Source organism: Phyllostomus discolor, chromosome 4, assembly GCF_004126475.2.
Source record: "Phyllostomus discolor isolate MPI-MPIP mPhyDis1 chromosome 4, mPhyDis1.pri.v3, whole genome shotgun sequence".
NCBI classification, from domain to species: Eukaryota; Metazoa; Chordata; class Mammalia; order Chiroptera; family Phyllostomidae; genus Phyllostomus; species Phyllostomus discolor.
This window is the reverse complement of record NC_040906.2, coordinates 172495978-172611658: the sequence shown is the minus strand read 5'-3', so window position 1 is coordinate 172611658 and position 115681 is coordinate 172495978. Positions and strand designations below refer to the sequence as shown.

At 39.2% G+C, this 115681-nt stretch overlaps 3 protein-coding genes and 1 non-coding gene across 7 annotated transcripts in view; 1 reads left to right on the top strand and 3 right to left on the bottom strand.

The window, feature by feature from the left end:
• The window catches only part of LOC114495078 (amine sulfotransferase-like), a 12308-nt gene extending 7193 nt beyond the window's left edge, over positions 1–5115 (top strand). The window contains exons 4-6 of the mRNA XM_028510236.2: positions 334–428; positions 2660–2846; positions 4723–5115. Of these exons, the coding sequence (XP_028366037.1) occupies positions 334–428; positions 2660–2846; positions 4723–4844 (404 nt within the window). The 3' untranslated portion in view covers positions 4845–5115. The remainder of the gene's footprint in view (positions 1–333; positions 429–2659; positions 2847–4722) is intronic.
• A 4080-nt stretch (positions 5116–9195) lies between these two features.
• Positions 9196–9333, bottom strand: LOC114495904. The gene has a single exon (XR_003684563.1). It is a non-coding gene; the product is annotated as a small nucleolar RNA U109 (small nucleolar RNA).
• A 12153-nt stretch (positions 9334–21486) lies between these two features.
• On the bottom strand, positions 21487–23919 carry CALHM6 (calcium homeostasis modulator family member 6). The gene is made up of 2 exons (XM_036024608.1): positions 22859–23919; positions 21487–22196 (listed from the first exon to the last, which is right to left on the bottom strand). Exons 1-2 carry the CDS (start codon positions 23394–23396, stop codon positions 21775–21777), a joined length of 960 nt encoding a protein of 319 aa, XP_035880501.1. The 5' UTR covers positions 23397–23919; the 3' UTR covers positions 21487–21774.
• A 19581-nt stretch (positions 23920–43500) lies between these two features.
• Positions 43501–100285, bottom strand: DSE (dermatan sulfate epimerase). 4 transcript variants are annotated; one of them, XM_028509117.2, is made up of 6 exons: positions 99921–100285; positions 76624–77092; positions 56111–56364; positions 50277–50516; positions 48007–48214; positions 43501–45723 (listed from the first exon to the last, which is right to left on the bottom strand). In XM_028509117.2, exons 2-6 carry the CDS (start codon positions 77037–77039, stop codon positions 43968–43970), a joined length of 2874 nt encoding a protein of 957 aa, XP_028364918.1. In that variant the 5' UTR covers positions 77040–77092; positions 99921–100285; the 3' UTR covers positions 43501–43967. The 4 variants fall into 4 exon arrangements, with proteins under 4 accessions (XP_028364918.1, XP_035880498.1, XP_035880499.1 ...); XM_036024604.1 differs by lacking the exon at positions 99921–100285 and adding an exon at positions 81322–81389 and having other exon boundaries at positions 43968–45723; XM_036024605.1 differs by lacking the exon at positions 99921–100285 and having other exon boundaries at positions 76628–76748.
• Positions 100286–115681: the final 15396 nt, after the last annotated feature.

The following is a 115681-nucleotide window of genomic DNA, read 5'->3' as shown; positions in this document are numbered from 1 at the left end:
GGTCTTAAAATAGGCAATCAAAGGAGAAATAAAGACATACGTTTTCAGGTGGAAGAAGTAAGGAAGTAAAGAACTTACCTTTAATCTTCAAAATTAGTTCTTTGGGCTTCTTAATTTTTTCATGACTGCTTTCCTACATACGTAGGGAAGGCAGGTTTCCATTAAAATCATGAAACTGTTCCCCAAAGAACCAATTTTAAAAGGTAACATAGATGTTCAGTGGTGCGGGTTTACTTTTCTTTTTGGCTAATTTCTGAACAGGAAGGAAAGACCATAGTTTGCTGGTCAATAAGTGCTACATCTTAGCTTGTCACTTACTCATTTTTCTCACAGTGGTGGGAGGCCTTTGGTTTGATCACATCAGAGGCTGGTACGAGCACAGACATGACTTCAATATTCTGTTCATGATGTACGAGGAAATGAAAAAGGTAAGAGGAGAAGGTTATTTTTTTAAAGTATTTCCTTGAAACCCTTTATAAAAAACCTTAGTTTTAATGAACCACATTTTCCTGAGTTTTTTGGTGCTTAACCTCTCAGGTTCCTTCAGGGGTTTCTAAGTTTCTGCCCGTCCCTTAATTACTGATTCCTCAGGGCCCTCTTCTCACTGGATGTAGTCATCTTTTTGTGGTTGCTTTTCATGTACCCATCTGTACCAATAAGGGCAAACACACATATTCAGAGATTTGCAAACAAAAAAAAAAAGGCACTTTGAAACACTGGGGTGAGAAGCCAGTAAGATTTGCCGAATCAGCCAGAGGTAATTGTGTGTGCTGGGATGGAAGTTCATCCTGTTTGTTTGTTTTCTAAGAGAATCTTGAAATGTAGCTCTCATGTGAAATTGCATCATGTTTACATGTTGACATCCAGTCAAAGCTGTTTTAAAACATTGCATAAACCAAATACTTTGAAGTTCACTATTTTGTAATCTCTGATAGATATGTTGATTCACTACTGCATATCTTATTCATTAATTCAAAGTTATTAAATGCCTACTCTGTGACAGACACTAAATCATGAGATAAAGAGAATTGATCCCTTTATTTACAGAATTTATCATCCAACAGGGAAGATACGTATTCACCAAGTAGGTATATATAATTAAAAAGGGTGACAGGTGTTATCAAGGAAAAGTGCAGGTATGATATCAGTATGTGAAATATACTGATCTGGTATAATTAAAGGTGATAGGCGGTTATTTCTGAAAAAAAAATAACACGGTAAAAGCAAGCTAATAAATATGCCTTGGAAGAGAGATAAAAGAGAATTCTAAGCCAAGGAAAGCGAATGTACAACTTATCTGAAGAAATAAAGTACACGCCATATTTTTAAAGAACTGAAGGGAGAAGTTAAAGAGCAGTAATATAAGATGAAGGTTAGAGAGGGGTGTAGGAGCCAGACCATGCAAGATCTGTAGACTGTGTTAGTGATAGTAACTTCTTTAATCTTAAAGGAAATGGGGAGCCCTTTAAGAGTTATGAGAATTACAATAAGATGGAATTAGTATTCTTTTTTTTTTTTAAGATTTTATTTATTTATTTTTAGAGAGGGAAGGAAGGGAGGGAGGGAGAGAGAGAGAGAGAAAGAGAGAGAGAAACATCAATGTGCGGTTGCTGGGGGTTATGGCCTGCAACCCAGGAATGTACCCTGGCTGGGAATCGAACCTGGGACACCTTGGTTCCCAGCCCGCGCTCAATCCACTGAGCTACACCAGCCAGGGCGGAATTAGTATTCTTATAATGTCTTTGCCATTGCTGAGTTTCAAAGTAATAACTGTAAAAATACAGGCAAACTAGTTAGAGATCAGTGTTAATCCACTGAAAATAAGTACCGTTTTGGATTAGAAGGAATCAAATGCTTTTCTTCATCAACTGAGATGATCATGTGGCTTCTTTCCCCTTCTCTCTGTAAATGTGGTATTACATTAATTAATTTTCATGTGTTGAACCATCTTTGCATGTCAGGAGTGAGTCCTGCTTGTTCATGGTATATAATCTTTTTAATATGTTGTTGAATTTGTTTTGCTAGCATCTTGTTGGGGATTTCCCATCTTACTTTCATAGGTGATAAATTGATCTTTAGTTTTTTTTCACCTGTAGTGTTTTCATTAGGCTTTGGTAGCAGGGTGATGCTGGCCTCATAGAATGAGTTTGGAAGTGTTCCTTCCTCTTTGACTTTTGGAAAGAGTCCGAGGAGGATTTGTGTTAATTCTTCTTCATATGTTTGGTTGGAGTTACCAGCGAAGCCACTGAGACCTGCATTTCCCTTTTTGTTGCAGCCACTATATTTAATTGCCTGCTTTATTCTTTCCCTCATGAAATGGTAAACTCTTAAAAAGCACTGCTAGCACACCATCATTCTCTTAAGCTTCTCCAGCACCTATCACAGTTTCTGAAACATATGAGACACCCTAAAAGTGTTGGTTGAATGAATGAGTGCAGGGGAGCTGTCCTTGCAAAATCAAACACTAGGAAACTCCAACAAAGCTGACAATCAGAGCACTCGTTTTCATAGAAGGAACAGGGAATGACATATCATGTCAATCTTTAGACTTACAATAAGCCCAACCAACTTCAGTTTTTCAAAATGTGGTAAGATGTTGGGAAGTAACTCATGCATTCTTCACAAGCTGAATCGTTTCTCATACCCACAACTCTTTCAGGATCTCAGAAGTTCTGTGCTTAAAATCAGCAGTTTCCTTGAGAAAGAACTGAGTGAAGAGGATGTGGAAGCTATTGTGAAACAAGCTACATTTGAGAACATGAAGTCTGATCCAAAAGCAAATTCTGATAGTATTATAAGCAATGACCTTGGGAGAGAAAAAGATGAGAGACATTTTATGCGCAAAGGTGATGCTCAGGGGTTTATAGAAGCAAAAGGGTTGAGAGTTCCCGTGAGTCCTTGGTGTCTACACTAATTAAGGAATGCTTCTACCCTGGGTCTCTAAGTACTGTCATTTGGGCCCCAGAGAGAATCAAAGATCCTACCTGAAAATGGCCCTGAGAAGTATCCCAGGAAACTGAACAGTTCTTCAGTACAGAGCCTGACACTTGAACCTAATTGATCTATATTATATTCCTTCCTTTTCGTCTATGTGATCCTACTCTTTAAAATTACTAAGTCTTACCTGAAGGTGATGGATATATGTGACCAGGACACTCCAATTCTTTTTTTTTTATTTCTTCTAGAACATTCCAGAAATAACACACTATGTGTTTCGTTCTGGGGGAGGAAGTTTGAATTATAGTTATCTCCTCATGTGTCAGATTTCTTCAATGTAAAAAGTAGATTAATATTTCATTAACTCAATGTGTTATGAATTCAAGTACTCAACAACTTGCAATTAATTTTTACTGTGATTTTACAGCATACCAGGAGTTAAGAATGAATATATTTTCCCCCATATTTCTTAATTTCAAACTTTAAAAAAATTGATCTTTTTAATGCACACTTTTCTAAAACACAATTTGTTCTTTTCTATTTTATTCATACTTTATTCACTAACTTATTCATAAGAGCATTTTGATGATGGATATTTATTCTTAATTATATAAGCTGCTTTTGATACTAGTATTTTAAAAAAATTGTTTCTTCTGTTGTCCCATTTATTATCAACTTTAATGTCTCATTGCTTAACTACGTCAAATATAAAGCAACTTTTATGCCCATTAATAGCTTGCTAATTGTTCCAAATGCCAATGATAATGTTTAAACAAGAAAATTTGATAGCCAAAGATGCCAAATAATCTTCATTAAAATACTATCCTGATGACGGTTTCTAACTCCATCGAGTAAAACTGAAGCGATAGAAGCTCTGAAGACTCTCTGACCTTGACTTCATTACTTGAAAAACTTTAGGTGTCATTTTTTAAGTTTTACTTATTTATCTTTAGTTTTTTACATATTTATTTACTTTTAATTTTAAATTACTGTTGACATTCAAAATCATTTTATGTTAGTTTCAGGTGTAGAGCATAGTGGTTAGACATTTATATAATTTATGACGTGATCCCATCAGTAATTTGAGTACCCTCCTGGCACCATACAAAGTTGTTACAATATTATTGACTATATTCCCTATGCTGTATTTTACATCCCATGACTCTTTGTAACTACTAATTTGTACTTCATAATCTCTTCTTTTTAAAAAAATTTGTCTGGGAACCAAAGTGTCCCAGGTTCGATTCCCAGCCAGGGTACATGCCTGGGTTGCAGGCCGTAACCCTCAGCAAAGGCACATTGATGTTTCTCTCTCTCTCTCTATCTCTCTCTCTCTCTATCTCCCTCCCTTCCCTCTCTAAAAATAAATAAATAAGTCTTTAAAAAAATTTAAAAAATGAAGAAATAGGGACATTGTAGAGTTGTGTTAAAGATTTATATTACATTTTGCCAAGTTTGCCAAGTATGGTGTCTGGCATTTAGTAAAATATGTAACAATTCTAACCTAGTCATATATTTTACTTTTGTTATACCTTCTCAGTAAAAGTTATACTTTAACGGTAGTGGTTGGGGAAAGTATAAGGATAGTGTACTTTGGAAGTGTTTTTAAGTTTGTTTCTTAGTTCATTTCTTTATAAAGAAAAATGAGGTATCAAACCCTACAGAGAACTAACTAGCAGATATTTAGGTTGGCTTGAAGAGGAGATTCAAGTGGGCTGGAGGGGACTGTTAACCTGAAAGCACCACTTACTCACCCAGGGGCTGATCCTGCACTTCTCTCTCTAGGGACCGTTGGAGACTGGAAACGTCACTTGACAGTGGAGCAAAATGAGAGATTTGACAAAGTATTCCAAAGGAAGATGCGAGATGTTCCCTTGAAGTTCATCTGGGATCTAAATGAGGGGTAGAATCAGTGTAAAAGAATTATAATATAGTCTACTAACCAGGAAGCCTATTTTAATAGATACGTTAATTTATACTTCTTATGCAAATGTTAATTATACAACTTTATTGATAAGAAAATGAGTAAACTGTGCTTAGATTAGTTGCTAAGAGCTTGATAAACACTTTGAAATTTCAAAAATTAAAATGATTTAGGAGATAGCCTGCATTGATAGCCTGTATTGTAAAGTGAAAAACAGGAAGTATGTAATGTGAATTATAAATGTTCTGAGGGAGCTTTCTGCAGTGTGTACTTTTTAATCTACAATTAAGTTTAGTATCAATGAAATCTTAAAATGTATTTTATTATTGCAATTAAACATGAATTCTTTTATTTAAAATCACTGTGAATGTCGAAATAAGTAGAGAACTCACAGGCAAGCACATGCCTCTATTTAATAACTCACAGATCACTAAAATTTACACTGAAGGTCAGAGGATCAAAGATGAATTAATCATCTAGTGGTTCAATCATTTAACTATATGGATGAAAAAATTTTATTCATAACATCACTAATTCCACATGTATTTAACAGTTAAATATTTAAAATAAAATCATTTTGAATTACTAGAAAAATATAGGTGAATTTGTTTGTAATTCCCAAGGAAAAAGAAATTTGAAACATAAAACCAGTGGGGGAAAAATAAAAGTTTAGTAAATTTAAGGCACCACCATCCATGAGAGTCAAAAAAATGAAAACAACTCTGTGTCCATGTGCAGTAAAATAAATAAGAAAATTGTGAGAAAAAAATGTACTATTGTGTAGATTAGAGTGAACCCACTCACACACATTATTGACAGTGGTAAGCTAGAGCACTTCTAAAATGTTTTAGCTGCCCCTAGTGTATTTACTACGCATGCCAGTGGGAGGGGGGCACTGCAGTGAACAGTTCCGTTGCTTTAGTTGTCAGTGATGGTATGTGATAGTGGTGGGTACAGATGAGAGAAAAATAGAGAAAAGATCAGCTGTGAGTGAGTTTTAGTCAGATATGGTATATTTTGTTGAGAGCTATCAGATTTCTGAAGAAGTGTACCGCATCTCCGCCACTTTGAATTTAGGGAAGTGTGAAGTAGTTCCTGGGTCAGGTCTGCAGAATCAGCTGTTCCCTTAATAGTCCCAAACAACAACTGGCCAAAAGCCTGGACTCCCACAGGACAGCCAATCCAATGTTCAGAGAATACGACTTGCAGGAAAGCTGTCGTCTATAAAATGAGCTATTTTCAATGAGTGCTGAAATTATTTCCATTTTTTAACTTAAAAATTGATTACGTACTTACATATAAATAAAATGAACTAACTGCATTATTTAAGCAAATATAACACTACTCCAACTGTTAGAATTAATATACCAAAACAATACATCAATGTTAAGTTCTTTGAAATAGATTTCTGTGGTGAAGTATTTACTCTCTGGACTCTAGCATGTCAGTGTTGTTTTACAGTTGATGCCCTAGTATGCCTTTTCCTCTTAGTTCCCAGCAGCACAAACTCAACCTCAGGCACAGGTCTCCTTTGCACCAGGAAGATCTTCCTGAGAGTGGGGATTGTCTCTTAAGAGTGGCCCTTTTGGAATAAAAACACATTCCCATGCTTCAGTGCAACTTACCTTTCTCAGACAGATCTCTCCCAACTGCTCTTTTCTTTCATAATGTGAATGCCCGGTCTCAGCACCCCGTAACTGAAAGCTCTGGGGTATGATTTCTGTCATCTAGTCCATACTACGTGTGATCATATGTGTACAACACAGTAAGTTGACATGAAGAACAAAGTTTGGCTCCATTACAAATGTCTTGCCTCTAGCTCTTAATAGTTGGGAGGTTCTCTGAGTGTAACTCATTCCAAGCTTTAATATTAACTAGCTGTGTGAGCTTGGGGTCAAATATACAAATCCAACTTGATATTTCAGAGCTGTTAGGGCAAAGGGATTGGACATTTAAAAACACTGTAAAATATAATTTAAATATGAGTACTTATAGGAGAATTATCTTAACTTGTTACATATCTGCATTTTACAGTACACTTAACCAACAAACACTGGGTCTGCAAAAAGCAATGAGTGGGCTCTCTGTGGTTAAGAACATTTTGAAGAAATACAGTTATACTTCCACAGGGAAGTTTATGTTCTAGTCTAGTTACCGAGGCAACACCAAAGAAGAATACATTTTAAAAGTAGAACTCGCTGGTCCAACTTAAAATGTACATTCAAAATGAGGTTAAATTGAATTAAATGGCATAATGAATATAGAATAGAAGGTGACAAATTTTAAGACGAATTATAATCTACTGAAAAGGCACAGATTAGCAAAAAGTAGGCAGAGAGCACAGGAAGAGGACAAATCACACATTTGTTTGGTAAAGAGCCTTGGAACAGAGGCTGCAGCGCAGGCCCAAACCCTGGCAGGAGCTGAGAGAACGCCTCCAGCTCAGCCTCTCCTGAACTGGAAACCCTCTCTGCTTTAGCCTGGCAGAGGCCACACTGCTTCTGGTTAAATCCTTGTGTTCTAAAGAGCGCACAAGGCAGCCAGTTCGATGTCCAGGCAGTGCAGGAAAGTGGTTATCTATAAAATGAGCCCAACTAGGAATGAAAAGCCATCAAGTTTCATGGACGGTACCCACCGTAAGCAAGGCAGTTCGCAAACTTCATTCAGTAAGTATTGGCAGTGATGTTACACAGTGCAGGTCACGCTGTGCACTTGGCAGCAGGAAGGAGGCTCCTGGATGCGCACTAGGGTCAACCTCACACAGTTCAGAGGAAGCAGAGCCAGGATTTCACTCAGGTTTGATGCCAGCACTCGCGTCTCCTCTCCTCTCCTCTTGCTCGGCCATTTGCAACTGACCAGATTGGCCGGGTGCTCTGCACGTTAGACCCATGGAAGAGGAGATAGGCAGGAATGACATGTGATTACGAAATGTTAGAGAAAATGGAAATCCTTGGAAACTGAATGAAGTCTGATCTAAAAGTTGTAATGATAAATCTGGGAGTTTACTAGAAGTGGGCTAAGAATATAACAAATAGAATCAATATACCATCAAACTAAATACCTGTAGCTTTGCATGATAAAACAGGGATTCCATCAAAAATGAGGCTGTCTCCCAGAAGGAGTGAATTTGGGGCTGGGGGACAGGTGAATGAGAGATGCTGAAGAAACCCTCCACTCAGGTCCAAGGCCACTTGGGTGGGTGCACGGACCCTGACACATCTGCCCATTGCGTGGCCGCCAGTGAGCTCCCCACCCACTCTGTGAGCTGTAGTGCCCACTCGCACCGACATGACTGCTGGGGCTGCCAGTAGCAACTTGAAAGACTTATGCTCCTCGGCACTGACGGTGGGTACATTGACCGTCAGAAAGAAACTTTACCTGCTGAAGATAGCTTTAAATCCAGAAGATGCCCAGGTGTGGCAAGATCTCACCTAATAAAGTTTAGGAAAAGCCCTAATAAGGTTCCTCATAAGACCATTCCTTGCCTGTGCCACCCTGCAGTTTGGGGTTGGCGCCTTTCTCATGATCACCGGCTGCTTCCTGCTTGGCCTGGCTCCATCAGTAAAGTAGGCTCCTAAGGGGCCTTTGCCTTCTTGACTGGCATCCTGGTGTAGCCTCCAGGGTTTTAGCACCTTCATGGCCTGCAGAGCCGGTCGAGGCAGCTGGCGCTGCTCCTTCGAGGGACTGTGATGAGTAGCTTCAGGAAGGAGGAGGCACAGATGGGGATGAGCAGAGCTTTGGGTGTTTGGCAGAGCTGTGGAAATCTATGCAGCTGCTAGCAAAACTATGGCCAGATTCTATAAATCCCTACCCAGAATGTTAATCGAGTTTATCATTAGACAAACGAGAAGCCAGGATGTGGTCTATTTCTATTTTCCTGGCCCTAGCTAAAACCCCAGACAGATTTTTCCACCTGAATATGAACAGTGGAAGACTAGCAACATTAATTGTATGGGGAAGTGAACAGCTACATTGTAGAACAAAATGCTGTCTCCACCATCCTGTTTAGGGCTGAACATTTCTTTTAAATAGCCCTCATTGATAATCTCCTTCTGTGGCAAAAGGAAAAATGCACTATATCTAATTTTGTGTTTGTATGTAATTTATTTAGAAAATATTGGGGTATCTTATCCCCGAGCATCCTGTTTAATACTGCAGACGGTGTCCCCTTTCTGCACTTCCTGTGATCACTAGTTTTCTCCATTACTTTTTCATTTCCAGAGCTTTTGTCTCTTTCTAATATACTAAACAATTTGATTATTCACACTATCCATTGTCTAGTGTCTGCCTTTCACCACTGTTAGGTTAGCTCTAGGAAAACAGGGATTTTTTTTTTATGTGGGAGAAATATACTACTACTCAACGTCTACTGTAAGGTTGACAGCCCTGGGAACTCCTTTTTTTAATGGAGTGTGTTATGGATGTGTTCCTGCTCCCAAAGGAGTGAGGAGCAGACATATTTCCACATGCAAGGAAAATAGGGACTTTTTGTCTGTTTTGTTCAGTGTTTACAAGGGTGCACAGAATGTAATAAGAACAGGATAAATTTGTGGATGAAAGAATAAATAAGTAACTGCCTAACTCGAAGGGAAACATGAAAGCTTAAGAATAAATTAAACCTGTGCATTTTTGAAATTTCTAGTCATCTCACTCACTGATAAGTTAAAAAACAAAAAAAAACCCTTTTATTTAAAAAATCCTTAGGCAAGTATATTTTAAAAATACAATCTCAGTCAGTCTCAAGTGGTCATATATGATGTGATTTTTTTTTAATTTAACATTCTTGAAACACAACAGAAGAGATGAAGATAGGCTCCTGGTTGCCAGAGTTACGGTGGTGATGACTGAAGCTGTGCAGGCGATAGAATTGCATGGAACCACACACACACACGTGCGCCCACACATGAGCGCTTGTAACACTGGCGAACCCTGACTAAGCTCTGGGGGCTGCTCCAATGGCAGCTTGTCTTGGGTGACGGCCGTGTGTGGTACAAGATGCTGCTACAGGGAGAAGCTGGGTAAAGGGTTTATGGGGCCTCCCAATTGTTTTTGAAACTTTGTGTGAATTTATAATTATTTAAAAATAGAAAGTTAAAAATGGTAAAAAATTTTAAATGTGTCATAAAATGTGTTTAAATACATGTATTTTGTGTCTATGTTATGCAGTAGTTTGACAAAATATTTTGGTAGTGTCAAAACTCAAGCACACAACAAACCTCCTTCATTTCCTCATGGGCAACAGAATAGTGAAGCTACCTTAGGAGTGTGCCCATCTCCGGTATGCTCCAGCCAGGGACTGCCAACCACTGGTGCAAACAAACATCAAATACCTAAATCAGAAATTCCAAACTCTAACAAGACTGAGGGGAAAGTAAAATTCCAGGTGCCGTGTCCAGGTTCTTTTCCCTTTCTGGACTATGTTCAGCCAACTAATATTTTTTCAACCTGCCTTACATAACTAAATACAAGCAACTCTCAACTGTGAGGAAAACAACAGGGGCAGGGGAGTGAGCCCAGAGTCCCACAGGCCCACCGCTGCCAGGCTTACCTGGCTTACAGGGTTGCAGTTTAGCTGCGCTAACCCTGGCCAAGGCACTGGGCTGTGTGGAGCCTCATTTCCTCCTATATAAAGAGGTAGTGAGAATAGTTACTTATAGGAAGCAGAAGGGATGTAAAAGATCATAAATGTGAAAACCACCTGCCCATGCTACACGCACACATAATTCAGTGCATATTAATTTCCTGTGCTTGTTCTTGAGATAAATAGAAGTACCTTGTTATGTTACTGCACCTCATTCTACAGACAGTGGGACTTTTGTAAGCCACTAAATGATTTTTTATGTCCACATTGCAACCTTTTTCCTAGTTACTATTTTCTTTAAGGGCATCCTTTACCATATGGAGATGTGAAAATTGTCATAAATGTCAGATTTTATGTTTTCTGCTGTGGTATGTTCCCACCTGAAAACTGTGTTGCCTACAACATCAAAGTCACAAAGCAGTGTGATTTCTATCTTTTATTTATAAATGTTAACTTTATCAGTGATATTTTTTGATGAGTTCTTCCATTGTATCTCATGTCATAAATTTTAGCATTAAAAAGATGTCATGACACCTGTAGGGCTTCTAAATGCATACACAATCTGAAGGTAAGCAGAGGTGATTTTAGATGTTTTAGATAGATACACAATTAATTTGTATTCAGCACAGCACTTTTTATGAAAACTATTAAGAGGACTTTAATTAGGCATTTGTTCAGAGTATCCACACTATATATACCACCCTCTCATTAGTTACATAGTAGCCAACTCAGTTATCAGATTGGTTATTAGCAACAAAGACCCCACTCACATAACTTTTATTCTAGTATGTTGTAACTGTTCTATTTTGTTATTGTTTTTGTTAATCTCTTACTACACCTAACTTATAAATTAAGTTTAACTTATAAATTAAACTTCATCACAGGTGTGCATGTATTGGAGAAACAGTGTATGTAGGGTTCGGTACGATCTGCACCCTGAGTTGAAGCAGCAAATGCTTACTGCATATCTTTAAAGTAACTTCCTGAAGTATGTGCTAAACCTCCCAAGGACAGAGTAACCAGACCAATCACTCTTATCGTTCCCTTGCATTTGCAACATTTTTTCTTGTTAATCTGTAAGAAGTAATCAGTAATATCCTTTCCTTTGTTATCTATAAAAAGTAATCACCTAAAGCAAACCTGAGCATAATGAATGAGAACCTTCTTTGATATATGCTATTAGAAGCCAATGAAAGCTTGTCAAGGCAAGGGTCGAGGTGCTCTCCTTTTGAGAGAGTGGCTGTGCTGTCCCTTTTTCTCCACAGGACTTCAGTAGTCTGTGTGGATTTGTTTCATCTCATCCACAACACCGTGGACACTGCTGGCCAGAGTCCACATCACAAGAAATCTTTTGTTCTCAAATGTTTTTAACACCATTCTAATTTCATACGTCTAATGTCTCCTATATCTCTAAAATTATGAGAGGTATTACTTTTAGTTTTCTTAAAAGTGCATGGTTTCTGTTTCCTATGATTAGTTTAGTTTGTTTTGGCTTTTGTCTTTCATGCATTTCTCAAATCGCTGGAGCTTTTTGGTTATCTACTTATATAAAATATGAACTTTGCTGGAGGTTGTAGATTATCAGCTTCAACATAGTATGATTAGTGGGGGGATTTAAAAGGAAATCAAAATGAGTCATTTTGTTGAAGTCTCCTGTCTTGAGCAGTCAGGTTTGCTGGATATGGTTCTTCTGACCGACGAGCATTAGGGAGCCAGGTTTGGGAATAAGGTTGGGGAAAAAATTGGTATGTTTATTTTGATATGATTCTCATTTCTTTCTCTAGTGTCCCTGCTTTCATGTAGTCTAGTGTTCCTCAGTTAAGAAATCTTTTGGAAAGCAACATCTAGAGATTAATACTCCTACCTTTTGCTGGGATAAAAAGCAGTTGCCCAGATGTTTGACATGGGTATAGAGGTCTGAGGGACTCATTTTTTTAGTGCTTTTTAAAAAATCCTCACCTGCAGATGTGTTCATTGATTTTAGAGAGAGAGGAAGGGAGAGGAATAGAGAGAAAGAATGATATCAGCTGCCTTCTGTATGAATCCAGTCAGGGATCAAACCCACCATCTATGTATTGCCCTGACAAGGGATCAACCTGTAACCCTTCAGTGTATAGGATGAGACTCTGAGCCACCCAGCCAGGGCTGAGGGACTAATTCATAAGCTTTCAATGACTCCTGTCTTTAGCTTTGCTTCTGGTCCCCACTTCCACAGGTAACTGGTGCTGCTAATTTTTGAGCCCTTTTTTAAGCAGAGATTCCACGATACAATTTATATTGCTTCTTATCTTTCTTCAGTTCTGGCTTAGGCCAATTACCACTTTCCATCTGCTTTTCAACGTCCAAAAATTGCATTGCTTTTTCAATCTTTTTTCTGCTTTATAACACTTTTTAAAAGATCTCTTTGCTTTCATTTTATTGTGGTTGAATATGTACTTTCATATCAACCATTTTAACCAGAAGTACCTCTCTCAGCTGTCTTTCATTGTCAGTAACTGTGTTTACAAAGCATTATTTTTAAAAGTGTGCATTATTGAATCTCAAATTGGAGTGGCAATATAGAGCATCTGGAACAAAGGTGTAGATCTAAAAAAAATCAATAGCTATTTTATAGTGAGAGCTTCACTGTACATCTGATGGAAAAGTTAGGGACAGTTACCTCATCGAGAAAAGCTTGAGCAGAGCTGGGAACTAAGAAAGGGGTTAGGAGTGCTTTGATTTTTAAGAGGAAAAACATCTGCTTTTTATTTTATATGCTGCCCTTTCTCCAAGTGTGCTTAAGTATCTCTAAAGATGCCTAGACGCATGATTGTCTGGTCTCCATGAAATAAAGCATGGTTTAATGAATCCCCTATGCATCTATCAACTTGCTTGGCCATTGCAATAAGTTGCCCCACAGTTTGACCATGTCTCAATCTTGAGGTTATTCACCTTGCTGTTTTTGGATAGACTATGTGACTTAATAATATTGTGAAGTGAGCCAAACAACACTTGATTTTCCATCTGCTTCTGATTATCCAAAGTGCTGTTTCCCAAATTGTGTTCCGTGGAACATCAATAACCTGAGCTGTTGGTAAGTACTCCATGAAAGAAAAAAACAACCTTTGGTCTTTTAGATTTTGTTCCTTTACTACATGTAAAAATAGTAAATATATATTTTTACATATAGTAATTGCCTTCCTTCTACTACAGTCTGCCTGAAAGAAATGGAGTGTCATGCACAAAAGGCCAACATGTGTCAAGAAACAGCCTGGTTTCTGCACGCACAGTCTTCAAGTCTGGGAGTGACAACGTCATCGCCAATGTGCAGGCTTCTGGTGTCAGTTTATTTTTTATGGTTGTGTATCTTGTGTCTTAAAATTTCAAGAAATGCTGGTAATGCTTTATTTTCTCTTAATAAATTAATAAAACATTTAATCTTTCTCACTGGTTTTTTTCTAATTAGTTGTTATTGTGTTCCTCTGTATTAATTGGATTCTCTCTACAACCTTAAAACAGAGAATCAAATTCTCAGGGGCTCTCATTAGTAAAGGCTGATATTAAAGCACGGATAACCATCGGCTCAAAAGTAAATCATAGATATTTCTTTTTTAAAAAAATTGTTGTTCAAGTACAGTTGTCTCCATTTTCTTCCACCTCTCCCCTGTGCCCCATCCATCCTTGCCTTCCACCCTCAACCCTACCCCCTTTGGCTTTGTCCCTGTGTTCTTTATACATGTTCTTGATAACCCTTCCCCTGTTTTCAACCTTTACCCCTCTCCTCCCTCCCTCTGATTACTGTCAGTTTGTTCTTTATTTCAATGTCTCTGGTTATATTTTGTTTGCTTGTTTGCTTTGTTGGTTAGATTCCAGTTGGCGGCATGCGAGAAGCAACCGATCGATTTGTTTCTCACCTGGTTTTTAAAAACTTCTTTTTTCTCCCTTGTTGCTCTTTTATGGCATTTACAAGATGCTCCTGCTTTTTAAACTCTTCATAAGGCATTAACATGCTGGGAAGAGAAAACAGTTTTTTAAATATATTTTATTGATTATGCTATTACAGTTGTCCCATTCCTCCCCTTCATTCCCCTCTGCCCTGCACACCCCCTCCTACCCACATTCCCCCCCCCCCTTTAGTTCATGTCCGTGGGTCATACATATAAGTTCTTTGGCTTGTACATTTTCCATACTATTCTTACCCTCCCCCTGTCTATTTTCTACCTACCATTTATGCTACTTATTCTCTGTACCTTTTACCCCCTCTCCCCCTCACACTCCCCTGTTGATAACCCTCCATGTGATCTCCATTTCTGTGGTTCTGTTCCTGTTCTAGTTGTTTGCTTAGTTTCTTTTGTTTTTGTTTTTGTTGTGGTTGTTAACAACTGTGAGTTTGCTGTCATTTTACCGTTCATATTTTTTATCTTCTTTTTCTTATAGAAATGCCTTTAACATTACATATAATAAGGGTTTGGTGACAACAAACTCCTTTAACCTGACCTTAACCTAACCTGATCTGGGAAGCACTTTATCTGCCCTTCCATTCTAAAGGAAAGCTTTGCTTGATAGAGCAATCTTGGATGGAGGTCCTTGCCTTTTATGACTTGGAATACTTCTTTCCAATCCCTTCTTGCCTTTAAGATCTCTTTTGAGAAATCAGCTGACAGTCTAATGGGAACTACTTTCTAGGTAACTGTATTCTTTTCTCTTGCTGCTTGTAAGATTCTCTCCTTATTTTTAATATTGGCTAATGTAATTATGATGTGCCTTGGTGTGTTCCTCCTTGGGTCCAACTTCTTTGGGACTCTCTGAGCTTCCTGGACTTCCTAGAAGTCTATTTCCTTTGCCAGATTGGGGAAGTTCTCCTTTGTTATTTGTTCAAATAAACTTTCAATTTCTTGGTCTTCCTCTTCTCTCTTGACACCCCTATAATTCAGATGTTGGAGGTTTTAAAGATGTCCTGGAGATTCCTAAGCCTCTCCTCATTTTTCTGAATTCTTATTTCTTCATTCTTTTCTGGTCAAATGTTTCTTTCTTCCTTCTGGTCCATACCATTGATTTGAGTCCCAGTTTCCTTCCCCTCACCATTGGTTCCCTGTACATTTTCCTTTATTTCACTTAGCGTAGCTTTCATTTTTTCATCTAATTTGCAACCAAATTCAACCAATCCTGTGAGCATCCTGATTACCAGTGTTTTGAACTGTGCATCTGGTAGGTTGGCTAGCTCTTTATTGTTTAGTTATATATTTTTCTGGAGCTTTGATCTGTTCTTTCATTTGGGCCATTTTTTTTTGGTCTCATTGCACCTGCTACATACAAGGGGTGGAACCTTAGGTGTTCACCAGGACGGGGCAACCCACATCACTGCATTGTGGTGGTCTATGCGGGGAAGAGGTCGAGGGGGAACAATGGCACTAGCTTTGCTCTCTGCCAGATTTCAGTCACTTCCCCCACTACCCACAAGCAAAGTGGTCCCTTCTGGTGCCAATTCCTGGATGGGTTGACTTGTGTACATTCTAGGACTCTGTGGGTCTCTCCAGCAAACTCTCTTGTGAGGCTGGAAGTTTCTCCTACTGCTGCCTCAAACCCCACAGGTGCTTTTAGTTGGTGGTTTGAGGCTTTATTTCCCTGTGCTGGAACCCTGGGTAGCGAGATCTGTCTTGCTCCCCAAGTGTTCCTCCCTGTTTATCTGTCTGCAAATGTGGGACTGCCTGCTCCACTAGCCACTGCCTGGCTGGTTCCTCCAGCTATGGCTTTGCCTTGAGTCCTCTCCACCTGGCTACCCATCTCCACCCCTCCTACTAATCTAGATGAATATGTCTTTTTTAACTCCTTGGTTGTCAGTCTTCCATACAGTTTGGTTTTCTGTCAGTTCTGGATGTTTTTTTGTTTTTAAATTGTTGTTGTCCTTTTGGTTATGTGAGGAGACACAGTGTATCTACCTATGCCTCCATCTTGGCTGGAAGTCAGAAAACAGTTTTAATACAATACAAAGAGGTGTACAATTTTGAGAAGTGAAACCATAAGAGTTCAGAGAAGGAGGATGTTACTGTGGACTGCTGTCATTGGGAGATGCATTGAGGAGGAAACATGTTTGAGATGAGCTGAAAAGGTGAAAAATACCCTTGTAAAAGAAACCCCAGAGAGCTCCCTTGCCCCTTCATCCTGTGAGGACACACAAGAAACCAGCCATTCATGAACTAGGAAGTGGGCCCTCACCACACACAGAATCTGCTGGTGCCTTGATCTTGGAATTCCAGGAATTCCACCGGAACTATGAGAAATAAGTTTCTGTTGTTCATAAGCCACTTAGTAATTATACTTTGCCTCCAGTGACTGAATTAATCATAGTATTATGAAGACTCTCACACATATTAGGCCTTCTCAATACATGTTTGGATGTTCCTTGAATGGCTGAAAGTGAATATATTAAGAAGCTGATGGTGAACATCAGGGCGCTGGTGAAATGGAGCCCAAAACTGAACAAGAAGAATCACTGAAAAGTGAGCTGCAAAGTTTCAAAAGCAACCTGTGACTATTGAATATTTAAATGCATTTCTGACCACTGTCAATAATCTTGTCAAATTAAGTTTCTTATGTCACAGCCTCCTAGCAAAACAAACTATTAAAATGTACACAAGGCACCGTAAGACAACTCATGCACACATACATGTATGTATACGCACACTTCCCACCTGACTTTAATTCCACAGTAACATATTCCTTTAGGCATCATTTGCCCGATTCTGAGGCAATGGACAGCTGTCTTCTAAAAGGGAGCATCACCTCCTCTGTTTTGAGAACCAGCATCTTCTTGCCTTCTTCACACCTCAGAGCGTCCAATGGTCTGACTCAGTCATCAGACGATTTAGGTGTTGTAGGGAACGTGTGAGTTCAGGCAGAGTAAAGACCAAAGTCTTTGCAAAGGTCCGAAGGCCTTACATGATCTGTCCCCAAGCCCGTTACCTCTCTGACCTCACAGTCTACTTTTGTCCCCTGCCTCACTGCTCTGGCCACCCTTTCAAGCCTCTGCCCAAAGGTTCCACCTCAGTGGGGTCACAGTTCACCAACCCCCAACATTCCTAATGCCTCTTAGAATATTCTCCTTTTTAAAATGGTATTCTTCTCCTCCTAAAATACCTAATTATTCACTTCTTTATAATGCTTCTCCCCATTATCTCTCTCCTCCCTTAGAATATAGACTCCACAAGGTCAGGAGCTTTGCTGCTGTTGGTTCACTGATGTATCCCAAATACCTAAAATATGCCCGGGGTTTAGCAGGCTCTTAATAAATACTTGTTGGTTTCAGTGAATAAAATAATAATGAAATCTCACAAATCAACAGGAAAAAGATAGACAACCTGAAAATTTAAAAATGGGCAAAAGGCTTGAGTAGACCTTTCATAAAAGAGGATATTCAAGTGGCTAGTAAACATAAAAAGCTGCCAAATTCCTTTAATGGCTAGGGAAATCCAACTAAAACCATAATGAGAAATGCCATTACATGTTCACCGGAGTGACAAAATTAAATAATTGGAAATACCAATTGTTACAAAGATCAGAAGCACTGGGAATTCTCCTCATAGTGTAAATTGGTACAACTCTTACGGAAAACATTTGACATGTTATCTAGCAAACTAGAATATGTACATTGCCCCATGGTACCATCTATTCCTAGGAACACACCCTGAAGAAACACACCCATGTACACCAGAATACAAGTCCACAAATGTTCACTGTGGCATCGCTCATAAGAGCCAGAAACTGAGAACAACTCCCATTAGTTAAATGAATAACTAGATTGTTATAGGTGGCATATATTCATGTGGTAGAATATTACACCACAGTCAAAATAAGTTGTTCTAGACATAATATAGATGAATCTTTCAAATGAAAACAAACAAAAAAGACAGTAATAAAATAATCCTTAGAGGATGATTTCATTGATAAAAAGTTCAAAAGCAGAGAAAACTAAACATTAATAGTTTAAGAATGCACAATTAGGTGATAAGACTATATGCAAAAGTAAGGAAATGACACCTCCCACTGCACACTGCCACGTGGAGAGAGTTGGGATTGTGAAGAGGCACATGAGCAGGGAGTTTTGGGGATACTGGAGATGTTCTATTTCTTTCCCTGTTATTGTAGTTACATAGATGTTTGTCAATATTCTTTACAGTGTACATAGATGTTTCACTTACTCTTCTCTGTCTTTGATGACTCCCAATTTTTAGAGTAACAAATTGCCTAATCTGGTACAATTTTTCTTTCATTTGGAAGTTTTTAGTGTTCAGCTCTTTGTGGCAAAGGATCTTGACAGACCATGTACCTTTTTTGATGCAGGTCTCTTTCCTCGGATCAGAATGGAATGTAATCAGTTCCACAGTCCTTACATTGTGCTGACAACAGATCCCTCATAAGCAGGTACCACAGAGTAAGAGACAGAATAAGATCAACTAAAGGCCGGCCGGGTGTCTGACACATGGTAGGCACTCAGTGGGCGTCTGTTGCTGACAGAGCAGACAGTGGTGTTTGCTGTGGGGGTTGACTCAGAGGGTATCTCTCCATATTTTGTCTTTGGAAGATTATTTACTATAGGCCACCTAGTGCATGAGATGTAAGGTGAGAAACTTAAGATTTCCAAGATTTTTTTCAGCCAGAGACATTTCTGTACATGGGTAATTCTATTTTTGTATGCTTCCCTCAAGACTTGCTTCTTCAATCAGCTCATAGACCATTGATATTTCTCTCTGCTTATAAGGACACATGAGGTTTTAGAAAAAGAAAAATCTGTAATAAAAACAGCTGTGTGATCACTGTGTACCACATGATCCAGAGAAGACCAACCCTCTTGCTTCACTTCTACCTTCCTTGACTGTGTGACACAGACTAGTGATATAACCTCTCTGATCTTCAATTCGTCACATGTAAGTGACAGGGATGTGTTTCATGGGAGCACGGCAGTCACATGAAAATGAAATAAAGTGAAAGATGAAAAACTGTTTTGTTGCCAGTGTGAGGGTTCTTCTTAATCTTTTGTAATAACACAGTTAATATTTATTATTCATTGCCAAAGGTCAGAAGTGCATGAGATTTAAAAACAAATTCCTCCCTCATCATTAGTGTCCTGAATTGACCAAATTTGACAATTTGCTTCATATCTTTATATAAAAATAAGTGCGTATGTATATGTATATGTGTGCATGCGTACTTTTTCATAAAGGGGATCATAGTCTGCTTATCAGAATGCTATGAAGTAATTTTTATGACGCAAATTACTATATATGTACATGGAACAATATTTTAGGTTACCACGTTGCAGAACCACATTTACAGTGTCATAATATTTGTGTAGACATAGAGTATATGGTTTCCTCTGGGAAGAAAATATTGCAAAGGAATGAGGGAGTTTTACGCTTTACTTCACATACTTTTCTAGTGTTATCATTTTTTTATCTTAAGCATGTGTACTTTAACAGTAATTATTACAGATTGGGTAAACCCTGACCAGGTGGCTCAATTGGTCGGAGCGTCATCCCATGCACCAAAAGTTTGGGGCTTCTACTCCTCAGTTAGGGCACATACCTAGTTTGTGGGCTGGTTCCTGATCGGGGCATGTTTGTAAGGCAAACAACATGTTTCTCATATTGGTGTTCCTCCCTCTCTCTCTGTCACTCCCTCTCTCCCCACCCCACCTTCATCTCTTTCTAAAATTAGTGTATCATTGGGTGAGGATAAAACAATAAAATAAAATTACAATTAAATAAAAATAAACATAAAGACTGAGTAAGTTCAAATGGAGCATATTAAAAGGGAAGAATACGCAAAAGAAATTGGGAAATGAAATAAAGAAGCAAAACTGAAAGCAGGCATGATATGGTTTTCAGAAGTACTCATTAGGAAATATAGCAAAACTGGTCATGTAGTTTCTGTTGCTAACTGTCTTGCTGTATATGACTCCCAACCACAGGATATTCAGTCCTGCTGACTAGTTCATGTTAATGACCCTTGATGACAAAGGGCAAATAAAGCCAGCACCAGGGTCAGTAAAGAGAGCAAGGACCAAGAACGATCAGTGCTCAACTGTTTCACAGTTTAAAGTTTCCCCAACTCATGTTTTAAAAATGCACAAAACAGCCATAAATCTGTGGGATAGACAGAAATGACAACCTAATGTGCCCTGAAAAATTCTGACATCATCAAGCAATAGAATTTACCTACAGATAAAATTGTTCTCAATAAATTTTTGCACCCTTTTCATTAACATATCCTGATGTGTCTATATTCACAATCTACCTTGAATCTATCTGCTTTTTCTCTCTTCATCAACTGAGTTCAAGTTCACTCCCACCTGTTCCCACTGCAGAGGCCTCCTGACTAGACTCTCCATTCCCACCTTGGCTCTCTCTCTTCCCTCTGCCATTCTTTTTTTCTACAAGAAAAATATATCAATATTCCCAAAAACCCTTTGGATGGCCTCAAGGGGCTCTATGATCAGTCCCTTGCTCATTTTCCCCAGTTACCTTTAAGGCTTCCAACTCTGCTAAGATCTGTGTCACCTCGGCCTCCACACATACTGTCCCTGCAAACTGAAATGCCTTTCTCCTACAGATCTGTGTGTCTCACAGATTCCTCCAAACCCATTCCTCCTCTAATCGAAATCAAATCACAGTTTGTGTTGGGTTTTATCAGACTTCCCCATTTTGTTGAAGCTGTGTAATGACTATATGGAGGTTCATAATACTATCTTCTCTACTTCTGTGCCTATTTGAAATTTACCACAATAAACAGCTTTAAATTTTTCCTTCTGATGCTACAAATAAAGGCAATTATTATCTGCAATTATCCTAAACTAGTTTTTCAAATTTTGTATATAAAGGATGTTACTTTCCTTTTCAGGATAAATTTTTGTATTTTCATTTAAAAACCATATTAGAGACATACAATGCCAGTATTTTGAAGTTCCTAACAAGGTCTTGCCTGCAAGAAAGTGAACTTGAAATTAGCATCAGATAACCTAAAAGAAAACCTGAAGTACAATTGTTCTTTCATTGTTTTTGCTAGTAAGTAAATTCTTTTATTTGGAAGCAGCAATATCATTCAATAAAAGTGATCCTAGATGAAGGATATAAAAGTGTCTCTCCAGTTTAAGTTTGTTAATTTCAATGAATCATTTAACTTCATTTCCCTTTTTAATAATATAACATAGGTAAAATTCTGAATTTCTATTTCAGATCTAAAAATTCCATGTGTCTGTAATTTGAAGACAAAAAACCCAGCATAAACAATATTAATGTTTATTTTTTTCAAGAAGCAATAATTTTAAAGAACCCTTTTCCCCTATTCATTCATAAAGTTATAAATCAAGAGTGGTGTTTAAAGCAAATGAATCTACAAAGTGAAGAGCAGAAACCATTGTTTTTCCTTCAGAACTTTCATTTCCGTCAGCGTTTTCTTCTCTGTTAACAAACTTGTGCACTGTGCTATAGTGCAGTTCTTCTGGACTGAAGGTGTATAGTGCTGAAATCTGCTTCCAGTCTTTCATGCTTGGGGTTTTGTATTCCCCCTTTTGACGTGAGCACTCAAAGAAACATTTTACATTATTTTCTGCCAATTTGGTTGCATGCTCTGTGGCCTGATTTTCGAAAATCTTCCGCTCCTGCGCCAAATAGATTTTCCAAAATTTCAGCTGCAGAATACTAACTGGAGATCGGCATCGCGTGATAGACACAAAAATCACAAGGCCGATGATAACTGCTGCTATCAGGATCCAGCCCGCTATCTAGGAAAACACAGCAAAATAGTAATTTAGTCACTTTTTTTACAAGTAATTTTAAAGTCGTCAGTTGAAGTTGGAACTACTCAGCAGTCATGATGATGTACAAGCAGCAGTTTTAAGTCATGCTCTCTTAGAGGAAAGATTGGCCGTGACCTCTGGAAACCCTCAGTACAACTGCTCGCTGTGTCAGTCAGTCACATTCCAAGTCACAGAGCCCAGGGAGATGCCAGTACGCGTATGTCATGCCCCGAGAACTCCACATGGAATAGCGGCAAATGCAATGAAGCAAGCATTCATTTTCAAGAACCTCTGAGCTTTATATTCCAAGAAGCAGTGTGGGGTGATGGCTTAGGAGCCAGGCAGACCCATTTCACTGCACCAGTTCTGTCGTTTTTTGGTCAGGCAAACAACCTGATCTAGACTCAGTGGATTCGCTCTGAAGACGCAGGAGACTAAGGTAGGAAGTGAAGGACCTATCGCCTTTCCTCCTTTTCATCCGTTTATTTAAACGTTGGCCTGTTAACTCGCTAGAAGCAAGAAGACGTTCTAGTTCGTCTTACATGTCGTACGTCTGGGGAAAGGGCACCGATCTCTACTTCACTCGGTTGGCGCGCAGAAGCCCTCCCGCTCCGCTGCTCCCCACAGCGCCCGGCGCCAGCGCCTACCTGCGACTGTGCCTTGAGATTCTTCTTGAAGTCCATCAGGTTCTCCGCCTGTTTATCCCCGCAGGGCACCAGAGGCAGCAAGGTGGTACAGTTGGGGTCCCCGTGGCCAGAGCACAGGCGCCGCACCAAGACCTGGGTCCCACTGGCGGCGCACTCATAGAAGTCACCCCCGAGCAGCGCCACGGCTACCCAGGTGAGGGGCGCAACGGCAGCCGTCCCGCTGAGCTGCGCAAACACCAGGACCCCGCGTAGCCCCTTGTCACAGCAGCAGGTGCAGGCGCCCGGCGCGCAGCATCCGGTTAGCAGGCGCCAAGTGCGAGCGCTGAGCAGGTAGCCCAGGAAGAAGAGCGCCAGAGCGGGTACCAGCAGGAACACCAGCCCGTAGGCCAGGTTCCAGGTAGCACTGCAGGGGCACTGGAACACCACGGAGGAGAAGATGCGCTCCAGCCCCGCAGTCAGCGCAGTCACCAGACCGTAACCCAGTACGCCGTAGTGCTTCAAGTGCAGGTCCACTATCGTCTTAAGCTTCTCCATTAGCTCTCTCCTTTGGCACAACAGATAGGCCAGGATGCTTCTACCTCTTGGCTGCCCTGCTCCTCGGACACTTTTGGGCTGCGGTCTAGAGTTTTCCACTCTGCTAAGAATCAACTTCAAAAGAGGTTAGGGGGCTTCTCTGGCCTTGTGAACTTGCGTTTTCTTATCTCAACCAACCCAGACCTTCCTGGCTGAGAAAGCGATTTAGGCATGCACACCATTGCCCTACCCAATACATCACTTTTCAGAATGCTACTTCACTTGTGACCTTTCTGCCCCAATTCATGGACTCCGACTGGGGGTAGACCCTGGTCCATGGTGACCTTTGTTTCCACCCAGCTGACAATGAACCAGGAGATGCTCCTTACCTTTCCTGCCCTGATGCAGCTGCCCAGAGCAAAAAATGCCTCTTACATGGGGAAACTGCTTGAAAAAAAAAGAACAGATTTTCCTCTATTGCACGCTTACTGCAATTTAGTAAGACCAAACAGCTACAAGAAAACCCATGATCATTTACAGGAAACATTATTCAAAGGCAGATTTCTGGTTTCTCTTTCACAAGCTACTTCAGAACAAAGCCCTGCTCAAGTCTGGTGCCTTCCTCATGTCTGTCCCCTTCCTGTCTTGCTTCTGGACAGACTCCCAGCCTCATTCACCTTGACTGTTCTCTCCTCTGCCCGATTTCCCACAGGTCATAAAGGACATTAGACAGAACATATTATTTATTAACGTCTTCCCTTTTTTCTCCAGGTACACCCTTACCCTTTTGGTCCCCGGAGGAGTGTCAAATTTTCACTCAGTGACTAACAGGTTGATCAGTGGGGGTGAAGGGGCACATGGTTGTTCAAAAATACTGCTTAAACCCAAACATTTCAAACTGCAGCTACATTTAACATGTTGTTTCTTCCCCTGTTAGTTTTTTTCAAACATCAGTCCTCTGACACCAACCGTAAGCATGTCTGTGAAACCGAGCCTACACAACACAGGTGGCTCCAGACAGAGGTGAGGTGCACTGGCAAGGACAGGGCCTTTTAAGTTAGGTGCAGGGTGTGTGTGTAATAAGTTAGCATCTCTGAGACTTAGCATTGCGGTTTGTATGAGCAAGATAATAGAGCTCACTTTGCAAGATTGCTAAGTAAATAGAGTAGCATATGTAAAGGACCTTTACATATAGGGTGTGCCTATTAAATGAATACTTACCCTGGCCCTGTGGCTCGGTTGGTTGGAGCATTGTCCTGTATACCAAAAGGTTGCAGGGTAAATCCCTGGTAAGGACACATACCTAGGTTACAGGTTTGAGCCACGGCCGGGGTGTGTATGGGAGACAACCAATCTATGTTTCTCTCCCTCCCTCTCTCTCTCTCTCTCTCTCCTCCTTTCCTCTATGTCTAAAATCAATAAAATAAAATTAAATGAATACTCAATGTAAGAGATTGCCCCTTACATTGCACTTCGAGATTTTTAAAAAGATTTCATAGCCCTGGCTGGCGTAGCTCAGTGGATTGAGCGCGGGCTGGGAACCAAAGTGTCCCAGGTTCGATTCCCAGCCAGGGTACATGCCTGGGTTGCAGGCCATAACCCCCAGCAACCGCACATTGATGTTTCTCTCCCTCTCCCTCTCTCTCTCTCTCTCTCTCCCTCCCTTCCCTCTCTAAAAATAAATAAATAAAATCTTTTAAAAAAAAAAGATTTCATTTACTTTTAGAGAGGGAAGGGAGGGAGGGGGAGAGAGAGAGAGAGAGAGAGAGAGAGAGAGGGAGAGAGAGAGAGAGACATCAATGTGAGGTTGCTGGGGGCTGAGGCCTGCAACCCAGGCACGTGCCCTGACTGGGAATTGAACCTGTGATGCTTTGGTTCGCAGTCTGAGCTCAATCCACTGAGCTATGCCAGCCAGGGCGAGATTATTTTTTAAAACAGTATTTTTTATTTTTATTTTTTGATTTAATCTTTATTGTGTGTTTTCTATTACCGTTTAGTCCCCTTCCCCCTCCCCCCTGTAATCACCACACCATTTTCCATGTCCATGAGTCCTTGACCCTCATGTGACTGGGATTACTGGATATAACAAGAAGAAGACAAATGGATAAACAGCTTTCATTGATAGTGAGGGGAACATCCTCAAAGGTTATGCAAATTATTAGAATAGAATCATGAGCTAGAGAGCTTCTATGAGGAGAGGACATTTGGGCAGAAATCTGAATGACTAAGGCTCCAGGGTGCCAAGGAGCTTGGCATTCTGTGGCAGGACAGAAAGCCACAGTGATGGGAATACGGAGGATGAGAAGAAAGATGGCTCATTGTGAGGGCAGAGCTGCAGGTTGACGTTGGATTCAAAGTCTTTATAGACCAGGAACTCCTGCCCCTGGAACTCATTACAGACTGAGCTGCATCCTCGCCTATTATTCTGTCAGCTCATGTCTCCAAACACCACATTGTGGTGTTGCCACCAGTGTGCTTCCCCATTGTGTATCCTGCAGATACTGATGGTCATTCTGTCCTTGTTACAAGTTTCCAGAGCCATGAAAGTCTGGGTTCTGCCTGCCAGCCTGAATTTTCTCCCAACACCTGCAGTTGAGTCTAACACCCTGGCATCCACCCCTGTCATCTCTGGGGCAGTGAGTGGTTCTAGTTCTGGGTCTGTTGAAAATTACCGAGCCTTTTATACCCAGGTCTGTTCTGAGAAAATATCACTCAGATGCTTAATTCTTAGTGGAAATAGAAAAAATAAAAGTAAGGGTGCATAGAGGATTCAAGATTTTTTTCTGAGGCTAGGTTAAAGAATATTTGAAAGACCTTTACACTTTTAAAAATTCACAATTCAACACCAACTTACTTTATCTTTTAAGAAATGAGCGATTCTCACGTTAAGCACAATGGAAAACCGATGGTTATTGGTTTTACTTGTTTTTTTTGTTTTTTGTTTTTTGTTTTTTTAAGCTGTACCACTTTGTTTCTGAACACTACTATTACCACTGGTTCCAGAAACCACGAAAAATTTCTCAGAATAGCAAGATAAACTCTTGAAAGAAAATACACATTCACATTGTTCTTTGCAATCATCTTCAAGGGAGTTAGTTCAAGCATTACTCTCTGTGACCCTCATGAGAATACTGGCTAATGCTTGGAATGCGCTGGCCCTCCTTGGAATACAACTGCTAGATTCTAGCAAAGTGTCAATCCTGTCCCCAAGACTCACCTACAAGAGTCCAATCAGATCAAGGTTGATATCTACAAATATCTACCATGTACAAGACACAACTTTGGATGCCAAACTTAACAATGTAAAAAGTGTGACACTCTTAATCTTAAAGAATACCATTCTGCATGTTATAATTTGTAGATATATTGTTTAGGTTAAGTAATGTATTTAAAAATATGGAATTTATTATTATTTTTAGACTTCTGAATGTTGATAAAAGTTTTTCCTATGGAAGTTTAAACAGAAAGAAAGAGCAGACTTTTCCTTGGCACAGGAGTGCCATTTTACCAATGACATTTCAAGTGCCAACCTTGTGAAAACAGTAGTTAAGTCTATCCAGAGAGAAACAAGACAACACCAGGGAGAAGCTAGGGCCATGGGGCAGGTTTCAGGCACAGCTGAAGGGTCACCTGGACACCCACTTTCATCAGAGTCACCAGGCCACATTTGGGGGTGGGGGGCCTGCAGGCCTTGGCGGACCAGGGACTCTCCCCTGACACACTCCTTCCCACCTTTCGGCCCAGCTCAGCTTGTCTACTCAGCAGAGTTCTCTGGTACACGATGCTCATCTTCCCCACTACCATTCCCATTTTCCCACCATCTTCCCATCCCTACACGTAACAACAATGGAGTTACCTAAGGAAGGGATTTTTTTTTTTACTTTAGCTATAAACTGAAACCAAAGGCAAATAATTATTTTCTATATTTTATTGGATACCTTAGGAGTTTTCACTTTCTTCCTTGGAAGCAATGAACCAAGCCTGAAGAGGTTTGGTTAACACCAAGTCTCAGAGCTTGACTACCTATGACTCTATTTTGGCATTTAACTTCCTACAGAAGTGCCAGGCACCTGCAGTACTTCCCTGATTAAGTCCATTTAAATTAGGCTATCAATGACACTTGCTGGCTCTCCTCCTAACTCAATAACTATTCATCTAAGTCTTCCTCCCAGGCTCCTCTTCCTCCTCCTTATCATCAGTATTAATACTCATTAAAATTCAATCCTTTCCACATACACTTCTCAAATAATCTCCTCTTGGCATCACCAATGACTAGCTGTGTGACCTTGGGAAAGCTAATTGACTTTTCTGTGCCTCAATTCTCTCATGTATAACATGCAAATAGTATTACCTGCCTCATTAGGTTGTTATGAAGATTCAGTGGATATATGTAACATTTTTAGAATAGTGCCTAGCGCATAACAAATGCTCAAAAAGTATTGTCAATTATCATTATTCTCCTTTCCCATGGCTTTGACAACCAACTGCATGTTACCACTTCCAAATCTTCATGTCTAGCTCCTCCCTTTCTTAAGTTCTAGATAGGCATTTCCGATTGCTTAGAGATATTCCTTCCCACTTGTGTGTCCAGCAGTCACCTCAAACCCAAAATAGAACTCATTTTCCCTAACAACTTACTTCTCCAACAGAGTTTCTAAGTCATTTAAGGATATTGGTCTTTCACAGAAGAAAACTCAGGATCACCCGAGGGTGACACTCCACTTCCGGTGAGCTCCATTCTGTCTCCGGACTTTCCTTCAGAGGGGACCTCTCTCTCCACCCTCACTGAAAGTGGACCAGACCCGTAGTACTTCATACCACTGTAGTTCATGCCACACAATCCCATCACGGTTAACTTCCTGAAAAAAAGGAGCTGAATATGTTCTACAAACTGTTAACCTCAGATGAACAGGATACAGAGTATGAAAGCTCATAATGATATCATTTGTATTAGGCAAGAACTGATTTTTTTTTAAATCAAAGAACAAATCTTCAACAGCAGCAGAGAAGATAAACTGTGAAATATTAAAAAAATAGAATCGTACAGGAATGAAAATAAATAAACACTGCTATGGCAACAAGCAATAACAAGGATGAGTCTTAAAAACAATGTTGAGTAATAGAAATCAAACATAAAGAACACATTCAGTATGACTCTATTTATAAAATGTTGAGAAATAGTCAAAACTAAACTTTATTTTCTGAGGATACACACATGGTCATAAGCAATAAAACTATAAAGGAAAACCAAACAGTGATGAAGAATACAAAGACAGTGGGACTTGAATGGGACTATGATTTGGGCAGAGAGGAGGTATAAACAATGTTATATTTCTATACCAGGGTGAGGGGTATGGAAGTGTTTGCTCTATAATTATGCTTTGTACACTATATTTGTTTTAGTAGTTTTCTATCAGTTATATTTCTCAACTTATAAGGCAGGAAAAGAAAGAAATCTAATTGCATTATTTTCCACTTGAAAACCCCCAATGCTCCCAGTTGTCAAGAGGACAAGTTCCATCCTCCCTAAGTTGGCATAGAAGCCCTTCCTAGTCTTGTTCCATCCATTTCAGCCCCACTCCATCCTGCAAACCCTAGTTTCCAACAACACTGACCCCCTTAACGGTACCTGAACGTACATATCATGGTCCCCCTGAATTCTATTGCTGCCTTGAATGACATTTCTCTGTTCTTCACCTGGAAAACTACTCTCTTCCTTTAATACTTTATTCTATGTCATCTCTTCATTGAAGCCATCTTCAAAACCTCCAGGCAGAGTTAGTGGTTAAGTTTAGTTTCTTCCACACCATTAAACAAATAATAATGCTGAAATAGTTCTTAACGTGCCTATTGCAACATTCCTTTTTAGAATCCTGTTCACCTTGCTAATCTGAGCACTCCCAGAGAGCCAGGACTTCTTATTCATCATTGCATTCCTCAGTGAAGTGAGTCATTCCCTGTCCACAACTCTCCTTTCACACCTGAAGTAGCCCTCGCCACATTGCATATTATTAGCCTTATCTCCTTAGAAAACTGTTTCAAAGGATGTCATATGATTTTTTGAGAGAATTAAAATGAGATAATATAAAGAATCCAGCATAGTATTTGTTTTTTAAATTTTTATTTTATTTTAATCATTGTTCAAATACAGTTTTCTCCCTTTTACTCCCATTCCAGCCCACCCACTCAACCCTCCCCACTTCCCTCCCATTACCACCCTCCCCCTAGTTTTTGTCCATGTGTCCTTTAAGTTTGTTCCTGTAAACCCTTCCCATTCTCCCCTGAAATTCCCTCTTCTCTCCCCTCTGGTCACTGTCAGCCTGTCCTCTATTTCAGTGTCTTTGGTTATATTTTGCTTGTTTCTTTGTTTTGTTGTTTAGGTTCCTGTTAAAAGTGAGATCATATGGTATTTGTCTTTCACTGCCTGGCTTGTTTCGCTTAGCATAATGGTTTCCAGTTCCATCCATGCTGTTGCAAAGGGTAGGAGCTCCTTCTTTCTTTCTGCTGCATAGAATTCCATTGTGTAAATGTACCATAGTTTTTTGATCCATTCATTTACTGATAGGCATCTAGGTTACTTCCAGCACCTAGCTATTGTAAATTGTGCTGCTATGAACATTGGGATGCATAGGTTCTTTTGGATTGGTGTTTTAGTGTTCTTAGGAGAGAGTCCCAGCAGTGGAATCGCAGGGTCAAAGGCAGATCCATTTTTAGTTTTCGGAGGAAGTTCCACACTGCTTTCCATAGTGGTTGCACCAGTCTGCAGTCCCACCAACAGTACACTAGGGACCCATTTTCTTTACAACCTCTCCAACACTTGTTGTTTGTTGCTTTGTTTATGATGGCTATTCTCATTGGCGTGAAGTGGTATCTCATTGTGGTTTTAATTTGCGTCTCTCTGATAGCTAGCAATATTGAACATTGTTTCATGGGTCTTTGGATCTTCTGTATGCCCTCCTTGGAGAAGTGTCTGTTCAAGTCCTTTGCCCATTTTTTAATTGGGTTGCTTGTCTTCTTAGAGTGCAGTTGTGTAAGTTCTTTATATATTTTGGAGATTAAACCCTTGCCTGAGGTATCATTGGCAAATATGTTTTCCCATACAGTTGGTTCTCTTTTAATTTTGATACTGTTTTCTTTAGCTGTGCAAAAGCTTTTAATTTTGATGAGGTCCCATTTGTTTATTCTTTCCTTTATGTCCCTTGCTCTAGGAGACATGTCAGTAAAAAAGTTTCTGCGTGAAATATCTGAGATTTTCCTACCTACGTTCTCTTCTAGGACTTTAATGGTGTCACGTTTTATATTTAAGTCTTTTATCCACCTTGAACTTATTTTTGTATAAGGTGTAAGTTGGTGCTTGAGTTTCATTTTTTTGCAGGTAGCTGTCCAGTTCTCCCAACACCATTTGTTGAAGAGGCTATTTTTATTCCATTTTATGTTGCTGCCTCCTTTGTCAAATATTAATTGACCATAGAGACTTGGGTTTATTTTTGGGCTCTCTAAGAACCCAGCATAGTATTTGGAAGAACATTTTAGTTTCAGTTATTCTTCATGATTTTTTGAAATAGCAGTGACTCAGAAATGTGCCAGAGGGCGCTAATGCACCACCATAATAGGCTATTGTGCTCTTTTGGCTGTTAATGTTTGACTTGCTCATTCATCTAAGCAGAAAACAAGGAAGAATCAGATGTTTGGTAAACAAAATATCACCCATCTTTGTTCAATAAGATAAGTTAATATAATGCAAAGATTTAAGTCTATAACTTAATCGAAAATATTTTGTTAAAGAACAATCCAACAGCCAGATTGATGGTGTCATAAACTTATTTTCATTTGTGTTTTTTTATTCCTCACCTTAGGATTGGTCCAACCAGAAATTTAAAAGTCAAACAAAGCAGGTGATGTTGATTTAGGCGATACCCTCCCCTGCCCTCAAGTGAAGAGATGCCAAGCAGGGCATTTCCTCAGCTAGAATGGGAGGGGTGGGCTAGCTCATCTTCATTGTCCTCTTCAACTCTAACATTCTGTAACATACAGTTCTCGATCCAGACGAGGACAGGCATGATCTCAAAAGATATGTACTCTCCAGCAAGAAGTGACAAAATTCCATCAAAAGTGAAAAGCAAAGAATTTTTAAAACCTGCCAAAACAGGCAAAAAGCAAAACTGTACATGCATTTTTTCCTTCCATCTGATGCTGAGGTTTAAATACAGTGTGACTGTCTGAAAGACACAATAACTCTCCACACCTGCTCATTATAATTATCTTCTTTAGGAGATCTTGATAAAGTAGGCTTATTTTATATAAAGTATTAGCCGGCCAATTGAAAGCATTATAGTTTTACAACAACTTCCTTCATGTCAACTACCCAAGAAACAACAAACATTTGTGACTAAGGACAAAGCCCAGAGAACAGCACTAAATTAAGAGACGGATATAAAGAAATTAGTAAATAATTTTTTTATGTTTATGAAGATTTTCTACAATGAAAGAACCAAAATTTGAGTGCAGCATGAGACTAGAAAGAGAAAGCAGAAGTCTGACTTCGCACTGACGGTATAACTTATACTCTCTGTAAGCCATGCTGCAGGGTTCTACATTGTGACAAATAGTTGTAGTAATTTCTAAAACGTGAGTATGTCCTTTAATCTATCTTATTTTTAGAAATCTACTTTGACAAAAAAAAATTTCCTTGCTCTTTTCAGTTTCTTAAAATTAAAGGTAGAACATTAAAGTGAGACATAGTTTCTATATAATTAGGCTCATAAATTAATAATTTAAACTATAATAAAATAGCATGTTGAAAATTCCAAGTAATTAAGAAAAAATGTTAAACTATTGTTTTATTTTGAGCGTCATGTAAAAGCCCTTAATAATTGCTGGCTGTATGTTTCTGGTCACGTTTCTTAACCTCTCTGACCCTAGCTTCCTAGTTTATAAGATGATGATATAGATACTTTGTTCCTTACAGAAGCATGTGCAGATGTGCGCGAAGTTCTTAAAATCCATAAGCCTCAATAAGATGGCTATTATTATCATTGTTATTGAGTATGCTTTATTATAATAATGGTATAAATATGGACTGAGCAATATTTTCATGAACTTCAACACATTTTATATAATAAACCTAGCATGTGGTTTCCTTATATCCAATTTTTAAAACAAAATTTATCTTAGAGAATTATCAGATACTCTGTCATTACTTATTTCTTTCTCCGGTGTCCTAAATTTTTTATTAAAAATGACCTCTCTTCAGCAGTGAATTCACTAAGGTCCTGTCATCATCTATAATGCTCTTCACACATCCACTAAACACCACAGAAACTCTATTTAGAAGTGTAAAAAACATGCAGTAACACATATGTGACACTCCCCTTTCAGAGTCTTTTTTCGGAAAGTCTGGTGTCTTTTGAGGTGCCAGGGTGTGACTCTCCACATGTGTAGGTGTGGCTCAAAAGCCAGCTGAATAAGCAGCCCTACCAGCCACTCTGCTCACCCACACCCCCTGCACCCACACCACATTGTCCCATTTTTCTCTAGGAAGTCAGCTGTGCTGGTGAGGCATGCTTGCTGGTTTGCACAATGTTGTGAATTCAAAAGGCATTCTCATGGGTGATTGCTGAAGCTTAGCAACAACCTGTTGATGACTTGTGGTTTACAGCATCCCACACAAATGGTGTGTTATTTTAAGTTGTGCTTTGAGATCTGGGCCTTCTATCCCTCTTGGGACCACCATGTGTGTAACGGCTATACAGCAACTGCAGGTGTAGCTTGTTTATATCTGCCTCTCTGCTGTACCCTGTATCGGGGTTGAATTTTAGGGCTACCACAGCCCCGAGGTGACAATGTTGAAACAGCTCTAGCTGGAGCATCTCTCAGGGCCAAAGTCCACAGCTATGTGGGAGGTTAGTGATGTTAGCTCATTGTAAGAGCTGGAGCTTTATGTGTAAGGTTTTTGGGGACCATAGTCTCCTGTGCTCTATTTATTTATTGCCAAATGTCAATTTTCTGAATACCATGTTTGTGCCAGGCACTGTGCAAGAATGAGGAGGGATCCAAAATAACCTGGAATGTATTTATTAAAAATTGCTTATTTATTCTTACATATTTAAACTGTCACCTTCAAAGTACTCTCCATTTGATGCAAAACATCCAATAAGACATTTTTTCCACTGATCAAAACAGTTTTTGAACTCATTGATTTTGATGCCTTTTAGTACTCCTGCCATTTTTTGTTTCACCTTTTCCACACTGGCAAAACATTTCCCTTCAAGGACTCTTTTCACGTAGCAAAACAAAAAACAAGTCGCTTGCAGTGACATCGCAGAATGCAGCCTCTCACAACAATACCAGCTGGTACACTGATACAGATGGGTTTCTAGAACACTCACCTAGCGGGGGAAGCCTGTACTGCAAGAGGCCTGCCCTCCAGAAGATAATTCTGGGGGTTTTGGGTCCCCACCTCATATACATAATGAGCAATAGACACACTTTCTGCCATCAAGTAGTGTAGTCTATTGGAAAAGACAGATGGAGTAGTGATTTTTATGATCTCCTTATGTCACCTAAGGGCAAGCTCCCCAAGGGCACTATTCAGTAACAGCAATATATTTATTTACTTATTTATTTTCAAAATGCAGAAACTTTATTCTTTAATTAAGGAATGAAGAAGGGTGAGCTCATGCTCTCACGGCACCTTCTCAAGAGCAATGTTTTAATATGTAATTGCAACTTATATTTCAGCTTTTAGAAAAAGTTCTGTGAAGTCACCTTTCAAAATAATCACGTTTTCCTATCTCCAGTTCTTTTTATCCCCAAAACAGATATAATATGAACAATACTCAAAGAAATTCTCCTCAGAACTAATAAATGACATAGATCCATTCTTGTCCAAAAAACAATTCCTTAGTGGGTGCAGTGAAGGAGCTAAGGAATCAAGGTTATCTGTACAGAAAGTCAATAAATGGGATTTTGTTTTGTTTAACCAGCTGTCTCTTATCTTGGACAAAATTAAGAAAGTAGTAAACAACAAAGACTGGAAAGTGGAAAGCAGGGAAAACTGGTTAGATGTTCCCCTCCTAGAGAAAAAGTATCTTTTTGTTACTATTTCCTTGGAAGAAAAAGAAGGTGCATAACTACTGAAGACCTGTGCAGAAAATACTTCCTTAAATATATATTAGCATCACTTTTCATTGTTTAATTTGGAAAGTTCTGGCTGCCTGAAATGCTTTCAGAAGCTGTTGCTTGAAGAAATTCTACCTTAAATCAAGGCCTCAAAGGCCCATCCGAAGTCCCGAGTGTTCCTTCTGGGACTCACCAATCCAGTCATGCGATCCTTCCCTGATGAAGCCTTCCCGTAACTAATTTCTAGGGACTGCAGAAAGAGCGGCATCTCTACTTTACCCATATAGAAGGTACTCCAAGTGCCAGAGTTAATCATGCTTACATGGTTGGCACTATTCTTAAAAAACTAAATGGAGAAGATAAGGGGGGACATCCCCTGCAATCTCCATCTACCTTTCCAGGCTTGTTTTCCACCACCCGCCATTACACACCCTACACTCTCGCCACACCAGTCTAGGTGAAGTCCCTACTGAAACAGGTGGGCTGACAATGGCAATGGCAGGAAGATGTGGACAATTTCCTAAATTTATTAAGGGAAAGTTAGGGTAATTGGGGCAGAGCCATGGTAGGCCGCTATGTTCTTCTACAGTAAACAAGACACAGAGACACAAACATCATGAAGGTCCCTAGGTTTATCATCTTTGCACTGATACCTCCATGAAATGTACATTCTTTTGGTCACGTTTTACCTGTTAGCTAGGCCATAAATATTCCCTCTCTAGACTGAGTTAAGAAGCTGGTTATCTCTTACTTGGATTATGAAAATAGCCTCCAAATCTCTTCTCCTTGGTCTCTGTTGAAAGTAAAGCCGTAGGTCTAAAAAGCAAAACTGATTATTTACAAATCCTATAGGAGGGGGGTTGAGGAGCTGGGTGAAAAAGGTGGACGGATTTAGCAAAAAAAAAAAACCCTCAAAATTCATAGGCACAGACAAGCAATATGGTGATTACCAGAGGGAATGAGGGGAGGACTGGGGAAGGTAGGAGAGGGTAAAGGGGAGATAAATGGTGATGGAAGGAGACTTGGCTTTGGGTGGTGAACACAAAATACAGTATACAGATGATGTTTTACTATAGAATTGTACATCTGAAACCTATGTAGAAACCTATGTAGACTATGTAATTTTCTTAAACAATTTCACTGCAGTAAATTCAATAAAATAATAAAAAGAAAAAAAAGAAAATCCTTCATTGGCTTCCCACCGCTTGCAGTGATTTTCAACTAAAGGGAAACCCTCCCCTATAGTGAATATATGGAAAATGGGGGCATATCAGCACCACCTCAAGGATTTTTCAACCGCCGCCCTCTACACATGAGGATGTGACATCATCACCTCCTTTCACCCAGGTCATTATTGCCCCCATCCACATATCTCAGCTGGTGGAAATGCTGCCATTCCAGCTCAGGAAGGGGTGTTTGTTGCACCCCTCATTATGCTGAGGCACTATAAGCGGTAAGGAGTACTCACTGCAGAATGAAGTCCAAATTCCTAGCATGCCATACGAGGTCCCGCACAAAATCCTCCAGCCTTTCCTGTCTCATCTTCAACCACTTCCCATTAGATACCCTGTGAGCCAACCACATCAGTCTGGCTGAATTCTTGAACAAAACTTGATTTTTCATACTTCTGTTTTTTTGTGTTAGTCCATTTACTCAGAATGCATTTCTCCTCTTACATAGACAGTGCTTTTCCATTTAGCCTTTAAGAAGAACCAACAATTTTATCTCTTGCCAGACTTGCTTGTGGATTCCAAGCTTGTGCATTTACTCTAGGATGTTTAGAAAATGTGCGAGGTCCAGAACCCATCTTTCCTCACATGTACCTCCCATAGCTCGCCACACCTCAGTCAACTGCAGCTCCATTCTTTCAGCAGACTTCCCACCTCAAAATCCAGCCCTTTGATACAACCTGTGAGGATACATATGACCAAATATTGCTTTGCACCATTCCCTTCTTTCCCATCTGCTCCAACCACACTGGCCTTATTCCTGAAATACATGAAACACATATTGACTTCAAAACCTTTGAAACTGCTGCTCTCTTCCTGCAATGTTCTTCTTCTCCTAGATATCCCTATGGAATCACACCTCACATCTTCCAACTGCCCCTATGTCATCTCATCTGAAAGCTCTTTTTATAGAGTAGCAGCTCACCAGCACTTTATATCCTTTCCCCTTGCTATTTTCTCCATAGTACTTATCACTACTTGACAATGTATTTTTGTTGCTATTTCCCCTCTCCCAAATCAGAACATAAACATGAAGGCCAGGTTTTATTTTGTTACTGTTCTTTATCAAATCTCATTTCTAAAACTACTTGGCACATAGTAGGTGCTCAGTGAACAGGTGTTCATTCCCTTTATTTGTCGACCTATCTGAAACATGATATGGGGCTTCCAGTGAAACACCTTAGGTTTGGTATATGAATTTTATTTCTGTTCCTTCCTGAAATCCCATTAAATTGACAGTAAATGGAAGTGGGGACATGGCATCAATAGAGCCTACCCTAACCACCTTGTCACAGCCTCCCCTCTCCGTCTCCTCATCCTGCCTTTACTCCCTATAGTACCTACTATCTTTTAATGGATTATATAACTCACTTATAAATTAGGCTAATTTTTCAAACCAATTCCTAGACTGTCAGTGCCAAGAAGGCAGGATATTAATTTTATTTGCTAATGTCATATTCTAAGCACCAGAAAAGTGCCTAGCTCTTAGTGGGTGCTCAAACAATATTTGGAAAATGAATGAATGGAGAAATTCAACAAGACCATAGCTGAGAGATAATGGATGAATGGCAACTAAATAGGAGGCTGAAATCCCAACCAGCAAGAGAATAGGGTTGTAGTTGACAGAAACAAGACTTTTTGCTCAGCAGGAACCTCTGAAAGTGGGAATGCACCTGAGTGGAAAATGGAACCACAGCAGGCAGAGTGCACTTGGATTCCAGCAGGTAACTCCCTATAGAGACAGAGAAGAGGGATTCTGGTTTAAAGACACAGCACAGCTGAATGGAGGCACTATACCTAATCAGAGGATAAGTGACTCAACAGAGATCTCTAGCCCCCGTTCTCCAACTTGACTTTGAGAACACAAACAGTTAAGCCTATTAATCAGTTCCTTCCTCTAGCATCCCTCCAATGAACTAACTAGAAAGAAGACTGGAGTTTCTCTCTGCTTAAAATTGCTTTGTCCAAGAGAAAAACTCTGTAACAGACTCTTCAACAGTATCAGATTTGCACTAACCTGAGGAAAAGTTACTTCCAACCTAGAATTGTTGGCCAAGTGATCAATCAAGTAAAGGAGAGAATAAAGGTATTTTTGGAAATGAAAGGAGGCAAAGTATCACTTCCCATGGAATGTCAGGGAAAATATGTGCCACCAAAATGAGGCACTGATGGAGAAAAGGGAAACCATGGGATTCAGAAAACATCTTCACACAGAAAAGAGGTATAGAGAGTCCTCAAACCCATGGAGAAAGGAGACCTGGGGTCAACCAGTGTGCAAGGGGGGGTGGCCCTGAGGACAAAAAGAACTGGCGGGCTATATTGTTGTGACTGAACATACAGTGAGGAGGTTTACACTTAAATTAGAAAACTTGGGGATAAAATGAGATTGCTTGACAACTAAGCAAAAGCAAAAAAGAAGTAATCACTATGAGTAAGTCAAAGCTGTGTATGAAGGGAAGATAGTACTCTTCATGGCTAACCTGTGAGTCTACACTTACATAGTTACAACACAAATACTGAATACTAACAATCAAAACCTGTAACTCTGTTAGAAGGTTGGGGATGAATAAAACAGGTATGAAGAGAGGGAGATGGATAAAAAAACTCATCCTCTTCCACATGTGTAACAAGTTTTAGACCTTATTCTAAACACGGACGTAATAAATGTAACAGCTAAGATAATCAGAAATTGGTTGCTTCTGGGAAGCATGAATCAAGAGTGAGAAGGTGTTACCCAACTGAAGGGGTCCGTTTGCTTGTACACATCAGAGCCCCATAAGACACAAACAGGAGTTTGCAGACAAAGAAATTAAGGATTTATTAAGGAGATGGCACCATGCCTGGAGTCACAGGTAGCTCATGCTCAAAGACCTGGCTCCTGGATGCCTTCTAGGAGATGGATTAGTTAAGGAAAAAATCATTAATCATGGTGATTAAAGGTTGTGGTCTCTACTGATTGGCTGAAACTAGGGTACAGGGTAACTGATCATCACATTTGGCCCTGATGTCAGCCTTGCTGTTGTTCTTGCAGTTGTTCTGTCCAATTTGACAAGGATTTGTCCTGTGGGATTGTTCCACTTTCCTAGGTCCACAGCTGAAGCACAACTGAGGCCAAGATATCATGTTTAACTCTGTCTCAGTAGTAAATAGACTGAGGACCTTGTTCCTAAGACTACTGGATGCCAACCACAACCTCATTGTCCTGAGGGCTATGATTAAGCAAGGGGAAGGTGGTGTGTGAGTCTCGGCGCTAGGTGAGGCCATTTTGAGTCAAAGGAAAAAATAAATAAAAATAAAAGGCCAGTAGAAAGAAAATAAGGTTTCTGTAAGGTTACAAAGAGAGTGGGAAAATTTTTAAAAATACAAGTCTGCTAGTATGATTTTATTTTTTCAATCATGTATATTTATAATCAACACAAAAATACAGCTAAGAAAAATAACAGAAAAGTTATAATGCAACTTGGCGTTTTACTCTTCACATTATGATGATGTCTTGTTTAACAGAGTTTGGACCTACCTATTAAAATTAATGACCCTAGGGTCCCTATAAGACTATCAGCTGATTTCTCAAAAGAAACCTTACAGGATAGAAAGGGCTGGAAAGAAGCATTCAAAGTTATGAAAAGCAAGGACCTACAACATAGATAGCTCTATCCAGCAAAGCTTTCATTTAGAATAGAAGGGCAGATAAAGTGCTTCCCAGATAAGATCAAGTTAAAGAAGTTTATCATCACCAAGCCCTTATTACGTGAAAAGTTAAAGGGACTTATCTAACAAAAAGATCAAAACTATGAGCAGTAAAATGACAACAAACTTACAACTATCAACTGAACCTAAAAAAACAAAACAAAACAAAAAAACTAAGCAAACAACTAGAACAGGATCATGGTCATACATATGGAGATCACATGGAAGGTTATCAGTGGGGAGGTGGTGGAGAATGGGGGAAAAGGTACAGGGAATATGAAGCATAAATGGTAGGTAGAAAATAGACAAGGGGAGGGCAAGAATAGTACAGGAAATGGAGAAGCCAAAGAACTTCTGTTTGACTTGTGGACATGAACTAAGGCTAAGGCCGGGGGCAGGGGGATGGGAGATGCTGGTGGAAGAGGGGTGTAGGGCAGAGCGAGATAAAGGGGAGAAAAAGAACGAGACAACTGTAATAGCATAATCAATAAAATATACTTAAAAATAAAAAATAAAAGACCCAAAATTAAATATTTAGGCCATGTAGTGAAACACATGCTTTTTCTGTCATTTCCTGAAAACCTGTCAGCACTTCATTGATGATATATAGCACAAAGCAGATGTCTAACTGAAATATGGCTGGTAAATACGTTGTCCTTGCCAGTAAGCTAAATAAAGCAGAAACTGACCTTTTTTCAACATGAACATAAATAAAGAGGAGAGAATCAAGTCAGGGGGCTGTGTCAACAGAACTGAAATAAGCACAGGGACATACAAAGGGCAGGAAGTGGGAGAGAGGACTGTCCCTTTGCTCAAGTCTCAGTTTCCTCTCTGAACAGATTTTGGAGGCTCAATCAGAGCACCTCAAGTTCATTTTTTAGCACTCAACTCCAAGTTAGACCTTCACACACCTCCCTAACCCCGTTTATTTCCTGAGTTAATCTCTGACATCGATGACCATATACTCTAGTTTTCTTACAGCCACCTGAGTTTATATCTGCTGTTTGCTCCTCTTGTACTATTTTTAATTATTGTATTATTTATTATTAACCTACTTTTGCCCACCCCTGTACATTTCATAACTTGAATTCTCTTAAAAACTTGGAGAAATTTCAAGTCCTTTGACCATTTTTTAATTGGGTTGTTTGTCTTCTTAGAGTGGAGTCATGTGAGTTCTTTATATATTTTGGAGATTAAACCCTTGTCTGAGGTATCATCGGCAAATATGTTTTCCATATGGTTGTTTTTTTAAAATTTTAATACTGTTTTCTTTAGCCGTGCAGAAGCTTTTTGTTTTGATGAGATCCCATTTGTTTATTCTTTCCTTTATGTCCCTTGCTCTAAGGGACATATCAGTCCCTAGAATGTACAGAAAATGTACATTTACACAATGGAATTCTATGCAGCAGAAAGAAGGAGCTCCTACCCTTTGTGACACCATGGATAGAACTGGAAAGCATTATGCTAAGAGAAATAAGCTAGGCGGTGAAAGACAAATACCGTATGATCTCACTTTTAACAGGAACCTAATCAACAAAACAAACAAACAAGCAAAATATAACCAAAGACACTGAAATAGAGAAGAGGCTGACAGTGACCAGAGGGGAGAGGGGAGGGAATTTCAGGGGAAAAGAGGAAGGGTCTGCAGAAACAAGTATAAAGGACACATGGACAATAAGAAGGAGGGGATGGAAATGGGAGGGAGGTGGGGAGGGCTGGGGGAGTGGGCTGGGATGGGGTAACAGGCAGAAAACTGTACTTGAGTAACAATTAAAATTTTAAAAAATTGGAGAAATTTAATTTCTTTGTGGGTGGTTTGTGGACCATGAAGAATTTTTTAGAAACAGACTGAAAATGCAAATTTTTTCTTTTTTAAATGTATTAATTCAGTGTGTATAATATTCTGCTAAAATTATTTTTAAAAACCTGAGAACATTATGTACTCTTAAAAATCATAAGAGATATTGTGGAAGAATTCAATATTCTAGACAATAAATTTTAATTAATGAAAGTCACAGAATAAGGTCTTCTGACTTTATTACCAATTATGATGATCTCAAGAGAATGCTCTCTCAGCAGATAATAGGTCTTACCCATCATCACAACTGTTAATTACTTAATTAGTTACCAGAAGGGGAATATGCCCCTGCCACTGCACAGACAGGCTCTGTATGCTAATTAATGATTCCCAAATTCTCTTTAAGGCTAGGACGAAAAGTTCTGCCAATGCCCTGAACTACAGCTCACATATTATCCCATGAACTTGAAACACTCCTTTCATAGTGAGCGGCACTGACACAGATTCCATAATTGATTACTCGGTTACAAGGGAGACTCAACATTGCTTGGTTTTCTGGAAGATACAAAGAGTTCCTTAGTTTTCATCAAATATGCACTAGCCCTGATGCAAAACATGTCTCGTATGAAGAGCAAGGATTTGTTTCAGCCTTATTATTTTTTTACTCAAGCACTGTCCGTGGAAATTTCATTTTAAGTGAAATAGATATGAGGTCCACTAGAAGGGGGAAAAAACCCATTTAATTAATTTGGTTTTAAAGATACATGATTACCACATTTGAAAAATACTCTAAAAATAAAGAAATAAAATCTTTAAGAATTACTTTTCAACTGATTTATCATCTGTCCCTAATGAAAACAAGAGGAAGGCTGGATCTGGCACTTGCTTGCACTTTTCATCTCTCTTAGTTAAGTATGCCTCCGTGTTGGGATCTGAGATCAGGTTTGCTTGGGAGCCTCAAAGGGCAATTTCCCCTTTTTTCCCAAAATTTGCTTTTGATCATTTCAGACAATTCACCCTTTTGAATGAGAAAGAGGAGAAGAGAGGGATGTCAAATGGGGTTAAGTAAACGGAGAATCTGTCACATAAAGCAAGTTTAAATCCCAGTAACATCATCCACGCAGGACAAACGGAAGCATTCTTCTTTTGAAAACATTATTCTTCTAAACAGTGTGTAATGACATCCTCCCTAGAGGCCTTTTCCATGAAAGAAAAAAAAATACTTCCCCAGAAGTCATGTTCTAGATTCCAAGTATGAGGGCAAAGCACAGTTAAAAGTCAGACTTGTGTTTTATTTATGTAAGAAGGTTCAAAAGTAGAACTGCAAAAAGGTGCTCATAAAAGAGCTTCTCTGTGGTCTTGTTTTCTGTTACACACTGCCATTTCCACAAACAAAAAGGAGAAGTGAAAGGGAAATATTGTCATTATGACATCAGACCTACAAATCAGTGAACGTGTCTTAACTGTAAAATTGGAGGCAAACATGTTTTCAGGGGAGAAATATAGAAGACTCAAATATGCTGAATGTAAGATCATTCACTCTTCAGTCCTCTGAAGTATGCCCTTTTCTTGTGCTGCAGTATAAACTGTGGAGTGTGTTTCCAGCACTCTGTGCTGCTGTTAACCTCCTGAAGACATGACTGCAAATACATAAGAAAATTTTGTTTTCTAAAACCATGGCATTACATGCATAACAGAAGCTGACTTTTGTTTTAAATATTGAAAATGTTTAAACAATAAAAGGGAAGTAAGCCGAGAAATTTCTTCTTTCAGTTCAAACACTATTTTATAAGTTTAATTAATGCATGCCCAAATAAACATTTCTCTTCAAAGATTTCAAAACTGCTCCATGTATTGAATATAATGGACAAAGTAGACACTATTGAAAATCACAATTATAATGTTTATTTAACAAAATAAATTTAAAGAAAATTTTCTATTAAAAAACTTAAGAATCATATCCCAATTTTAGCTTCCCCATCTTCTTTGGTATTGAAATCAATGTTTAGGATATAAAATATTTGATTCTGAAGTTTAGTCATTGGGTCTTCAACAGTTTTCCATATAAAGAAAATAGGAAATCAAGTTCCCTGTAATTGTCATTACTGAATAACCAATGAATGCATAAAAGCAAAACCAGTTGTGTGCAGACTGACATCATCACGCAAATAGTCATTCATAGATACATATATTCTATTGGAAATATATTTTAAGTTTTTGTTGACTTTCTGCCATCATTTTTACTGTTACCTGAATAGTAATCCAAAATGCAGGTGCTGTTATTCATTCACTTAACTAACGAACTACTCTCCCAGGAAGTTGACACCACCATACCCAACTTAGCAAGATGTATTTCTCTGAATTGTTTGCTTCGGCCTTCTTACAAAATAGTATCTGAGGATTGCTAAAAGCATTAAATTAATATTAATAAAATCCAATTCTAAGTCTTTTTTGTTTCTTAAGTATTACTTAAAACCAGACTTTTTGTTGCTTCTAAGAGTAGTATTATATGGATTAGTCAAGCCAGACACTTCAGAAACATCTTGTGACAACCAAGCAACTTTTATTCCTCTGGCAAATTCTTTGCCTGTTCCAATTCTGATTTCTCCATGCCCCTGCCTTCTTGTGTGAAGATATCTTGCCCTGAATTTGTTAAAATGAATCTGAGGGGAAAAAAATCCAGTAACAAACTAGGGTGATATTTTTTTTTGCATAGATTCATGAGCACAAATGGTCAAGCAATCAACAGTGTCAGTGCTAGCACTGTGACTGGGAACAAGAAGAGTACAACCACAATAAAATACAGCTGTCTATCAGAAGGACTGCATAAAGACATCTTTGGCTATGCAGGCTCTGGGCCCTCTGGAAATAAGTCAGTTGCATTGCCAACATGACGAAGAAAATAGCAATGTTCAGAATCAGGAACAGTCTGGTGTAAGAAGCAGATAGTGACGGAGCTTTGCTGTGAGTAGTTGTTGCCATCCGTCCGAACCGGCCTTTTATCAAGCCGTTATTTTTGTGTTTCTCATACGTTACATCTGCAAAATCTAAAAGGTCTTTCATTTCTTCATCTTCATCTATGGGCTGTTCTTTCTGTGCCAAAATCTGAGCTTTCTGTCGGATCTTCTTTTCATTGACTTCAATCTGTGCAAAAATATCAGGGACGGCGTCCACAAATTTATAGCGTTTGCCTGCCCTTCGGTTTTTCTTCGACTTGCTTTGCTGCTGCTGCTGCTGTTGCGATATGGCAAAAATCCTGTCGATGGCTTCCTCAGTCTGTCTCTTGTCTGAAAACCTCAGCAGCCGCTCAGCAGTCTTCCTAAAGCTAGCTGTGTTCCGCACCCGGGACAGGATCTGTTTCTCCAGCAGTTGGAACACTGGCTTAAAATGCTGCAGGCTGTGTTCCACAATAGCAGCATAGTCCTTCACCTCAGGGACAGTGGTGCTCCTGATGGCTGAACTCCGGTCAAACAGAATTTTCTGATTATCTGCAATGACCTGTGCAAAGGCAGACTGCCCTGTGGCCTCACCTGTCCAAAGGTAAACAGCATAGGCATGTTCTCTGGTGGCTATGAACACATCCAGTTGCTGAGGGTCTCCGTGGATGCTGAAGCTCTGGACATCCACAGATGGCCCTATGAAGAGGTAAGCTGCCCTGGTGATGGGACTTCGGAGGTGCATGGTGACATTCACATAGTTCGTCCCATTGTAGGGATAGCCCCGAGGGTAAGTCACTGAAGCAAAAGTTGCTTTTTCACTGTAGCCAGTATCATCCATCCAGTACATTTTATAAAGACCATCTCGCTGCCTGATGAAAGCCCCATGGACCCCATCTACCACTGTCTCCTCAAAAGGGAAGTCCACATTATGGAAGAAGCTCGTTGCTGTCTCCAAGGGGCTGTCCTCTCCCAGGTGTATTTCATCCACGAGGAGGAGAAGCTGTGGATGTAGGAGGATTAGATTCCTCTGAACATTCTTCAGATTGAGCTGGGGGTTATAAGCTCCCACACCTTCTCCCTGGATGAAAACCATTCCATTTTTTTCCATGGCTGCAACCACTCTCCCTTGACAGCTAGCTGCCAGGTCGTGCTTATATTTAGACCATTTTGATGAACAGTCCTCCGTGACCTGACCCTCCCAGGGGTAAAAGCAGCTCTTTGACACAGCTGGGGAAAACATCAAGACATTGTTGAAGAAGGTATACTTTGGCCCATACAGAGCCTCAGTAATGAAAGGCACACCATTGGGAGCAAAAGTAAATGAGTTTTGATCGGGGTGCTCATGCCCTGCATTAAAATTCCTCCATCCTTTGATCCAATCTTTGTATTTGTTTCTGTGGACAATGTCGTATATTGCACGTCCCCCAAGTTTTCCTGACTTGAAGGAAAGAAAAGATCTATTGATTTCCACAGGCAGTGCACTTCCGTAAGTCACAACACCCCAGTCTTCAAAATAATGCAGTGTCGGGGTACCAAAATCTGGAGGAGGGACGGATTTCAAGCTGGCATCATACCTGAAAGAATTAATTTTTTAAAATTAATTGGTTTTCTGGTGGAAGTGAAAATAGCATACGAGAACTGTGATGCCGCATGGTAATGCAGCTGGAAGAAGTAATGCACAAAAGCCACCCAAGCACCGGCAGAGCAGACTGTCCCTGGGACGTTTCTGATAACACCCTTGGATGATCAGACTGTGCAGGGGAACTAACACCCTTGGTGAAAGGGAGAGGAGAATCTCTTTCAATATGTGAAACAATATGTGATCCTTGGATTTGAGCCTGAAATGATTACTGCTGCTAATCACTCTGTGAACCTTTTTCACTTAACGATGACAGAGCTGTCCAAATGGTTGGGGCTCACAGATCACAGAATTAAGCCCTTCATACAGACCTCTAGTTTGGGGGTTCCTGTTCCAGAGAACCCTGTGTCAGGGTCTAGAATTTAACAAGCCTTGAGTTGCAATGAAATATTGTCCTATAATAAATGGTTTTGTTCAAGTTTGCCAGAGTACTTTTGACCCTTTAAATAGAGCTGAGCTTTACATATTAGCTAAAATTTATTGTGAATACTGCATTCAAGAATATAAATGGATGAGATTCAGGAAACCATTAATACTGGAGGATTTCTAAATGTGGCTCCCACTGCCTAGCCCATATCTAAAAGCTTTGCTTTAATCTGCAGATGATAACATGCAGTTCAGACAATAAATGATACCTTATTTTTATTGAGGATAAATATTTATTATCAAAGTAGTAAAAAGCTAACATTAAACTTCCAAGCGATTAAGAACACAGGTTTTTGATTCAGAAAGACTACAAAAATAATAATAAACATGCCTGTTTACTTAGGATGATCTCAAGTAATGTCCTTGACAGGTTCATGTAATTTCCTGCTCAAGGGAAGAAAGGCAGACATGTATTATTAGTTCTTAGATACTTCTTTCTAAAGTGAATCCATTACTTATGGTAGAGTTAATCTTACTGGTGCCTAACTGTAGCCATTTCATCTGTTGTTCTGGAGTCTCAGTTTTAGAACATAAGAAAATGTGTCTCTACTTAGGTCTAGTATAATAATGTTGGCTTCATTTTGTGATTTAACAAATCCAGATATAAGCTGAATTTTCCATTCTTCTTTGTTTTTGGTCAGTTTGTATATTCCTATAAGGCAGATTTTAAACCAAGTTAGACTTAGCACTAACCTGACTCCTATAGTCAGCTCTGTAGAACTCTCTTGGTTGCTTATTTATGTGTAAGTGAAAACACAGTTAGATAACTGTACCCCTAAAAGGAATCAAGAATGGTTGCATACTACCATATTTTTCAGACTATAAGACACACTTTTTTACTGCATTTTTTGCTCCAAAATTTTTCCCCTATTTTCCTCCTCTAAAACCTAGGTGTGTCTTATGGTGTGGACCCCAGACGCACCTAGGTTTTAGAGGAGGAAAATAGGGGAAAAAATTTTGGAGCAAAAAAATGTGGTAAAAAAAAGTGCATCTTATACTCTGAAAAATACAGTAATATATTTAGTTCACCTGTGAATATAATTTTTAAAAGTGCTGGTTAAACTATACCTCTTTTCTAGTGTTATTTTACTCTTAACTATTTAAATTTTAAAAAATAATGAAGAGAAACAGGTAAACCACAGAAGATTATTTTGGAGTTCAATGCAAATACCGAAAGTTTGAAAAGATGTCAGGGATTAATTATTAACTAGTTTCCTGTAATTTTTATTTTAATTTATTGGATGCCAACAGTATATCTGGCAGTACTTTAAAAAGGAGATGCTGGCTTCTCTTTCTGGGCTTAAAAGATTAAGACAAAAAAATTACATGGTTCTTTTATTATCAAAGTGAAACTGTCAAATACTGTCAAACACTTTCAAATAGTTTTGAAAATTTAGTAACAGCTTTGCTATTAGGAGATTATAATGCTCCATTTATCAAAACAAAAGATTTTATGACTTCTTTTGGTGTGATTTTCAGAATAACCCAGTCTATAGTTTGTCATTTTCTCTTTATACAGTTTCAAAAATTATGTAAATCAAAATATGCATATTTATGAAATAGCATGAGCCTGGGACAGGCCTAATATTTAAAAAAAACCTGCAAACAGTAATTAGATTTAAATATAAGGAAATGTTTCTAACAGTTTCAAACACTATGATATGAAGTGAAGTTGCAAGTACTTAGGTATTAGGTACTTTGGATTATTGTTTTTGTTTTTTTTAAGGCAAAAATCTTGCACACTGTAACCCTGGATATAATTTCTTTTCCCAGTGAAAGCAATGTGTCATACCAGAGAAATTCCGTGTGAAGAGTACACCAGCGCTGCCCTTTGGATGGTGTCCCTGGGCCTTCCACCACACGGTTCTTTCTGATTTGGTCAGCCAGCCAGTTACCACTGCCGTTACGCATGACAAATTTATCCAGGAACACTAACTGGCTTTCAGGACCATAAAACCAGTTGTAATTTGAGTCTGCAATGGCCACAGTTCTTTGAAACCCTGGGGAAAGAAGTTCGATAGAACTAAGATAAGTTTAAAACTGCATATTCCCATAAATGCCTAAACAATGAGTTTTTCTTTTTTTTATTGTTTTTCAATCCTGCCTGCAAATTAGAATTAATTGTGTATCTTAGATAAAAATAACAAACAAAACCAAAATGCCCACACTCTTCCCCACCAATTAATCAGAATCCCTCTGAAGGTCTTCCACAAACCTTGTGTTCAAGTTTTCACCTATGTGGCAACTTGTCACTGGTGATGAAAAAGCCACAACGACTGACAACATATGCAGCCCACCTTTCTTTCTCGTTTCCCTATGTCCATGCTATGTGCGCTACATTTGCATAGATACGTGTGCTATCCTCTTGTGCACGGTGAGTTCCTGAACCCCAAATGAGCACCAGCTCTCCTACCAACTCAAACCGCAGCCTATGCCAAGATCATAACATAAATGCTCCAGTTTGGCCTCCAATAAAGTGGAGGTTATAAAGTTTAGGGAAGAAATGGAGTTCCTACAGGAAGAAAACAATTTCCACAGAAGAGCCTGCTAGTATGTATTGCTGGAAGTTAAAGAAAAGAGGGAAAGATCATATTGAAATGGGTCAGAAAAATAAAAGCAGGTAAGGCAGGCTATGCTCCAGGCATTCTTGGAAAAGAATGGGAGAAAACCCTGGGTCAGACAGGACTAACCATGACTAGAACAGCCACTGCAGAGAAAAGAGAGATGCTGTTGAAACAGATGGACTTAACACAGAATTCCTTCTAAATGGTACCATGACCATATTTCCACCATTTAAAGCTAATGTTTTGCTTCAAGCAGTCTAGTAAATACTCTTCTAAATAAATCTTATTATAAAATGTGATTTTCTGAATCTTCTACTGGTTTGTGAGTTCTCTGAAAACAGATGATATGTTTTATTTCTCTTTGAATCACCTGCCCAGCACAAAGGTGTTCATACTTTTTCAGCTTAAGAAGTAGCCACATACACAGTTCACAGCAGACTCTGGCCCTGCGGTGGCTGGCTGTTAGATCTCAGCTAAGTTACAGAACACTGAGACCATTAAAGGTCCTTACTGTAGATGGCCTTCAGTTAGCAAGATAAACTACAAAACAGGTTTCTCCTGCATATCTAATAATAAGCAATAAAACAAATAGAGTTCTGAATGTAAGTCTAAACTAAATCTTAATATGGTTCTCTTGTTCTGCAGTATTTTTCTGAAAACTAGTCCAAAAGTGGAGATGCTAGCCAGTCCGTGTGTAAATAACCATAGCAGAAAGACTTAAATACTAAATTCTTCACTATAAGTCTAGAATCACCACCTAAAAATTGCATTTCACTAGGGGGAAAAGAATCCATCCTGATGAAAAAATAACTCAAACTTTTTCTAACATCTTAGTCCTATTTAGAAATAAGGAGAGTCACAAGGCTCTCCTAGAAATAAATAAGTTCTTAAATCATATATAATGATTTTTTTGAGCTAGTTCTCTTAGAAAACTAAGCAATAAATGAGTAGGTTTATAGATTCATTTTTTGGTTACATTCCTATATTTTATACTACTTATTTCAATAAAATATTTAAAGAAAATAATTAAAGCTACAACTTAAATATGTAGGTGTGTGTAATCTTTCATTTTGAATCATGTCTATATAGTTTAGAAGAAAAAAATTATAAACTAAAACCCAAAGTAGGATTGATCAAGGATCACACATAAAGGAAAATTAACACATAATCATAAATACTTATATTTTGTTTAGATTCAAGAAAATCAGTTTGTATATGTACGTAAGTTTTATATATACAAAAACAAAAGTTTCTGTGGAGACTACAACTTATATTTGATCCATTACACTCCAAGCTTCACAATACCTAAATCACATATCTTTCATGTTAACTCCCAAGATGTTCTGGCTATATAACTCTTACATTGAACTCTACTTGGATTTGTAAAAAATCCTTTGAACTGTAATGTGGGTCAAACCCCACATTTCTCTAGCCCACTTTCATAATCTGGAAAAATGACCACAGTTAACGTTGACCCACTTCTGATTCCTCACTGTACCTGGCAGGATGGTTCTATACATAAATGCAAAGTGTTGCTTAAGCCACGGATGGCCAAAGTGGTTGATGTCAAAGTGCCTCTGAACGAGAAACATATATTGGAAGAGTGATCTAGTGGTGTAGCTGCCGTATGCGACCCCTTCATAGAGCGAGCCGTCGGTCACCTCTCGGAGCAAGACCAGAGACTTCTCCATGATGGTCAGAACTTGTTTGGTCCATAAGTAGGCTTCCTGAAGATACCCTGAAGGATGAAAACATGTGGAAACAATGACTAAGGCTGTGACAAAACATAAATAAAAATATGCCCAAATAAAACCCTCTCAGTCATCTTGACTAGTTTATATTACAAACTGCATTTTGAAAAACTCCCATTTATCAACATTATAAATAACATCCTGCTAATCCAGGTTTGTGATGGGTATGTGATATAAGTTAAGAAGTTCTTAAATACAAGTCATTTATTACTTAAATGAATATAAACCTTTAAAATGAGTATTAGTCATTTCCCAATCTTTAATAAACTGAAACTACATCACATCTAAAATCATAAATTACATACAACTTTATATTTGCAGGAAAAGATTTGTAGATTGACACTTTTAAATTCAATTTTTTTCTGAAAACTACTTGAAAATATTTTTTGAGGTTTATTACTTTACAAAACCTTCACCGTTATTTTATAGGATTTGTAATAAGCTGCAAATACTATAAAGGCTAATCAAGCAATCTTCAATTTGTTTCATCATTAGAAAATTTCTCATGTTTTTCTGTGCTTTTGGATTCCTTTGGATTTGAAAAGGCAGCACAATGGAGTGAAGAGACAATTGGAGTGGCAAATTAAAGGCAAAAAAGAAAAAAAGTCAGCTGGGGGTCCAGAATCTGTCGAAAATGAGCTATGTGATTTTGCTCAAGCATTTCTTCAACCTGTCACCTTCATGCATCTTCCCTACTGAAAATTAAAGGTCTAAAAACTTCTTTAAAATCCTTACAACTCAGAAATGCCAGCTTTCTATAATTCTTGTGAAACCAGCATTTAAGTAACAACAACTCCTCACATTTTTATAACATTTGTAATTTACACAGTACTGAACATAATCTTACTTAATCCTTTTAACAACTCAGTTATGCATTATTACCTCCCAATTACGGAAAAGCTGACTTGTTCAAGACCTCTGGCACATGACTAAAAATGAACAGAACTTTGACTTGAACCCAGGTCTTGAGATTTAAGGTTTATTTTGTTTTCTTGTATTTAAAACATTCAACCCCTGAAGATAAAATTAAGCTCATTGCCTCCTAACGTGGGTGGAGTCTTATTGGTTCACGCCCACAGGTGTGTGTGTGACCATCAGTGCTGAACACTCCACGTGGTCCACGAGGTCTGCTGGGTGCAGGGTTGCCACAGTTCCCAGACTAAATCCAAGGTCACAGGCTCAGTCCCTCTCCCATCTCATGAGGCAACACCCTTCTCAGCCTCATCTGGGAAGAGGTGACTGATAATTGCACCCTGGATCTGTCTGCCATCCAGCTCCACACCTGACACACGAGTCTTCTGGATACACTTTTCAATTTCCATTTTCTGATCTTTCAGGTTCAAAATTCCTATCATCTTCATCTTTTCCCTCTCTCTTTCCTCCACCTGCAACCAGACACCATTGCAACTGATGCCTAAAATCAGGTCTGTTACTCACTGCTCCCTGGATATCACATTACCTGATATTCCCTATTTTTTCCCGATAACAACCCTGTTCTGGAGATACAAGGCAGTACCCACCAACATACTTCGTAAACTTCAAATCTGTCAAATGATGTACCTATGACATCATTACTGATGCTATTTTTCCACCATCCACATACATACCTTTTCTAGAATGTTCTTCATATTTTCACTTAATATATCCTATCCATCCTTCAAAGTTCCATGAACCTTCTCAAACTTACCTAAAGAATGTTGTTCTTTTGAATTCAAATTTAATACACTCAATTGATATGTAACCATAACTTCATGATACCTCTTATTTCATTCCCTGGTGCTATTATAACTATTGGCTAATCATTTAAACATTTCATATCTCTCTTCTTTCCAAATGATTTGTAAACTGCTTACATAGGGTCCTGTGGTCTCTGTGCAACAAGCCTTAGACAGAGTCAGCAAAACAGACAGAAAATTCTAATTCTGCCACTTTGGAGATGTCATGTGAGTCCAGATGGAACTATAGGTGTGCCCTAAGTTACCTTGGGCAGTACCTATTGTACAGGCCTGGTCTAAAGAACACAGGATATGGAAACAGCCAGGCCAAAGTAGCTCCTAAAGTTGGAGTGAGAATGCAACAAAGTGAGGTCTGTGAGCCTAAATACTAACTGAGATGTCCAGAACCAGACATTTCACCCCTTTTTCTACCCAGTCTTCTTATAAATGTAGGGGCTTAAGTAGGGGCTCTGGAAGAGCATCCCAGAGCAACCTATAACTTCAACCAGAAAATACATATGACAACACCTGCCAGGGAGGTACAAATTTTGCTCCAGTCTGAACCAGTCACAGACCTTGAGATTAAATTTTGTTTTTGTGAGAGTAGGGGGCAAAGGAAGCTAGGATGAAAATTCACTCTCAGGATATACAATACATATCCAGAAGTCAGTTGCATTTTTACACACCAATGATGAACTATCAGAAAGGGAAACTAAGAAAACAACCCCATTCACATTTGCTTTAAAAAAAGAACCCTAGGAATAAATTTAACCAAGGATGTAAAACCTATACTTAGAAAATTTTAAGACACTGGAAGAAGAAATTGAAGAAGATACAAATAAGCATATACTGTGTTTGTGGGTAGGAAGAATTAACATCATTACAATGTCCATTCTCCAGCACCTGAAGATTATTAAAGTGAAATAAGCCAGTCAGTAAAAGACAAATACCACGATTTCACTCACATGTGGAAACTAATGAACAAAATAAACTAACAAAATAGAAACAGAGGCATAGATACATCAGACTGACAGCTGTCAGAGGGGAGGAGGAAGGGGGACCTGGATGAAAAAAAATGAAGGAATTAGCCAAAGAACATACATGCATCACCCACAGATGCAGACAACTGTGTGGTGATGGCCTGAGGAGAGGGGGCTGGGTGGAGGTGGGCAAAAGGGAGAAAAGTAAAGATAACTGTAATAGTGTAAACAATGACAATTTTTTAAAAAATTAAATAATAAAAATAAATAAAATGTTCATATTACCCAAAGCAATCTATAGATTCAACACAGTTCCTACCAATGGCTTATTTCACAGAACTTAAACAGATATTCCAAACATTTATATGGAACCACAAAAGACCCTGAATAGATAAAGCAATCTTGAGAAGGAAAAACAAAGTTGGAGGAATGGTACTACTTGATATTAAATTATACTATTAGGCCAAAGTACGATAATCAAAACAGCATGGTACTGGCATAAAAACAGACATATAAATTAAAAGAACAGAATAAAGAGCCCAGAAATAAACCCACACTTTTATAGCCAATTCACATTTGACGAAGAAGGCAAAAATTTATGGTGGGGTAAAGATAATTTATTCAATAAATGGTGTTGGTAAAACTGGACTGAAAACTAGACCACCTTCTTCCACCATACATGAGAATAAACTCAAAATGAATTAAAGACTTAAATGTTAAACTTGAAACCATAACAATCCTAGAAGAAAACATAGGCAGTAAAATCTTGAACATTTCTTATAGCATTATTTTTCTGATATATCTTGCCAGACTCGGGAAACAACAACAAAAAAATAGGACTACATCAAACTAAAAGTTTTTGCACAGCAAGGAAACCATCAACAAAATAAAAAGACAGCCCACTGAATGGTAGACATATTTGTCAATAATATAGCTGATAAGGGGTTAATATCCAACGCTTATAAAGACAAACAATCCAATTAAAAAATGGGCAAAGGACCTGAATGAACACATCTCAGAGAGAACATATAGATGGCAACCAGACATATGAAAAGATGCTCAACATCACTAATCATCAGAGAAATGCAAATTAAAACCACAATGAGATATCATCTCATGCATGTCCAAACAAATCAACAAACAAGTGTTTGCAAGGATGTGGAGAAAAGGGCAGCTTCGTGTATTGTTGGTGGGAATGCAGATTGGTGCAGCCACTGTGGAAAACAGTATGGCGTTAACTCTAAAAATAGAACTGACTTTTGACCACTTCTGGGAATATATCAGAAGAAACTGAAATGAAACACTAATTTGAAAGAATATATGTACCCATATGTTTATTGCACCATTATTTATAGTAGCCAAGATTTGGAAGCAGCCCAAGTGTCTATCAGTAGATGATAATGGTACATTTACACAGTGGAATACTACTTGGCTGTAAAAAAGAATGAAATCTTATCCTCTGTGACAGCATAGATGGACCTGGAGAGTATTATGCTAAGTGAAATCAGCCAGTCAGAGAAAGACAAGTATCATATCATTTCACTCATGTGGTATCTAATGAACAAAAAACCTAACAAACAAAATAGAAACTGTCTCATTGAGAACAGACTAACAACTATTGAAGGCTGGGGGTGATAAAAAAAGGTGATGGGATTAACCCTCCCCCCGCCCGCCAAAAAAACAACTCATAGACACAGACAATAATGTGATTAGCAGAAGGAAAGGGAGGTGGGGGAGGTAGAGGATGGTAAAGGTGGGATAAATGGTGATGGAAGGAGACTTGACTTAGGGTGGTGAACACACAATATAATATATATATGATGTATTATATAGATAATTGTACACATGAAACCTTTGTAATTCTATTAACTAATATCACCCCAATAAACTCAATAAAAAGATTCACCCTCTTAATTAAGCAGCTTTCCTTATTACTATAAATTAAATTTCTATTCCCAGAGTGACAACCACATATAGTGAAAAAAGAATGAATTCTGAGTCTGACCAGAACTGAGTCCAAATCCCAAGTACCTTGTATGGTTTATGGAGAATTAGATGAAATACGGACAAGAATCAGCACCTGTCATATGCTCAACTGGTGTTGCTTTTCCTCTAAGATCTAATCAAGTGTGATGGTTGGCTGACATGACAAGAGAGAGAGCTAGACTGGAGGAGTCTCATGTTGGATAATCCAAAAAATGCTTATTTATTCTTATGAGGAATATAATTAAGAGTTAAATTGTCTTAGATTTGCCAGCTCCAAGTGTATATTTAATATCCTCACAATTCATTGTGACCTTACAGCTGCTTTTCTTAAATACAATCTTATTTAGTAATTTATAGATTTCCACAGAACTTGCAATTAAGTCAGAATTATAAGAACAGAGCAAGTATGTTATACATAAGGAAACATAGCTCTACAATCCACAAAAGTTACTTCCAAATTTGACCTAAATGATCTACATTGGTTATGTTAAGTCTTTAGAGAATAAAAGAGTGCTGAGACAATGATGCACATCCGTGCAAGGAACGTTCATTTCAAATAATAAACCACCTGTTTAGATTTTAAAAACTCCATTTATCCAGACTGGCTGTCTTCACTGTCAAAATTCTTTGGAAAAAATCAATATTTACCAATGATCCTGTGCTATAAAAATATGGCTTGGGACGATCAAAAAGCCAAAATTAAATAACTTTCATGCTAATGTAACTAGCAGAAATGAAGAAGGAGATGTGTCTCAATTCTCTCAGAGATGCCCTACATGTTATTCATCTCATAGGCTTCGTTAGGATCAAGTATGAACATGTACTAAGAATAGTCATAAGACTGCTTTGCTCACAATGTGGCAACCACCACTCACATCAGCCCGGATAGCCCTCACGTACCTTGGTTCATCAGAACTAGGCTTCCTGTGAGCAAAGCCATGCAGTTGGTGGGCTGATGATTGTGCAGGTATTGAAATCCCCATCCTCTCCTGTACGAGGTTTCATACATATATCCTGAGGCATTGGCAATCACTTCAAGAAACCTCTCCTGCTGGGTCTTGCTCAGGTAGTTGTACAAGAAGTCATAGGCAGTGGCAAAACCAACCAGGGAGTGAGCGAGCGGGACTTCATCCCAGGGAGCATCTTTCACCAACCTGTAAAGAACATAAGCCAGGCAAATGAGTACAACGAGGCTCCCAGCTGTCATCACACTTTTTAAGTGCCTATTACTCGTAACTCAAGGGTACAACTGAAGATATGATCCAACAGGTTTAATGACACCGAATCGGCTTCCCTCTACATCAGACCCAAGCATAAAGTTTACCTAATGTGAAAATTACAGAGTTAACATTTCTCTCCCTCAGGCTTCTGGCAACATCGGGATGTTGAGAATTTTTACTGTTGATTTTTCCTCTTGGTGAGAGGTAGCAGAATATATCCAAAGAGATCTGAAGCCCATAACATGGAGGAGCAAGGCAAAATTCTCTGGCATATCCACTGAACTAGTGCTCACCCTCCCCTTTTTACCAGCCTAAGGGGTTCTGTTCCTATGGCTGCCTTGCTGAGACTGTCAGATACAAATATCCCACCTTATTTCCCACAGGCTGGTCCAGGAGAAGGTCCTGTGCTCTACGTACTTTGTGGCCTGTCAATCTGGACAGACCCACTTGGTCAACACCATGATGGGAAGAGTGGCTAAAAAGCTGATGTAAATGAATGAAATGAACTGATTCTAACTATTTCTACATCTCATTCTCAGAAAATAAACTGCACTGTCTTTAAGGGCCTTTTCAAGTATTTGTTAGAGAAGTTTAAAAGTTGATCTGTGAAGCATTAAAACTGTCATTTTTCTAGGAAGTCAAATTTCTGCTTGACTCACTATGTTATTCAGCAAGTATTTTAATAGTGTGTGGCCTGCGCTAAACAGGAAGCTGAAAGGATCCTCCACAGTCACAGTTCTATGGCATTATGCAGAAAACCCTCCCCATCTGTTCAGGATGTATCTGAGTAATCTCCAAGAGAGGAAAGCAAATGAAGAGTGTGCTGTTCTTGTGGGAGGTGGAAGCGAGCTCTCAGTTAGGGATTAAACTAAAGCTTAATAATCCAATGCCATGAGCCCCTTTTGGCAATTTTGTAAGGCCTTAGTCTCTTTCTCAGTGTGTTTTAAAATTCATAAGCTAAAATACATAGGGCTACAGGGAAAGCTATTACTTTGAAATGTAATTATTAATACAGAGTTTTTTAAAATTGTGATATGTACGAGGGAGAAGCACCCCCCCCCAAAAAAAAGCAGAATTACCTTCTGGCGGGCAGACCCCTTGTACAGCCTTCCCCCACTAGGTGAGTGTTCTAGGAACCCATCTGTATCAGTGTACCAGGTGGCATCATTGGGAGAGGCTGCATACAGCTTCAGTGAATTTTTTCTGAAGACTCTTCCAATGTGTTTGCCCATTTTATAATGGGTGATTTACGAGCACACCTGCTCACACCACACTGTGTTCAGCAATTTCCCCCCCAAAATGGCATGACCCCCATGACCCACACTCCCTATACCCGATCTCGCCCCAAGAGACTGTTTTTTGTTTCCCTGGATGAAAAGTCTTCAAAGGGAAACATTTCACTGACGTGGAAGAGGTGAAACAAAAAACAGCAGAAACACTAAAAAGTGTCAAAATTCATGAGTTCAAAAACTATTTTGAACAGTGGACAAAATGTCGATAGGTGCATTACATCAAATGGAGAGTACTTTTAAGATGATTGAAGTTTAAATACATATGAAAAACACACAATTTTTTATAAATAAATTCTGTTTTGGGGTCCCCTGGTACTTCTCTATTAAATAATAAGATTTAACAGCAAGGATAGTAACTACCATAATTTAAAAGCAGTGATGAAGCCCTGTCTGGTGTAGCTCAATGGATTGAGCTCGGGCTGTGAACCAAAGTGTCACAGGTTCGATTCCCAGTCAGGGTACATGCCTTGGTTGCAGGCCATGACCCCCAGCAACTGCACATTGATGTCTCTCTCTTTCTCCCTCCCTTCCCTCTCTAAAAATAAATAAATAAAATCTAAAAAAAATAAATAAAAGTAATGATGAGCACAATATTTTGAGATGTCTATAACTGCAATGTGATATGAAAATATCTGTGATCACTATGACAAAGTTATAGGTTCTCCCAGTATCACTATGGTTGGTTATCTATAATCATGATTTGAAAGAAATGATAAACTTCAGTTAGAATTAGTAAAAATTAAAATGCAATTATTTCCCCCATACAAGCCCCACAGACCCAAAGTTAAGAATACTTAAAAATGTCTGAGAGACTACTTCTAGACTGTGCTCTTCTTTTAGGAGTTTATATTAAAGAACTGATCTTAGTGAGGGCTTCTGTGGTCTCCCTGTTCAAATTTCAACAGTACGCCCCCAGTCAACAATATCTCATCTCCCTTCGTCACTTGTTGGTCCTCTTAGCATAGGTGTGTGTATATATATGCATGTAGAGTACATGTGCACGGGTGCATATACATATATACCACATGTGTATGTATACACACATGTGCACGCTGCACGTATGTATACTGTGTGTGAACTGCATGTGTGTATATACTGATGTGCATGTACATGTATACTGGTGTGTGCAAATGTATACCACATGTGTGTATATATAGGTATACTGCATGTGTGTATGTATATACTGTATGCATGTACATGTAAGCTGCAGATATGTATATGTATACTGTGTGTATGTGTGTGTACTGCATGTGTATGTATACCTTACTGGAACCTCAGTTTCATAACAGCAGGGTTATTTTCCCCCTTTGTTGTATTCACTGCTAGATCCCATTCCCACAACAGTGTCTAGCACATAGCAAACTCAAAAAAATATTTTTGTTAAAAGTTAAAAAATGAAGGAACAAGTTTATAAAGCTAGGCCACACTATTGACAATGAATATGCAATCACTATGAAATCAGAAATTTGGAGGAATCCCTTGGTATTTCAGAATAATATCACTGTTTGGCTAGCTGTGCCGGTGATATAGACTGGTGCTAAAGTGACTAAGGTTGATGCGATTCTTAACCATTTGGTCACAAAGTCACCTTGCCAGTCAGCTTGCCAATGTACATACTGGTTGTAAACAGACTGTGAAGAGAATGAATTAATTCCCTACTTCTGGCGATGGAAGGGAAACACTTCATACTGCAAGCTCACTGCCAGGAGTTAAGAACACAGTCTCTGCTGACTCATGGTGATTGGTGAGCCCAGCAGAGAATCCAAGACATTTGTCTCCCAGCTCTGTGTCTCTGCTCCATGTCATGCTGCGTCTGTAAGTGACAGCATCTGCACCTAGCTGCAATAAAGCTGACACTGATGAACTACGACCATCTACCAAACCCTGACACGTCTGATTAACCAGTGAGAGACCGACATTAGATTTCTAAGCTACAGAATTGTAAGCTGAACCTGTGTTGTTCAAGTTACTAGATTTATGGTAACTTGTTACAGCAGCAACAGGAAACGTGTAATACCCACTCTAATACATGAGTAGGCACTCAATGACCAAAGATTTAAGGAAATCCCATAATAGAAGAGGTCCAAATGAACAAAATGATAAATGCAGCAAATTAATAAAATGATAAAATTAAACCATGCAGGCAGGAACAAACTTCAAAACAAAAAGGAACCCTTGAAAATGAAAAATAAAATGCCAAAAAGACAAACTCAATAGAAGGGCTGAAGGAAAGTTGAGGGAATATCAAGAAAGCAGGAAAATAAGACCAAAAATAACAAAGAAAGAAAAGGAAAAAATTGGACCAAAAGGTTGAACAACTGAATAAGAAGAAAGCCCCCCACCCCCCAAAAAAATCAATAAGAAAAAGCAATGGAAAAAAATCAAAATATATCAAGACAATTTCCTAGAACTATAGGGCATGAGTTTCCACACTGAAATAGTCCATCAAGTTCACAGGATGTGAATGAAAACAGACTCATCCCTAACCAAGACACGTGATCCTACAATTCATAACACTGGTGACACAGAAAAGATCCTAAAAGCTTCAGAAAGAAAAATCAGAGTTCATTCCAAGTGTCAAGAATCAGAGTGGAATCACACATCTCAACAGTGCACTAGAAGCTAGAAGACCAAAAATTCGAAGAGACAATGCCCAGGCTATAATTCCATACCCAGACAAGCTTCCACTTAAGCACCAGGGCAGAAAAAAACATATGCAGGCATCCTAGGTTGCAAAATGTACTTGTTTTCAATACTTCCTCTGGAAACCAGTGGAGAATTTCTCCACCAAAATTAGGACGTGTGACAAAAAAGAACACACGTGAGATCATCCAACACTGGGGCATCCAACACCAGGCAGCACTGGAGACCAAGTCAGCAGGTGTACAGAGATCCAGATCACAGCAAGTCAAGCAGCTCTGGCAGTTACTTCTTTAAGATAAATTGTTACAAATAATGTCTTGAAAATAATGTCTTATATGAATGGATTGAGATTTACCTGAGAGTCTGGTTGGAAATTAGTAATAAATGTACAGGAAACTAAGCAAGTAAAACAAGAAAGCTGTGCCATGGCCAGTGTGACTCGGTTGGAGCATCATCCTGTAAACTGAAAGGTCAAATGTTCGCCAGTTGACAAAAGGTCGCCAGTACAGGGTGCATGAGAGGCAACCACACATTGATATTTCTCTCTTTCTCTTCCCCCTCTCTAAAAATGAATAAATGAAATTTTTAAAAAATAAAAATAAAACATCTCTCATCCCCCAAAACCGTTCTGCTAGGCTTTGAAGTCATTTCTATTCCAGTAGGGTAATGAAATAATGCCTATGAACAGCACCCTATATGAATAGTGTTTATTTTCTTTCATGTCCTGGGAACACAGTTTCAAGGAGTACTTCTTAAAAATATTTGGCAATAAGGTGGAAAAAAGTCAGTTTAGGATTGTGCTTTGTGAATCATAAAAAATTGGGAGACATGCTATCTCATATGCTGCCACAAAAAAGAATGAATAAATTAAATTTAAATTAAATTATGAGTCAAACTTGCGGGCTGTCTTCAACATGTCATAGTCATTAAACAGTTTCCCAAATTTCAGATCTTTGGTTATTTGTCATACTGAAAACAAAAGTTGACCCCATCCCAGGCCATGGTAGAAAAGCAAAGAGTCAAAGATTCAAACTGGCTTTAATCCAAACTGGCTTCAGTAACACTTTAAAATCTCCCAGGTCAAAAACTCTCCAAAGAAGGGAAAATAGTAAAGTCCTTGTGGTTTTTAAATTATGGCTAAAAGCTTAGGGCAAGAAGATAAAGTTTTAGCAATATATGCGAATTTCATCTTATCTCTTCCTTCCCCGGATTTTTTGTCACAGTGAATTCACAGTAAAGAAATCACAGAAATGAACTACAAATTGTTCACTAACTTGTGACAAACCCAAGTCACTATCTGTGCTTCATCAATAATTTTTTTCTTTTTCTAACTTCAGAAAAAAATAGCACAACTCACTCAAGCTGACACTTTCCTCTTAAAGAGCCACCACATGATGTTTCATTTTCCTTTCACTTCCAGAAAATGATCTGAGGGCACCTGTGTGGCTAGAATGCTTGGTAACACCTTGCTTTTCCTTTTCACCTTCTGGCTGTTATTCATTCATGTATAGTGGGAACCCCACTTGAATTAAATCTCACCTTCTTTGAATTTTCCTTCTTTGAATTTTTCTTCTATGATTTTTTATCATCGACAGAAACTATGTTTGTTGTACTTGAAAGCCTATTTCAATTTTTTTGGTGGCAACATTTTTTTTAAGTCACTATATACTACTGGCAAACAGGAAGTGGTTAAAAATAATGCTCGAGAGATATGAATTTGACATCTCTTCCGTCCACAGGCACTTCAAACTCAGTATACCCAAAACCAAACACTTTATTAGCCTTCCCCGACCGCTCCAAGTTTTACAATCTCACTGAAAGACCCCATCATCCTCTCAGCATCCCTCCAGAAAGATATTTCTCTGTCTTCTTTGTCCTCAAATACAATGGCCAAGTCTCATACACGATAACTCTTAACCCTTTCTGGAAACCATTATTTCTTTCCATTCTCAGAGTCCCTATTCCAGGCTTTCGTCTGGATAAATGCAAAAGGACTAACTGGTCTTCCTGGTTTGACCTCTGCAATCCCTCTCCACAGGTGGTCAGAGATTCTTCCTTTCTGAAGCACAAACCTGTCAAATGGAGAAACCAGCAGCCATTTTCTGTCCCCTGAAGGGAGCATAGCCACCACCCATGTTGGTGTCAAAGTGATCAAAACTGAGCTGGAGCAAGCCATAGCATCCAGCGGTCAGTCCGCAGAAAATACCTCAGGGGGAGGGGCTCTGGGAGCTACACCTTGACTGTGTAGTCAGCAGCATCCAGACTGTGGGACGTGACACAGGTCTTCGAAGAGCCCCAGGTCCTTCTATAGATAATTGCAACAAAAGTAAAGCGATGGAGGAAAAACTGCTGATAAAAATGACTTTCAAAAGACAATTTTTTAAAAATGAGCAAAACTAAACATGTGCCTAAGGATGCACCCTTGAATGAACTGTAAAGAAACCCAGGGGTGTGATGAGTATAGAAGTCAGGGTGGCCTTTGTGGGCACAGAGGGAGCTGTGATCTGAATGGGGCCCACAAAGGGGCTTCTCTGGGTGGCTGGCAAGTTCTCTTTTTTGACCTATGCTGTGGTTACCAGGGCACTGGGCGTTAGTTGCTTTATTAAGCTACACATGTCTGTATAGTGTTCTATTTCATTTTGCAGTGAAAAGGTTAGAAAAACATCCTGGCACACACAAATCGGATCGTGTCGTTACCCTGTGAAAACCCTGCACTGGCCTCACTGTGCTTGTAAGGAAAAGTTCGAATCCCTTCACATGGCGGGCAAGGCCTTGCAGCATCTGGTTCTCCACTCAAAGCTTGCTCGTCCTCTTCCTACATTAAATTTTCAGTTCCTCAAAAGCTCTCTGCTTTCTCTTTATTCTTTAACCTTTTCCATATAATGGCTTTACTGAGATATGATTTACATACCACACAACAATACACCCATTTATAATGTGTGATTTGATCATTTTCAGTACCTTCACAGACACGTGTGACCATCGCCACAGTCAACTTGAGGACACATTCATTGCCTCGGAAAGAAACCCAACACCCTTTGCTCGTAACCCTTCCAGGCTCCCATGCCTGCCCCGCTGGGCCCTAAGCTGCCACTAACCCACATTCTGTCTCCAAAGATTTCCCGATTCTGAACATTCCATATCAATGGAATCATATAATGTGGGGGCTTCCACTCACTTGGCTTTTAATCCCACTTTGCCTTAAACCATTTTGGGTAATGTGATCTCACTTTGTGCTTCGATAACTTTAATTGTTGCTGCCTTTTCTCCTCACCTGGCTTATGCTCCCCCTGGGTCATGGACAGCTAGCATACCCTCAATTAGTGTTTGTGAATTTTTGAACCAATTTTCGTTTCTTTCTCCTAATAGCAAGATAAGTTGTCTGTCAAGTTTCTCTAAAAAGGGTCATGCTGCTTCACTCCCACATTATGGAGTAGCCTGTTCTCTTTCCTCACCAGCGTAACATGTTATATCATATATGGTACATGTACAGCACATGCTGTAGCATGGTACAAACTTAGGTCTTCATTCCAGCCCTGAGTCTCTACGACACTTATCTCCATCTGCCCCTGTCTCTGTTCTGGCCAGTTTCCAGGAACGCTCCCTAGCAGCCTCCTTGCTTCCTGGTAAAAGAAATCGGAGCTACATCGCCTCGTGGGCACCGGGGTACTAGCTATGGGATAGATCCGCTCTCCAAATATCAGTCACTTCTGCTTGGAACATTCAAATGTGCTCTCTTCCCCTTTCACTCAACTGACTGTTTTATATCCTTCAGGGCCCAGCAGCAAAACCTTCCCTGATGCTCGGACTTGGGCGAGGTCTTCCCACCACACACACACTGTACTCTCCCCTCTCACAACATGAACACCTGCATTCACACCGTCTGTTAGTCTACATCTTCCAGAGGTCAGCAAATGAAGGCAAGATGATGTTTAACTTGGCCTCAAATGTTCGTGTCCCTGATACCTAGCACAATGCCTAAAACAAAATAAGTACATGATAAACTTAAAAATGGATACATGCATACATTTATTATAAATTAAAATCGCCTTTGTTGGCATTAATTTATAAGAACACAAAATATGAACAAAGTAATAGTTAAAGCTGACACATTATGCCAGGTACTGCTCTCATTAACTTATTTAATCCTCTAATCACCACTGTGAGGCAAGTTACAGTGAAGAAAGGGAGCCATGGAAAAGTCAGGTGACATGCTCTAAGTCACACAGCTCTTGAATGGGATTGGAAGACGGGCAGTCTGGCTCCACAGTTCTTGCCCTTAATTCCAATAAAGCATCACCTTCCACCACCTAACATCACTACCACTCATTTCAAAGATTGAAAACAGGTGGCTTTGCACTAAAAAAAATTATTGAGTTTATCTGATAGGAAACATTCATGAATATCACATATATGTTGAGATGATGGATGACAAAATTCAAGGAATAGGGAGGAGAAAATACCAAGTGCAAAGGAGGAGCACTTCAGAGTGTAACTAATCCAAGACTCTCTGGTAAACTAGGCACCAAGATGTCAAGTCCTGACATACCTCCTACCGGCCTCCAAGTAGGCCAAGGGTGCAATGCCTGTGATTACAGGCAGACAACAGGCAAGTCTTCAGAGGGGATGTGAGACCAGACACTTAGCACCCCCAGTGTACAAGGCACCAAACCAGACTTAAAGCTGTATACAGGTCCAGGACTTCTGCTCTTGGTAAACTTAGACTCTCAATCAAAATAAGATCACTTATTCATTCATTAACTATGTCTTATTAGAGCCTTTGTGGGCAATATAACGTAGTTGGCTCTCAGGACTCAACGGCAAAATATGATGATGGCGCTACCCTCAATAAACTTAGGTGTCAGTGGAAGAGGCAAACAAATAAACCAAGAATTAGAGTGCAGGAGGAGCATCCTCTAGGGGTTCTGCATGGGTTCCTTGACATATGTCAATCACACTGGCAAAGGTATGAGTAGAAGTTGGACTTCAGGAGGTTTCTAGAAAGAAGTTTCTTTGGGGCTGCATCTTGAAGACATACACTTCTGATGAGAGAACAAGGAAAGTAACTCAGTCAACGTTTGCAAACCAGGGAGTCACATGAAAAATGGTAACTTGGGATTTGAGAGGGACGGACATTAGCGAAAATGTTATGGAGGAAGGAGAAGTTAACTGCATCCCGAAGTCTGGATAGGATTGGAGGAGGAGGAGAAGGGACAGATAAGTCTGGGCTCCCTGCAGCAGAAAGGCCAGTTCAGGCTGGTCTGTAAATGTATTGCCACCAGACCTGGGCAGAGCTGCAAATGTCAATGCACCTGGTGCAAACAGACCACAGGGGAGTGTACATTAATGCCTATCATGATGTGAAAAGCCTGAGACACTAAAATCATCAAGTTCTAGAAAAAGGAGATTTAAAAATCTGTAAGCTCTGGATGGAAGCATGTTTTACAGTGATGGTGATGACAGGTTAACTTTTTTTTTTACCACCTGAAGATACTTTTTCTTGAAGGGTGCACCCACTTGCAATAAGGGCACAAACAACAATTAACAAAATGTATTCACAAAGTAGCAAGAACAAGAACAGAATAAATGGGAGGGAGGAGAAAAGGGGAGAATAAAGGGGAGGGAGAATGACTCAAAAAGGCATTTAGAAAAGTGAATTATCTTTTCTCTCCCACAAAACCCACTGTCTCTTCTATCTTATCTGTAGCATCTTTGAGCTGTCACTCACTCGAGACAAAAACCAAGTACCTGTCTTTACACCTCCCTTTCCTTTATCATTTAAATCTCAGTGTGCCTCAGGATCACATGGGGACTTGTTAAAAGGGCAGGTTCCTTGATCTACTCCAAGAAATCATTTATGGAGCCTGGGCAGGGCCCTGGAATCTGTCTTTTTAAGACTACTTATATGGTTCTGGTGAAAGAATCATACTTCAGAAAAACTGTCCCTTATCCAATCAATCTCTGTGTAGATTCTCTGTCCTCAATGTCTCTTAAAATGCATCCCATTTTCTCCCCACTGTACTGTCTTAATTGTGGTTTTCATCTCCTTCCTAGACTAATATTATGAGCTTCTACTGAGTTCTCTTCCTCCTGATTTCTCACCTCCAGGGCATTCCACACACAAAGCTTCTAAACCACAGGCTTACATGGGATTGGCAGTGATCTGGCCCCTGACTGTGTCTCTGCCTGCTGTCCTATGCCAGCATGTTGACACTGGAAACAAACAGGAAAGATGGATGAGAAGCTGTGTTAAGCATAGCTAAACCACATTTCCTTAATGGATATGGAAGGAGGAAATGAAGACATAAAAAAGCAATTCTGAAGATAACTAAGGTAAAATAAACTACCCAACTTTATTATATTCCATATGCATACACCTGTCATCATTACTCTCTAGCACTTATAAATGTCTATATAGCATTAGTAAGAACTCAATGTCAGCAAGATCCTGTACTTCTAATTTTATTTTTTAACTTAGTTTGCATTCAATGTTATTTTGCGTTAGTTTCAGGTGTAAAACACAGTGGTTAGACAGTCATATCCTTTACAAAGTGATGCCCCAATGTTCCAAGTGCCCATCTGGCACCACACATAGTTATTACACTATTATTGACTATGTTCCCTTGCTGTGATTTAACCCTGTCCCCTCTGGCAACAGTCACTTTGTTCTCTGTGTCTAGGAGTCTGTTTTAGTTGTGTTTCCTTGTTTATTTTGTTCTTTAGATTCCACATGTAAGTGAAATCATCTGGTATTGGTCTTTCTCTCAGTAAGACCCTATTCTTGAGTGGTATGAAAAGTGAATAGTTACTTTGCTCAAAGATAAAACCAACTTTAAAAAAATAATTATAAAGCATTATTGAAATAGAATACAGATATACAAGGTCTGTCCAGAAAAGTGCCCAGTAGTGCAATATGAAAAATAGACATTTATTGAAGAAGATACAAGAAACATTGTACAGCCTTGGCTAGTGTGGCTCAGTGGACTGAGTGCCAGCCTGCAAACCAGAGGGTTGCTGGTTCGATTCCCAGTCAAGGTGCATACCTGAGTTGTGGGCCAGGTCCCCAGTTTGGGGTGTGTGAGAGGCAACCACACATTGATGTTTTTCTCCCTTTCTCCCTCCTTACCCCTCTCTCTAAAAATAAATAAATAAAATCTTTAAAATAAAAGAAAACATTGTACATAGGACATGACACCTCAGTCCCCTTCAAAATAGGTACCTTGGGACTTCACACAGTTCTCCCAATCACCATCAGCTGTCCTGTTGTATTTTCCCAAATTTCATCGAAGCTCTGAAAACTCTTCCCTTTCAACGGTGATTTTAGTTTTGGGAAAAGCCAGAAGTCATAGGACACCATATCTGGGCTGTAGAATGGCTGAGTCACCTGGGTAATTTGATGTTTCACTAAAAAATTCTGCATGAGACATGATACCTGGTTGGGCTCGTAGTCATGATGAAGCTGCCAATCACCAGTTGCCCATAGCTGTGGCCATTTTTGTTGTATGGTATCTCTCAATCAATGAAGAACATTGGGGTAGTAGTCCTTATTAGTTGCTTGACCTGGAGGAGTGTACTTGTGATAAACACCTTCCCAATTAAAAAACACGGTTAACATAGTTTGATAATGCCGCAACTGTGCCCCACCTTCTTTGGGTGTGGAGAACCAGGCAGACTTCAATTGGCAAAACTGGGCCTTTGTTTCTGGATCATAGCCATAGACCCACCATTCACCTCTGGTTACGACCTTCTTGAGGAAACCTGGCTCATTGGTAGCAGTTTAAATCGAGTCATTACCAATTTCAGCAACATGTTCCTTCTGCCTTGGTAGCAGAAGCTGTGGAATGAATTTTGCCACAATGCCTTCCATGCCAAGTTCCTGTGTCAAAAACTCAGACACAGTAGGTTTGGAATCCCTAGATCAGCTTCTAGTTCTCCCTCTGTCGCTGATCTTTGTTGACTGCAGCCTGTACATGTTCAACATTCTCAGGTATTCTGCTTGTTGCAGGCCTCCTTCCGGAACGTGGATCACTTTCAACTGATTCTCAACCACCTTTGAAGCATTTGTGCCACACTTTTATTTGCATTGCACTCATTGCATTGTCCCTGAAAGCCTTCTGAATCATCTGAATAGTTTCCACAGAGGAATGTTCCAGCTTAATGCAAAATTTGATGTAGATTCATTGCTCTTCTCACTAGTCATTTTAAATGCAATGGCCACACAGTACATGTGCTCACTCAATGGCTCAATTGCCCCCACTGACTAGTACAGTGAGGCCATCATTGTTAATGCATGTGCATTCCAGTCTACTCCCCTTGGCTGCTACATTACTTCTGTATGGCTCAAACCATGCTCATCATATTAACAATGGCTTTACTTTTTCTGAACAGACCTCATATATGTAGCACTTGCCAGCTAACATTTTCCCTCAATATATGGGGCAAGGAATGCACAAAATTTAAATAAACATCATCACTGGCAAGTTTTGAATAAGAAAAATTTAAAAGCCAAATTTAAAGACTATGTTGAACTTAATATATCCATGTTTTTGCATATGTGGGGCACTGATTTAGAACCCCACCAAAAGGTGAAAAACTCTCTTGACCTTAGCTCCCTCAGGCAACTCTAAAAGCCCACCTTGTATTTAAAAAGGCAGCACATAACAATGAAAGGGCAGGAGTTAGGGGAAAGCGAGTCACTTATCACAGAGACATGTTGAAGGTCAAACCAATCCTGAGTCTTAGAGTCAAACAACAAACAGACCCCACAAAGGAAATTAACTTTGGATTTCTTTTCAATTGTGTATTTTTACCATTTTTGTACAGTATCTTCCACTAGTTGTTAGAAAGAAGCCTTATTAAAACTACTTTTTCCTCACTTGCATTTGAAACATATGGAGCATGGTTTGCCTGATACGGATTGGACAATCACACTGAGATGCTCAGCTAATGAGCACAGCTCACTTTGCCTCTTCCTTAGCAACTCTTCCCATGCTTCCCCCTGCCACAGTTCACCTGACCTTGACCCTTGCCCCATGTCTTCACTTGGAATGATGCTGGCAATAACCTGCTTTTTGAAAAAGGGAAATCCCAGTGACCAGGTTCCTAAAATGTGTGTTTCTATAACTTTTAAAGAATCCAATCATCATTCAAAACCTTCATCAGTTTTAGTGTTTTATTTCCAAGGATTTCAAGTGGAGTAAAAGGGGATAACTGTCTTTCGATCACAGAATGACAGGAACAGAGGAAAAGAGAGGCAAAAAGAGAGAGAGGAGGAAGAGTAAAAGGAAGGGAAAACATGACTGAGAACAAACCAGGGGAGCTGGGGGCTGGGTTTTCTGAGAGCCCAGCATTTGTTTTCACAAGTCTACTGGACTTGTTTCCTTGAACGCAATGGATTCCAGGTGCATTCTGGGTTCAGCCTCCTGTCTTTATCCCTCTAAGGTCAGTGGAGGAAACCCTGATTCATGGTGCTGTAGCTCCTCATGTTGTGGGCCAGGCCACCTCCTCCCCCACTTTGATTCCCAGCCTTAACATGCAAATTACAAAAGTAAAGAGCCCCCACAAAAACAGTTGTGGGGAACTGCATTTGGAGCCCAGCAGGGCTGAGCAAGACAGACACAGTCATCATTGTGGAATGTGCAGAAATGAAACTGATGGGTTCATTTCAATGTGCCAGGGGCTCTTCTTTCTCTTTTTCTCTGTTTACTTTATTATTTTATTTTATTTTGCAAGTACAACCTCAGATGTCACTCTCCAGAAACTTGTAGTTCACAGATAAGGATTTAATATGCAGTCTGTTGCAAATAAAAATATAATTACTTCTCTGTCCAAAGTTCAGCTTCCTTTGTTTCCCTCACCAGTTCTGATTCCTTTAGCTGACTGGCTCTAATGCAAGAGTAAAGTAAATTTCTTTCCTCTGTGATTTATTTTCTGACGGTAAGTGAGCAAAAATGCCACAAAGAAAGGGGGAAAGAATGATTCACAATGAATCTTACTTCTCAAACACACAACTCCAGAGTGACTGGGTAGGTAAAGTGCTGTCTATTGAGAAACTTAAAAATAAAGTTACATGTGCATATGTATTTCAGTGTAATAACAGTAAACTTTTTATTAAAACTATGTGCCAGGTACATAATGCTCAGAGCTTTACACGCATTACCTTATTTAATCCTTGCCACACAATCTTATTGATATATGGGAAGAATCACCACATTTTATAGATGAAGAGACTGAGGTTTAAAGAAGTTAAGCGACCTACCAAAGGGTGTCTGGCCAATAAAGTGGCAGCCAAGAGGCAAGTACACCTTCTGTGAGGTGCACTGTGTCCCCCATGGTTGGCAGTCTTACACAGAAGTCCCCAAAGCCTGTGGACTAGAGGCGCATACCAGATGACTAGACACTGTCAATTAGAGCTTGGACAACAAATCCTTGCTGTTACAATCCTATCTTCAATCTCTTTTAAATGCATGCTAAGTAAAATATGGTCAACCTAACTGCCCTTTTCTTAAGTGATTCAGGATCTCTAGGGGCTTCTAATAATCATTGGAGTGAGTTTTCTGTTTGCATTCAGCTGTAGATTAATTACTCTAAGAACTTGCTGAGGGTGACTGTAATGTCAACCTCACCACATCTATTGAGAACCTGGCTGAGATACACAATGTATAGGGAAGCTGCCTGATAGATATGCAGTCATTTCCTTTTTCTACATATGCAAAATTCTACTGAAGGACTAGGCTAGATGGGGGGAAATAGGGACCTGTGGCTAACCTGTATGCTCTTTTCCTCCACCTCATTTTATGGAACTTTACTTTGGAGATCTTCCATCCGGGGATATTACAGCATTCATTCACGCACTCGGCAGAAATGCACCTGATGTTGGGGATACACACATGGGCAAAACACACATGGTCCTGCCCCTCAGTCTAGTCTGTGTAACGACAACAGCACCGTACAACTCATCACATGTCACACAAGGATATTCCAGAGGCTACTGTGGAAGTTCTTCATGAAAACTCCAGGAGAAATTCTGTCTGATCCTTATGTCCGAAATAGCATTTCTACAGAGTAACTGATCTGTTTTTAATCCCAAGGCACTGTGTACTGAAAACTAACCAAGTCTACTTTATCTGCGGCTAAAAAACTCAGAGCCCGCCTGTGGCCCACTCATGGTATATAGGACACATTTCATCAATATCTCATTCCCGGTCCAGCTGATGCCTCTCATCTTTTTCTCCTCTCTTTTCTTTCTCAGCTACTTCTAATTTGAATCTTATATTTTCTGTTTCCTTAATCTTCTGAAGGAAAGGCAGAGTAGAAATAAGTAAAAATAAATACATACATGCATACATAAAAATGTTAAAAAAATTAGGAGAGTAGAATAATATGTGCTGACTCCAAAAACTCATCATAGAAACTGACTTTATGGACATCACTATAAACCTCTATTAAGAACCGCTTTCATGCCTTTGCTGGTGTGGCTCAGTGAATTGAGTATCAGCCTGCAAACCAAAGGGTTGCCAGTTTGGTTGCCAGTTTGGTTCCCAACTGGGGCACATACCTGGGTTGCAGACTGAAAATAAATAAATAAAATCTTTTAAAAAACTTTTTATTATTTTGCTACTTTATTAAGCTCTTGAGGAAAAAAAACAATGAAAGATTTTTAGTTATTTGGAGTTCAATTGTGCTCTTTTTCTTAACTATGTCAGAACTGAATGCACAAAGCAACCATTTATAAATGAGAATACTCCCATGTGCCGACTGGCATATGCAGAACTTGTTCTAGTGACTAGGTGATATTATATAAAAATGAAGTCCTTTTAAGTGCAATAAAATGCATTTTCTGTTGTTACCAGCCCTAGATTTATTATCTCAGCTCATTAAGCGGACTTAAAATGGTGGCATGTTAAATTCTAGCCACACTTTCACCTAACACAGAGCCCATGGCAACCCAAATCTCATTCAGAAGATGAGATCTACAGGGGAAAAAGGCTTAGTTGAGATGTCGAAGACATTATTGGCTGGGAAAAAAATAATTTGCCATTACATATATATGTTAAAATATCTTTTAAATTTTGATTTTTAGAACTAAGTTAAGAGCAAGCTTGAGTTACTGTATTTTGCCATGTATAATGTGCACCCATGCATAATGTGCACCCATGTTTCTGGCCCAAACTTTCAGGAAAAACATCTTGTTTTAAGTTTTTAATTCAATTATTTATTTGTTTATATTTAGATATTTGTTTTTTGTACTATAAAATAATTTTAGCACTTACTTTTGAGCATATAATGGTACAAGAAATTTTATGTAACAAATAATCACAAAACACAACAACAGATTCAAGGTATTTCAGGTACTATCCATGTATCATGTGGGTACTTATTTTTCCCTCAAAAATTTAGGCCAAAAAATGTGCATTACATGTGGCAAAATATGGTACTTTAATTGTTATAAAGACTATGAGCACTGCAGAAGGGAGAACGAAGGAGAGAGAGCCTCTGCAACAGGATGGGGACCGCTGCAAAGGCAGACTCAGCACACAGTCTCCTCTCCCTGTGCTGACAAATTCCCCACCACATTGTCATGTCTATCAGATTTCCTTCCCACTCTGTGGCACATTATATCAGATGGACACATGACAAGAGTAGTAGAATTAGAGAACATTTTCCATTCAACATTTACAATGGCCCAAGATTCATGGGTAAGTGAATCTACAGATGTGATCTTTCAGATTTTCATTTATGAAATACTCAGATGAACCACATTAATAAATCTGTATCCATGCTTATCTCAGATGTGGGTCATTCTAACACCAGACAAAAGACACATCATCGTGACTTTGCCCTATGCCCTCTTCACTGGTATCACCACCAGGCTCTTGGATGCACAGGGAAAGGCCCAGGGGAGCATCGCTGAAAGTTTTAATGGAACAAAGCCAAAAGGAAAAATTTAGGAGTTTTGAGAGCAATCTAAACAAAAATGAGTAAGCTCTCCAAATAAATCCCAAATACTATTCCCTTAAAGCCTACATATACCAAATCATAAACCAAACAGGGCCTAGGGCTAAGTAAATAAGAGTAACAATAATTATTATTGTGATATTCTTATCTATTGGAGGCTTAATATGTGACGAAAGCTGTGCTAAGTACTTCACATTATTTCACTTAATCCTTATAATCCTATGCAGTAGATACTGCTGCTACTGTCACTATATATGTCAGAGTGCTGGGGCTCAGACACAGTTGCAGACCGAGGAGCTGGAGTTCGCACTGACACTTTCTGCTGCATTGGAGAGCAGCATGACACGGACCTTTAAGTAGGTCACCAACATATTCATTTCTGAGAAGAGAATATAGCCCCAACTTCAGTTTCAAATGCCAGACATTTGTACCCCTTACCCCAGGTGCAAATTATAAAGTCACTGGGTTCTTTCTTCATCTTTGAATCCCCAGACCCCAGGACAGTGCATGACACAAGAGATACTCAATAAGTGTGTGGTGATTAAGTCAACGAATGCAATTTGGTTATTGGTTTTCTAAAGAGTGGAAATGTTCAAGGAAATGGCAAATGTATTCAGTCCAATGAAGCCACTGTAAAAAGGTTTTTCACCCCAAAATATTAATTATTGATCTTTTGTAAGTAAGAGCTAGTCTTTTTTTTTCCTTCTGAAACCAAATACAAGTAAACTATCCTGAGACAATGCCCACCCCTGCAACATACTATACTCCTCTGTGAACAGTAGGGACACATGATTTAGTGGCTTTCAACAGAGATAGTTAAACTATAAAAACGCTGAACAGTGTTCTTAGTTTTCAAAAAGTGATTATGTTCAACTACAGATTGAAATGAAAATTTAAGAGTCTAGGGATTAGGTGTGGTAGCTTTTAGAGAGTTAAAATTTCCATAAAATCATTAAAAAGCACAGCCTAGTAACAGTACTTGCCAAGACAAAATGTTCCAGTAGCTCAAATTTTTCTGCTAGGATCACTTCTGGAGCTAGAAACTAGATGAAAAGATAAATTCTCAATCTCTGGCCTTCAGCTTTTCAGAGGGCAAGCAAAAGAAGTCAATTGTTCAGACTGGTTTTTAGATTATTGGATAATAATGGCATAAAGTTATACCTATTTTTATCAATACTAACATGAATAAAGTACTAGTCTTCTAGTAAATGTCTACACATTTCCAATAACCAATAAATATAAGCCTGAAAAAACTATGTAAAAATTGTCATTTTTATTAGAAGTCATTTATTCTCCTTTGTGATAGAAGTATAATCTTCTCTAATAACAGCATTCATTCAAGCTGATATTTATATGCCTGAATGTTGAATACTATAGCGAACAAAAGTGCACTACTTGTGCAATTCTCTAAATGTTATTATATTTGTGCTAAAAAAATCTCCACGGAAAAAATGCTACTTCACTGTCATCTACTCTTTTATGATGTTAAAGAGATGTTTTTTTTACAGTAACCATCTGTCTAGAACATTTCACCAGTATCTTAATCTGTCAAATTTCACTAGGTATCTAAAAACTATGGGGGAGAGCTTTAAAAGAAAAAGTACCCTTGTAAAATAACAAAGTTTTTTTCTAGTTGTTTTTTTTTAATTTATGGATTTGAGAGAGAGAGAGAGAAACATCAATTTGTTATTCTACTTGTTTACACATTCATTGGTTGACTCTTGTATGTTGTCTGACCCGGGATCAAACCTACAACCTTGGTGTATTGGGAACAACTCTTGAATCAACTGAGCTACCAAGCCAGGGCCAAAAAGAGTTTTTTTCCCTAAATAAGTATGCTTGTGATTTTTAACTAACTACACAATGTCAAGTAATTATAATATATAATATATAATTATATAACATATAATATATAATTACAATATGATAATATAATCTTATAGTGTAAATATCAAATACATTTTCATACATCTTTTATTTTCTTTGTTGGCATCAGCAGAGTAAGATCAGTGATTTAGTGCCAAAGTCAGGAACTATTGCATACAAGGTTCAGCAATGAAACAAAATTTTTAAAAAGGTCCTTTTCAATCTCAAATATTATGAAATCTTTAAAATGTTTATACATACTTAATATGTCTTTAAAATCAGCTCTGATATGGATTTAATGCAAACTCTTCCATAATCTTTTTCAATAAGAAATTCCAGAAAATTCTTCAAGCTCTATAGGCAAACAACAGTCTTTACCATATTGGCAGAAATTTAGGAAGAATTCAATGCCTTCACCCCATAAGAGGAACTCAGGAAGCTTGCAAACTACCATCCCTATGAAATGTAAGATTTAACTCACGTGAGGGAGATATAACTCATCACAGCATTAAGTACATTCACTGACTTTCCTAAGCATTTAACAATGAGGTTTCTCTAGCCCTATGACAAGTAGCAGTTTATGTAACTTTAAAAGGGTATTTCATATAGTTTGTAAATTTTTTAGTGCAACTAAACCATGAATATGTACTAAAACATAGTTTAAGTAAGAATACCCACTGAATCTCTAAATTAATCAATTTATCCATGTCTTTTGGGGAGCAAATAGGCACATCAGCTATAAATATAGTTAAACTAATCAGAAAGAGAAAGTATCCTCAAATTCAGCATTTACATGCTGAATTTCAGCATGTAAATTATTACAAATAAGAATTCCTCACCCAAGTTTCCTACAACACTGATTTTTCTACAGGTTTGTATAATTTGCTGGTAACTGAATAGGATTTTGTTTATAAACTGCAAGTTAATCCCATCACATTTACTTTTAGCTCCTAATTATCATAAAAATAAATATTATCACACAAAAATTTTTAATTGTCTGAAATTTCTTGCTGAATAAAGGTTTTAACCACTTGGAGGTAGGGTCAATCAGAACCCAAGGGCAGATGACAATAATATATACATATATTGATTCTTTTTAAACAGAATGAAAAAAACTCTCAATAATCAAAATGGTACTGTTTACTCAACTCAACAAATTATTTTTTCCTTGGTTAGGTTGTATCTAAATATTTTCCTTCTAACTTTAAACACAAAAGTTATGAGACCTTTTGAAACTGTGGACCTTTCAGAAGCCACTGGTAACACAAATCACAAGTAACTCCTCCCTTCACTCATGCTCACTCACACACACACACACACACACACACACAAACAAGTATGGGAAACTCTGGCCTCTTGAGATTTCATCTGAGTATAAATTCATTTCTTTAAATTGCAAAATCCATACAGTAAGAAGAAAAAGACAAAAATCTACCAACTAGGCTGAGCTGCCATCCTCTCCATGTAGTCTTTCGCCATGTCTCGGGCTTCAATGTTCTCAGGATACAGCACACAGAACATCGCCAAGGCACCCAAGTTGTTGCCATAAATTTCATTCCAGCGGGCGCTGTAGTCCTTGGGATCCCAGGGAGGCAGGTACTCCAAGGGGCTGGACAGCATGGTATGCACGGCTTCTGTGAGCCGGGCAGCGATGTGTGCATGTGAGCTGGTGGCCCTGAGCTGGAGCTCCGCCACCTCCGCCCTGGAAAAGTACAGCATTGGGTGGTTGTCATAGTTGGCATTGGTGAAGGGAATCATGACTTCTGGGTTCTCGTCACTGACGTAGGCTGACACAAAGCAGAATAAAGATATGAAAAACACACTGGGAGCCCCCCGTGTGTGAGTCCTCATCGTGGCATCAGATCTCCAAATCTCCAAGGCAGCCAAACCATCTTTGAAAGATACTACAAGAGGAAGAAAAAGAAAAGAAAAATATGTTAACTAAAGAAACACTGCAAAGTAGAAACATGGTAGGTAGTCAACCCACTTACTAGGAAAAGGTCTAAATATGAGGTCTGTCCAGAAGGTATTCACCCATGTAATATGAAAAATAAAAACATTTCTTGAAGAAGATACAAGCTACAAGAAACAATGAACATAGGACAATGATGCCTCAGTCCCCTTCGAAGTAAGCACCTTGGGACATCACACAGTTCTCCCAAGCTCCATCAGCCACCTGTCATATTTTCCTGAATCTCATCCATGGTCTGAAATTGCTTCTCTTTCAAAGGTGATTTTAGTTGTGGGAAAAGCCAGAAGTCACAAGGTATCAAATCTAGTGGCTGAGTCACCTGGATGATTTGATGTTTTGCCATAAAAGTCTTCAGAAGACGTGAAGCACAAGTGGGCATGTTGTCATGATGAAGCTGCCAATCACCAGTTGCACATAGCTGCAGCTTTCTGAACCATTTGAATAGTTTCCACAGAGGAATATTCAAGCTTAACACAAAATTTGATGCAGATTTATTGCCCTACTCACTCAGTTATTTTGAATGCCATAGCCACACATGCTCACTCAACAGCATCTACCACCCCCACTGACTAGCACAGTGAAGTCGTCATTGTTCACACATGTGCATTCCAGTCCACTCTCCTTGGCTGCCAGGTTACATTGACGTTGCACAAATTGTTCTTGTTACATTAACAACAGCTGGACTTTTTCCCAGACAGGCCTTGTATTGAAAAATAAAGCATATATGAATTTAGATTTTTTTCTTTTTAACCATGTATATGCTTTATTTTTTTTTTAATTTATTGGGTTGACATTGGTTAATAAAATTATATAGGTTTCAGGTATACAATTCTATAATACATCATCTGTATACTGTATTGTGTCTTTACCACCCCAAGTCAAGTCTCCTTCCATCACCATTTATACCACCTTTTACCTTATTCCTCCTTCAATCAACAACAAAATTTAAAAGAGAAAGAAACTCACTGAAACTTAATTATTTAAAATTAATTAATTAGGTATGGTACACCAGGCATATATTCACTGTGGAAAACAGAACTTTGGACTTGGGGAAACAGAATAATATTAGGTTGGCCAAGAAGTCTATGTGGTTTGTTCCATAAAATAAAAGACATGTAGTTTCATTTTCATCAATAACTTTATTGATTTGAATAGTTTGAGTATGTGGGCTATCTCCCCCACATGGTATAACATTGATTATTTTTAAAGAATGCCTCAATTTGATCGCTATCAACTTCAACTGGTCTACCCGACCATGGAGCATCCACTATCCAGTGAGAAATCTCCAGCATGAAACTTCACAAACCACTTTTGACATGTTCGATCAGTCATAGAACCTTCTCCATACACTGATCAAATCGTTTTTTGTGTTTCAGTTGTGTGTTTTTACCTTTGTTGAAATAATAAAGCATAATATGCTGAAAATGTTGCATATTTTCCTCCATCTTCAATATTAAAATGGCTTCCCCAAAATTTACCAATTCTGATCAGTTTTATTTTTTAATGCACACTGATATGATAGCTGTCACAATACAATCTAACAAAATTGTTTCAAATGAAGTTAAAGACAACTAAGTGCTACTAGAGTCATCTTACAGAAAAAACCAAATGAACTTTCTGGCCAACCCAATACTTGTGTAAGTAGGCATTCTTCTCATAGTTAGCACACAAAAAGTTCAGGTTTTATGGTTATTTTTTAGCCACTAATATGAAAACCACAATAACCAAAAGCTGGTGGTGAAATGTGGTCTGGGAATCTAAACGGACATTAGGGAAAAACCAGAAAATCCTATCTTTCTTAACATAGCCTCCTTCACTCTAATCTCTCCCTGCTTCCTAACATTCTATATTTTGAACCGGGGATTAGGATCAATATGTCTATGAGAATGTAAGCAGACAAAATATTATGAGTAAGGCTTAATATCCTCTTTGTGTCAGCAGAAGGTGGGGACAGAGAAGACAAAACCAGGGTAAACGTCTGCCAGGCCCGAGCATTCCCTAGGCTGCCATCAGCAAGCATGCAGGGAAAGACCAGACGCGGGCTTGCTGGGACTGGAAACCGACATGCCTTCAGTCAGGAAATAAAATCCCAGAATTAAAAGGCTAAAATAACACGTGTGCATTTCCCCCTTATTATTTGAAACTACTGTCTACTTTTTCATTGTGCATATGGGATTTTAGTGTCATTCAGTAAGTCAGACATTTAAACCAAGCTCACATATTTTCTTACTACTTAACTTTCTTTAAAGTCCTTTTTTTCAGTGGCAGCTTTGCTCACAGGTTAAAAGAACGTCTTTTAAATGTAGGATCATTAGAAAAAAAAAGAAAGAAAGAAAGACACCCTCAGCCTAGTGGTCTATGTCTCACATCTGGGATAAAGCACGCATAAAATCCCCTAGAGGAAAGTCAGGGAATTCTTGAAATTCTTCAGAGGGGAAAGGTTATAGAAAGCAGACTAGAAAAAGACAGCTTTTATGTAAATAATGAACAGTAGTTTTCAATTATTAACGGGAGAAACTGATGGAGAAAAATCAACCCCCCCCCCCCAGCTGAACACAAACTATTTCTCCAAGGAAAAACTGGCTCATCACATTCAGAAAAAAGAAGACTAAGGATTTAGCACACATTAGAGATCAATCCAGGTTCCTGACTTGCTAAATCTCCAAGAGAAAGGCACTGGGGCCTCACTTGAGGATACTGCCATAAATTCTAGTATTCTTTATATTTCTCAAAGTGCTGTAGCATATACGCACAGTGTAAGAAATCAATGGTGGTGGTTTTGCAAAGGATTTCAGATTTACTTCAAGAGAAGAACTGGTGGTGAATTAAAAAAGATCAATGTAGTCATGCTAAATAAAATGTATAAAACAGAAATAACTCTTGGACTCTGCCTATATTATGTCTAGCACCCAAACTTCAAGGCAGCTGGCTGGATCCTTCAAGGTCAGAGACCTGGCCAAAAGAAATAATCCTTCATGGCTGTGTCTGAGAAGGGGTGTGGGTCTCTAGCAACACAAAGACGTGGCTGGATCTGAAGTAATAATGCTCAGCCCCCACTGCCTCCTCAACCCCAGCTTTATTTCTTGCTCTTTTCAGACAATAATTATACTAACAGTTTTTGTAAAGCCTGTGAGTATTAAATTCCCAAAGTCTAAGATTGAATGCAGCCATCAATACAATTAACATTGTGGGGGTTTTAGGTACCCAGAGTGAGGATGGATTGGAAACTTCTCCTTTAACTGACCCCTACATGCATAGAATTAAAGATCTTTCCACTACTTTTTTAAAAATTGATTTTGAGAGAGAGAGCGCTCAACATTGATTTGTTGTTCCACTTACTTATGCACTCACTGGTTGATTCTCAGGGATCAAACCTGCAACCCTGGCAAATCAGGAAGACCCTCTAAAGGTTAAAGGGTCTAACGGTTAGAATCTAACCAACCAAGCTGCCTGGCCAGGGCCTGGTTTTTGAATATGCAGCCCCCATTCTAGGTGGGTAGGCGGTGGCTTGAGTTATGGATAAGAAACTATGTGGAAACTAGACATTCTCTATTTTAGATTCTGTATAAACATTCCCTCACGGTGCTTAAGGCTGTTTTTTTTTTCTCTTTCCTTATGCATAACATCCTCCTACCCAGGTACAGAGTCACTGAAAAAGTCAGCGTTGCTCCACAGAGTCCCTCACAATTTCGGACTCAAACTATACACGCAGCCACTTCTGCCACATTGCTTCCCGTTCGGTAGGACGTGCCTGAGTGTATTTAAACAAGAAGAGTTGCTCCTGAAGCACAGAACCTCATTAAGATGTTGTTCTGGGAATGGTGCCATCTCAATATGCCAACTGTTATTGAAGGTTCCCTAGTTATTACTTGAAATTCATGTGAGGGTGTCAGGGCAGCAAGGCTGTGCGTTACCGCACATATAAAACATTAATTCTTATTGGAACACCATGTGGGCCAGCACAGAACCCACCGAAATTCTGCAGAACGATCGGCAAAGACTGCCCAGGGAGAAAAACCCACAGCCTTCAAGGTGGCTGACATGGTGTGCCGCCTCCCTTACATCACACTCCACATGCCCAACCCCCAGCGCTCTCCCAGCTACTAAGGCCTTTGTCCATCTATTCGAAGAATTCGTTTGCCCTGCATCTGGCTGGATTACCTTGGGTTGTTCTGGGTGTTTATATGCTGTGCTTCACAGAAGGCAGGACCACAGCTTTCTCTTCGCATCTCAGGGCTCAGCACTGTGCCTGCCACAGAAAATGCGGCTCATGAACTCTGGCTGAACCGAACTGACTCCTGGGCTTAGGAGCCGGCAGAGTAGATATCATCACTAAAAGTGAGCAAGGAGAAACCTTATTCCCTCTTATTTGAAGCCAATGCAAGTTTAGAATTTTTCAGAAAAAACATCTGCTAGGAAACTAATGGAGGGAAACACTCACAAGGCCTAGAAAGTGCTGTAGCCTAAAAAGTATGGAGGGAGGGAGGGAGGGAGGGAGGGAGGAAGGAAGGAAGGAAGGAAGGAAGGAAGGAAGGAAGGAAGGAAGGAAGGAAGGAAGGAAGAAAGGAGGGAAGGAAGGAAGGAAGGAAGGAAGGAAGGAAGGAAGGAAGGAAGGAAGGAAGGAAGGAAGGAAGGAAGGAAGGTTGGTTAACTAAAGTCTAACCCAAACTTACTTTAGGCTGATAACCTATAGGGAAACCTAATTCCCATTTACTGTCTTAAGTCTGTCTAGAAAATTCCACCCAAAGCCCCTATGTCCAGCCTTTGGGTTTCTCCTTTAACCTCTACCTTGGCATTCTGTGAATGCACTCTGTAAAGAGAAGAGCTGAAATTAGATGAAAGGAACTTTTCTCAACATAGTTTTAGGTGAACCTCAGATGGACAGGTGTTAAGTTACATACTTATTTCAATAAACATTAGGAAAAACTGTAACTAGCACAACAAACCTGAGATTTCAACAGATACAGAAAGTTCCTGTTTCAGTACCGTTAAATTTAAAAGTTTTGGGTATGTGTGTGTTTTTTTAAGTAAATGGTTAAGGCAAAATTTGTTGAAGGTGGTGCCTGAATGACTCAACTTGGGGAGATGCTGAGAATGCTGAGTGAAATAGTGGCCATTCGTTAAAGGCTAATGAGTTTACCAGAATAGCCAACTCCCCCACCACAACACACACACACACACACACACACACACACACACACACAGATTGGACAAATCATTCTGCACTTCCAGATGTCTGTGGATGATCTCTCAGCTATTTTCTGCCTCATCGATTGTGTGGCAGATCCAGCAGAGCCAACTCACTTAGGTCTTTAAGTTGCACTTGGCCCAGCTCTAAAGCATGGCATTTTCAACATGGCAAAATCGCAGGCTACCCTCCACAGCCGACTCTAATAATATAGGTTACCCATAAGTCAGTTCTCAGGACGTTTCTGAGAGACTCTGTTAGGCCTCATTTCCCTTCAAAGTCTTCTTTTCCACTATAATATACTGGTTTTCCTAATCCAGGTTTCTTTCCCATTCTTTTGTCTCCTTTTACACAGCTCAGAGAGCAAAACAGTCCCAAATTTACAACCAATTAATGAATACAATCGTCCTTCAAGAATTAACCTGTCACTACAAGACAATTCAGATAGCAATTTGACTACCTCTCCACCTGTATGCCCTACATATATCTGCAGTAATCCTAGTTTGACATTTTGCTTAGGCCAAGCCAAAAAATATAAAAAGTATTTAACAAGATGTCTAAATTCTAATTATCTTAAGCAGGTCCTTGTACAATAAAAATATGCCAGAAATTATTTTGCTTTAGCTCTGGTTCCAACTGCCCACTGCAGCTACTTTGATTTCTGACAGAGAAATTCTGTGTGAAATGCTTTTCACATATTTGATCTTTTACTTAAAATAAGTTAATGTGGCAAAACAATATGCTGACGTTACTGTATGCCATTACTCTAACAGTGTCTTAGAGTAAACTTCAGAGGCAGAATTAGAACCTGAATTTCCTAAATCCTAAGCCAAGTTTCTTTCCTGTAACCAAATTTTTACCAATTCAACAACATTTCTGCCATCCTTCCAAAAGGAAAGCACAGAATGGTATGAACGTTAAAAGAACTGAAAACTAGATTAGTCCACCAAGTTTCCAAAATGAAGTGTGTTCCCAAGTAGTCTGAGATTGTTTAAAAATGAAACGCATGGCACTGCAAATTTTCTTCCAGTTCCTCTGGCCTTACAAAATATAAAAAGGATTAAAAAATAATTTTAAAAAATTTTAAACATTGAATGTATAAGAATGTAATAGAGAAATCACCCTGCAGAAAGTAAAACATATCCCAAATTAGGATGGATTAAAAACCCGTCTATAAGATGTGCCAAGTCTAAGGAGGACAGCATTATGATGAACATAATGTGCGTCGTGCTGGGCAGACATGGGTATATAATTGCAGCTGTGCTGTCTGCTAGTTCTGATCAAGTGACATTTGGTCCCAAAGCCTCCATTCTCTCATTCGTAAAATGGCCCCAACCTCCTGGGGAGATTAAATACTATGTAATGCAGAACCTTATATGAAGTAGGAGTTCAATAAATATTTGTAATTTTTTAAAAGGGGAAGAAGTTTTAGGCATGAGATTATCCTACTCATAAAATATTTTACTTGAAAGAAATAATATTATAAGCAAAAGAATGAGAACCAGAGATGTGAACTGACTAGGGCAAGGTCATGGCACGTGCTAAGAGACAGCTGAAGCTCGAACACAACACTCCTGACTCTTCAACCCGTTGTTCACAGTAAGCTCAACACTCACTAGGAAAGAAAGCATGCGACCCTTGAAATTTTTCAAGTATCAGTTGGGGATTTTGCTCCCAAAGAAAAGAATAACACCGAAATAAACTGTTATCTGAGTTTGATTGCTTCCCAAGGCCAGCAATTCTTGATGTACAAAAGGTTACACTTCTTACTGTATTCTTTCAAAAGAAAGTCCACAATAAGGACTGGGAAATACTGCTATCTCTGGCTGGGGATCTGTTTCCTAGTAACGAATTTATATTATGAAAGGGGTACCTGAGTTCTCGTGGGACACCTGCTGCCCTTGCCAGAACTGCTGTGCTAACCTCAGTCCAGGGTATGGTCTAGGCTCAGTCAATGTCATCAATATTTCAGCTGATCAGCCCAGGAAATGCTCTCCAACATTAATAAAACTAAAACTCTCCTTCCCCAACATAAATAAAACCAGAATGTCTGCATTCATGTATATGGAATACAACGATCAAGCAGATTGGGAAATATTTCTGGCTTCATCGAAAAACTACACAAGAAGTAAAATTATTAGATAATTGCCTATTGAACAAAGAGTCAGAACACAAGCAGTGGGAGGGGCCTTAGGCTTGGGGCGACTCAACCAGTCAAGATCACCACCATAACTGCACTTAAAAGGGGACTGAATTGTTAGCATCTGGGATGTCATTAAAAACAAAATTTAAAAATTGAATTGTCATGGCATCTAGGAAAGAAGATCAAAATGAACATCCCCCACAGCTCCTGCCACCACCCCCACCCCTGGCCCTGCACCAGACTCACGCTCATCTAAGAGTAGCCATTCCAGTTCTCCCAACCCAATGGATGGGCCCAGTAGTTAGTTACATGATTAAGAGAGTCAAATACCTCCCACACTAAGGCAGGAAACACAATAAAGGCCTAAAACAATCCAGCAAACCAGACAACTGAATGCTCCTGACATCATGCTCTTTCCCCTGAAAAATGTGTGGACACTGCATAGTTAGCATCTACGACACTTCCTTACTCCTGCTTCCACTGAAACCCAAGTTCCCTCCCTCTTTAGACCTCTGATCTGGTTTCAGGCAAACTCTGCTGGCCTGAGAGCACTGATACATCCTAACGGAGCCGCACATTTCCTTCTCTGATCTAGTGCAGGATTGAACTCTCAGAGAAACCCTGTAATTGAGAAACATCTCACCGTGGTCTCACACATACTACCCTCACTGTTTCCACATATTTTAATTTATGGAATGCACATATTTTAAAGTTCTCCTTACTTTTCTATTTCGATTTTATTAAATGTATGTTTAGAATAATTTTTTGAAAAATATTTTTTTCTGAAATAGCAAAATAAACCTTATGTGTTCTTGGTAAATTTTTGTAGTAAAATAAATCTAACATTATTCTTTAAAATGTCAAATCTTAAGAAAACATATGGTTTGGGTACTATACAATCATTCCCTAAAATTATACTCCCTGATGTGTAAAGTCTGCAGACTCAGCCAAAAAAGAAAATTTTAAAAACCAAGGGCTCTTAATCAAAATGAAAGTTCCTTTTACTGAGGGCTTATTGTTTCCTTATTTAAGGGTGAAATGAAATATATCTCCCTAAAAAGTCATTTCCAAACAAAAATCCACAATATGAAATTATACCACATGGAACCCCCAAGAATTTACACAAACTACTGAGGGAGTAATTATAACCCTGAACCCACACAGCAAAACCACACTGTGTATAATAATGGTGCTCACAACCTCCACACTCAACACTGGAGAAACTTCAGGTTAGGTTTGCAAGTTAAGTGCAGCTCTGTGCAGTCGAAGAACATTTCTGCGTTGTCCTCAGGAAAGTCTCTAAGCACGACACGTTTTCTCATAACACATCTGAAGCTCACTTCTTTCCTACATCAACAATGACGGTTGTAGAACTTCCTTTTATGAAAACAGTAATTAATCTAAATTATGTTTAAAGTGGCTATACATATTTTCTGGTGTCAAGTCTGAAGGCTCCAGCTCCCATTCACCAGAGACTACTTGAAAGAGTAATTTAGTGGCTATCTAGCTGCAGGCATTAATTTAGTAGTAGAGTTTTTGCCCGGTGCGCATTATTACAAAATTAAGAACCATTAAGATCCAGTTTTTGAGAGAATGGTTGTCTTATAAAATGTAGAAAGGAAGTTAAATCTGCATCATTTCCATGGAGGAAAGCGAAAGCAGGGGAGAGGTGGGGAGGCTGCAAGTCCACTGATGCAACTACTGGAGCGCTTCGTTTTGCTTTAAAAAGGCTAAAAGTCAAAACGAAATGGTTAGACTTTCTAAGTTATGCTGTAAATAAATCCCAGTTTATCTAGCAGTCCAACAATTGGACATCCGATTGGTACGTCTTTATTACACTTTTAATTAATTTTCTCAATGATGGTGTTGAAATGTAATACCTTAATTTTTAATTCGGATATTTTCAAAATAATGTTGAGCATAACTAAGTGTATTTATTTTTGGTGTCCTGAATCTTTTAAAAAGTAATATTTTATGCATATGTGTTAAATTTTCCAATGCACTGTTTTTCAGAATTGGAATATCAATTCCCTATCCATGTTGGGGGTAAGAATTTCTTGTATGTATTAATGAATTCAGGTATGTTCTGAGTAGCTGTTAAATCCAGGAAATGTGCTAGCCATGAGGATACAAAGTAAACAAGAAAAACTATGTTCTGCCCTAAATACTATATGATAAAAAAATCTAAGAAACTGATGTTTCTGAGGTTTTTTTCTTTTAAGTGCAGTATTTCTATTACTCTGTCTGCCATTAAAGTTAAATAGGAATTTCTCCCTTAGTCCAAAGCAATTTATTTAAATTACTGTGCTGACTTCAAAAGAAAATTAACAATCTTTGTTTTCAATTTTTTTTTGAACAGCAAGTAACCAAAGGTTTTCTGGAAGGGTCTGAGAAACCACCTATAGCTTTCTCAGCAATAACTTTAAGCATGAAAACACTCTTTTCTGGCGCTATGGGCTAAAAAAAAATAGAGAAAAGAAGATGAATAGAGATAATGAAGCCAACAGTTAAATGTAACAACATACAGTTTCAAATAACATTAAACTAACCCATGAAATGCTCATGAAAACTAAAGCAAAACGCTCTCCCTGCAGTAGACTCAGAGTGCAGCGCCGCGAGGTGGCTCAGAGGAGCGCCACGGGCCGCAGAGGGGCTCTTTTCACCACTGTGTGGCTTCGGACGAGCCAACCATCTAAACCTAGTCATTTAAAGTGAAGATAAAAATGGTCTTTCTCTCCTGGACTGGTTGGGAGATTAAATGAGATAACACCTATAAAACACTTACCACTTTCTGGTAATTGTTTCTTCAAAATACTAGTTAACCATCCTTCCCCTCAGAACATGGTCAGTGGTTGAGGGCACAGGCTGGAGCCAGACTTCCCGGGTTCAAATCCCCGCACCACTGCACCCTCAGCCATGCCCGTTTTCTCCTCTGTAAAACGGACGAAATAATAGCAACCTCCCCCCAGGGTTTCTGTGACCTTCAATTAGATGCTACACTCCAAGTAATAAAAGGGTGCCAAGGATTTACAAAGTGTTCAATAAAGGCTTTCAGAAGCATTACTGCCTATCAAGGAGAACACCAAGGTCGTGCCAACCCAGAGGGAGTGTGCCATATGCCAGGAGGAGGTGCTCATAAAAACTAGATATGGCGTACTGTGTATTCATAACCTTGGGGACTTTCAAGACACTAGAAACAGCAAGTATTTTGACAAATATGAAATATTTGATGCCAAGAGGTTTTCCTTCTTCCTGCTCAACTGCACATAACTTTCAAGGTACATACAAGTATCTGAAGACATTTAAGGAGAAAAGAAGTCTTCAAATATAATACTACCTCTTCATCAACAAAATTTATATATAGAGATAAAGCTTACTGATATACCATACTAATATGTGTGTGCGTGTATGTGTATATATAATGCACACACACACACACACACACACACACAGAAACATTCTCCTCTCCCTCACCCTTACTGTCCCCAACTCTCGGAGCTGGGATAGCAGTTTTCTCCTGCCTTTCGACTGGAAGTCACGCCAGGACATCTCAGACTCCATAGTCACACAAGCTAATTCCTCTACCTGAACATCAACTTTCAGGCTACATTTCCTCTTTTCCACCTCCTTCCTGATTCCAGTCAATACTACGTATTCCTCTGCTCTTCTAGACCAGTACCTGCAAAGTTCTTTGGCATGAGTCATGACATAAATTATAGATTACTAAGCAAAGTACCACAAAATATGTGTAACCTCCTAAATGTGATCTACTCCAGTTCACTAACACTGTGCATATTTGGGCTCTGTCCTTATTTCATCTCCTCCAGGATCAGGTCCTGTAAGTTTACCCCTAATAATAATGACTCTACGAAGCACTAATACCATGTTCAAGGCTCCACCACACGAGGCAGAGAAGGGCTAACTCAGCAGGCCTAGTGCTCAAACACCACACTTTTCTAAGAAAGGCCTGTCTAAAAAAAAAAAAGAAGAAGAAAGACAGAAAGGCCTGTCTTTGGTACTGGCCCTTGTCTTGCTCAGGGCAGACGAGCTTTGGAGCCCTTGTAATATTCTGTCTGATATGAGTTTTTCGTCTGCCTAAGGCCTTGAACGATGTGGTACCAGTGTGATCAGAGAGTTTATACTAAGTGTGATTTATGACAAACTGCTAGTTTTGCTCTGGTAGGCTAGAATCTGTCTACATGATGGAACCCCAATAAAAGCCCTGGACACCAAGGCTGGGCAAGCTCCCCTGGCTGGCAACACTTGGCATGGGTTGTTGCATAGTGTTGCTGGAAGTGCAACTCCACTAGCGAGGACACCTGGGGCCTGCGCCTGGTTTCTCCTGGACTGTTTGGCCTATGCACCTTTCCCCTTTGCTGACTGTCATTTGCATATCCTTTGGCTGCACTAAACCCCGATTCTAACAGCTTTACGTGAGTCCTTCCAGTGACTTGCTGAGTCTGAAAGTGGTCTTGGGGACACCAACCTTTGGTTTTAGTCCAGTCATCCAAATTCCTGTTAGAATTATGAGTCTTGCTATAATGCTCTTTCCTATTAGAATAAAAAATGTTGTGATATTTTTCACCAAATCCTTCTCTTTACTCAACTTTTGTTATTGTTTTCTGACTTAAACCCAGAAAAAGGATTCTGTCCAAGGATGTTACTATTGGAACAAAGTACATAGCAGAAAATACTGGACTTACAAATTGCTTAAAAGCTTTAGATATTGTCTAAAAATGAAATACATAGATGGTAGGCAAAAGGCTTTCAAGAATCTCATGGGAAAGTAATTTGCTGGCATTAAACCTACATTTCCAGTATATTTAGTTTAAAACAAAAATTTTATTTATTGGATGGGTACATATGGAGTGATACTTTTAGCACTATACGTAAAACTCTTTTTTATTCCTTATAGTTAAGCATTCTTCCATTTTTCAATCTTCAGATACTCACCAATGATAAATTTACTTTTTTTGCTGCCTTTCACATGCTCAAACATTTTTGTATGTACTTTTTGTCATTTTTGTCTCACAAATCATAGTTTGTTGGCCTCATCTGAGTACTTCCCAAATGTCCTCTTATGAATCATAATCAAATCCCAGAACACCACAGATTTGGTTTGTAAAACAATGACACAGATGTGATTAACCCAAAGACGCAGGCACTGCCTTCTTAGACTTCCTCATTTCAGTGAACAGCAACAAATCCTGCCAGCAATTCAGGCCCAAATTCCCCCTCCTTTCCTTCCCTTCCTCTGAATCCATATCCAAACCATCAGCAAATTCTGTTGACTCCACCCTCAAAATACACTCAGAATCCAGCCAATTTTGCCACCCCCATAATGGCCTAAACCACACCACATCTTGCCTGAATTGCTGAAAAAGCCTCTAAATTAGCCTCTCTGCCTTCACCCTCACCTCCCACTGGTCCTTCTCAACATCGGGACCAGAGCCATCCTGTCCAAGCATAATTCAGATTATGTCACCACTCTGTTTAAAACCCTGCGACGGCCCCCCATCTCATTCAGAGTAAGAACCAAAGTTTTGACAATACCTTTCAAGGCTCTGCATGGTCTGACCCTGTTACCTCCCTGCCTTCACATCCTACAACTCTACCCTGTCTTCCCCAGTTCTTGCCATGTGGCCTTGTTCCTATTCTTGCACAGGTGAGGAGTCCTCCCTCTTCAGGGCCTATGTGCCTGTCCCCACAGGGATCCACGTGGCTTGCTCCCTCACCCCCTTTAAGTATCTGCTCAAATGACACTTTCTCAGTGAGGCTGTCCATGACTATCTTATTTAAATCACACCCTTACGGTACACAACTACCACCATTCCCTATCCCCCTCCTGGGTTTTTATTTTTCTTCATTGTACATATAATCTTCTAATCTATTATATAATTCACTCATTTTTATGTGTCTGGCTCTCTTGTCTAGACTGTAAACTTCATGAGGGCATTAGCTTTCTGTTATATTCCTAACACCTTAGAAGAGTGCCAGACACTTAATAAACCCTCAGATTTATTAGTTAATAGGTTAACTAATAGTTAATAATTAACTAATAGATTAACACTAGTTAATAGATTAACTAATGTGTTAAGACATAAACCTTCAAAAACTCAGAGATAACTATACATATAATTATATAGCTGTATAAAATTAATTACATAAATAGAAGCAATAAAAATCTTTGGGTACCAAGACAAACTATTTGGAGGTAAGATGTGCTACATACAGTGTTTGCAGATGCTTCACTCCACTCTCTGCCTTTATCTTCACATGACACTCTTCCTGTGTGTGTCCGAATGAGCTGTCTTTGGCTCTTCTATCTCCTGTTTGCTTTATATCTGAGCCATTCCCAGAACAGCCACAGTAATGAACATGTCACAGCAGGTCTTGGGATGTTGGTACGCTCCCCGTAGCCTGAAAGGATCTACTTTCTTTTTGCCTTTCTCCTTTCCAGCATGGCACTATCTGTGACTTCTATCCATTTGGTATTGGAGATAAGGGTATTAAGATAAGTTCAGGGACATTATACTTGCACTGGTAAATTTCAGTCCTCTCTATAAATTTGGGTGATGTATCATTATCTGAAAGTATACAAGACGAAGGGAGAATTGAATTTTTCCCTTTGCTTTTCAATGGTGAGGATTTTACTGAGGAAGGGAAGGAAGAAAGAAAATGTCATTGACTTTCCATAATTTTTCTAGGAAGTTCTCCTTGACCTGGCAGCCACCTCATTTTCTGCCCACTCCTCTTCCTGTGCATTTGCCCTCCTTACAGTGTTTCCCCCCTCCATTTTTGGCATGAAATCCTCTGAGACCCAGTCCATTCTCCCCTCTCAGCTGAGTATTCTCTGCCCATGCAACCTTTACAGATCTCTTCCCACCTGCGATTCTACTACATGCATTTAATTGTTCTCACAAAAACCCATGCTCAGTTATTTCTCCAACCAAATTTTATAGCTCCCCGAGGCTAGAAACTATGTCATGTTTATTTTGTATGCCTCCCCTCTTGACCTCCACCCAGATATCCCCTCAAACACAACCAGGCAAATACTTGCTGAATGACTAAATCCTTTTAGTATTTCTATCGCTAAAGTACAACATTCTTTCATCTGACACTCCAGGTTCAAAAGTACATTGGAAAAAGTCATATATCAAAGTATTCATTGCCAAGTAACACAGATTTATCTTTTCTAAAATTTGCAATCACTGAACCCAACTTCAGTGGCTTCCCCAACAAAAAAGAAGGTATAAGCACACAAAGAAGCATCTGTTATGTAACAGCCTAATGCTGCTAGCTCAATTCAACATTTTTAGGCACAGGATTTATCATTTTATGGCAATTTAGTAGAATAAATACTGCCACACATTTCTTCCTCTAGAAAGAGGCATTGGAAGTAGTCTAACTTAACCTAAAATTTGCAAAATGAAATGTAAAAAGGAGAGATGAAACTGAATTTTAGAAGTTCCCAAGTTCCCACAGCAGTTACTCAAATACCATTTATTAATTTGACATATATATATATATATATATATATATATATATATATATATAATGCTATGCAAGTCACAAAAGTCTAAAAAGTTTAACGTTTCCTGTCAGGTAGCTCAGTTGGTTAGAGCACCATCCCGATATCCCAAGGTTGCAGGATCAATCTCTAGTCAGGGCACATATAAGAATCAATGAATGAATGCATAAATAAAACAACAAATTAATGTTTCTCTCTGTCTCTCTCTTTCTCTCTCCCCTACCCACCCATTCCTTTCTCTCTAAAAAAATCAACATATTAAAATTTTTTTTTAAATTTAACAGTGAAAATCTTAGAACCCTATCATAGCACATGAATAACCAATCTGAACAATATTGGTTTCCTTAGGAAAAAAGGTGGATGTTAAAATTTCACACCAGTGTTTAGGAAGGGATATACTGAACTACTGCACAAAAGCAACAGATGGATTCTTTTTTTTAATTTAAAATTTTTATTTTATTGTAATCATTGTTCAAGTACAGTTTTCTCCCTTTTACTCCCATTCCAGCCCACCCATCCAACCCTCCCCACTTCCCTCCCATTACCACCTTCCCCCTAGTTTTTGTCCATGTGTCCTTTAAATTTGTTCCTGTAAACCCTTCCCATTCTCCCCTGAAATTTCCTCTTCTCTCCCTCTGGTCACTGTCAGTCTGTCAGTGGTCTAGTGGCTAGGATTCTTATTTCACTCTCCAATTATCCTGGGCTCTCATTACTACCAACAGAGCAGGTGTGTCAAACTCATTTCCACCAGGGGCCACATCAGCCTCACAGTTGCCTTCAAAGGGCCAAATATAATTTTAGGACTGTATAAATGTAACTATGCCTTAACTAGGGGCAAGGAGCTTGGTGCTGCCGCAAGGTAGAAACAAGGTGGAGGGCCAGATTTGGCCCACGGGCCTTGTGTTTGCTACATGTGCAATAGAGTCTAATTTGTCCGTTTTTACAATAAATAATAAGAAAGAAGAAATTAACCTCACAACTCAAGGGGCTGACAAAAAAACACTCTAACCTAAGATAACTCCACAGCTTTTTTAGTACTCCCAAGAATCAGTTGTCTTTGAGAAAGGTTATTGTGAAAAGCATTTCAAAACTACTTTACAAGTATGGGCTATAAAACTAAGTTGAAACACTTAATTCCAACTGCCTACAACACTGACTTTGTTGGGCTTAATTTTTTGGCATCCCCAAAGTCCACTGACCCAATATTGGCTGAGAATACATTTTCAAACACCTTTCGCTCATCAAAATAAACCCTCTTTTAGGATAATTACATCTTTGGTATTGCCTAATTTTAATATTGAGAAAAAATAGAACCACTGGCCTGAAACCACAGAATCCATTCTACTGGAGATTCTATCTTCCTAAACAAACATGAAACTGAGTTCACATTGTTTCTATAAATATAATTACTAGTTTTAACCATCAATACTGCTACAACAACTTTGGTACACGAGGGAAGACCCCTTTCGACACGCCCAACCTGTACAGTTTGCCCAGTAACTGATGAATGCCCAGGACGTCTGTGTGGTCACTCGGGCCCGCCTAATTCTACTGTACAACACGCAGCAGAGAAACCTAAAAGTTGTTGCTGAGAGCCCAAATGGAACATCACAGTCTGATGCCAAAACCCTTTTTCAAGATTTTTTTGGAATCAAAAAGAAATATGAAGAAAAGTGACCTATTTGAGGTAAAAACAGATGAAGCATGGAGGATTTTCATGTATTGTAATGTGTACCTAAATGGAAAGGTAAAGGAATTTAATGTATGCTTAACGTTTAACCAGTTAGCCAAGACTCTGTAATAACAAATAAAAAGGCTAAGTAGAAACAATAAAGGCAACTTGTATTTCAGACATTAAAAGGGACCGTGTCTTCTATATTCACGATACAGCTGGTCCTTGCGCAGTGGACACGACCCCTGCCTCAGCTGAAAGTCTGCATATTGCTTTTGACACCACCTGGCAGCCAATTGTTGACCAGAAGCCTCACCGACAACATAAACAGTTGATTAACACATATTTTGTATATGAATTATATACTGTATTCTTACAATACAAAGAAGGCTAGAGGAAAAATCTTATTTTAAAAAATCATAAGGATACTACATTTACAGTACTGTATGTATTTATTGAAAAAATCTGCACATAAGTGGACCCACGCAATTCAAACCTGCATTGTTCAAGGGTCAACTGTAATTAAATAATCTTTAATTTCTATGATTTTCTACTCTAGCTGAGCAAAGTCATGAAGTTAAACCCCCAGGAGAAAAATGCTAATATCTCCTCAAGACAACTTTTCTTAAACCTTTCTAAACAGAGAAGACCTCAAAGGCCTCCATCAGAAATCTATTCTGAAGGTTAAAAATTCTGGAAAACTTTCCTGCATTTAGCATAAATCCCTCTTGATGCTAGCTGTAAGTCTATTTCCTCTCCTTTTCCTTCAGGGAAGATGGAAAACAGCTGCTCAACATCCCCTTTCAGGCTACTTTTCTTTCCCGCCAGGCCCAGCCCCTCCCTGGGAGAAGTGTAAACACCACAGGTGATTCCCAAACCCAGCCGGCCCCTGCCTGATGACCCACCTGACCCACCGGGCTGGTGAGCCCCACCCCACTTGTACCTCCTGGAAAGACATCACGGAACTGCAAAGGCTCCAAGAACAGTTCTTGACCAGAATATGTGAAATTCTAGAAACCCACTGCTTACAGTCTGTCCTCAGATAGAGTCAAATAACAAAAATAGCTCAGTTTCAAGACATTTTCGATCAGAGCTGTGAAGAAGGTAAGCAGCACTGCTCAGCAGCCCCACCATCCTGGTTTCCACTCCGAGTGTCGGGTGGTGAGGACACCTTAGCAGGAAACACGTCTGAACTGCTTGGCGATTTTATCACCCAGTTCTTGAGTTTCTTGTCACTGACACAACTTTCTGGATATAAGCTAACCTCAGAAATGCATTAACTCTTGCAACACTGCAATCTAAAGGACTCCTCTAAATCAAAGTGTCAATTTGCAGCCCATTATTTCTTTAAATGAACTACCTCTACTAGATTCACAACATAATCTGCAGATCACATTTTAGACCAAAATTTATATAAGCAACCTAATGTTGTTACCTTCCACTCCAGGAAACTAACAATTATTCTCATTTTTCTTGCAATCACCATTAGGCTGCAACAGTAAAGTCAGTATATTGCCTGCCTACTTCATCAATAAAAATATTATAGACCCACAAGCTTGGTGAGGTGATTTCCTTTACAAATCTCTTTTAAGAGTTATGAAATGCTGATTCAACTTTGTTGTGGTATCACATCTGCATGTATTAAATACCTGTTGCTTAGTAGCTAAGTTTAACACAAAAGTCTTGATTTAATCAACAGATACACATTTATGTCTCTATGGCATGTGTGTGTGACAAATATTTCAGATTTAAATGGCAGCTTTTTCAACTGACTGTGAACCTATCCAATCTCTACTAAAAGAGCCAGGACATTAAACACACACAAGGAATTTTGCTATGATTGTCTTCCTATTTTTTCATACTAACTGGGGAGGAAAGAGGCATTATTAATTCCATAAATAATATCAAAAAACATTTTGGCATGCACACACACTCAGCTGCAAATTCACTCTGACCACATCTAGGAAAAGCAGGTAGACACAAACAACCAACAATCAACAATGAATGTGTCACGTATGTGTAACTAAGACTTAACTGCATTTGTCATCTGTTATATTTTTAAAAATGGCTATACTAACCTAATAGTTAGAACCACTCCCAAATATGCAAGGCCAAAAGAACTGATGCTTATTATCAGTAGGTTTATAGCTTCTAAATATTTCTGAAGAGGCAAATTCTGTTCCTTCGGGAATTGTTTACTAACATTTCATGACAACACTAACCAAACTCATGCTTATGGGATATCCCAAGACAGTTGAAACAAACAGAAATCCAGTGCTAATCTTTAAGCACACTGAACTTCATAATGTTATTCTGAATTAAGGACTGAACAAACTACTGCATTCAAGAAATAAACACATGACCTCAACAATTTTCTCACCTCTTTCCAAATCCCTTTTCTTCTTTTTGATCTCTAACCATGTCTCTGAACACTCTGCCTCCTGCAGGTTTATACTCTTCTGGGCATTTGAAAGAGGATCTGCTACACCCTCAACAGGCTGGAGCTTGCCTACATAGTCAGTAGTAAGCAACGTACTTGGTAAAGCACCCAAAGACCTGAGGCCAGGTAATGAGAACAGAGTGATAAGCCGAGGGCCCTGCAGAAAGTAAAGGGTCCTGCAGAAACTAACAGAGGCCCCACAATGGAATCCTTATAAGGCCTGAGAAGAGATATAGAAGAGAGGAAGAGGAGGGAGCAGTGGACAGTTTACAGAAGCCTGAGAAGCACAGAGGCATTCTAGAGAGCTGACAGTTCATGGACAGTGGTATTAAAAGGGATAATAACTTGGATCTGTAGGAAAATAAAATGCAAGAGTCTTTAATAATATAAATTTGGAGTCATAAAGGAGAAAAGTACAATTAAACATGATATTTAGTTTAATCTCACTTTTAAAATAGCCACTAACTACATGCAAGATTACAAACAGATTGCTTATTTTCATAGTATTTCCATTTCCCCCTAAAAAGAGAAGTCACCTGCTCTACATCACTCTCCATTTCCACTGGGCTAAAATATGAAAATACTATATTTGAAAAAAATTAGGAAGTACTAGGCAATTTTAAAATGCAAGTATTCCTGTAGCTCTGTGATCTACAGGGACTTTCCTTCAATTGTGCAAACACATACGAATTTGTAAGGAAGTTTATTCACCCTAATGGTCCCTTTTGAACCCAACCACAATACTTTGCATTTCTCTTTCCAGTTTGATTCTTTTCTGCAACACTACTCTGCCATTAGCTAACAAAATTACTGTTCTAAACATAACTAGGAGTTGTGAAACACTAAATTTAGGTGGGTCAGAACTTGGGACTACATTTATTTACTAACATACATAAAAAGGTTTTTCTTAAAAAAACAATTATTCAATTAAACAGTATCCACTTAATGAAAAGTTTAACTTTTAAAAGGGAATTCCCCACTAGAATTGCACATTGGAGTTAGTAAGACTTTTTAGAACTCACCCATTTTTAATTATTGCTATCAGCAAATGGATCAGTGCATCAGGATTCTGTAATTTTAATCTCTACTTTCCCTTCTGCCACCAATTCACCATATGAATTTCATGGGAAAATAATTTCTCTTTTTGGTACTCTGGGTTTATACACTTTCCAAATTCCCATTTTGGGCAATGATTCTAGATTTAGGGAATTTTATCGTGTCATCCAAATATCTGCTAGCAATTTGGTGACCCCCAAAGACTTTTATTCTACAGATCACTATAGGGGAGGGTTATGTAATGAGAAAACCCTAAGGCATTAATGATAAGAGCTGCCCTGCCCTCTTCTTAGATACTTTCAGAAGGTTGCTGGTCGTTGAACCTCATCAGGTGCCTTCCCCCTTCTTCCAGAAGAGTAAAGATCCAGCCCCTCTCAGTAAATGGAATTACAGCATCCAGTATGATGATGATGATGTTACCTCTGCCACAGGCCAGATCTCCTCAAAGGCCTGCCACACATGCAACACAGGATAATAACAATATTTCTCTTTTTATTAGGGTGCTGAAAAAGAGTAAGAGTATTTACTATATGTACTTAGAACTCAAACACGCCAGTGGTTAAGTACTAACTACTGCAATCACAAAAATGTTAGTCTTTCCTTACTAATTTCTTTACTCCTTTTGGAAACAAAAATTACTGATACATTAAAACCCAAATTTAAATATTTTATCTTCCTTTATTCCTCTCCAACCATTGGTTGAAATCATAATACTAAAAGGGAATCATATAACGGCTTTCATGCAACACACTGTGGTCCCAGGCAGTAGAAATAAATACCTAAATGGTCTACCACAAATAATATGAAGAAATGTATAAATATTTCATTATTTAATTGCAGAATGCATTTTCACCTATGATTTTAAAACACTTTCAGAGTGTTTTAAAGATTACAAAATCTCTATAATGAGGCATTGGGAAAGGTGGGGAACACCTGTGATGTTAAGAGCCTCACATCTTGGATAACCATCAGGTCCTCTCAAGCAGCACTGTCGGGTATCAAACTCGGAAGACCACAAACCTCACTGAAAGCCTGTGTCTATACAAACTAAATTGTGAACTAGTTTCATAAGTACAAAAGTAGATGCACACACAAGTGTCAGTCACTACGAAGGTCCTGACCTCCTGTGGCTGACCTAGCTGACTTGTTAGGGGTTGTGTCCCACAGCCAGGCCCCCGCTGTCAGGGAGGAACTTTAAACAGTGTCTACCCAGCAGGACCTGGGAGGTCCCAATAATGCCCTCAGTAGCAAGGCCAACATACAGTGTGTTCTGCTGCAAATCTCTCTTTGTCCAAGATTTTTTATTTTTTATTTTGAGAATTCCCTTTTATTTGGTGACTGTATTACCAATATTTAACCTGAATGTAAAACTGTACTTTGTAGGCCACTGTTTTTATTTAATTAACTAAAATGATGACACTGATCTGACATAGGCCAATCAATGAAAAAGGATACTTCCCAAGCTCTCAGACTCTCACATGTTTACTTAGGTTTTCCTCCTGTCTACATGAGCAACTCCAGGAGAGCTAGCACATTTCCTCCTATACCTCTACATGGACCACGCTGTCTTGTACTTTTTGCTGAACCCACACAAATGGGTCACTAAACAACAGAGGTATCAAATTCAATTCTTTCTCCATTTTACTAGACCCCATTTTTACCTACAACACTTCATAAAGGCACTTATATCTGTTTGGCGACTTCAAAAGAAAATTGGCACGAATAATCAAATACTCAAGAGAAAATTGGCACAAATAGTCAAATACTCAGATTGATAATCCTGTATTTTATTTCTTCCTTGCATATTACAAACATTTTTTGATTCGATTTTAGCAGTACTGTCTGAATATTCTACAAACTATTGTACATATTTTTCACAGGTTATCACACTGAGAAGTCAAAAAAACTGAGAAAAGGGTAATTACTAGATGATTAAATCCTATAATGTGAAAAATACTTTAAAAACCCCTATTTTTAAACAATTTCTAAGCAAGAACGTCCATTCTCCAATTTAATGTTACATTAGCTAAAACAGGACTTTCTATAATGAAAATAATTTTTAATAGTTTTACTGCACGAAGATCCCTAGAAACTATGTGTCACTACCTGACCTAAGGAATTCCAGGTAAATGAGGTGCACTCCCTTCCTTTAAGCAACGGATTCGGTTTCAACCTTTCATGCCAGCAGGCCTAAGCAGAGGCTGCTACCTCGATCAAGTGAGCAATGAAAATGAGCAAGCTCTCAGGTCACAGACTTGGCTCCGATTCCAGCAGCGACAGATCCTGAGCCCATGTGGCATCGCTTACAGAACTTCCCAGCCTGTGAGTCAAGCATCCCCCAACCACGAGCAGTGTTGCCAGAGCCCAGCAGGCCGTCCGAAAAATTGTGGCTAAGCTAGACCCAAAGAACTGAAAATGATCTCTGGGTTCTTACGGTGCGCCGGGCTCTGCACTGAGCGCTCAAGGGGCGGAAAGGGACGAAGGGCTGTCCCCAAGTCCTACAGCCGCAAGGCTCGGACCTCACGCCTAGCGCACCCTCCAGGCACCCCGCCGAGTCGGCCCCGGCGCTCAGCCCACGGCGGTTGGCGCCCGGTGCCCGGCTAGGGACGTGGCTCTCCTCCTCCCGCCAGCCACCCCGACAAGACTCCGAAAGAAAGTTGTGCCGAGGAGAACCCAAAGCGGCGTCCACTGCTTGCCCCTGTCCGCCCCCTCGCGCGCCCCTCTGCTCACCGCTCCCCGCTGCGACTTCGCCCTCTCGGGCGTCGCCCCACCAGCCTCGGCCCAGGCTCCAGAGCCCCTTCCCGGCGCCCGTCAACTCCAGGGCGCCCGGCGCCCTCGGAGCCAAGTCCTCAGCTCGCCCGCGGAGCCATCGGTGCTGGTGGGCGCCGCGCAGCGGGATGCACCGCTGCAGCCTCGGGTGGCGCTACTTGGAGCCCGTAGGGCGCGGGCGGGTGGGGTGTGGGCTAACCCGGAGGAGGGCGGGACGCAGCGGGCGCGAGGCTCAGCCGGAGGGAGGAGGAAACCACAACGTCACCGAGGCCGTAGTGGCGAGGATGGGGAGGGGGAAACGGGGACCCCCTCCCCCTGTGGGACCCCGACCACCGGCCTGCCCTGCTTCCCCCTCCTCTGCCCCTCTCCGGCCTCCCAGCTCGGGAGCTACGCCCGGCCTTCCCCTCCACTCTGGCCACGACTCCACGCACCCCTGCCTTCCCAGGCCTCTGGCTCTGACTTGCTCTTAATCGTTCCTAATGACCCGTACGTTTCTGGCTGGACTCAAGAATCGCTCCCAAATGAAAGATAGTTTTGAAGGCCCACGGGGAGGAGCTGATGCTTCCACAGAGCCCGGAGAAAGAAATCGAGGAAAACTTGGCGAACCTTATTGCGGGGAGGGAAGGGGGGAGGCTGTTGCCTACTCCATTCGCCTTTTTCAAAATAGTTAACTCCTCCTTTTCTCCCGCATTCCTTTTTACTCTGCTCTCAGAGAGAAGGCAGAAAATCACCTCTTTAAAAGTACTTCTTACTGTAACTGTACTAACAACAAACACTAAATTGAAACCACTGAACCCTGCAAACTGAATGGATTTTAATTATCAAAGGTAAAGGGTCAGGAACAGAGCATTTAATACCTGAAGCTCACAAGAAAAAATTCCATTTATCTTATCTCCTAGGCCTGTGTGGATGGGTGGGAGAAAAAAAGGAGAGGGAGAGCATTTATCCGTTTGAGTTCTGGAACCTTAGTTGTCACAACTCCTTTGGAGAAGTTTCTGCAGTTCTTTTAAAAGCAGCCACTGTACCAACACGTCTCTCAAGAGGTGTCAGATAGGTACCAGGCCATCACCTCCGGGCTAACTTTGCCTCTCTGTGTTAGCATTTAATTAACCGACCAGCGCTAGACAGTGCAGTAATGACAGATGTTTACCCATTCCTTAGAATTGGAGATGTTACCTGAGAGCAGTGCTTCAAAAATGCTTTCACCTGTGAAGAGCCACCTCCAACCATGCCCCCTGCCCTCAGAGGTTCTCCAGACCTGCAGAGGAGTTTCCCTTAGGCCACATTAGAAAAAAATGTGGATGCCCCCTGCTAGGCTTCTAACTCAGAAAGTGCATTTGAAGAGATTCCTTACAAACAGATCAAGAGGAAGTGGTTTTGTTAATTTTTTGTGATGTTTACTCAGGTAAACCACTGATTTGCATAAACTTCCAACTGTTTTAGAGGTGGCCTGTGGAGGATACCTGAGGAGGCTTGAGAATTTAGAACTAGCTTTGAATTCTGGTTTAAATCCTTATTTTGCAATTTACTACTAGGGCCTTGGAAAACTAACTTCAAAGCCTCAGTTTCCTCATATGTAATGGAGAGGATTAATACCTTCTTAGAACAGTTATAGAAAGGGTGCAATAAAAATAGCTTATATTTGAGAGTTACTTGATGCTAGTTACTGTGCTAAGGGATTTACGTGTAATAATTCAAATATTGGAGATGATTAATTCTGAAAATGTTTAGCTGTAGTATGTAACCCATATGTTCATTTCTATTTATCTTCTCAAATTTGGAAATGACTTTGGAAAAAGCATTTGTTTTGATTTATTTAACTGCTCAACAAGTAGTCCTCTAGCCTCAGTGATTCTTCAGCCTAGAACATCAAATCATCAGGGGAGCTTTGATAAAATATTTTTTGGTAGAGGCCCCACACCAGACCAATAAATCAGAATCTCTAGGGCTAGAGTTTAAGCATCAGCGTTTTAAACTCTCTTCCCATGTCATCATAGTGTGCAAGCAGTATGTTGAGATCTCTTCAAAGGAGGCAGTAGTACCCACTGGCATTTGCTCCTTTACCCCCAGTTTTACCTTCCATGCACCTGGAAATCTGCCACTGAATAATATCCACCTCTTGGAAAGTGCCCCCCATACAGTAGGCCTCAAAAATCTGCAATTCTACTCTCTGGAGTCTTCCGGGATGCAGCTAGCCTCGATTCCACAGGAAAGTGCTTCAGTTTGCCTGGGTATTCACCAACTCCACCAGCTTTTCTCATCCTTTCTGAAAGCCTTTGGAAGTTGGTTTACTTTGCCATCATCCCTCTGAAAATCTGATCCCAAGAATTTAATTCAGCATTTTATCCAAATAACACACAGTAAAAGATATTTAATGGCTTTGTTCTTTTTTTCTTTTCTTTCTTTCTTTTTTTTTTTTTGGCTTTGTTCTAATTACTGTATTTCCCTGAGTAAATCCTGGAAGCTTTTGTGGCTGTAATACTACCCTGTTGACTCCTATATTACAATTTACTAAAATTCTCAAGCAGTAATGTCTTTTTCACAACTGTTGCAAAACACACCTCCTCAACCTACACGTATTACAATTTGTGTTTAGTACCTAACGTGTTTGTCTATTAAATTCTATTATGCTAAGTCAGGCCTCTTAGCTTGTTGACATGTTGGATATAAGTGATGTAACTGAATAATTCTGCCTCCCAATTTCATGTCTTCTGTAAATTTGATCAGTGTGCTATGTCATCACTTATGTTCCCATTCTCCTGTACCTTCCATGCCAACCAAAACTGAATAGCATACTGTTGATGAATAATAACATCAAATGAGACCCCACATGTTACAGTCCTATTTTCATTCCTTCTTCCAGAGCAGCATTTAATGCACATGGCTGCATGCTGTCACAGTGGAAAATTTTAATGGTGGGAAACTGAACCCACGCCACCATTCTTTGACCTCGTTTCTGTAAGTGCTGACTCTGACTAATGTGTAGCTTGTAGATGAGCAGCATGTTTGTATAAGAATCCTGGGAACTAACTTCAAAAGATACAGACTCCAACCTTTAGGCATCCCAGCTCCGGGAGATTTGCTGACCTTCAACCACAGAGTCAGGATGAGGTAAAACAGGATGACGTGAATCCAAGATGACTAAGCCAGGATGATGCACACCAGACCATCACTAGCCTTATTGGAATGGACTCATCTGCAGGTCGAGAACTTTGCAACCCCCTCCCTTGATCTCTTTGTTCTCTTCCCCTCTCCCTCCTTATAAAAACCTCTGCCTCCACTGAGATGTGGAAATGGGCTTTGAGATGTGAGTCCCCCATCTTCCCAGGAGTTGGGCCTTGATATGTGAGTCCCCCATCTTCCAGGTTGCCAGCACCGGGCAACCTGGTGCTGGCAACCAGGTAGTAGAAAATAACTTCTTTCCTTTACATCAGTACCTGCCTCTTGACTATTGGCTTTCATTGCAGCAGGCAGTCAGACCTGCTTTCAGTTACAATGGCATCTTTGTGGGAATTAGAAGAAGGTGTGCCACCCTTCCTCAGGCAGAGGGATTGACCTCCTCCTCCCAGAAGGAACCCTAAACAGCAGATGTGCTTTGTCTATCCAGTGGGTTTGCTTTGCTGGTGTTGCAACATTGTCAAAAAAAAAAAGAAAAAAAAAAGGAAATGACTACTTAGTGAATTCTCATTAACTTCTGAATTTCTTCTTACTTTTTTAAGTGGCTAGGTATTACTTCGATAGTAGGCTTATTAATTTTGCTCAGGATCTGTGAAAAGCCCCTTGTCTTGGTTTCAGGAATTAAGCTGCTCTTTTGTGAAAACTTATTTGTCCATATTCACTCTTTTAGTGTTCATAGCTTTTGGTGCTGATTCCAGGTGAAAGTCCTAAATAGTTAAACTCTATTTGCTGGAATGTAATTTTTTTTAGGCAAGGGAAGTTAAGTTTCAGGGATCCAGGATATTTTCTTACAAGTTCTTCGCTTAGTTTTAATTAATTCTTCCCAAGTTCCTTTTATTCTTTCAGTTGAATGGTTATTTTTTCATGACAGAGAAGGGAAGAAACAAAGGGAATTGGTTCTGGCTTATCATTTGCTTATCCCAAGTAGGGGCATCCTTTCTATATTCCGCTTGCCTGAACAAAACCAAAAAAGTGCATGATTTTTTCTGGCATCCTTAGTTTATTCTTGGCTCTAGTCCAGCAGACCCCAAACTTACAGGGATATCACAAGTACATGTCTTCTGTTCCCTTGTTTAGTTATAAGCTATTAAATTAAATTCAAATTCACCCTTTAGGTTTTACTAGCCAGCCAGCTGGTTCATGACTATACAATTGTTTCGATCCTTGAAATGCTTTGTTTTTTTCCTACCTCAGGCAAAATTAGTCTTATTGTTAAACACACACACACGCACACAGACACACACACAAACTAAAATAAAAACCACTTTACCTTACACCTGAAAGGTTCATCCCTGAGTCACTGAAGAGGTACGATCATTTTGGTTACTTAAGCCCCACTGCCCTACACTTGTGCTTAGTGATCATCTCTTCCAGCTTCCCCTTCCATTCCTGGGAATTCTGCTCCGGTCAGATGCCCACCAAGGCTTCTTCTTCAGGCCCTCTCCTCATGAGGGGCTGCTGCCTCCCATGACTTCTTCAGTGCTGACCTGCTTTTCTCCATAACTCAGGCTGCTCTGCTGCTGCTGCTTCATCTCCAGATGACTCAAGGTTCCTGAGCCTAGTTTTCATCATTAAAACCAAAGGAAATGACAAGGTTGGAACTTGAGGGTATCATGCTAAGTGAACTGAGTCAAACAGAGAAAGGCAAGTACCATACGATTTCACTCATATGTGGAATATCTTCATTTTTTAAAAAACCCAAAATGAACATAAAATGAAAACAAACTCAACAGCTTGGTGGTTACCAGAGAGGAAGGGATGGGGGAAGAGCAAAATGGATAAAGGGATCATTTGTGTAGTGATGGATGGAAACAGACTGGTGGTGAGATGTCAAATTATAATGTACACCTGAAACTTATATAATGCTATAAACCAGTGTTGTCTCAATTAAACAAAAGGAAACAAAAAGAAACATTTACCTACATTCTTGGACAGAATTGAGTTGCACCTTCTCCACCCCAGTCACAATTGGAGACTTTGACATATAATTCTTCTGGTACATATTCCCTGGCTTCACAATCTTCTAGCAGATTATTAAGTGCCAGACACTCCATGTGTTTCATTTTATCCTCACAGGCGCTGGTGTCGGTATTACTATGCTCATTTGATTCATGAGGAAATGAAGCTCGGAAAGTTGAAGGGATTTTCCCAAGATGGCTCAGAACACATATGATTAAGTTTTCTGATAACAAATCCAGGTTCTTTCCATTAAATCACTCAGCCTGCACTAACTTTTCATTATCTAAAGCCCCACTTCTAGTTCGAGTGTCCTGGTCTCAGGTGAAAGTTAGTCTCCATTCTTGATTGGTTTTTGAAATGGAAGATTTTTATATCACCTCCTGATTCATTTTAAACTACCCCAGGTGTCCCATACACCTACCAAATTACAGCACTGTTCTCTGAAGTGACAAACATGGTTATTGATATTTGCCACATGACTGAATGAAATTAGAAGTTTCTTTTCCTCAGAGTTACAAAATGGACCAAAAGAAGTTTAAGCATTTCATGTTTTCTTAAACATGGTTTTTGAAAACTGTAAGGAACTGTAGATATCACTGAGGAGTTTGGAAAATGAATGTTTATTGAGGCTTAATTTAATCTGGTGATTCCTTATAATATACTTGGTTAGTATTTAATCCTCCTCTTTTTACCAAACTCTGGCTTTTTCCAGAAAAAGTGCAATTAAGGAAGAATTGTGGGAAGGAAGTTCTGAGGGCAAGTTCATGGTCCAGGAATCTGATTTCCCAATGTCTGTGTGCTATTATGGTCTGTTTTTCAAGAAATAGCACAACTTGTATCCATGCACCCCACTCATTCACAGGAGTTTTTTGTCTCCTATAAAGTTGGAAAACTCAACCCTGCTAAAAGTAGAGATTACACCATGTTTGCACCAGTTTGGAAGCCAAGCCTATTGGGATTTCATGCTAATGTTTTCAAGAGGCGCTAAGGAGTTGCTCCAGCAGTACTCTGTAGTGGTAATTCTAACCCCTGGCTGCATATTAGCATCACCTGGGGAGTACATAAAACACCAGTGTCTCAGAAATTCTGATTTAATTCTTTCTAGGATGAGCTCCAAACAACCCATATGCTTTCATATACCGGGTGGTTCCAATGTGAGCCAGTTAAAACCAGTATTCCAAGGCAGTGGTTCCCAAAGTTTGCTGACCATTAGGACCACCTGGGAAGAGCTTTTAGAATTTCTGATGCCCAGGCAGTAGCCTTTACCAATCAATAATGACTGGGGTGTGTAGAGCCCTGTGATTCCAATATGCGGGGAGTTTGGGAACCACTGTTCCACGGAAGTGCTACTGAGCAGGCACTTGAACCAAACAAAGCATTAGGTTCAGACAATGTGTTTACTTGCCACATTCATACCAGCTTAATAATTAATAAAATATTGCAAAGAAGCATTTCCATTTACACCAGTTCACTGACATACTTATTTCTATACTTTTGTTAGATATGCAGCTTGGGGAAATAATACTTAATTTCAGTATTGGCTGAACTAGTTAAGTTGCTTTCAGATTGTAGTTAATGTTTCACTTCATGTTTCTGCTGCCTAAATATTATATAAATAATGAATTTCAATAAAACAGTTAACAGCCAGTCTGTTCAGACTTTTTCTTCTCCTGATGAGATTAACAGTACCAAGCAAAGAAAATCTTGGCTGTTTTGCATTTATAATATCTTTAGATGAGGAATAATTGATAGTTTGCTGATATTAAACCTAAATTTGTAATCCAGTGACATTTTTCTGTATCTTTTTCTAACGTAACAGCAAAGAATACAGACTATTTTTTCTTCTGTCTTAATTTTTATGATTTTTAAAAATAGTGCCATTTTTAGATAGCCATTTTTGCTGTTTGTGGCCAAATGGAAAACATGGGTAATATTTAAAAATGCTAAAATAACAAAAGTTGAAAGCCCGATTAAAGCCTAACAGAAAAACAGCATTCCTTAGAAGCTCTTATCATCTGTGCAAAAAAGTAGAAGGAAACTTGGAATAATTATGAGCCAACCCTTTCATTTTACAAAGAAACCAAGGTTAACATAGGTGGTAATAGTTACCAATTCCTGCTGCTAACTACTGGTAGAGGTGAGAAGGGAAGTCATCCCCTAGTTCCCACCCAAACTTTCTTTTTCCCACTTCTCCATCTGCGTCATTGGCCAAGAAAGGGCAACTGACTTCCCCTTTTGAGGTTTGCACATTTATATGAACTGTGGGAATTTATAGAAAAATGTAAAGATGCATTCCTTCCATGAACAAAATGTCCATGCATAAGGAGAAATAGCTTTATTTTTTGAGGAAATCAAATGTCTACTCAAAACGTGAATGCAATGGTACTTTCCATGTAGCATTGTTAAACTTGATGGTGTATGTTACTTATAATTTTCCACTGGCATGTGGGAGGAGTAAACTCATCACCACATACACACAGTTGCTACCTAACCAAGCTCCTTTCCTGAAGGTGCAATCTTCAATAAACTTTATCCATCTTGAGTCATTTATCCTCATTATAACCAGGATTTTTAAAGCATTGAAAAGTCTTTAACAAATCTGCATATTTTTATTGCATGAATCAATTTTTTAAGTTTTCTGCTGTTATACAAGAAAGATAATGCTAGATAGTAGTGTTTCTGTTCATGGTGAGCAAGTTAATGTTACAATGTGAAGGTCAAACATGTATACACATGTACTCATAGATACATATATACGTGTATATGTATATACATATATGCAACAAATAGCAAATATTATGAAGCAGACATAGGATATAGAATACAACATTCTTAGATTGTACTATAATGGAAAATCACTTAGAGTGAATCTGCCTGAATTAAACCAATTTTAATGTTGTTGGGGGAAAACGAATGGGTTAAGACTGTAAATTGAGAGTGCTGTGTTCTAGGACATACCCCAAAAGAGTTTTTGTCTCCTATAAACTTGGAAAACTCAACAATTTATCCTAAGGGATGGTGCCTCACAAGGCAATGGATATTATTTTATGAGAAAAGCAAGCTACATCAACACTTAGAACCATAGAAGAGCTGAGATTAACAAATGCTTTAAGAGAAGAGGAAGTATTATAAAATTCTGATTTGTAATAATATTGTGAAACTCCCAGCTGTTTCCACTTAACTGCATAACTGTTATTTATACTGTATTAAAATTAAAGTTTTATATTAAAAAATTTCTAAAAAAGTTTTAACTTTGATATGTCCCTAATCTCTAAGATGCCATTCTCTGGAAGCCAACAAACTTCTGAACTTCACGAATATTTTTTATTTTATTGTTGTTCAATTACAGTTGTCCCAATTTTTCCCCCATTGAACTTCATGAATATTAAAACAATATTTGATATATAAGAAATAAGAGATATGACTATAGTAGTTAAGCTAAAATTACGAACAGGAAGAAAGATGTATTTAAATTTGATCATGATGGTTGACAATGATTTCTGAAAGTCACAAAATTCTGATAACAATGGTCATTGTTAAATTGTATTTTATTACTAAGAAGCTTAGTAAAATATACTGTTCATGTTCAGTGAGGTAATTGGTGAAATATCATTCTAAACATTTTTTTTGTTTTATTGAAAGCATTGTCAGAACTTACATATTTTCTTAGTTCAGAAACGTGTAAGAAAGTCTTTCTTGCCAGCTTTACCAGGAACTGACAGCTGAACGTGTTTGTGTCTTCTTTCCCCAGTAGCAGGATGGTTCTAATGAAGGATAAATCAGAAAATATAAGTTGTTTTTAGGCTCCATCTTTGTAGGTGGTTTTGTTGCTTCAACGCTGAGATAACAAATGATGTCTCAGTTACTCCAGATTGACAATTAAAGGAGCGCCAGATTCTGCCTCCTGAGTGGGTGACTGAAGGGTCAGGTTGTATGGGGAAGCAATATTTTTCACGATACCTTCTCCTTTAGAAATTGTGCTCTGCGTTATATATCACTATAAAGTTTTTGATTTAAATTTTTGTTACCTGTTTGGTGTTTCTACTGCTCAGAAGTATAATCAAGTCACATTAGCTACTGACCTCCAAGTACATGAAGTATGATACATGAAAGACAGTGTTCGAACAGGTACCTGAATTCTTCATCAACCTCTTTCATTTCATGTACTGTTGACAGTCAGTGCACAGCAAGGCAAGGCTTTCAGGAGCTGACATCCTACCTGCCTCTTCTCCTGGATGGCATCAGTGAGGAGGAACGTGAGCCAGGTCTGGCCCAGAGAGACTGGGTGCGTCCATGTGTAGGTCTCTGATAGTTTATCTTGGTGTCCTTAAGACTTAGTATTACCCTCCTTTTTAATGCCTTTACAGTTTAAAAGGACAAAAAAATTGGGAGTTGTGGGGGAGAGGAAGTTGTAAAAGAAGGACATCATCATATATGCAAACTTATAAGAAGTGTTCTCTATTTAATCTACCAAGAAATCATAAGAATTGTTACAAAGTCTAATAATCTATTTCTGACGATTCTCTTAAGGCAGCCTTTCTTCAAACTCTTTTCTTAAACTAAAAATACAGATAGTAGGTTGGTGGACAAATCATAGATGACAAAGATATGAAAATAGATATGTATAAAATAAAGCTCTGAACCAATGTTTATATTTTTATTTTAGTATAGTTAAAAAATAAAGTTGATTCTTTGATCAACTAAATACATTTCAAGACCCACTAATGGACTGCAACTTCCAGCTTAAATACACTGCATGGGGTTCTCATGTATGTGTAGAGGTATATTTTTTATGTGTACCATCAAAGTTTGAGTATAGACCTCTAAAAAATATGAAACTGTAAGTGGTTTCTGAACTCTTTCTAATCTGCATAAATCTGACTGTTAAACACATAAGAAGATGCCTGGATGCCTTAGCCAAACCGGAAGTAGGGGCAACCTTGCATAAAACTTGCTCACACTGGCAGAAGAAGGAAAAGGTAGTGAATAGATAAGGTTTAAAACAACACACTACCTTTAAGATTTTCCCAATAGCTACATAGATCTACTAACAGGAATATCATGTGTTTATGAGGCACCTCAGGAACATTTTGCAGTTGTTAGAGAGCACCAGGAGTTCCCAACAGCTTAGAAGTCATCAGCTCATCAATGAGAAGGGCCATATGTATGACCAGTTCCTGCCACTGGGAAGGATACATCCAAGGACTGCACATCCCAGACCAAACCCATCATATTCCCTTACTAACTAAAGAGTAGCCCTTTCTTCCAACAAAGCCAGAGGCTTCTAAATACGTCTCTATTTATAAATAATTGTGTGGTAGTATATATCAGCAGAGGTTACAGTCTGCTGTTACAGATGGTGCTGATACTGTGATCTCTAAATATGTCATCTATTGATTGTTGCTTTTATTTCTTTTCACAGAGTAAATACCGCTATGGTCAGAGAAAATGAACAGCAGCAAAAGACATCTATAAATAATGAGGGGGAGAGGGCCACGACCAGAAATTCTTGCTGCATTGGATACAGGGTTTTGGACCCAGGCCAAAAAGACTTGCTGGCCTTCTGCCAGCAATGAGGATTCAACTAGACAGTAAAGGACCAAAATTAGAAAGCACTCTGTGACACAGTCTTGAGAAACCTTAAAACCAGATTTATTCACACATTCTTATTTGCCGGGGGCAATTTAATTTATTGGTGACTCGGGTTAATTACTCCCTATAAATTCTGCACTTGACAGCTTGACTTAAACCTAAAGAAACCAGAAGGATATATATCTGAGTGCAAAGACATCAGGCATTTCTCTGCATCATCACTGACTTTGACACACACACACACACAGATGGATTTTCATACATTTTGGGACATGTCCGTACATGGATCTTAATAGGCTTGCAAGCACCTAGGAAAGGAGGTCCCCAGAATGCACCATTCAGAGCAGCAAATGTTCCTATTGGTGATGGTAGTGGGTGGGGATTCTAGAAATATTTTGGATGCTACCAATAACACTATTTTCTTAAAATTCTCAAGTAGTTTATTAAAGGACAAGAGAAAAGGAAAAATATTTTTTGGCTTAAGAAATAGTCTTATATAAGTGAGGCTCTGCTCATTCCATGTAAAAAAAATAACTTGTTTTTATGGCTAAAGGGCAGGAACCAGAGAATGCCTCACCACCCATCAACACTTGAGCCTTCTGAAGAACAAACTAGCACTGGAAAAGAGAGAAGGAATGTTGTTTTGTGGATCCCAAAGCCAAGCGAGATGCAGTAAACATTGGGGAGGGGGGAAATAGTATTAATGAATTTCAAACATTCACACTTCTCAATTAGTTAAAAGTGATTATTTTGGAGCTGTCCTTTGAAAAGATACTAAGACCTCACTAAAATCACAGCTGTACATGGAGTCAAAACAGATCATTAATATGAGATGGTGAAAGGGGAGACAGCAACTTAAGGCCCAAATATGGCTCTTTAGTAATGAATTTTGGAAGCATTAGCTATACAGGAAAAAGCCTGGTGAGCAGAGACTGCGGTGGGGTCTGTGTGTGGTGACCTCTTCTGTGCCTCAGACTTGTAGAAACTCTGAAACAAATTCAGTGTGGCTACCACAGCCAAACACGGGCAGCAGGAGACAGAGAAGCTTGTACCAGATGGGGACCCAGAGATGTGGGACTTAGGGACAACCTGGATGTGTCACCAGCTCAGGTAAACTAAATAAGTCATTTCACCCATCTGGGTGCCAGTATCCTCATTTGATTCTTTGAACTTCAGAATTTTATGAGCCAACACTTCTAAGCTATGGCACAGAGACTTTCTAGATCAGGACTGTCTGGCAGAAATATAATACAAGCCACATATGTAATTTAAAATATTCATCGGCTACATTAAGTACATAAAAAGAAACAGGTAAAATAATGATTTCTATTTTTATTTAACCTAATATATCCATAATGTCGTCATTTCAACATGTCTGGAATCTCGAGCAATCCCAGGCACTTCAAGTGCTCAACAGCCGCCGCCTTTGGCTAATGGCCCCCATCTGGCACATTGGACCGTGCAGGTCTAGAGGGTAGTGTAAAGTTCTCACAGGACGGGCACAGAAGCCACATTTCTCTTTAATGCTCTGAACCACGGGTGCAAAGCCTGGCTATTCACCAAAATTATAAGAAAAACTTTAAAAATGTTTCCAAGCCTACCCCATTTCTTAGCAAAGGGTCATATCTTAGATGATCTTACTAGATAAGTCTGACATGCAGCTAGTTCATTCACACAGGGCCGTGTTTGAAAACCTCTTCACTGACCTAACTGAGCTTTGGCACTATTCAGAGGTGGGTAGAATAAGGAAAGTAGTGGGCATGTGATTAGCAATCTTTCCAGAGACTTTCCAGAGAGTTGTCAAAAGGACTATTTTCTACCTGCTATGTGGGCTAGGAAGTTTCACCACTAATCCTGACACTGTGGGATGCTTTCAGTTATTGAAGGCAATCTAACCTTTTCATGTTAAAATGTATTAAAGAATGATGAACCAGGACATGTGTGCCATTAAGGGACATGTGTGAGACTGTGGCCACTTAATTTGGAAGTTCAGATTCACAGACAATAAAAACCCCAAGTCAAAAGTGAATAGTTAAGCAATTTATTAAGCAAGAGCAAAGAAAAAGCAAGAATTAAGAGCATACATCACCAGATGGGAAAAACACCAACACCCTAATACAGGTGAATACCGGGGAATCCTGGAGGCAGCCGTATTCGGGGTTCATCTGGAAACAGTTCCAAATGAAGCATCTTTCCCTCAGATGGGATTCCAAAGTCTCACTCTGGGGGCTCTGCTTAAATATGTTTTAGACAAAAGTGATTACGTGCCAAGGGCCCCTCGTGATGCAATTGACTAACTATTCCCTCTGGGAGAACAGACAGTTCTTCCCCAAGAAAACAATCAGTGTTTACAGGTACTGAGTTAAAAATGGTGCTTAGTCTTCCATGGAGAAGGGCTAGCTCTCCCTGGGAGACAGCACACTTATATTTCATTCATACAATAAAAGGTTGTGGCTCGGGCATAAACAGGGAGGATTCTTAATATTTCTTTAACCCATCAACATGTCTAGCTGGTGCCTTGATGGAGCCGCATAGTTACAGATCTATGTTGGAGTCTGTTTAATGGTTGCCCTCGATCTAGGACTAATTCTCACTTTCAGATGTCTTCAACTGAGCGGTGACAGAATGGTTGAGACAACTTATCAAAATAAAGCATCTCATAATATTTTAATATTTCTGACATGAAAAAATGGATGGGTATAAGTATTAGAAGTCTGCCTTCTGGACTTCCAGAACTAATTATGCATGGACACAGGAGGCTACCAGGGAATGTTCAGAAAACAAGTTGAAGTTACATTGAATTCGCTCTAGCCAGTGTTACATCAAAGGGAAAGGAAAGGAGTGTTGAATATAGATGAGGATAAAGGTTTAAAACTATTAGGCAAAAACAATAGGTGGGACCAATACGGTGCCATAAGAGAACTCCCACAAAAATCAACAATGAGACAGCTATCACAAACAAAAATTACTTTGGAGGAGCTCTAGAATCCACTTAATAAACTTCAGCAACACAGTAGAACCAAGAACCTGAGAACAACCACACAAGAAGAGAATGAAGACAGTTTCATTTTGCCTGTATCATCCCACCCCTCAGCTGTCATTGCTCAGTGCCAAGAGGGAACTTCTAACCAGAAAGAGTTCCCTTCTCCCTGAAAGGAAAAGCTTACTCAGCCTTTTCAGACACTACACAAAGAATCTGCTTTGGTTTCACACTACCCAGACCAGTAGAGCTGAGATATACAGAAATGGCTAAGAATAAGGGGGGAAAGCAAAAGCTACCAATAGAAGCCATGCATGCAATAGTAGCAATTGTAGTTCACAGTGACCTGATCTGCAGTCTTTGCCACTGAAGAAAGTAATGACTACCATAGCTGCCACAGACCCCCTACAGATTTCACCAGCTTTCACCCCACAGGAATTCGCATTCATTGATGCCAGTCTCTTGAGTCCCTTCTCATTCCCTCCCCTGGTCTGGTTTCTAGCCACTGGACCTGGGAACACTGCTGAGGACCCCAACAGCCCTTGCTGCCACCATGTAACCCCTTCAGTGCTCACCAAGTACCACAGAGTTGCTGATGCTGTGGACCCCAGCACTCTGAGCCAAAGAGACACCATGGTTCCCCCAACCCGGTGCTGGCATGTGCTCACACTTGGTGCCCTGCACCACTAGACCTGGGGTCACAGCATGCTTCAGTGTGCCCTGCCCACAGGTGAAAGTCTTCTTAAAACAACGTCAGTCCATGGAATTTGGAAGAGGTGACTGCCACTTCAAAATCACAGACAGCTTTACAAGGTTATGGTGATCAAAGAGAATCAGGGAAACACAAACATTGTAAAACCTCCAGTACTTGGCCTTAAAGAAATAAAGATAAAGGGATTGCCTGACAAACAATTCAAAATAATTGTTCTAAAGATGCTCAGAAAGCTATAAGAAAACATAGGCAAACAATCTAACAAGACCAAGAAAGCAATACAAGAACAAAATGACACGTTCAACAAACAGAAATACTGAAAAGATAGTTTTATACTTTCATTTTAATAAACATATTTTTTTGGCGCTGAAGAATACAATGACTGAACTGAAGAACTGAAGAGAACTTCAATAGCAAATGTGACCAAGAAGAAGAGAAAGTGATGTAGAAGATAGACCATTCAAAATTATTCAATCACAGGAGAAAAACAAAGAATAAAAAAGAATGAAGAAAGCCTGTGGACACCATTACAAAACACAGTGATCATATGCGTTCACAGTGTTCGAGTCCCAGAGAAGAAGAGAGGGAGAAAGGAACAGAAAACTTATTTAATGAAATAATGGATGGGAATTTTCTAAATTGGGGAGGAAATTTGGATGCACAAATTCATGAAGTTAATAGATCACCCCCAAATTTTAGTCCAAAATGATTTTCTCCAAGATACACTATAATAAAACTGTCTAAAATCGAAGATACAGAAAAATTTTTTAAGGCGCAAGAGAAAAATATTTTTTCTCATATAAGGAAACTCCTCTAAAGCTGTTAACAGATTTCTCAGCAAAGACCTTGCAGTCTAGGAGAGAAGGGGCGATACATTCAAACTGCAGAAAGAAAGATACTTTCAACCAAGGATATTTTACTCAGCAATCTTATCCCTCTGAAATAAAGGCAAAATAAAAACTTACCCTAACAAAAAAAAATGCTGAGAAAGTTCTCCACCAATTATAAGAAATGCTGAAAGGAATGGATATACAATATAAAAAGAGGTAAAATGTACATTAAAAACATAAAAGGGGGAATATTTATGACATGCAATTGAAGTTAATTAATTATAAATGTAAAATAGATTTTTATATCTGTGAGATGTGATATGTAAGTTTATGGCAAACACAAAGCAAAAACTTACAGTAGATTCACAGACAGTGAGGAAAAGAGAATCCAAGGATATCAATATGGAAAATAATCAATTAACAAAGGAAGGTAGCAAGAGGGGAAGAAAGAAGAGGAAAATGACAAAACAGT

Bases quoted from the DNA above. Each gene is read 5' to 3' on its own strand.
- CALHM6 (XM_036024608.1), bottom strand. From the start codon at position 23,396: ATGGAGAAGCTTAAGACGATAGTGGACCTGCACTTGAAGCACTACGGC. The intron at 22,197-22,858 runs GCGCTGGCGCCG...TTTCCTAGATAG, and splicing joins CAAGGCACAGTCGCAGGTAG to CGGGCTGGATCCTGATAGCA.
- DSE (XM_028509117.2), bottom strand. From the start codon at position 77,039: ATGAGGACTCACACACGGGGGGCTCCCAGTGTGTTTTTCATATCTTTA. The intron at 50,517-56,110 runs GTACGTGAGGGC...TTCATCCTTCAG, and splicing joins CCTAGTTCTGATGAACCAAG to GGTATCTTCAGGAAGCCTAC. The intron at 45,724-48,006 runs GTATGACACATT...TAATTCTTTCAG, and splicing joins CTTCACACGGAATTTCTCTG to GTATGATGCCAGCTTGAAAT.